This window comes from Delphinus delphis, chromosome 6 (assembly GCF_949987515.2).
Source record: "Delphinus delphis chromosome 6, mDelDel1.2, whole genome shotgun sequence".
In the NCBI taxonomy this organism is placed as follows: Eukaryota; Metazoa; Chordata; class Mammalia; order Artiodactyla; family Delphinidae; genus Delphinus; species Delphinus delphis.
The window spans coordinates 78,480,356-78,624,534 of NC_082688.1; positions in this window are offsets into that span (position 1 = coordinate 78,480,356).

The following is a 144,179-nucleotide window of genomic DNA, read 5'->3' on the forward strand; positions in this document are numbered from 1 at the left end:
ACACTTCTCTAAAGTAATCACATGCTCCCAGAAACTTTGCCTTGGCCACAGTTTTTTTCAAAATTAAATATTTGATGCCTGGTATGGTATAACTCACTCTTATGGTCTGGTCTTGTATATATTCTCTTTTCACTTCCGCAGTCTTACTCCATTTCCTGCCTTTTATATTACTTTTTATATAAACTAGAGGAATCAACTGTACCCAGACATAGAATAAATAATACAGTTTAAAGAGTTCTTAATATTTTGCCTTATATTAATTGAATTCCAAATTAATAAACTCACCCTTGAATGTAAATTTGAAATTGTTATGAAATTATTAAGGTCTAAAGAACTGTAACAAATTTATTATTGATCATAAAACATTGCTAATTTGCATGTTTGTCAAAGTTCTAATTATTCAATGCTATTAACAGAAAAAAAAATCAGAAGGGAGAAATATTGATTAGAAAACTTATACTGAACATGTGAAGACTGAAGAGAGATTGAGAAAAGCCTATTTCAAAATTATGATTTTCACATAGATGAAGCCAAATAAGCATGCCCTCCCTTTTGACATTGAGATAAAATGTTACTAGTATTATATATTAGGAGGTCACCTAAAATCCTGAATTATTTTTAAAGAAAAAAATAAATTTCTTTTGGTATAGTTAGAGTATGAAAATACATGTAATAAACTGATTAGACTCTCTCAAACCACCAATCATTTTCATGTTGACCAATTTAAGAAATAAAACTTTTTAAAATAACCCCTTAAAAAAGCTTAAACAAATAAGTCACTAGACTATAACCTTATTAATTGCATGCCTGTCTGTAATATAAAATCATACTCTCATTCTATCAGCATAGTCTTTTGATGTCTACGTTTTACAGTTTTATATTGCTTATTCTTTGAATTCTTTATATTTGAATCTCATTGTTTCTGTTCTTAATCATACTTATTACAATCACCTCTCCCTTCAACTTGTTTTCTAGTTCTTGCTATTTCAAATTTCTTCTTTGAATTTAAATATTTAATATTCAGATTCCTTCCTGGACACTTTAAACAAAAACCCTTTAGTTCTTCTGGGTTTCTCTCTTTCGAGCAGTTTTTAATTCAATGTCAAATCAGTGCTATACTAATCTTCTTTATTTTCCCTGTGGGAGATAAGGCACACTTCTATGTGAAGAACTGTTTTAAATATAAAGTTTGAAACAGATTTTTATCTTCCTGTCTTTGACTCTTTCTTCAGAAAGATGCTGTTTTGAAGAATTTTTTTTTTTTCTCACCATCAGATGATGCTCATCAGCAGTACTAAGTTTAATTTCTCTGTGTTCACAAAAACAGACAAATCATTTGATGTGGGCTTGCCTTTTTAAGGTAAATAATTCAGGAGTTAGATTATCGGGTAAATTCAAGGTATACAGAAAAGTAGCTGAGAGTTTCTGCCGTAGTTACTCTTTATCAGGTTATATAAGATTGATACAATGAAATGCTACAGAGAAGAATTCTACATACTGAAGTCCCATGGTTGTAAAAGTAACATTATTTCTGCCAAGAAAAAAAAAAGTGAAGGGCTAAGATATTTGGAAGAAAAAATATAGCACTAATGAAAAAAATACTTTTATTTTTCTATCAGCTGAGACTTCATGTGTCCAGTAGATGTCAGAGCAATTGAGGAAAGGGAATGATGGGGAAAAAATTCCCAAAGACTGTAATATCTTTAGGTCCCACAAACACTGGAAATGTAATAGAAGCAATGGTGTTAGTAAGATATAGATACAACATTCAAATGCCATATTTAACCATCATATACAACCTGTTTGCCTATTTTAATGAACATATGGTTCATGAATCAGCTTACTGAGATAAATGATAATGACTTTTTCTTCTGGATGAAGGAAGTGTTATGCATCCTTAAAGATAATTTAAGTATTTGATAGATGATTTTGTTATTAAGATGAGGAAACAAGATCCTCCATCTTGCCCTGGAAAGGAATGTGGTCACAGCTCTCTGCCCTTTCTTCTCTCTCCACTTGCCAATTTGATGTAGGAACTCCTCGAACTTCCGGATAACTTGGAACTTCTTGATCATGCTGGGCACTTATTCAAGACACACCAAAACTCAGCCTGCTTTACCACACCAACCCGTTAATGATTGGAATTGAATATGTTTCCTTAACCTGTGTGTGTGTGGTGGAGGGTTGGTGGTCACTGGGTGGGGAACAGGAATATAGTAATGCAGAAAGGTAATTCCTAGCTCAAAGCCTCCAGTATCTGTGGCAAGAGATTACTAGTAGACCATCATGGTTTTGCAAAGTCTTATCTCCCAGCTGGTTTGCCAGGGTCAAGGAAACTCGGTATCTTTTAAAGCAAGAACAAGAGATATTATAATATGTTTTATATTACTATGAATAGAATTCTCAATTATCATATGTAATTTTATTGCTTTATTTTCAAATATGCTTTTAATAACCCATTGCGGATGAGAACATGGCTCCACCACAACCACCAACTCTGTAGTCATTATGAGCCTAGAATTGGAAGGTAACTTCCTCTCTAACTCCTAATAAGAGGATCATTTTAAACACTGAATTGGATTTTATGAGGAAAGGGAATTTTCAGCTTAAAGTCTTTTATATGAAATCTTCTATTAAACTTCTTAATGTAATTCTCTGCTCAAGAGTGATGGCTAGACAAGGTATTCATGAAAAACAATCTAGACCTTTGAGTAAAGTAGTATACTGAGCTAAAAAATAGAGTTTTCACAACTATTACAAGATCTAAAAAGACATATTGTAAGATGTACACATTTTATTTTAGATATATTTGTATATAGTCCACATACATGTATATTTACATATATTCTATATATGTATATACACACGTATACATATATATAATCCAAATTGTTCTCAGTATGTGTAATCATTTATTTTTCACTATTATTTGATTAAAAAATTGAAAGGATCAATTATCAGCTATTCCTAAGGGTTGTTTGCAAATTTATATTACTTTATATTTTAAAGGTTAAACATGAATCCTTTCACAAAAATCCACTGAATCCTTTAAATCCCTGGGATATTTTCAGTGACCTTTGAAGAGTTATTTAAGATACCTCCACAAGAATTAAACATGATAAATTACAAGCAACAGAACCATCAGGTCAGAACTAAATAAGACACCTTAATTACTGCTGGATGTTTTCAATTCCCAAGCCAAAAAATCATTCTAAATTTCCATGTTTTAGATGCGTCTACAGTTTTTAAATGTCAGTGGACTTATTTGAGATTCTGTTTAAAATGAAAGTACTGGCTACCAGCTACAGAGAAACAGTAAATGCTACTAAAAGCAGAAGGAATGTACATATTACTGAATACTATACTTCAATAGATAAGAAAAATGAAAGTCAGCCTCACCTTGAAGGCCAAATCTTCAACAGCATTTACTTCCCAAGCTCACATTGACTTGTCACGTTTACTTAGAGGTGAATAAATATAGCAACACATAGTCAATAAATATTGTTACTAAATGACTATTTGTATTTTATTGAAATGGAAAAATAGAATCATGATCAATAATGTTAACAGCTATCTTTTTACTGGGAAGACAAGGTAGCCAAATACAAATTTCATACTTTATGTAAACATACAGTTTATTGAGTAAAAGGGGAAAAAATTACAGAGTAGAAAAATTATAAAATGTATTTGCAGAAGGTAGGTTTTTAGAAAGGACATTAGGTTATTCAGGTGATATCCCTAAAACTTTGTACTCATTATAATGGGAGGGAATTTTCAATCTCTTCCACAGGAAATCCTTTCATATCATGGTCAGGATATATAAACCTGTACTGGATGATTTTATAAATTATTGCTATTGGCTACTATATCAGGAATGCCTTGTTATCTAGAAAATTCCAAAAGCCAAAATATCTAAAATTGTTTTAACTTTGTTTAGTATAATGGGGACTTGGTTCCTTTGGATATAAACATAAGGAATCATATTATGAGTTCTGTTCAAGTTAATATAGTAAAATACAATGATAAACAATGTCCATAAGATGAAAAGTTTATGAAAAATTACCATATCAAAAATTTCACTCCAGGAATACACACACATACACACACACAAACTCAGACACAACTACCTTGCATGACTAGGTGTTCATAGTTTCCATAATCCATGAGCGAGGTAACCGTGGTTTAAGTGAAGCAAAAGGAAGATTAAGAAGGAATCCCATCATTTCCAGTGATCTTTTGGACAAATTCAAAGCAACTGACTGAACTTTTGTCATTTTTTCAGCCTGTGCTCTGTAGGGTCAGGACTTATATATCTTGAGACAAATATTTCTTTTTCATCCTGTCATCTTGGTCAGCTTGGTTTTGCAGAGGTGAGACAAAGATGTCTTTTATCATGAAGGTCTGTTTGATCTGAGAGGAGTGCACTTATCAGGTTATTAACTCCTCAGAGAGGACTTCTTTCCAGTCAAGCAAGGAAAGTGTAAGCTTCAGAAATCTTCTGTAAACCTTTCATTCTACCTTTTGCTTTGTTCCCTGATAAGGAAAACCATAAATTCAATTACCTAATCATTCCTCATCATCTCTTATTTGTTATAGTGTTTTATATAATGAGTTTGATGAGCCTTACTATTCTAGGGTATAAAATATGTAATATATTTATTTTCTCCCATCATTATATTCAGCTATGTTCTGTCAGATCTCCTTTCCTATCTCTTTTTTTTACAATTTATTTATTTAATTTATTTATTTTTGGCTGCGTTGGGTCTTCATTGCTGCACGTGGGCTTTCTCTAGTTGCAGTGAGCAGGGGGTACTCTTCGTTGTGGTGCGTGGGCTTCCCATTGCGGTGGCTTCCCTTGCTGCGGAGCACGGGCTCTAGGCACATGGACTTCAGCAGTTGTGGCACGCAGGCTCAGTAGTTGTGGCGCACAGGCTTAGTTGCTCCACGGCATGTGGGATCTCCCCGGAGCAGGGCTTGAACCCGTGTCCCCTGCATTGGCAGGCGGATTCTTAACCACTGTGCCACCAGGGAAGCCCCTCCTTTCCTATCTCTTAACAACAGCTTGAGTAGGTCTCATAATTTGTTGGTCAGTTCTAACTATTAAAACTTCGCAAGTGTTTGGCCATCGATCTCAAGACAAATTCAAAGTTTTCTTCTCCCTAAGGGCAGGTTTAACATGTGGGTTGTGGGTTTGGGAGTAGGTGCTAGGGCATGTCCTTCTCTTTATGTACATTATCTCACCTACATCCATCATCTAGGCTCTAGAGAGACTCCACTATTGAGTGGAGAGGAGAAGGAGAAAAGGGCAAATGTCTCTTAACAAACTGGGTGAACAAGGAGTAAGTTTGTCTTCGGTTTGTCTTGTGTTTTGGTTTATACTTCTCTAACACACTGTTCCTGGCCATGGAAGCCATAGTCAGGGAAGATATATTGCAGGTGTTCAAGTACTGTCTTTTGTGTATGTATGTGTGTGTGTGTGTGTGTGTGTGTGTGTGTGGTGTGTGTGTGTGTGTGTATGTGTGTATATATATATATATATATATATATATATATATATATATATATATATATATATATGGGTTCTTCAGAGTACCTTGAAAGACCTCCTCATTGCACAATTCTCTGCTATGACAAGTATGTCTTAAAAGCAATCTCTTAAACCTCACCTCAAAAATTATGATTGATAGTCCATTGTGCAACATTTACTGTTGAAATCCTCCACAAAATGACTACTAGTTACCTTTCATGGTGAACACTCAATTTACAAGAATTTCACAAATTCTTGACAAGGCAAATCATGAAACTTCAGGCTATTGCACTGCTGCTACTCCTTTTCTCCTTTCCTCACCTCTCTCCAATTCTCCTGTATTTGTTCAGGTTAACACACAAAAATTATGAGCACATATAATGCCTGGTTAGATGCTCAATCCAAGAAATGCCAACCCACTCCTCTTTCAGACTCTCCATTCAGTTTTTGTGAGTACTTCCTCTCACTTGGCTTTTGGGATGGGAAATCATTTGTCTCCCTGGAAAACCATTCACCACAAGAAGATCATTCAACCTTCTCTCAATCCATCCTTGTACTCAATGAATACAGAAAGGAGATTTGTATTAAGTTGCATTAAGTTGAAGCAGACACTTGTAAAATCCTGGAGGCTGATTGAGTGTTTTCTTTAAAATGTGAGGATATTTTCCTCTTCTAGGACTTAGTTAAAATTCCAGGACATTAGGAAAAATTTCACTCAACCTATTATTGCAATATTTTTTTTTTCAAATTTCCCATTCAGATAATCCTTTATTTTCATATGGATAGATATTCCTTGAGCATATTATTCTCCAAAACCAATGGTTCAAAACTTATTCCTACAATTGATATTAGAATTCCTATCTAGTAGATTTTCCAACAGTCCCAATTACTAGATTGCTTCTTGGCATATGGCTTTAAGTTGAATCATTGTCAGTGTAAGTGTCAATATTCAACCTAAAACAATGTTGCCCCCTCTCACAGAAAACAATTTTATATGATTCAAACTAATATTTAGGCGTAAAAAAAAGGGCCAAATAAGAACAAACAGAAAAATGATGTAGTGGGTAAACTATTTGTGCAAGTGAAATTATGTATGGCTACATACTGTGTCTTCTGCTGTTCATATGAAACTTTTGCTCTTTTCCTGATTTTAAGAAAAATGCTTTTTATTTCTATTATAAGCAACAACACAAACAAAGCCATACTTGACTACTGTGTCAATGCCCTTTGTAAATGAAGAAGAGAAAGTGAAGACATTAAGAAATATATCAGAGAGGCAGCAAATGAAGGTCTCAAGATGTATGAGGAAAAACAGCTCTGCCATTCTATTCTCCCTTTCTGAGTTTTCTGAGTCCTTTAAGTTCAATACCATGATCTGAACCTATGTATAACAAACCTGTCATGTGCTAGCTGGATATGAGTGGGCGATCATTAACTTTAGGACAGATAGCTTCTACTCCCTCCCTTAAAATAAGATATCCATATTCTCTTGGTCTCATATAGAATTTGAAATAATATAAAGAGGAAGAGAATTAGAGGCTGTTCATCTGATACCATCCACAAATGTCTACCACCAGAAATGTATAGCTAAATGTATAATACACTATTAATCTATAACTCATGTACAAATTGCTGGCCTGCAATCCAAGTGGAAAAAACACAATTCAACACAGACAATAATTAGGGATTAAAAGATAACTCTTTGTAGACTATTTAATTCTGTGCTGCTCCTAGGTAGGCCAACGCCAACAAGCCAAGGCTCAAACAGCTGTTAGGTACGAAGGGCCAAAAACACTATACCAGTTAAAAAAATAACCACGTGATGATGAAGAACAGCCACAGAGAAAGTGGCTTTACCTTGTCAAGTAAAGGCTTGAGCTAATGTTTCCTTCATTAATGACTCCACTTTGATCTATATACATAACTCTATTTACTCTGGTTACTAAATGTAAGTCCCACTCTATTTCTTACTGTTTTCCAGACAAAGTGTCATTTGTGGTGAATAATCAATCATACTCTTTCAACCACTGATATTGCTTATACTAATGGAGAAAATGCACACACACACACACACACACACACACACATACAGAATCATAAAAGATAAACAGATCAGTTTTAGTATTAATAAAATTGAATTGAAAAACATTAAATCTATGACCACAATTGGTTTTCTTAATATTGTCTCCATCGTTCGTGGAAGGTTGTTTCAATACATCACCTGAAGGAGATAACCATCTAGCCATCTGAAGTGATGAGAGCATCATCTAAAGTGCTTATGCGTTTGTTGGCAATCTGTATAAACACATAAGCACTTTAGATGATGCTCTCATCACTTCAGATGGCTAGATAATTATATCCTTCAGGTGATGTATTGAAACAACCTTCCACGAACGATGGAGACAATATTAAGAAAACCAATTGCGGTCATAGATTTAATTTTATTCAATTCAATTTTATTGCCAACAAACACATGAAAGAATGCTCAACATCATTAATCATTAGAGAAATGCAAATCAAAACTACAATGAGATATCATCTCACACCAGTCACAATGGCCATCATCAAAAAATCTAGAAACAATAAATGCTGGAGAGGGTGTGGAGAAAAGGGAACACTCTTGCACTGTTGGTAGGAATGTAAATTGATACAGCCACTGTGGAGAACAGTATGGAGGTTCCTTAAAGAACTAAAACTAGAACTACCATACGACCCAGCAATCCCACTACTGGGCATATACCCCGAGAAAACCATAATTCAAAAAGAGTCATGTACCAAAATGTCCATTGCAGCTCTACTTACAATAGCCAGGAGATGGAAGCAACCTAAGTGTCCGTCATCGGATGAATGGATAAAGAAGATGTGGCACATATGTACAATTGAATATTACTCGGCCATAAAAAGAAACGAAATTGAGCTATTTGTAATGAGGTGGATAGACCTAGAGTCTGTCATACAGAGTGAAGTAAGTCAGAAAGAGAAAGACAAATACTGTATGCTAACACATATATATGGAATTTAAGAAAAAAAAATGTCATGAAGAACCTAGGGGTAAGACAGGAATAAAGACACAGACCTTCAAAAACTGTCATGAAGAACCTAGGGGTAAGACAGGAATAAAGACACAGACCTAGAGAATGGACTTGAGGATATGGGGAGGGGGAAGGGTGAGCTGTGACAAAGCGAGAGAGGGGCATGGACATATATACACTACCAAACGTAAGGTAGATAGCTAGTGGGAAGCAGCCGCATAGCACAGGGAGATCAGCTCAGTGCTTTGTGACCGCCTGGAGGGGTGGGATAGGGAGGGTGGGAGGGAGGGAGATGCAAGAGGGAAGAGATATGGGGACATATGTATATGTATAACTGATTCACTTTGTTATAAAGCAGAAACTAACACACCATTGTAAAGCAATTATACCCCAATAAAGATGTTAAAAAAAAAAAGAAGACGTGGCACATATATACAATGGAATATTACTCAGCCATAAAAAGAAACAAAATTGAGATATTTGTAATGAGGTGATTGGACTTAGAGTCTGTCATACGGAGTGAAGTAAGTCACAAAGAGAAAAACAAATACTGTATGCTAACACATATATATGGAAACTAAGGAAAAAAATAAAAAGGTCATGAAGAACCTAGGGGTAAGACGGGAATAAAGATACAGACCTCCTCGAGAATGGACTTGAGGATATGGGGAGGGGGAAGGGTAAGCCATGATAAAGTGAGAGAGTGACATGGACATATATACACTACCAAACATAAAATAGATAGCTAGTGGGAAGCAGCCACATAGCACAGGGAGATCAGCTAGGTGGTTTGTGACCACCTAGAGGGGTGGGATAGGGAGGGTGGGAGGGAGGGAGACGCAAGAGGGAAGAGATATGGGAACATATGTATAACTGATTCACTTTGTTATAAAGCAGAAACTAACACACCATTGTAAAGCAATTATACTCCAATAAAGATATTAAAGAAAAAAAAGAAAAAAAAAGTAAAGTGCTTATGGGTTATGCCCACCAGGCTCCAGTCAGTAATCAGGAATACAAACAGACAGACTTCAATCCCAACTAGATGAGTTTACCACGTAGACTCAGGGAAGGGAGGGCAATTTCTTCCAACTTGTGTTCATCCTGGACTGATAGAAAAATGGAGCTTAGGGCAGGCAGACAGGAACTTGTATACCGTTGCCATAGATAACGCCTTTTTCATTGGAAAAAGAAAGAGGAATGGGTGAATGTACAGGTCAGAAGTATTCGTTCACAGACGACATGGGAATGGTTTGTGTGTTTGTGTACTTGCTTTCTTCTAAGACGACAGGAAAGACTGGCCTTAACTTCCTTTGCTATTTCATATACGCTGCTTAAAAGAAAACTCAGGAGAGTGACATAATCAAAAATGGTGGGGTAGGAAACTCTAGGGATTCTCTCTACAAAAGGAACTAATGAGCTGGTGAAAACAAAGAGAGTCAACTTTTACAGAATTCTGGAATCAGCCAAAAACTTAAGCAAACCAGCGAAAGACTAGGTGACAAAAGAATTCTGCTTTGTGATGCTGCCATCCCTCATCCTCATTTTGGCATGGAAGCCCATACTACCCCTGGTGCACACTGCTTGTACCGGAGCTCGCAACCCAGACTCTATTTGCAAGGAAACATGGTTGCTCATTTTGACCTGTCTAGTGGCCACCCAAGGGACAGATGCAAGAGCTGGCCTTTGTTTATCCCATCTCAGAGTGTTCTCAGAGCTGGTGTGGCTTTCTAGGTGTCATTTGCCAAAAACATTGAAGGTACAAGTACTGGCCACAGCAGATAAGTAACAACAGTCAAGATGAGCACTAGACAGGATGTAAAGAGAAATCTGAAGTAAGTTCAGAAAAGGGATATAATTAAGCAAAAAAAATGGCCTTATTGGACATATTTTGTGATCAGAATCTATAGATTAGTGTGTTCTACTTAGTTGTAATTTCAAATGGGATAGCCTCCCATTAAATTGTTGTTTGAATAATTGATGATTGGATCCATGCTAGGATGGCTGGGTAGATGGATGGAATAAATATGGTACTATGTTAACTATTTTTTTTTTTTTTTTTGCAGTACATGGGCCTCTCACTGTTTTGGCCTCTCCCATTGCAGAGCACAGGCTCCGGACGCACAGGCTCAGTGGCCATGGCTCACGGGCCCAGCCGCTCCGTGGCATGTGGGATCCTCCCAGACCGGGGCACGAACCCATGTCCCCTGCATCGGCAGGCGGACTCTCAACCACTGCGCCACCAGGGAAGCCCAACTATTTCTTATATATTATAACTTGATTTTTGTTTACCTTCTGTCCATATTTCTGTTTTTAATACATATTTCTATAATAGAACAATAAGACCCTCTTCTATTTCTTTTAGAATAGCCAAACAATCAATATGGTATTTACACACACACACACACACACACACACTATATATAAAATGTTTATATATAAATACATAAATTATTTAAGTTGTGATTTTATACTGCTGGTTTTCTAAGTAATAGTTTAAGTAATGAAAATGTGCAATTGAATACCTATCATTACCAAGATATGGGCTAGCAATTATAAATACGATTTTATTAAATCTTCATAATGATCTATGATGTATGTATTATCAGACATATGTGACAGATGAAAAGCTAAAGTTCAGAAAGTATAAGAAAAAAAACAAATGAACAAACAAAAAAAACCAAATAACCAAGATCACACACAAAGCTAGTAGCTCTACCCCAACTTAAAAGTAGCTTTATCAGAATTTAAAACTAGGTCTGTATTCCAGGATGTTTTTAATACACTATCTTCATGCAGAAAATAATAATTAAGAAACTTATGAACAAATATAGTATTGGCATTAATTGGCATTGCTTGAAGTTTAAATCTTCTTTATATCTTAAAATATCTTTAAAATATCTTAAATGAAGCTTTCTTATTATATTTTCATGCCAGTTTTACTCATGTGCAAGATTTACAGATTAAGTAAAATTAGAAAAACACTTGGAACAAAAATACTAATACATCTAGGAAGTTTAAATCTCTTGTGTAACAAAATAAACCACTTAAATGTGGAAAATAAAGACTAATTAAATAGCATTTATTTTGCAAATTCTATGTACTATGTTCTTTTTTTTCCACTTACTTGTTTCATTATTTTAGATTGAAACTCTATTGATATCCAAACCCATAAATGATAAAATCGAAAACCAGAGAATATAAACTGAGAGGCAAAGATGACTTTCAAACTCAGAACACTTTCAAGCCAGAGTTTATCATTTAATGATAGATCCTGAACCTACTCCAAGTGTTAAGTAACAGGATTTTTTATAATTTATTAAGGACAATTTAAAGTGAATTCAGTGTTGCTCCTAAATATAACAAAAAATTAACTGAAAAAGGAAAAGTGTCATAAGATGTCCGATAATTTTAAAATAGATTAAATCCTATTTTCAAATGGAAACCAGGACATTTCTTTTTACTTTGATGATATCATTATCTACTTGATATTGCAGATTTTGTTTTACAAGGATGCCAACATATATTACTTGTCATCATTTATTCGCAAATAGTTTGAGTATGCTTGCACCCAAAGTATGTGATAAAACCAAGGGGGAAAGGACAGGCTAATAACATACATTATGAATGAGTTAGGCTCTACACATGTTATCTGATTTTATCCTCAGTAGAACCCTATGAGGTATATATTTTAAATTATATTTAACTGAGAAAGATTTACAACTAAGAAATAGAGAAGTTATAAATCTATTTGTATATATTACATTTTATTAAGTGATCCATTACACACACACACGCAATATGTTGTAAAGCATCACAAGTTCTCTTTCTGTCCCCAGTCTCTGTCTAACACCCTAAAGGCCAGAAGGATTTGGGAACTGTGTAGCCTGATGGTGCTATAGACACTGCATGTCAACAGTTAGCAAGAGGAAGATAAGAACCTGAATTATACAAATCCCCATGCCCTGAAAAGAAACCTGATGTTTCCACTTATTTCTATGCCCATTTTCACAAGCAATCTTTGCAATAACAAAGCAACAAAAATCCTTTATGCCTATTTTAATAAGTAATATTTGTTAAAAAATAATCATTTCAAAATAATCTGTGAGGAAATACTGGAAATATATATTGTCAGGGGTTCATCTACAAAATTTTTGTGAATGATTTCTTCTCTAGGAAAGTTTGACGTGGTCCTTATCTCTGTTACTGGATGGCTTCATGAAGTTAATAAAATCTCTCAAGTCAATGCTACTTGTCTTCATTATGTACCCCAAGGCTCTACAGAGATTTGACCAGAAAAATGTATTGTATAGTAATATATTTTATCTTATGAATCTTATAAATTAGCATATTGAACTAAATCTACATGTTCGCATGTCTGACACTAACACTACCTTCTAGATTTTAAGTTCCTTAAAAGCAGGAGACATTTCTTATTTTATTTGTTCCATATCACTTAACCCAGTTCTTGTTACATAGAACTTGCTTAAGAGCTTATTGACCTAAACTACACTGAATTCTTTAGTGAGAAAATAACTTTGCCATAGAAATAATGAACCAATTTTCTTTTAATCTACTTTGGTGCTTTAATAATCCCTCAGGAGGATGATTTACAGATGAAGAATAATTTTGAATACATAGAGGACTGACATTGACACACACCCTGTAATGGAGGTCAGCCCTTTGACTTTCCCCAAATAGAATTCAATTTCTTTCTTGCCAATGGGAGCTATTCCACTTATCATTAGAACCATAGGAAACCCAGAAGGTGCTAATAATTTTACAAAGTATCAAGTTTAAATTTAAACATACATGGAAAGTAGCAGGGTCTTATTTGAGATGCTTACTTATAATCATTAACACAAATTTACTGGGATAGATACAGAGATATAAAGAAAGTCTATGGACAGAAGGCCTCTGTATATGCTTTCAGAGATTAGGAGTATTTTCTTCTAGCAAGGGAATTATCATATAGTTATGTTGCCTTGTTAGAAAGAATGTGTTAGTATTCTAAAATAAGTGACTCAAGATTGGGTAAGTAGTTAAGATTTAATAAGTTAATAAATTATCTATTAGATACAAGTATCCACAACCAGTCTAAATTCTAGATAAATATTAAAAATGGTGAATGATTTAAGTACTATCACATATTATAACTAGTAGTTTCCTATATACTATTATGCATGAATAGAATGTCCATTTTGATGGAGAAGGCAGGAATTCTGAGAAAGATCAATTCTATAATCAAATACTATTATCCTATCTTTGAACAAATAACTATTAGAGACTGATGTTTCTCAATAATGCTTCTTTGCCTTTGGTATCTTGATGTAGAATTTTTTTTTTAATGTATACCTGGTTTCTAGAAATATTTCATGAATGAAATAATTAATAAAATATGCTCTGCATCCAGAAACATACAAAACCAAGAAAAGTTAGGAGGGAGTTTTTACTTTGTATTTTCAAAGGCTTCATCCTAAACACTTATTCAATTCACCTTGGATCAGATAACTGGACAAATTTATGGTAAGGATTCATTTATTCACCAAATATTTATCAAGCACTTTCTATGTATGAAGCTCTGTCCTAGAATCTGGGAATACAGACATGAACGAAACGATGACCTACTATTATAGAATTTAAATGGCAGTGGTGGGGGGGAGATAATTTAGAAATCAGATCAATGAATCATTAGTGTAATTTCCACTGGTGATAAAGTCTATGAAAAAAAGAAGGCTAGTGAGACAGTGAAGAGTAACAAGCTTTACACAAGGTGATTAGGAAAGGCCTACCTAAGGAGGTAACATTTGAAGAGACCCGAAGCATATGAAACTCCTAGTGGCTAGAGACCTATGAGAACAATTATGGCAATAGAAACTACATAGCAAAGACTTAGAGACAAGAACTAGCTGGGAGGATTAAGAATAGCAAGAAGGCCAATGTTGCTAGAGCAGAGTGAGCACAATGGAGAGAGTTAGGACCTGAGATTGGCAAGAGAGTCAGGTTTTGGATCATGAAAATTCTCCCAGGTTATGGTAAAGGTCTTATAGTTCAAACAGGGAAATAAGGTGATCAGATTTCGTTTGACAATCTCACTCTAGGTGGAGTGTGGTAAAGGGCAGAATGGGTGTAGCACTGGAGGCTGGGAAACTAATCAGGAGAATCTTAGAGTGTTACGGGAAATTGATGATGATGATTTGAAGTAGGCTTAGAGCAGTTGTATTTGAGAAATATTTTTCAGGTAGAGAAAGCATGACTTACTGATGCATTGGATGTGAGTTGGAGAAGATCAAAAAGGGCAGAAGATGATTCTATGATACATCCAAGTACAGGTGTTTAAAAGGCAGCTAATGTGGATTTGGAACTCAGTTGAGAAGTAAAGACCCCCAAATCTAAAATTTGGTTGTCCATATGTGATTTTTTAAATCCCATGCCTTGATGAAATCATCTAGTAAATGATGTAGCTAGAGAGGAAGAGGGTAGAGGGATGTTTCTAAGAATATCTCAAATGTTGTGAACAAGAAGTTCCAAGAAAAGAGATAAGGAAGAGTAGCCATGAGGTAAGATGAAAATATGAAGAGTGTGGGAACCCAAAACTAAAAGAGTTAAGAGGCAGATGCTGCTAAAAGGACAATGTGACCCTCCCACAAAAAAAATGAGATTAACTTTTGTAGTTGTCAAGAGGGAGGCTTTTTATGACCTTGGTCAAAATAGTTTCAGTGGTCAAAATTATAGCCTGTTAGATTAAGTTAGAGACGAACTGTGAAAGGTGGGAAGTTGACATATTTAGTATACACGCTACTTTTGGGAAACTATCTTGTAAATTTTGGCAGAGAATTGAGCAGTAGCTAGAGGAGAACTTGATGGCAAGATAATTTTTAGCCTTATTGTGGGAGATGTAATGCATTTTTATCATAATGGTAATTAACTAAAAGAAAATATTTATAATACAGGCCAAAAAGAAGAGAACTGCAGAGGCAAAGTACGAATAGAAAGAAGAGAGAGGCTGGAATCTAGTGCACAGATGGGAGAGTCAGGCTGCAACAGGAAAAGGAATTGATATTTCACTGTAGAGAGATTTTCAACATCCAATTACAAAACACTGAAGGAGGAGATAATGATAAGGAAGTGAGATGTTTAAAAATCAAGGTTTCAGATGTGGTGGTATTATTTGTGAGAAGTAGGTTGAAGCTATAAAAGGAGGTAATTAAATGGGAGGGAGAGTTTTGGGGATGTGAAGTGGTCAAGGTCAATGGACGAGGGTATGGATAATCTTTGTTGTTATTAGAGTCACCACAGTGATATCAGGAAGAGGAAGATAGTATATAAAGGGTTAAAATGTTCAAAAAAGTAAGCATGTGAGGTCAGTAAATACTGCAACAAAGATGGGCATGAAAGCTGAGAGAACAAAAACTTACACACTTTGAGAAGACTACAAGGAAATAAATTCCCATAAGGAAAAAATACTTAAAACTCTCTTTTTGGAAAAAGAAAAAGCTAAATAAATTACAAATCAGAATTACTTCATCTTAAAGTCTTCTCTTCAGAAGTGGTAAAATGATATGCATGTAAAAATGTTTGTTAAATGAATGAGTCAATTTCCTGACCCTCATCCACGTGACAACTGCTGATCTGCTTTTTTTGAGCATCTTTGAAAGATGAATGGGTGACACCAATTCACAAGATGCTGTGAGCTTTATTTCTCAATTTCATAAGATTTCCTATTAGCTCCTAATCTGTGTTATGTGTGAGGATACCTGTCAGTTATGCTGTAAATATTATGTTAACTTGCAAGAATGCAAATGCATTCTAAATTTCTAAGCTGAGATGATGTTTAAGTACAATTAATGCGGAAATCAAGAAGATGAACTTGATCTGCCCTCTGAAAAGGCAAAAGCTGATCAGGAAAAGAAAATCCGTATAACTTAAATCAAAAAACAATCTCAACTCTGTGGGCCTTGAGACAACTATGCAGCCCCAAAAGGCCCTGATGTAACCATAAATGAAAAGCCAAATACAGAAAATAGTGAAATATTTATATATGTTTCTCTTTTAGTCTCCTTTTATAATTGTTTGAGTTTGGTCAAGCATCCTGATTGCCTTTCCTTAGCCTGGGAATAAGGTTTGATCTTTGAAAGTATTAGATGTGTAGCTCAAAAAAAAAATATGAGTTACACCCTGGGGCTCAAAAATAAGCCTATACAGCCAAGGAAGTTAAAAGAACTCAAAATTAGTTCTAATTAGGCCCCTGTAGGCTGTTGAATTCTGACTTCTGAACAACACCCCAAAAATGTTGAATATGTTCTAGCTCCTAGAATTAGGATAAAATAAAAAATGGCAATATGATACTTATTTTACTCAAAATTCTCTCTGCTGAGTAAGGAAGATAAATAGATAAATACAAATGGGCTTCAGGGAATAAATTTTGCTTGAATCACTATTTCATTTGCTATGTTCTGTACAAAGTATTGATAAAAAGAACTACTAAATGGTTTCATGATGCTTTTATTTTTCTTACATTAAAATTTGAAAATTAGATTGCAAATAAAGCAATGGGGAAAATAGTGATGATACAAGTCCAAGGTGTCAAACTGGTCCCTACTGAGTTAATTTCATTTGAGGATGTACATGATTTTGCAACTGGGTTTCTTATTAAATATTTGACTTTATTCAAAGTAATACACTGGAAGTAGGTTTGTGCAATGAATTTCAATGTACAACTAGAATCTATGGTGCTTTATAAACCTGCTTAATATAAAAAAAACTGATGTAATATGAACTGAAGTCAAAGAACATGTGATGAACCAAAATGTGAGAAGAATGTTACATTGGCCCACTCTTGGAGTTCAGATTTGGCAAGATTTGTTACAGAAAAGTTCAGTACTTTTTCAGCCTAAAATATGTCAAAAGAACCACTACAGTAAGCAATGCTTTCAACAACAAAGCAATTACCTTAAGCTCAATTACCATAATTTCTATACCTGATATTAGAAGAACTTACAAAACGCTTCTCTCTCCCAAACCTAAAATAATATTCTGCTTGGATAAATATTTAGAATTTTGCAGGTCTTAATTAATTTACATATTTATGCTTCCCATGGGAAGTTTTGTTTGCTTCAAAAGTCTAAGTTTCTAGCAGTTTCAAACGTTATAGACTGTTTATTTTTATTTACTTGGTTAACAAAAATTTAAAGAAAAAAAAACCAAACACAGGCCCAGGCGTAGAGTGAAATCATTCACTCTCACCTCTAGCCCCCATTTAACCTATTCTTATCCCCTGTCCATTGGTGACTATTTTATTAATTTTTGAATATTCCACAATTTATGTATGCAAACATGTATAAAAACAAACCTATTCTCCATGGTGTAAACACTTCCACCACAGCTCAGATCAAGCTACCAGCATGACACCATAAATGGAATTGAGAGGAAATAACCAGTTGTACACCATAAAATGGAATAGTTCCACTATACAGAAATAAGAGAATAAACATAAATAACTTTAAGAGCATAGATTACAGTAAAATGTAGAGGAATAATTAGGTAGTCATGAGTTTCGAGTGATTACTTTTGCTTAAAACATAATTTAATTCTAAGTTCATGTAATTTAATTTTTAAAAATGAATTGGTCGGGGAGGGGGAGGGGAAAATAAAATAAAAATGACTTGGTTTACAAACTGCCTCATAAAATTCCTAAAAATGTAAGACTGGCTTTGTGAGCTGGTCATAGCCTTACTCTTTAGGGTGAGGTAATGAGACTGTCATCAGAATATATGATCATTTCAGATTTTGATAGATATCGTGGACAAAGAACGTCACCTGCCATATAGGTAAACAAATGATGTTTCAGCCATCAAGCCATGGGCCACTGCAGCTGCCCCCACTGTGCACCCTGAGGGGATTCAGGATGGAGAAAAACGGGATACTGGCCCTAGATAGCTAAGGTGTATATCAAAGGAATGATTTCAATGAGGCCATACAAAGAAAAGTACTAAATTCATTACCTTGAGATGTCTTTTTTTTTCTTTAATTAACAGTAATCTTTTGATGTTCCCATGTTTTGTTTTGTTTTCTGGCAAAAACTCCTACATATCCTGGCTCCTCCCTTACCTCTTTGGGAACAGTCCCTCAGAGCTGTCTGAGAGGCTCATGTCTTGGGCTTAAGTTCTAAGAATGTCCACTGAATAAAACGTAATTCTCAACTTTTAAGTTGTGCATTTTTTTCAGTGGACACTATTGACAAATTGTCTTGAAAAGTTTATTCAGTTAAAGTTTCCATCAGTAGAATCTGTTTATCAGTGCCATCTATAAACTTAATAGTGGTAAAGTGTTTAAATTTTTTAGTCTTATAAATGATATTTCATTGTTATAGTTTTCTGTTACCTTACTAATTCATAAGATTTGTGAATGTTTATTAGTCATTTATGATTCTACTTCTCAAATATCAGATTATAGCCTTTTAAATTTTTTCATAGGAACTGCTTTATTTTATGTTCATAGGAACTACTTTAAGAGTATGTGATTGAGGGGCTTTTCACCAATAAAAATTGATAATATAATATGTATAACTGAATCACTTTGTTGTACACCTGAAACTAATACAACATTGTTAATCAACTGTACTCCAATATAAAAAAAAGACTTATTACAAAGTTACAAAAAATTGATAATATAAAACTCATTTTGCATTGAAGTATTTATTGTAGCAGTCATAATATTTATATTTTCTAATAAAATATCTTCTTGATGATAAGATTATTAAAAGCTCTCCAAGAGAACTGAGACATCCCTACTATGGATAGAGAGTTTGAGATGGCTGTACTCACATGCCTGGGTCTGGGTGATGGCTGTCGGCTAGTCTCTCTCTCCACGTAGTGTCTCCAACCAGTGGTTGGAGTCAAACCATGAGTTTCTAACATGGTTACAGGAATGTTTCAAATGGAAAACCCCCAATGCTCAGGAACTGATTAAACTTCTGCTTGTGTCATCTTCTCTGATGGCCCATTGGCCAAAGCCAAGATGCATAGCAAAGACCAGAGTCATGTAAAGGAAACCTCCATAAGAGCTTGGCTACTGGAAACTGTGATTCATTTGGGACCGTTAAAGTAACATTCTACTCTACTGTTCTTCACACTTCATGTCATGACAACAATGGATACAGAGGAATTGAAAACTATTTAGCTATTCTTCTGAGTGATTTTTTCCATATTTGAAACTAATACCATTACTAGTTATTAGTAAATGTTGATTCATTGTATAAATACTATCTTTCATGGAAGATACAGTTTAACTTTATCCTTTGCCTGATTTGAGGTAAATTCTGTTATCCATAACTGTAGCAAAGGCTGGAACTATGCTCAAATATTTTATGCCAAGTAAGTTTCCACAGTTATTCATTACATCAACCATTTGAAGATCTCAGTGGTCATTAAGATTCAAACCATTATAATAGTATATAGCAGGTCAAAATATCATTATCTATTAAAATCAATCAAGGTCTTTAGAGCTAAAAGTGAATAGCTAACAAATTTCAGAGATTTTGTGATTTTTAAAAAAATAACTCAAATACTTATATAGCATTTGCAGAGATATTGCTAGGAATAATTGATAAGGGCAAAAAGAACAAAAACAACCATGCAGTTTTTCATTTGTGCAACTGCATTTGGAATCATGAGAATGAACTTAGCCCCTACTGACTATGTGTGTTAAGACATCTGCTCTACTACTAAACAGAAGTTAATGATTTATGATGTATAATGGTCCACAAAGTGAGTCATAGGACTAAAATCAAAGTGTGGGCAGAACTGGTGCATTTTGGAGGCTCCAGAGGAAAAACTCTTTCTTTCTTCTGACAGATTCTAGCAGCTGCCAACTTTCTTTGGCTTGTATCCACATCACTGCAATCTCTGGTTCACATTGCCTTCTCTTCTACAGTCAAATCTTCCTATAACTCCCTCTTATAAAAACACTTCTGACTATGTTCAGTACCCACTCAGATTGCCAGCATAATCCCCCATCTCAAAAATCTTTGACTTAATTACATCTGAAAAGTCTCTTTTATCATATAAGTAACATACACAGGGTGTGGGCATTAGAACATGGATATATCTGGGAACCTTATTTAGACTACTCCACAATGATGTCAAAATACAAACACTCCCCAGATCACAAATATAACCAAACATCCCCCTACACTGGGTAATATGAATAACTGCTGCCTCTTACCAATTATAGTTTTAGCCTCACATTTATCTTCCTGCCTTCCAGGTAAGATTTATCGAGTTACCCAATCATAGAATTAACGGAACTTCCCGACAGAATCCAATCCAGAGCAACACTCACTTCCTTAAACTCTCTCCAAAATTACCTAACAAAAGCCCAAATCCTGTAATAAGACTTTTATATCACTCTCCTTCTGGCGTATCCATGGTTTCCATGCTGTGGATTCTCCTTCATAGTAGTAAGCAATGAATAGCAAACATATTTAACTACTGTTGTGTTCCTGGTAGTCTCTTGCTGGAGGGCTTTGACAAGTGAAAAGCCACAAAATATCAGAATATATTTGAAATCCATATAATTAAAAAATATTAGCATTAGAATACTGCATATTTTTTTTAAATGCTACAACACAATAAGAAAAGGGGAAACAACCTAATGTAAACACTGAGAAAGAATACACACTTGCCAAATGAAAAAAGACTGTAGTGGTAGAAATAATATGAAGAGAGACTGGACTTCATTAGTAACTAAGGAAATATAAATTAAGACAACCAAAACAAGTTATAAATTGCTTAGCACTTGACTCGCAGAACTGATGAAGTTTGACAGCATCAAATTTTGAAGTTTACATAAATTAAAAGAAACTCATATTGCTGGTGAGAATGTAAATTGGTCAATCACATCACATCGCAATGGAAACAGATTAAAATTATCTTGTAAAGATGAACAGCAATATTCCTAATAAAAATTTTAAAAAGAAAAATAAAACCTCAAATGTCCACTGGGGTAGAAACATTTTTTAAATTTCAGTCTTTCCATTCCACAGGATATTACTGTAGGAAAAACAATGATCAGGAAACTGGATATAGTATAATACCATTTTTATAAATCTCAAAACAGCAAAATTAACAATACAGTATCTTGAATGCCTTATATGCGTGGCAAATGTAAACAAAATTTCAGAAACCTACAGAGTGTATGACCACATTTTTATAAACTCCAAATAGCAAACCTAGCATGTGTTATTTTTAATTATTCTTATATGTGGTAAATGTATATATATAGAAAAGAAGGAAAGGAATCATAAAATTTACAATGAGAAGGAACACACTGATCTTTGTGATTCCCTTCATTATATTCTACTCTGTGGTGGGAGTGGGGTTTGCTTACCTAATTATGTTGTGTTGTATACACACGTATATGTATATATATATGTATATATGACACTCAATTTTATGGATTAATACTATACATTTAAAAAAATACTCTAATTTGGAGCCAGACTTCTCCTTGGCTAATATTCTAAGTAATGTCAGTGTTGAGAAGCCATTCTGTAACTCCAATTCTTTCCTCTTCAAATTTAAAACCACTGACATTAATTCAGTAATGCTTTTTCCTGATCCCGGTGTTTCTACTTGCAGAGGTCTCTCCGAATCTCCCCTGCAGGCTGATTCCCTTGCTAAAGTGCCACATCATTTGTCTAGCTGCTCTTATATTTGCTTTAGCCTTCCTCCTCTCCTTGACCTACTTGATTGAAGAATTGTGGCCTCAAACACAAGCAATGTGACTAAGATAATTTGCCAGATATTCTATCCCTCAAGCTTGTGAATTATTTTACTTTTATGGGAACTTGTATTTCCTGGTTCACAACATTTACCTCTAGATATTCTTTCTATTCTTTCTTTCCCACATTACCAAGGGTCCCTGTGTTTAAGAATGGGTATTTTGATCCTTATAAAATAAAGCCTCCTGATTTTAAAGCATGGTTTGTTATGCTCTCATTCTAGATTTTGTTCTGACTGGTATCTTCTACTTGGATATTACCTTTTTTTTTTTTTTTGCGGTACACGGGCCTCTCACTGTTGAGGCCTCTCCCGTTGCGGAGCACAGGCTCCGGACGCGCAGGCTCAGCGGCCACGGCATACGGGCCCAGCCGCTCCGCAGCACGTGGGATCTTTGCGGACCCGGGCACGAACCCGTGTCCCCCGCATCGGCAGGCGGACTCTCAACTACTGTGCCACCAGGGAAGCCCAGATATTACCTCTTTGATAACACTTGTCCCCTTATGATGTGGCCCTTAGGTTATTAATAAACAATTAACTTTGATGCATGTTATCAGCATGTAATGACAATATACTTAATTCAGGCAAAACCCATTTTAGTTTCCATATGAACATCTCCCTAAATTAAGAAAATTACTGACCTGATTTTAAAGTTACTAAGATTTAAATGAAGTTACTGTACAGGATCAGTATAACTCTGACCATGAACGAATATCTTAAATATCTTTGCAATATATTGAGAGCTTTCCACAGAAATTCCATGTTAAAATATGAAACGTACATTGTCCAAGGGTAAGAGTAAATTTTTAAAAAAATCAAAATAGTGGCCTTCATTTAAATTATCCTTCTGGCACATAACAGCTGACATGTATATTAGAATAATGATCTTCAAACTTTCATAATAAAAAGACGTCTTAACCTTATCATTATTTGTTTGACAATTGAATCATTTTAGTGAGAAGAAAATGAACGGACTTTATAAGCTTCATGGGATGCTGTATTAATCAGAAGTAATTATAACACCCAATTCAGAAGCTTCAATTTCAAAAGGTCTTTGGAGACATATAGAGAGAAAAACAAGCATAGAAAAATATAAGAGCAAAGAAACTGAAGAGGAAATGGCAAAAGAAAAAAAAATAGTAAAATGTTTGCAGTTTTACCTTCCCCCAAATTGTTTTAGAGATTGCCATATTTTGTTCTGAAAGAGTGCTATTTCAAAATGAAGTGATAAGCAGAAAAAGGAGATGAAATGGACCAAGTATTTGGAAAAATTTAAAACAGAGAAGTCTATGATTCTAAGAGTTTCGGGTAATCAACAGAAATCAAGACCCAAAATACAGGAATACAGTATGAAGGTAAACAGCCATATGCTACAGTGTTCCTCCACTGAAAGCCAAAACTACTCTCCACAACCAGCCTTATGGTGTGCTCCCTTCCAGACTACTTAAGCTGTTTCATGGTTCTATTTTGTATTTTTATTTATCAACTATCTATTCTTTCATAGAGAATTAAATGATATTTTTGAGAAATGGTATTCCCTTCTCTCCCATAATTGATTATTAATAAAACAGGTGACTAAAATAAAAACAAAACTTTAAATATCTCTGTAATTTAAAAGTAAATAACACCAAATGAAATTGTGCTAGGTTAGTATTTTTGGACACCCTTTTTTCCCTCTAAACATTCTCCCAGGGTAATTTTATTCATTTCATATGGGCAATTATATCTGCATATTGATGAATCTCAAATTTTTATCATACTTCTCTCCTATCAGACCTCTCAGACCCAGGCATCAGAGTCACTACTGGAAGTTTTCACTTGGACACCTAATATGCAACTTAATTTCAAATCTGTCCAAAATTAAGTTAGTCATTTTTCTCCACATACCTGATTATTCTTGATGACAAACTTAGCGTTTGGAAAGGCCAGTCGATATACTGCTGAATCCATTAACCAGGGTACAACTCTTAACACATTTCTATCCTCATTTTCCAACCTTTGCAGAGAGTCTTCTCTTCTGGGTTTCCAGGAGCACCAGCCAGATTACTCTTCAAGACTGAAAAGATCTAGCGTCTAAGAGAGCTGCCAGCTGACGGTCATCAGCTGCCAGTGCTGTTCAGCGATTGCTCCCAGCTGAAGAGATCTCCCAAGCTCCCCCTCTTCCTGGTGAGAGCCTGCGTCCAGTGACTACTCCACGTGGAGATATAAAGCTCAGACTCTTTCACTCCAGCCTAATACAACTCTGAATGCACAACTCAGTTACAGTTAAATCATTTCTTGTTGCTGCACTACAGCCTAACTTTGCCCTCTGCTCAATCTGACTTCTTTCTCTTACCCCACAGGTGTTTATCCTCAAGAGCACTCCCTAATCATGTTCCTGAATATTCCTTGCCATCTCAGCGTCAGCTTCCTGAGAAAGCCAATCTGAAATACCTTCCAATTAAATTTCCCAACTACATTTCAAGTGTATGCAATTAACTCCAATCCACTTTCATCACCCACATACATTTATCTCACCTGGATCTCTGCCTTGCCTTAACTTCCCACACCCCTCCAATAAGTGCTCCTTTCTTCAGACAAAAAGAACCTTAAAAAATGTTAATCTAATGACGTTAGCTCCATTAAATCTCATTTTTAGCTTTCCACTGCATTTAAGATAATATCCAATCTCTCTCACGTGGCTTTTCATGATCTAGTCCCTGATTACCTTTCAAGGCTATTCTGAGTCCTCTCCTTACCCCATAGACCCTCATCCCTTCCTTTCAATTCACTTACAGATATTATAAACATTTTTAGCTCTTTTATAAAGTGATACGATATAGAAACATAACATAATATAAGGTAACTTTAAGGACCTTGACTCATGAGGCTGTCAGATCTGGGATTCACACCTAACTGAACAACTTAATCCACGTTATTTATCTCCCTCTACCATGATATCTATATTTCTAAAATGACAATGGTAAAAATTACTTCAAAAAGTTGTTGATGACTAGGTCTAATTAGGAAGTACAAACATTAGATCCAATGCAAGTTAAGTGCTCGGCAAACTACCCAGCATAAATTCAATAATAGATGTGTGTTCACTTTATCATCATTTCCCAGCACTGAAGTTCCTAACTCAGAAAGCCTCACACCTTTTGATTGCTAGGTTCTCATCATCTGTTAAACCTCAGATTATATGCAATGCTTTGGGAACACTTTCTTGGCCCACTTAGAAAAGTTATAGGTAGTATGTGGTCACATTTTACATTATAGTTTCTCTATGTTAATATTTTAAATTTCTCATTAAATAATCTTAATTAAATCATAAACCACATTTTTTTCCCTTTGTATATAAGGACCTAGCATAGTACCTGCTGTGTAGTTGACATTGAATAAATATTTCTTTCAGTGACTCCCTGAGACAATGTATTATTCCATACACATTTTCTTTTCAAAGGCCTTTCTGAATTAGAATCCAATAACACCTTGAATGTTTTGAAATGAATATCATTTAATGATATAATTCCTTAGCAGGAAATAATACACAAGCAATAACATTCATAATATGTAACAAATGCTGTTAGTTATAAAATCAAAATGCTGGTTTCTCAATTGAAAATATAATGCAGATTGAAGAAGAATCACAGGTACAAAGAACACATATCAATGGAGTTAGATAAGCAGATAAGGGCTTTCTAATCCAGATCACCACTATGACAGTGGTTCTCAGCTAGGCATAGTGGAGTTTGCCCAGCCAGAAGACACTTTACAATGTCTAGAGATTTTTTTTTTTTTTTTTTTTTTTTTGCAGTACGCGGGCCTCTCACTGTTGTGGCCTCTCCTGTTGCGGAGCACAGGCTCCAGCCGCGCAGGCCCAGCGGCCATGGCTCACAGGCCCAGGCGCTCCGCGGCATGTGGGATCCTCCAGGACCGGACACGAACCCGCGTCCCCTGCATCGGCCGGCGGACTCCCAACCACTGTGCCACCAGGGAAGCCCTGGAGATATTTTTGATTGTCATAACTTTGCGGGGAAGCAGGTGCTACTGGTATCTAGAGGGCAGAGGCCAGGGATACCGCTTAACAGTCTGCAATGCACAGGGCAGCCGCTTAACTGGCCCAAAATACCAATAGTACTAAGGTTGAGTAACTGCACTAGAAGACAGCATTTTAAGAAAGACAGGATACAAATTCAAAATGTCCAGAATATGTTTTAAAGTGACAGACCTTTTAATGAGATATTTTTAAGAACAAGGTTGGTGACTCTCTTTCAGAGTGGTTGAAGTAAAGGACGTGTACCTTGATTAAGAACCTTGCTTATTGACCTTGGAAAAAGGCCTCCCGACATCTAATTTTAAAATTAAATTAAATGTGAAAGTTAATGTGTATGCATGTATTTCAAAGAGAAAAAAAAGGAAAGAAATTGAATTAAATTATTAAATTATAATAGCTGACAAGGCAAATGAGTAAATGTGGTCATATTACATATTACCATTCTCACAAGATGCACTCCTATGAACCGTGTCTATCCAGTATTATACTTGAAGATTAAATCAAACTGTTGCCACTACATCATTTCAGAAAAAGTCCTGCAAAGTAATACAATTGCAGGACAATTTTCTCAATAGAGTAATTATAAAATATATTTTAAAATGTAAAGAGGTCGGCTAGTTTTAGTTTTTAGAAAGCTCTTTAATAAAAATGGCTATAGCCAGATTGAACAAACACCTGTGTAGTTGGGCAGCTGACATGAAATCCTGTATTAGGTAGCAGAAGCACTGTTTCAGGAGTGGAATGCTTCCCCACTCATCCTAATGAATAATTCACATAAAGCTCTTTTCTAATCCTTGACAGCTAACATGGCTTAGCGAGGTCGAAATGAAATGGAGAGTTAATGAAAAGATAGAGCCGTGTACAAACTGAGCTAAGACAGATTTTCACTATCAAAGCTAAGCTGAAATTTGAGGCAATTATGAGAAATATATATATACACACGTATGTATATTCACATACACTATTTATTACCAAATTATCGTATATATTTTTCAGCATTCAAGTTACTTAATGTCTTTAAATATTTGTTTTCTCAAGTATGAAATATGGATATTAATAAATTTTCCAATCCTTGATATTTTTCTTCAAAAATGTATAAAACTTGAGGCTTCCTAATGATGTAGATGTCCAATAAAAGTTAAAACTTAGTTATAGCACCTAGTGGAATATTCTCACATGCTTAAAATGAAAGGCTGGCACTTAAGTTACCTCGTTTTATTTAACCATTATCTTTTTATGAATTATAAACAATGCCTCCTGGTCAATCAGGAGAAAAATCTAAGTACTCAGTTTTGAGAACAGGAAATGGATAATTTTTAGTGAGATACTTGGGGGGTTGTTGCCACATCCTTCAGCAGAACTATTCCATCCAGTTCACTTTTTTTTTTCTTTTACATTTCTGAAACACCTGAGGGCTCTTGTATGTTGTCTTAGTCCATTTGGGAATGCTATAACAAAATACCACAGGTAGTGTGGTTTATAAACAGCAGAAATTTATTTCTCACAGTTCTGGATTCTGGAAGTCCAAGATCAGGGCACCAGTGGATTCAGTATCTAATGAGGGTCCACTTTCTGGTTCATAGATGGTGCCTTCTTGCTGTGGCCTCATATAAAGGAAGGGGGCTAGAGATCTCTCAGAATTCTCTTCTTAAGGGCACTAATCCCATAATGAGGACTCCCAAAAGTTCCACCTACTAATGCCATCACCTTTAGGTGTTAGGATTTCAACACAGGATTTTGGGGGTGGGGAACACAAGCATCCATACCATAGCATATGTACATAACCTAAATAGAATCCTCCTTAATAAAAGAATAACAATAACAGGGTCATTGTCTCCATTTTACTTTAGAAGGATTCAACTGAGAAAGGGAATTGAGTTTGGGGCAGCAGTCAGAATCAATATATTGTGGAACATCTGCCCCAGGTACTTTTTCATAGTCTCATGACATCTAGTCAAGTATACCTTAGAATCTTTAGTGTTGCTGTTGTATGTTCTCCCCACCATAATTTTCTGCTTCAGTTGACCTCTGCTTTTCAGATTGTCACATATCACCACACTCCCTAGATACCACCACTACTGCTGCTGAAAACCTCTGTTACTTTCACTAAATCCTGCAGCTCTTGAAAGACACAAATACTTTTGCTAAGCACCATCACGGTTTCTCCTCAACTCAGCTCATTCACTTGTCTCCCTGTTTATTCTCGGTTATGTCCTTAACAGTCTCCCCAAGGTGCCTCTGCCAAGCACTTTTTCTGCTGCACTGCTGCTTGTCCTTAGCTTCTGTCAATGACTCCCTGCAAACTTTGCAGTCCTGTGGCTCAGCCGCATACTATGGCAAAGTGGCTGCAATAGCTCTGTCTCTCCCTACCACTGTTTTAATTTTGTTTTACTTCCCATTAGGGAGTAACATAACAGAACTTCCCTGTATCCAAAACTAGTGAAACTATATTTCCTCTATTTACAAATAATCCCTCCAATCCTAGCTGCTTCAACACATAGACGTGGGTTCACTGGACGTTAAACAAGAGGCAAATCAGTGTTAGATGTTAAAAGGTGACATAATTCACATAGTAACATGTAGCATGCATATAAAGGCAAAGCATGCCTCTGTTACCTGCTCATCAGGGACTATTTGCCAGGCAGGGCCTTTCTGCTGAATTGTTCTTTCCTATGTCTTCAGAAATGAATCACATGAGCCTTCTAATTTTAGGAAAATACCATACTTGCTTTTTTTAAAACACTGCAGAATCTGGTACAAAGAAAAACAACAGGGTGTTACCTTGACTCTGAAATTTTCAGTATTTAAATCCAAAAACTATGCTAAACTTACCTTCTGGGCTAGATCATTGTGACTAAGTCCTGTTTTTCTTCCAGCCCCAGGAAAGAAGCAGAACCAGAAAAAATCCTGCCTAGCTTTAGTTATTTTGATATTCATCATTCTGTCTCTCTACTAATACATATTGTCAGTGGGAGGAATAAAACAGACACCTGGGCTTTGGAGTTTTAACACATCAGCTTTTAAGGTTCCGAGGATATAGCCAGGGTCTCAATGGTAGGTGGCCTTCATATTTTCAATTGCCATAGTAAAAATTCTTATGTCTAATCTAGAAGCAGAGTTTGATTACTGGGTCAGGTTATTGCTTGCCTCTTCATTTTGGAAGCATTTTCTTCCCATTTTTTAAGGGTATTTTTATTTCCAGGTTCAATGTCAATCTCTGAGATCTATTGAAGCTGGAATCTTTTTTGACATTATTATGCTCATTAAACTAAAGATGACTATTTGGTCTAGTGCTGTTTATTCTTCCCTACTTATATAATAGAAAAGAAGAAAGAATGGAAGCCATGAGTAAAAATTCAAATTGACTAGAAGATGGAATTCTTCAGAGTGACTTCTTATCTCTTTAGCAAGGCAACTTAGAGAGATCATAGAAGACCTGATACGTCAATTCAATTAGGACATGTGACAGAGAACCATAATTGTGGTGAGATTAACTATATATTCAAATAGAAAAGCTAAGCTGCAGGATATCATATACTGTCCTTATTTAAAATTGATAGCAACCTAGAGAAACTTACGTGTTTTTAAAATGACCTTAATTGGCTCATTACACACCAGGAAGTCATGTTTGTTGAATTATTCAGAAAAGACATCATATCATGATACAGGTCAAATTCCTCTATTAGATGTCTTTACAATGAAAAGGCCACTGCAATGTGTATATTTCCAAGGTGCAAATTAATGAACTATAATCCTTTGCAATCTTAAAATAATAAAATCAAGAAAATGGTAATTAAGTATGACAAATAATTTTCTTTAACAGACTGCTAAAAATTCTCATCATATTTCATTTTCATTCTCTCCTTTATTAACCTTTGTTCAAATGTTAAAGTATGGTGTGGGAAACAGACCTTAAATGGAACATTCTAACCTTTCTGAAAAATTTCACCAATCATATTCTCTTATTGTTCAATTAAGTAAACCATCTTTTCTGATAGTAGTATAATGACAATATCACCTTCTTAATACCCCAGGAACAAAATCCACAGCTGGAACACTTCCTCCAAACCAAGGAACATCAGCATGAACCTCAATATATCAATTCTAGTACCTCTCTAATACTCTATAAATAAGTTTTCGAAAGATCAAATATGAATTTGAGCTATTAAGCATGTTAAAAGCTAAGTCACTTTAAAGCAAATTAAGAATTTTTACTTGATGTCCCTATGTAACTTTGAAATGGCCTATATTTCATGTGTATGTGTTCATTTGAAATTTTTGATGGAAAGAATTCTTAACTTTAATCAAATTATCAAAGCAGTCAAGTAACACAAAATGCTTAAGAATAATTTTCTCAGTCATTTCAGGATTGAGGCACTGCAGTCCTCACTTTGATCAAATATCATCTGGGGTACTGAAACATAATAAAACTCATGACATACAAAATTTCAAGAAGCATCAGGTTTACTCAACACAGCATTGATAATACCTGTGCAGAAATGATCTCATGACTCCTGGGGACAGTTTCTGGCATCCCAGCCCCTCTGCACTCAGGATGATGATGGTCATGGGAGATGAGACTGAGTGAGCATGGACCACTTCAGCTCAGAAGAGCCATTAGCTCAGGGGTTCCTCAGGAAGATACAACTAGCTCCCATTCTCTGCTGCAGCTGTATCACAACCATCCTGGTTACTCTACACTGATGCCTGGCTCAGTACATGGTCCTTAGCCAGATTCTCATTTATCTTGAAGGTCATGTACTCTCATAAACTGTGACATAAAATTGCAAGGAGAATTCACCAAGTTATTGGCCCACTGGCTAGGAGCAGAGATGGAAACAGATCTTGAAAGGTTCACATTGCCTTGTTTGCAGTAAACTGCAACATCATTTCAAGCTAGGGAGAGCACCAGTCTTACCAAGGAGGATGGGCCACTTTTGCATTCTTAGAGATATCAGAGGGTTCTGGAGATTGAATACTTTCAGGTGCATAAACCCAGATAACCTTAACTTCATGCATAGAGTCCCTTTCAGTTTCAAAAACTGATACATGGAGCACACTACTAGATTTGTTTCCTAGTACAATATTCATTTCACCATCAGTAAAAGATTGAGCTATCACATTGCTACCTTGGGATATTGTCTACTCATGTTCAAACCAACCTGCCACGAGTGATTGGATCCTCTTTGCCAGAAGCTGGTGACACAGTTATAAAATCCTCTCCCATCTTCCTTGTGGGATCATACCTGGCACTATTCACAAAAGTTGTTTCCCAGTATGCAGACTCTGAGATTTGGGTACAGTGAGCTTATTGGGGTGTACTTTTTTTTATATAAATGTATTTATTTTATTTTTGGCTGCGTTGGGTATTCGTTGCTGCGGGTGGGCTTTCTCCAGTTACGGTGAGCGGGGTCTACTCTTCGTTGAGGTGTGCGGCCTTCTCATTGCAGTTGCTTCTCTTGTTGCGGAGCATGGGCTGTAGGTGCGGGGGCTTCAGTAGCTGTGGCTTGCGGGCTCTAGAGCGTAGCCTCAGTAGTTGTGGCGCGTGGGCTTGGCTGCTCCGCGGCATGTGGGATCTTCCCAGACCAGAGCTTGAACCCATGTCCCCTGCATTGGCAGGAGGATTCTTAACCACTGCACCACCAGGGAAGCCCTGGGGTGTACTCTTGAGGGGAAATGGGAGGAAATAAGATTGGGCAGAGAGAGAAAATGGACTGCAATGACGTCATACAGGGCCTCTTCCATTCCCACAAGGAGCTATGATGCCAGAATGCCCTTTCAGAGCTGTCCCACCCTGGGCCATGGGGCCAGGTTTATATACTCTCACAATAACAAGTCATGGATTTCAGACTACCTCTGGGAAGGGGGTATGACCCCAGGAAAGGTGGCTCACTTACACTGAAAACAATTCCCAGAGAATTGGTAGATGAGGCTGCACTGTGGTCTGAATATCTGTGTCCACCAGTGGAATAATTCCTTCAGTTCTGAAGGATAAGATGAAGGTGCAACACAGCACACACTAAAATGGTGCAATTAAATTGAATGGTTAGGAAAGTTTTCAGTGACCACAGGTTCACTTGTTCAGTTATTTTATGCTTGACTAAATCAGATCTAAGGATCCTTTTATTTCTCCATGGTTGGAAGAAACAAACTGCTTAGTCAAGAAAATTAACAAGTTCCTTAAATCTGTACAGTGCTGTATGTCCATTATATTGCAATAAAACTGGAAGAAAAAACAAAAAAAAAAAAGAAAGAAAAGTAAGTTGTTCAGCTAGTAAGAAGGAGAACTAGCATATATGTGAAAAAGAAATGAAAACATATCAAAACAAAATGCTTATTAAGAGCCTGATTATAGAGTAGATATTCATGCATCTTGCAATATAAAATTCTTGGGCACAGTTAACTAACATTCAAATTATAGCACCTTTATATACATTCAAGTGGACTGTTTCCACTTTCTTGTCTCCTATACCTCCACCCCAGGGCAAGTGGGAGGGATGAGGGCAGTGAGTAGCTGAGGGCAGCTTTAGGGAGGGTCCAAGGAGGGAAAGCGAGGGAGCAGAAGGGGAGGAGCAATTTTGAATTTGAATTTTGGCAGGCAAAAGTGACACAGAATGCACTAAAAGCAGAATGGGAGGAGTTAGGGTTGGACACTCCCATGAAGCTCAGGGGGTTAGTATCGGCTCATCAATTTCATACCTGCAAGGCTAATATGATACGGATAAGAGAGAAACTGTGTAAGGAAGATAGAGAGAATTCAAACGGACATTTTTTTGAATTTTTTGCTATACTTTTTAAACAATTAACCTTCATTTTCTACAACAATTTTAGATTAATAGGAAGACTGTGAAAATAATGAAGGGAATTTCCATATACCCCTCATCCAGTTCCCTCTATTATCATCATCTTACATTACTAGGGTAGCTTCATTACAATTAATCAACCGATACTGATACATCATTATGACATATTATTTTTCAGATTGCCTTAGTTTTGCCTAATGTCCTCTTTCTCTTCCCAGATCCCAAGTAAAGTACCACACTCCATTTAGTTGCCATGTTTCTTTAGGCTCCTCTTGGCTATCTCAGTTTCTCATGATTTCCTTATTTTTGACAACCTTGACAGTCTTGAGGAGTACAGATATTTTGAAGATCTCTCTATTGAGATTTTTTGGTTGTTTTCCTCATTATTAGAATGGGGTTCTGGGATTTGGGGAGGAAGACCACAGAGGAAAAGTACCATTCTCATCACATCACATCAAGAATAAATAATAGTATGACTTATCACTGTTGATATTAACCTTGATCATCCAGCTGAGGTAGCATTTGTCAGATTTCTTTGCTATAAAGTAAATCTTCCCCCACCCCCTTTTCCATACTGTGTTCTTTGGAAGTCACTGTGCACAGCCCACACTTAAGGAATACTCTACCTTCTCATGGGTAGAGTATCTACATAAATTAGTTTGAATTATTCCATATACTCTTTACATTCATTCATTCATTCATTTACATTAGCAGGGACTCATAGATAAATATTTTATACTTTTGGTTACAATCTAGTACTACTTTATTCATTTTTCTTGCTCAAGTTATTACTGATTTGGCCATTGGGAGCACTTATAGCTGGTTTCTGTTCCACTGACATATCCCCCTCATTGTGTTTTTGTACTATTTTGTTTTGAGCACATCCTTACTTCCTGGACTACACAATTCTGTGGGTTCATCATGTATATTTCCTGCCCTAGTCCTACAATCAGCCATGTATCCAAGGAATTCCAATAAATTTGATGGGAAAATGGTATCAGAAACCAAGATCTGGGTGCTAGGTATGTTCATAGCTACTGGACTGTCATTTGTTAGGTCCTTTCAGCTGACAGAACAAAGGGATATATGTATTTGTACTAAATTGGGTACATATATAAATATAACCATCAGTATTATATCTTAATCTAAACTTGAGTTCTGTGAGAGCTCGGATTTTAATCCATTGCCACATGGATCTTTTTTTTTTTTTTTTTGCAGTACACGGGCCTCTCACTGCTGCGGTCCCTCCTGCTGCGGAGCACAGGCTCCGGACGCGCAGGACCAGCGGCCACGGCGCACGGGCTCAGCCGCTCCGCGGCACGTGGGATCTTCCCAGACCGGGGCACGAACCTGCGTCCCCTGCATCGGCAGGCAGACTCCCAACCACTGCACCACCAGGGAAGCCCTCATTTTTTTTTTTTTTTTTTACATCTTTATTGGCGTATAATTGCTTTAAAATGGTGTGTTGGTTTCTGCTTTATAACAAAGTGAATCAGTTATACATATACATATATCCCCATATCTCTTCCCTCTTGCATCACTCTCCCTCCCACCTTCCCTATCCCACACCTCTAGGTGGTCACAAAGCCCCGAGCTGATCTCCCTGTGCTATGCGGCTGCTTCCCACTAGCTATCTATTTTACATTTGGTAGTATATGTAAGTCCGCCATGCTTTCACTTCATCCCAGCTTACCCTTTCCTCTCCCTAGGTCCTCAAGTCCATTCTCTACATCTGCGTCTTTCTTCCTGCCCTGTCCCTAGGTTCTTCAGAACCTTTTTTTTTTTGATTCCATATATATGTGTTAACATACGGTATTTATGTTTCTCTTCCTGACTTCACTCTGTATGACAGTCTCTAGGTCCATGCACATCACTACAAATAACTCAATTTTGTTTCTTTATATGGCCGAGTAATATCCCATTGTAAATATGCGCCACATCTTCTTTATCCATTCATCTGTCGATGGACATTTAGGTTGCTCCCATGTCCTGGCTACTGTAAATAGAGCTGCAATGACCACTGTGGTACATTACGCTTTTTGAATTATGGTTTTCTCACAGTATATACCCAGTAGTGGGATTGCTGGGTCATATGTTAGTTCTATTTATAGTTTTTTGAGGAACCTCCATTATTTTTCCCCACAGTGGCTGTATCAATGTACATTCCCACCAACAGTGCAAGAAGGTTCCCTTTTCTCCACATGCTCTCCAGCATTTACTATTTGTAGATTTTTGGATGATGACCATTCTGACCAGTGTGAGGTGATACCACATTGTAGTTTTGATTTGCATTTCTCTAATGATTAGTGATGTTGAGCATCCTTTCATATGTTTCTTGGCAATCTGTATATCTTCTTTGGAGAAATGTCTATTTAGGACTTCTGCCAATTTTGGGATTGAGTTTTCGTTTTTTTGATATTGAGCTGAATGAGCTGCTTGTAAATTTTGGAGATTAATCTTTTGTCAGTTGCCTCATTTACAAATAGTTTCTCCCATTCTGATGGTTGTCTTTCATCTTGTTTATGGTTTCCTTTGCTGTGCTAAAGCTTTTGAATTTCATTAGGTCCCATTTGTTTTCTTTTTGTTTTTATTTCCATTTCTCTAGGAGGTAGGTCAAAAAGGATCTTGCTGTGATTTATGTCATAGAGGGTTCTGCCTATGTTTTCCTCTAAGAGTTTGATACTATCTGGCCTTACATTTAGGTCTTTAATCCATTTTGAGTTTATGTTTGTGTATGATGTTAGGGAGTGTTCTAATTTCATTCTTTTACATGTAGCTGTCCAGTTTTCCCAGCACCACTTATTGAAGAGGCTGTCTTCTCTCCATTGTATATTTTTGCCTCCTTTATCAAAAATAACGTGACCATATGTGCGTGGGTTTATCTCAGGGCTTTTTATCCGGTTCCATTGACCTATATTTCTGTTTTTGTGCCAGTACCATACTGTATTGATTACTGTAGCTTTGTAGTATAGTCTGAAGTCAGGGAGCCTTGACTCCTCCAGCTCTGTTTTCCTTTCTCAAGATTGCTTGGGCTATTTGGTGTCTTTTGGGTTTCCATACAAATTGTGAAATTTTTTGTTCTAGTTCTGCGAAGAATGCCATTGGTAGTTTGAAAGAGATTGCATTGAATCTGTTGATTGCTTTGGGTAGTATAGTCATTTTCACAACGTTGATTCTTCCAAACCAAGAACATGGTATATCTCTCCATGTGTTTGTATTATCTTTAATTTCTTTCATCAGTGTCTTAGAGTTTTCTGCATACAGGTCTTTGTCTCCTTAGGGAGGTTTATTCCTAGGTATTTTATTCTTTTTGTTGCAATGGTAAATGGGAGTGTTTTGTTAATTTTTCTTTCAGCTTTTTCATCATTAGTGTATAGGAATGCAAAAGATTTCTGTGCATAGTTCTGTATCCTGCTATGCTACCAAATTCATTGATTAGGTCTGGTAGTTTTCTGGTAGCATCTTTAGGATTCTGTATGTATAGTATCATGTCATCTGCAAACAGTGACAACTTTACTTCTTCTTTTCCAATTTGGATTCCTTTATTTCTTTTTCTTCTCTGATTGCTGTGGCTAAAACTTCCAGAACTATGTTGAATAATAGTGGTGAGAGTGGACAATCCTGTCTTGTTCCTGATCTTGGTGGAAATGGTTTAAGTTATTCACCATCGACAATGATGTTGGCTGTGGGTTTGTCATACATGGCCTTTATTATGCTGAGGTAAGTTCCCTCTATGGCTACTTTCTGGAGGGTTTTCATCATAAATATGTGTTGAATTTTGTGGAAAACTTTCTCTGCATCTATTGAAATAATCATATGTTTTTTTTCATTCAATTTGTTAATATGGTTTATCACATTGATTGATTTGTGTATATTGAAGAATCCTTGCATTCCTGGGATAAACGCCACTTGATCATGGTGTATGATCCTTTTAAAGTGCTGTTGGATTCTGTTTGCTAGTATTTTGTTGAGGTATTTTGCATCTATGTTCACCAGTGATATTGGCCTGTAGTGTTCTTGTTTTGTGATATCTTTGTCTGGTTGTGGTATCGGGGTGATGGTGGTCTCATAGAATGAGTTTGGAAGTGTTCCTCCCTCTGCTATATTTTGGAAGAGTTTGAAAAGGATAGGTGTTAGCTCTTCTGTAAATGTTTGATAGAATTCGCCCGTGAAGACATGTGACTTTTGTTGGAAGATTTTTAATCACAGTCTCAATTTCAGTGCTTGTGACTGATCTGTTTATATTTTCTATTTCTTACTGGTTCAGATTCAGAAGGTTGCTTTTCTAAGAATTTGCCCATTTCCTACAGGTTGTCCATTTTATTGGTATATAGTTGCTTGTAGTAATCGCTCATGATCCTTTTTATTTCTGCAGTGTCAGATTTTACTTCTCCTTTTTCATTTCTTATTCTATTGATTTAAGTCTTCTCACTTTTTTTCTTGATGAGTCTAATAGTTTATCAATTTTGTTTACCTTCTCAAAGAATCCACTTTATTTTTATTGATCTTTGCTACTGTTTCCTTCATTTCTTTTTCATTTATTTCTGATCTGATTTTTATGACTTCTTTCCTTCTGCTAACTTTGAGGTTTTTTGGTTCTTCTTACTCTAATTGATTTAGGTGTAAGCTTAGGTTGTTTATTTGAGTTGTTTCTTGAGGTAGGATTGTATTGGTATAAACTTCCTTCTTAGAACTGTTTTTGCTCCATACCATAGGTTTGGGGTCATTGTGTTTTCATTGTCATTTGTTTCTAGGTATTCTTTGATTTCCTCTTTGATTTCTTCAGTGATCTCTTGGTTATTAAGTAGTGCACTGTTTAGCCTCCATGTGTTTGTATTTTTTACAGATTTTTTCCCTGTAATTGATGTCTAGTCTCATAGCATTGTGGTTGGAAAACATACTTGATATGATTTCAATTTTCTTAACTTGACCAAGGCTTTATTTGTGACCCAAGATATGATCTATCCTGGAGAATGTTCCATGAGCACTTGAGAAGAAAGTGTATTCTGTTGTTTTTGGATGGAATGTCCCATAAATATCAATTAAGTCCATCTTGTTTAATGTGTCATTTAAAGCTTTTGTTTCCTTATTTTCATTTTGGATGATGTGTCCATTGGTGAAAGTGGGGTGTTAAAGTCCCATACTATTATTGTATTACTGTGTATTTCCCCTTTTATGGCTGTTAGAATTTGCCGTATGTATTGAGGTGCTCCTATGTTGGGTGCATAAATATTTACAATTGTTATATCTTCTTCTTGGATTGATCCCTTGATCATTATGTAGTGTCCTTCTTTGTCTCTTGTAAGAGTCTTTATTTTAAAATCTATTTTGTGTGATATAAGAATTGCTATTCCAGCTCTCTTTTGATTTCCATTTGTGTGGAATATCTTATTCCTTTCCCTTACTTTCAGTCTGTATGTGTCCCTAAGTTTGAAGTAGTCTCTTATAGACAGCATATATACGGGTCTTGTTTTTGTATCCATTCAGCCTATCTATATCTTTTGGTTGGAGCATTTAATCCATTTACATTTAAGGTAATTATCCATATGTATGTTCCCATTACCATTTTCTTAATTGTTTTGGGTTTGTTATTGTAGGTCTTTTCCTTCTTTTGTGTTTCCTGTGTAGAGAAGTTCCTTTAGCATTTGTTGTAAACCTGGTTTGTTGGTGCTGAATTCCCTAAGCATTTGTTTGTCTGTAAATGCTTTAATTTCTACATCGAATCTGAATGAGATCCTTGCTGGGTAATCTTGATTGTAGGTTTTTCCCTTCACTTTAAATATGTCCTGCCACTCCCTTCTGGCTTGCAGAGTTTCTGCTGAACGATCAGCTGTTAACCTTGTGGGGATTCCCTTCTATGTTATTTGCTGTCTTTTCCCTTGCTGCTTTTAATATTTTTTTCTTTGCATTTAATTTTTGATAGTTTGATGAATATGTGTTGGTGTGTTTCTCCTTGGATTTATCCTGTAGGGGACTCTCTGCACTTCCTGGACTTGACTATTTCCTTTCCCATATTAGGGAAGTTTTCATCTATAATCTCTTCAAATATTTTCTCAGTCCCTTTCTTTTTTCTCTTCTTTTTCTGGGACCCCTATAATTAGAATGTTGGTGCATTTAATGTTGTCCCAGAGGTCTCTAAGACTGTCCTCCACTCTTTTCATTCTTTTTTCTTTATTCTGCTCTGCAGTATTTATTTCCACTATTTTATCTTCCAGGTCACTTATCTGTTCTTCTGCCTCAGTTATTTTGCTATTGATTCCTTCCAGAGAATTTTAAATTTCTTTAATTGTGTTGTTCATCCTTGTTTGTTTGCTCTTTAGTTCTTCTAGGTCCTTGCTAAATGTTTCTTGTATTTTCTCCATTCTATTTTCATTTTTTGGGACCATCTTTACTATCATTACTCTGAATTCTTTGTCAGGTAGACTGCCTATTTCCTCTTCATTTGTTTAGTCTGGTGGGTTTTTACTTTGCTCCTTCATCTGCTGTGTGTTTCTCTGTCTTATGTTGTTTAACTTACTGTGTTTGGGGGTCTCCTTTTCACAGCCTGCAGATTCGTAGTTCCCATTGTTTTTGGTGTCTGCCTGCAGTGGCTAAGTTTGGTTCAGTGGGTTGTGTAGGCTTCCTTGTGGATGGAACTAGTGCCTGTGTTCTGGTGGACGAGGCTGGATCTTGTCTTTCTGGTGGATAGGACTGTGCCTGGTGGTGTCTTTTGACGTATCTGTGACCTTATTATGATTTTAGGCACCTCTCTGCTAATGGAGGTGCTGTGTTCCTGTCTTGCCTGTTGTTTAGCATAGGGTATCCTGCACTGTAGCTTGCTGGTCATTAAGTGGAGCTGGGTCTTAGCGTTGAGATGGAGATCTCTGGGAGAACTTTCACCATTTGATATTTCATGGAGCTGGGAGTTCTCTGGTGGACCAATGTCTCGAATTCAGCTCTCCCACCTCAGAGGTACAGGCCTGACACCTCACTGGAGCACCAAGACCCTATCAGCCACACAGCTCAGAAGAAAACGGAGAAAAAAGGAAAGAAAGAAATAAAATAAGAAGAAATACTGTCATTAAAATAATTATTAAAAATTTAAAAATTAGAAAGAAATAAAAACAAAAGAATGAACGAGAGAAGAGAGCCACCAAACCAAAGAACAAATCCACAAATGATAACAAGCACTAAAAAGTATACTGAAAAAGAAAAAAACAAAAACAATAACGGACAGACAGAACCCTAGGACAAATGGTAAAAGCAAAGCTATACAGACAAAATCACACAAAGAAGCTTACACATACACACTCATAAAAAGAGAAAAAGGAAAAATATATACATATATTTATATTAAAAAAAGGAAGAGAGCAACCAAATCAATAAACAAATCTACCAATGATAATAAACTCTAAATACTAAACTAGATAAACATAAAACCAGAAACCAATTAGATGCAGAAAGCAAATCCTAAGGCTACCGTTGCTCCCAAAGTCCACTGCCTCAATTTTGGGATGATTCGTTGTCTATTCAGCATTCCACAGATGCAGGGTACATCAAGTTGATTGTGGAGATTTAATCCGCTGCTCTTGAGGCTGCTGGGGGAAATGTCCCTTTCTCTTCTTTGTTCACACAGCTCCTGGGGTTCAGCTTTGGATTTGGCCCTGCCTCTGAGTGTAGGTCGCCTGAGGGTCTGTTCCCTGCTCAGATAGGACGGGGTTAAAGGAGCAGCTGATTAGGGGGCTTTGGCTCCTGCAGGCCTGTGCGAGGGAGGGGTACAGAATATGGGGCAAGCCTGTGGCGGCAGAGGCTGACATGGCATTGCAACAGCCTGATGTGTGATGTGTGTTCTCCCGGGAAAGTTGTCGCTGGATCATGGGACCCTGGCAGTGGCGGGCTGCACAGGCTCCCAGGAGGGGAGGTGTGGATAGTGACCTATGCTTGCACACAGGCTTCTTGGTGGCTGCAGCAGCAGTCTTAGCATTTCATGCCTCTCTCTGGGGTCCGTGCTGATAGCCGCGGCTCATGCTCATCTCTGGAGCTCGTTTAGGTGGTGTTCTGAATCCCCTCTCCTTGCACACCATGAAACAATGGTCTCTTGACTCTTAGGCAGGTCCAGACTTTTTCCTAGACTCCCTCCTAGCTAGCTGTGGTGGACTAGCTCCCTTCAGGCTGTGTTCACACCGCCAACCCCAGTCCTCTCCCTGGGATCCGACCTCCGAAGTCCGAGCCTCAGCTCCCAGCCCTGCCCGCCCCGGCCGGTGAGCAGACAAGCCTCTCGGGCTGGTGAGTGCTGGTCGGCACCGATCCTCCATGTGGGAATCTCTCCGCTTTGCCCTCTGCACCCATGTTGCTGCGCTCTCCTCCGTGGCTCCAAAGCTTCCCCCCTGCCACCGACCCCCGACTTCGTCTCTGCCAGTGGATGGGCTTCCTAGTGTGTGGAAACTTTTCCTCCTTCATAGCTCTCTCCCACTGGTGCAGGTCCCGTCCCTATTATTTTGTCTCTGTCTTTTTGTTTTCTTGCCCTACCCAGGTACATGGGGAGTTTCTTGCCTTTTGGGAGGTCTGAGGTCTTCTGCCAGTGTTCAGTAGGTGTTCTGTAGGAGTTATTCCATGTGTAGATGTATTTCTGATGTATCTGTGCGGAGGAAGGTGATCTCCGTGTCTTACTCCTCCGTCACCTTGAAGGTCTCTTGTCCATGGATCATTTTAGCTTGCATTGCTTGTTTATCTACAAACACTCACTTCAAAAGTTAGAAAACTGTCTGTTTATATACAATTATTTATGTAATAGTTTAATGCCAGTATGCATGTATAGCAGGGTCAAAGTTGCTATTTGTTACCTTCAAAAATTATTTCATTAATTAGAGCACAGTTTATGTTCACTTTCTTGTTCTTCAGACATGATTCATATCCAAAGTTTTAAGATCAATACCTTTATCCCAGGTTGTTTCTTTCTTTTCTTTTTTATTTTTTACAGCTGAATATTTTATTTTACTTTATCTTATTTTATTCTATGTTATTGGAATATAATTGCTTTACAATTTTCTGGTAGTTTCTGTTGTACAATGAAGTGAATCAGCTATATGTATAACTATATCCCCTCCCTCTTGGACCTCCGTCCCCCCTTCCCCCCCATCTAGGTCATTACAGAGCACTGAGCTGAGCTCCCTGTGCTGTACAGCAGGTTCTCACTAGCTATCTATTTTACACATGGTAGTGTATTTATGTCAAACCTAATCTCTCAATTCGTCCCACCCTCCCCTTCCCCGCTATGTCCACACATCCATTCTCTAAGTCTATGTCTCTATTCCTGCCCAACAAATAGGTTCATCTGTACCACTTTTCTAGATTCTACATACATGCATTAATATACAATATTTGTTTTTCTCTTCCTGGCTTATTGTTTTGTCATATACACTACATTCTGTGATTCCCATAAGCTTCTAAATTATTTTATAAACTTTTCATACAATAAGTTTTACTCTTTATGCTGCAAAGTTCAATAGGTTTTGACAAATGAATAGTGTGTTGTATCTAAAATTATAATATTGTACAGAAGAGTTTCATCACCCTAAAACTTCCCCCCAGCTTCACCTATTCAACATTTTACTTCCCCTCGTGAATCCCTGTCAACCCCTGATATTTTTAATGTCACTATAGTTTTATATTTCCTGAATGTTCTAGATTGGGATCATTCATTATCAAGCCTATTCAGACTGGCTTATTTCACTTAGCATTATGCATTTAAGATTCATTTATGTATTTTCATCATTCAGTAACTAATTTTTAAGTTTCTGACTAATATTTAATTTTATTGATTCACCACAACTTGTTTATTCATTCACCTATTGAAAGATTTTTTTTTTGCTTCTTGTTTTTGAGTGATTATGAATAAAGCTGTTATAAACATTCATGTGTATATTTTTGTGTGGACATACTTTTCAGATCAGTTGGGTATATACTTAGGAACACGACTGCTTATTGTATTGTAAGACTATGTTTAACTTTATAAGAAACTGCTATGCTGTCTTCCAAAGTAGCTGTACCATTTGGCATTCCCACCAGCATTGAATGAGCATTCCTGTCACTCCACATCTTCACTGAAAATTGACATTGTCATATATCTTTTTAAATTTTAGCCTATCTAACATGTAGTGGTATCTCATTTTAATTTTCTAATCACTAATGGCCAAAAATAATAACTATATTTTCATACACTTATTTGTTGTCTATATGCCTTCTTTGGTGAGATGCTTGTTCAGATTGTTGGCATTTTTTTTTTTATGAGTGGTTTGTGTTTTCTTAATGTTTAGTTTTTTAAGATTTCTTTGAATATTTTGGATTTTGCTACACCTTTGTACAATTTTAACTTTGAATTGTATGGAAAGCATTTTATTACAAATTTTAATTTCTGGGAAAACTACGTTACTGAGAATTTCATTAACCTTAAAGACTATATTTAGAGGTTTCTCTTACCAGAAAGATCACAAGAAAAATTAATAAACTCCTAAAAACAGAATTATTTTAACTTACAACCATGCTATCTGCACTACAGAAGTTGGTGGAACAAAGGAGCAGCTTAATTTAATGACCTAAATAGTTCCCACCAAATGTGTGGAAATGTAAATGACATAAATGGCATTAAATATTTCAGTTCACAGCATCACCTTTTCCTCCTTTTTCTCCATATATTTCCCCCAAAACCCCTTCTCTTTCCAAAGAATTAAGAAAATATTATATAATTGCAATTGCAATATTGTGAAAATTCTTCCTTATTTTCTCTGGGTTGTGTTTTATGCCTGACTTCCTACTCTCTGTTTCATTATTGTAGTATTTTTCCACATACATATCAGTAGGCATAACAGAGTCTAAAATTCTAAAGAACACTTCTGATTACCATAGATCCCCAGAAAATTCCTTGGTTTGATTTTATGATTAAGCATTCGAGTCAGAATTACCAATAAAGATCAACTGCTGCTTGGAATAGAGGTCAAGCAAGAAAGACACAGAAAACTTTGAAATATTTGTAATGGGGCTAAATATTATTTTAGGAGATGAGTAAAAGAAACTGCATTTCTCATATAATTGGATTTCAAGAGTAGTAGTTATTTCTACAAAGTATTTTGAAAGGTCAAAGACCTTGTGATGGACTTAAAAATGATTGAAAATGTATAATTGGAATTAAGCCAAAATTAAAATACAATTCACCTTTTATTATGCAAAGTTTTGCTTAGTAAGTTAAAGATTCTCATACAGAATCAATGATAGAGCATTAGCTTATCAGGGGGCAATGGATATAGTCCAGAAATGTGTCAATTTATTATTAAGTTAGAAATAAAGTAAGAATAACCATAATATTAAATAAGTAGATTTATAATGATACTGAAATAAATCATTATAATTTAATATTTTTGTTGAGTCTTATGTATAAATTAAATGATGACTGAAAATAAATTTCAAAAATTGCTATATGAAACACTGATGTAAGTCAGTATGTAGTTGCATATAGCTTATTATTCTTACAATGACAACTAAAAAATAAGTATACGTTTTATGAAATCATTGAATCAATGATCTACTTAACATTAAAAATTGCTAAGAGAATGAGTACTGACTTAACTATTTTAAAATATATTAATACATAAAGAACTATTTTTGAGGAACATAAAATTATTGAATATATTATGCTATATTAGATATTGAAAATCAGTTAAAAACACTTTTTTTTTTTGGCGGTACTGTTGTGGCCTCTCCCGTTGCGGACCACAGGCTCCAGACGCGCAGGCTCAGTGGCATGGCTCACGGGCCCAGCCGCTCCGCGGCATGTGGGATCTTCCCAAACCGGGGAACGAACCCGTGTCCCCTGCATCGTCAGGCGGACTCTCAACCACTGCTCCACCAGGGAAGCCTGGAAATAATTTTTTGTTTGTCTTATCAAGTCCATGGTCCTTGTCTATTCCCGGAGTTTGGAACTGGAGGCAACTCTACTTCAAACTCATGAATTAAAATTGAAGGATGAGTTGATAGCCACAAAAGAATTTGCATACTGTTTACCAGGGGAAGAGTGTTTGAGTGCTGAACAGCCAAGTTAATAGATGCCCATTATATCTGCACTGGCAAAAACTGGCATCCACAGTACTACTAGCCAACATCCATCCATGGAAGACATTTTTATTAATCTTGGACCCATTCCTATTGCACTCACAATCTGTCTCACAATTCCCTTCAACCTACTCTCCAGCAAATAGCTAGCAGTTCATCAGAACAAATTTATATTACACACTTTGTTATGCCTCACATGATAATATCCTTGATGACTGTGGATAAAGCCTTGAATATGTGTTGATAGCTCATTATTAATCTTTCCCTTTCAAATGTATCTCAGTCCTTCTTGAGTCTACTTATATTTTTGACTTTTCCACCTCTCAGGATAATTACCTTCAAACCTCTATTTCTAGAGGCATATCAAATAGCTTAGTCTATTGCCTATTACTCCTGCCTTTATATCTCCAATTTAAGATTGAATTTTAAGTTAAAAATTAGAAGCATTCAGATGTTAAAGAGCCGAATGTCAGAAAGATTCAGGCAAAAATTGGGAACTTCATTTTGATCTCCAGTGATATGTGACTAAACAAAAAAACCCCCACAAAGTTGATGTGTGTTTAACTGCACATATAAAGGAAGAAAACTTTACCTCATGTGATAGAAAAATGATTTATGGATAATATTTGAATTGTTGCACAACTCTTAAAAACTGCATAAAGACTCGTATTATCATGCACATCCATATAATTTAACTTCCTGATTTTAACATGTTAAAATGTCATCCACTGCTAGTGAATGACATTTTAACATGTTAAAATGTCATTCACTGCTAGTGAATATAACAAAAAAGAAGCAGACTCACAGATATAGAGAACAAACTAGTGGTTACCAGTCGGGAGGGGGGAAAGGCAATACAGGGATGAGGGAGTAGGAGGTACAAACTATTGGCTGTAAGATAGGCTCAAGGATGTATTGTACAACACGGGGAATAGAGGCAATATTTTGCAATAACTGTAAGTGGAAAGTAACCTTTAAAAATTGTATAAAAGAAAAACTTAAAATTACCTGAAATTTTAAAAAGTTCTCAAAAATAAATTTAAAAAAAGAAAAAAATTAGACTAAAAAATGTCATCCACTGATTTAGAAGAATGTATTTGAAAACTGAAATGTTTATACTTTATTCCAACCTTAACACCTGAAAAGATAACAAGTGAAGGAGGGATGATGTTATCTCTATTACCATTTAAACTATCATTACTTCATTAAACATCATATTTGCCCTAAATTTACAAAAACTGGTTTATTAGAATGCATTCCAAGTAAAATACAAATCAAATAAATTCTGATATGAATAATGGAAAACTTCATTAAATGACTCCCTTTACAAGCTTCAGACTTTTTTCAAATATAGAAGTATAGATAAAAGAGATCTAGCTTTAAGTTTCTGTCTTGGGTACTCTATGTATATATCTTTATATATATATATGTGTGTGTATATATATATATATATATATACTCTGTATGTATAAATATATATATATTTACATATATATATGCACTGTATATACACACACAGAGCATGCAAGAGAGAAACTTAAGAGCTAGATTTCTTATTTAAGTCTGTAAGTGACATATGAAGATGGTAATTGTGTTGTAAAGGGGACAAAAATTGTTTCTTGGTAATGTTTGGCATTATAGTGCTACTAGTAACAGCTATAAATATATTGTGAATCGCTAATAAAATGTTATGACTAGCCTTTGAAGGTTACAGATAGTTTCTTTTCCATATATCTTTAAATGGGGCTTGTTAATGTTATCTAATTAGTTGACTATGCTTAAGTACATATAGGATCATGTAGCTCTATAATACCACTTGTTTTTTAAAAGTACCTATCATTTCCAAGATCACAACCCACTGCTATGACAGGAAGAATAAACAGTTTGATATTTAGTGTTAGTAAATATAGAAAACAATATTCTATTTCCTTGATTATTCTTGGTGATTATTCTTTTTAATCATTTTGTCTGAAGTAAATATTCAAATGACAAATATATGAAAAATTTGAATTCCATGTGCAAATGCCTTCTTTTTTCTGATATCCTCAGACAGAATCAATAGCTCTAACATCTGCATTCATATAACAGTTTATATAGGAATCTCATACGACATTAACCAGGTCATGTGGCAAATACACACATTTTATGTGTGTATTCACCCAATATTGGGAGTATCTTATTATTCAGAGGTACCTTTCTCCTATTCTGTAGCCTCAGCACCATTCAGCACATAACAGGTGCTCAAATAACACTTTTTTTAAATTTAATATAAAACAAAACAGAAAGGTGGAGTTTTTTGCACACATCTGACAATAAATAGGGGATAAAAAACATTGCAAATCAAACTGACCATTTAAAGTCAGAGATTACCCTCAAAATTCTCAATTTTGGTACATTTTGCATCATGGTCTTAGTTCTACAGGCATAAAATCTTAGCATTAGCTTTCACTATGTCACCCTCTTTATCTATTTCCAATATGCCACTAAATTTCTTTGGACTTTCTTTTATGATATTTGTGAATGTTGGCCTTTCCAAGCTCCTGACCTGATTTTCGGGCTCCCTAATTCAATATCAATTCTATCACGTTACCCTGGCTTCACCTAAATGTCACATACAAACCTAGAAATCCAAACCACTATTGTTGAATATTTAATTGATCAACCATTTTCTATATGCATATTTATTTATAAAATAAAAACATGTACTAATTAAATAATATGTAACACATTCCCCAAAAAGGTACTTATTAACTGTATGAGAGTTAAAAAAAAATAAAGTTCTATCTGCATGCTAAAGAATTGAAATATGTACCTTCTGGGAATGCAACTTAGTTTAAAAGACAACTGATCTGGGACTTCTCTGGCAGTCCAGTGGTTAAGACTTTGCCTTCCAATGCAGGGGCTGAAGGTTCGATCCCTCACCAGGGAGCTAAGATCCCACATGCCTCAGGGCCGAAACACCAAACCATAAAGCAGAAGCAATATTGTAACAAATTCAATAAAGATTTAAATAATGGTCCACATCAAAAAAAAAAAATCTTAAAAAGACAACTGATCTAAATGATTGATTTCTTGTTTTTAATTTCTTCTGGACTCCTACATATCCAGCGATAAATATCTTCTCAACATACTACTTTCTGCATGCTATTGTCCTGAACAGAAATCTATCATGTTTAAGCTTGCATTCCTCAGCGTGGCCATTTACAGATTTCTATATCTAGGCCCATGTTTGCTAATCCAAGCTTCTTTTTTTTTTTTTTTTCTTTTTGCGGTACACGGGTCTCTCACTGTTGTGGCCTCTCCTGTTGCAGAGCACAGGCTCCGCAGCCATGGCTCACGGGCCCAGCTGCTCTGCGGCATGTAGGATCTTCCTGGACTGGGGCACAAACCCGTGTCCCCTGCATCAGCGGGCGGACTCTCAACCACTGCACCACCAGGGAAGCCCCCAAGCTTATTTCTTGCTCCATACTCCTCAGCAACACACAAATATGAATTCTTCTATGTTATTCAAATAACACTTCTTTTTATTATTATCTTTCTCATGGGGCGTGCTCATTTTCTCCACACTGCTTTTACCTATACCATTTCTCTTGCCTATATCACAATACTCACACCAGCCCTACCCCAACCTTGGACCATGTACCCTTCTGATCCAATTTTACCCATTCTCAAAGCCTAGTTTTAGAAGCAAACGCTCACTGAAGGTTTCCTCAAATATAACGACACAATTCAACCATGCTTTTAAAATAAGGTTACCTTAGGGATCTATCCCATCACAGATGATAAGTTCTTGATTTTTTTTCATGAATATATCCAACAGAGTCCAACACTTCCTTAGCCCTAAACACACACACAGACACACACACAGACACACACATACACACACACAATTTAACTTATAAGCATCACAGAGTGGTAGTGTCAGAGCAGGTGTATGTTTGTTATAATTAGATCTTTTATTAAACCAATAAAACTACACACTAAGCATTTATTCTCCATAAATGCTTTTATTTACTTTTGATAATTAATCTTCCTAGGATATATCCCTGTTCCCAACTTCATTACAACTCTAGTAGGGTCTTAAATAAGTACCCACAAACTAGTATAGGTGTTCTCAGTAATATTTTAGTGCCAGTGAATTTCCCATTGTAGAATAAACAAAAAAAATTGTTGCATATCTGACCATTTGTATGGAAACATTTCAACGCTTTAACTGGACTCTATCCCTTCTGAAATACTCCTAGACATATTCTGTTTTCTGAAGAAACCCCACTATTTGTTTTCGTGGTGTTTTGTGGACAAACAGAATTAATCAAAATCTTTTTCTGAATACCAATGATAATTAGCAAAGGCCAAATATTTATGGTATGAAAACACAATAATCCTCTCCTAGAGTTTAATGAATAATTTTATATCAACTTAGAACAGATGGGTAAAAACAGAGCAAACAGTTTCCTCTGACTAATAATTACACGTAAAAAGGTAAATTTTTCTTCATTTCTCTGAATTTTCTTTTTACTGAGACTATCATACCAGTTGACATTCCAGTTTTTATTTTTAAAGGAGTGGTGTTGTTGGCAAATGTAATTATTAGAAACACCTGCTTTCAAAAATATAAAAAGCAAATAACTCTTTAGAAATTTCTAAAGCATTTTGTTAAATAATTCCTTTTGCTATTCTCACAAATGTATCTATTTAAGTGCTAACACATAGGAGCTTTTCCCTCTGTTCTAGCACTTTTGGAAAATCTTCCAGGATCTTTGCCTCCTAGCAATGCTCTTATGCACACTTGCTCAAAATAGACGGCCTTCTGGGAGCTGCCCTGGTGTCCCTTGCCTTGATTCGCATCTTCATTTGGCCTCTTTGGCTGAAATTATCACTGGCTTCCAGTTGGAATCTCAGACTTGGCCTTGTCACTGGACAGTATTTTTTTGGTCTTCGAATGATCTATTTAATTAAAAAATTTTTAGCCAATGTCATAAAACTACCCTTTGTAAGATGATCCTTCTTGAATCTTTGCTCACAGACAGATCTTTAGGTCTCAAGAAAGGGGTTGGGACATTAATCCAGAGTTTTGCAATTAGTAAAATAAAACTAATAATGAACGTGTTTTGTTTTGTTTTTCTTTCTATTACTGTTTTCTTCATTTTAGTACTTCCTTTCCTTCATTATAAACAAAACATGTAGCATATTTCATGTCTATTAGTTTTCAAGTTCTATTTGATGATACTACAGTCCAGTGGTCCTCAAACCGTGGCTTGGATCCCTTTCAAGGTGTTAATGAAGTTAGATTTATTTTTCATAAGTGTACTAAGACAATATTCTCTAATTTTACTCTCATTCATTCCCAGCTGTTCAGACAAATTTTCCAAGACCAGATGATCTATCGTACCACAACAGACTGAATGCACAAGCAGAAATAATAAAGAAAATTGAAGAAATACCAAATGGTGCCAACCATTCTTTTTACTAATTTTCTTATTTTGAAAATATGTTATAAAAATGTTATTTATGATAATATATGTTTATAGTGCTATTTAAAATAAAGTATTACAAATATCTTTTTTTTTAGTTTTCCAGTTTTAATTTTGACTACGGTAAATAACAACAGACATAACACATATAAACAACAGCTCTTGGGGCTCTAGATAATTTTTCTTTTTTTTTTTAAAGAAGATGTTGGGGATAGGAGTTTTTATTAATTTATTTATTTATTTTTGCTGTATTGGGTCTTCGTTTCTGTGCGAGGACTTTCTCTAGTTGTGGCAAGCGGGAGCCACTCTTCATAGCAGTGCGCGGGCCTCTTACTATCGCGGCCTCTCTTGTTGCGGAGCATAGGCTCCAGACGCGCAGGCTCAGCAGTTGTGGCTCACGGGCCTAGTTGCTCCGCAGCATGTGGGATCTTCCCAGACCAGGGCTCGAACTCGTGTCCCCTGCATTGGCAGGCAGATTCTCAACCACTGTGCCACCAGGGAAGCCCTCTAGATAATTTTTTTAATTGTAAAAATATTCTGAGAACAAAATTTGATTCCTGTTATTCTTATTCATAAACAACCTAAATTGCATCCCAAATTGGTAAATACATCTGCTAAGTAATATTTCTTTCTTGCAACTGAAACAACAAAGACAGACTTTTTTTTTTTTTTTTTTTGTGGTACGCGGGCCTCTCACTGTTGTGGCCTCTCCCGTTGCGGAGCACAGGCTCCGGACGCACAGGCTCAGCAGCCATGGCTCACGGGCCCAGCCGCTCCGCGGCATGTGGGATCTTCCCGGATCGGGACACGAACCCGTGTCCCCTACATTGGCAGGCGGACTCTCAACCACTGCACCACCAGGGAAGCCCAAAGACAGAGTTTTTAAGTTCTCAAAACTGACTGGTATTCAGGTGACAGTAGAACCTAGGGATCTTAAATCTGAGCTCTTTGCCCCCACAAATTACAATGGATTAGTTACAGAGTATACATTATAGTTTAATAAAGAGTGACATGAGAAATTAGGCTAATTATATAATCATGGAAGATTCCATTGGCAAACAAGTGATAAAGAAGAGTTGGTGGTGGTGTGATGAACTGGGAGATTGGGATTGACATATATAAACATATATAAATATATAAAATGGATAACTAATAAGAACCTGCTTTTTAAAAAAATAAATAAAATAAAATTCAAAAATTCACACACAAAACAGAAGAGTTGGAATCAATAAATTCTCTTCAGTGTCATCTGTGTGAGGAAATAAAGTCGATCTACAGAAGTACACCCAGTTCTTTAAGAAATTAATAGCTCGAGATTTAAGATGTTAGGACTATATAGTTATCCATAAGTAAATCCTTTCTATTTTGCCCCAATACAGTACTTACTTTCTGAATATGCTCCTTTAGAAGGAGTCTGCTAATTCAAGTAACTCATGCTTGTTTGCAAGTTGGGTTTATTCAGAGCATAGCAAAACTACTATTTTAAACTCAATTAAGCAAATTTCATTTATTTTATTTCTATGTCAGCACCTGAACAATGCAGGCAATAAATCAACTTCTTCTGAACTTGTTAGTCTGAGATTTCCTGACAGTCTCATCCTGAAGCTCAGTTCCTGAAAGGGGAGAAACCTGGGCCAGTATAACCCTTATATATGTCATTATTATGCTAGAAAGAGCCCTTGCAAACCTAAAATAAAATTTCTGGATGTATTAATTTCTGGATTTTTTGTGTAAACCAAGCTATTTACAAAGAAAATGCATGAGTCCTGGGAAATGAAGGGGAGTATACTTATTTAAAATTACAGCAGTTGTGAAAAGAAATAAAGGAAATACTCTGTCTTTGTCTTTTCCACACACACACAAAAACAACCTGTAATTCTGTCTATGTTAATTCTTATGTGAATAATGCACTAGAGATTCTGTGAGAGTTTGCCTGGGTCATTTTTTTTTTTTTTTTTAGAAAATCTCAGTTACACAGCAAGTAAGAGTAGACAATTTTATCATAAAATTTTTTAAAAGTTAAGTGAAAATGCATACATACATATATGACATTGTTTGCATTAAATATGATTAGTGTGAAAGGGAAAATGAAAGCAGTCATGGGAGTTGTTTGGAAAAACCAAATAGATTCTGAAGCTTTGGTGAAAATTGAACTTGGAACTATTTTTAAAGAAATTCAGTTCTGGAAGAACTTCATCAAGCCTAGAGCTTGATGCTTTGGATTGAATATATATTTTGTAATTAGATTGTTTTAGGTGAAACTCATGCTTAAAGTTAGACAGCCAATCTCATATTATTTATTCTGGCTATTTCTCTTCCTTCGTTTCTTCGTTCCTTCCTCAACCCACCTCTCTTTCTTTTATTGGTACACTGGAATTGCTGAATGGAATTAATCATAGTCTCTTCTGCATCAAATACTTTCATTACTGGTTCATGCAAAGCTCCATTCTCTTTTTCTTCTTGCCTTCCTCCCTTCCTTCCTTCCCAACTTCCCCTATTTTTTTCCTCTCTCTAATTATGTAATGTTACACCATTTAAACCTTCTTACCCTCATCTTCTTGATTTGTTAAAATCAAAATACTAACCTCTATCTTACTGAAATGCTATGAATATTGCACTAAGTGAAGATTTGCTTCCTGCCTTGTAAATTGGCTGATGTGACTGGAACAAGTGTCAGAGCTGGCAGAATTGGGTGCTCTGAAAGAGATTACAGTCCCTTAAGACGCTTTGGCCATGGGTCACTGGGCACTCATTGAGCAAGCCCTAATAGCCTATTCAGTCCTGTTCAAGTCAATTGCAAAACACTTAGCTTTGAAAAAGAGGAGGCCAAAATAAAATCTGGACTGAGAATTTATATTTTTTGCCCAGCTAGACATCTGTTTCCCATTAGTCAATGACCTCCATGATACAAAGCAGTTGCTTGATATCATTCTCTAAATTATCATGAAATTCAACTTATCACGGCTTGTGTTATTTATTTTTATTTTTTTGCGGTACACGGGCCTCTCACTGTTGTGGCCCCTCCCGTTGCGGAGCACAGGTTCCGGACGCGCTGGCTCAGCGGCCATGGCTCGCGGGCCTAACCGCTCCGCGGGATGTGGGATCTTCCTGGACCGGGGCACGAACTCACGTCCTCAGCATCGGCAGGCAGACTCTCAACCACGGCGCTACCAGGGAAGCCCGGCTTGTGTTATTCTTATTACAACTACATACACTGTCATGTGTATAAAGGGGAAATCACCATAAAGACTCAAAGAATATTGTATACTTTGCAATGGGAATTAATCATAGACAAAGAAACATTTTGATCAGTTCTTTGTTCTTGAAAAATATCTAAATACAGTTTATCTTCATGTTATTTAATTTTCTGAGAAGACTAATACATTAACTTCAGAGTTTATGAATGTACACGTCACAATTGAATGTGACTAGCAATTTCCATTCTGTGTCCTGACTGTGGTTCTACATGCTGGTGTATGAGCATCATTACCAGACTCTCAAAATGCCAACAGTATGTCTCTTTCCTACTCTCTGTGCCAGCAGCAAGCTATGTAAACAGTGGTGCTGAGAAGAGCCACCCTCATCTTCAAGCCCCATGGAGATTTGAACAGGATGGGATACCTTTGCTAAGCACACATGCCCTCATCCCCCTTCCTATTTAATTGTTTATTTTTCACCTACTTGTATGTGATTAAGAATGAAATTTGAAATGTAAAAACACATGAAAAAGTTTAATTGAGTATATACTCATCTAGAAATTTTTTACCAACATCTATTAATTAGAGACCTCATTTAAAAGACTTGTTTAAATCCATTTGGATTAAAGTGACAAAATGATAATATCACTTATTACAATTTATATTTTTGGCCACCACCCTTTAAAGTATCCCTTGTGCTATATTAATTTGTTTCCAAAAAATGTGTTCTAAGTCCATCTGAACAATTTTTATCAGGAATTTACTCTAATAGTTACTCCTTTTCTAAGCATAAACCTTACTTTCCGTACTTAAAAAAAAATCCCAGACAATAAATATGATCAATTATATAAATGCCCTGTATTTCCTTATTGCTATTCATTTATATTTTGCATCCCCATTTCTGAAAACAGCATACGCTTTGGAGTGTCCATCTATTCCACATTGTACTGAAAGGTCTATCCAGTGAATAAATGAATAAATAATTAAGGAATTAAAGACACCACTTGAAAAGGAAGATAAAAATCTATCTTTAGGCACTTCAGACATGATCCTGTATTTAGAAAATCCTAACAAATTCACACACGTGCACATACTTGCACATGCACTCACACAACTACTAGAACAAATAAGTGAGGATCAAGGTTGCAAGAACAAATTAACATACAGAAAATAAACTGTCATCCTAAACACTAGGAGTGAACATTTGAAAATTCAAAATCACAAGAAATAATAAAATACTTAAGAATAAATTTAACCAAAGGAGTGCAAGACTTCTACATTGAAAATTACAAAATATTGTTGAGAGAAACTGAAGATGATTTAAATTAGTAGAGGAATTTATTTTTTTTCATGTTCTCAGAACTTTATTAGGTGGAGTTTGGGCAAAAGAGGAAACCTCTGAAACAGACACCCACTCGGTTCAGGACGACCAGAATAGAGGAGGCTTTGCTTGGAGATGTGCTCTCTCTGAGATGAAAGCATATCTTTGATTTTTCTTAAAAAGGGGAGCTGATGGGCTGAATATCTGTGAGCACAAATTCAGATTATTTTAAAAATGTTCAGCCAGAGGAAGGGGTGGAAGACTCGGTTTTATAATGTTAACAATTCTCCCCAAATGATCACTACATTCAACACAGTATTTCTCAAAACCACAGCAGGCTTTGCTGTTGTTGTTGTTGCTGTTACTGCTATTGACAAGCTGCATCAAAAAAATTTATATGGTTTAAAACATCAGTATGATACCACTACTCACCTATTAAAAATGGCCAATATCAAGAACATTGACAGTATCAAGTGCTGGTAAGGATGTGGAACAATAGAAACTCTCATTTATTGCTGGTGGAAATGCAAAATGATACAGCTACTTTAGTAGACAGTTTGGTGGTTTCTTGCAAAACTAAACATACCCTTAACATGCAATGTAGCGATTGTGCTTCTTGGTATTTACTCAGAGGAGTTGAAAATACATGTCCACACAAAACTCTGTACACAGATGTTTGTAGTAGCTTTTTTCATTATTGACAAAACTTGGAAGGGACCAAGATGTCCTTTAGTAGATGAATGGATAAACTGTGAATACAACCAGACAATGGATTATTATTCAGCACTAAAAAGAAATGAGCTACCAGGCCAAGAAAAGACATGGAGGAACCTTAAATGTGTATTACTAAGTGAAAGAAACCAGTCTGAAAAGACTACATGGTGTATGATTCCAAATCCATGGCATTCTGGAAAAGGTAAAACTGTAGAAACAACATAAGGATCAGGGGTTGCCAGGAGTTAGTGGGGAGAGAGAGATGAATAGGCAGAGCACAAAGGATTTTGAGGGCAGTGAGACTACTCTGTATGATACAATAATGGCAGATACATGTCATTATACATTTGTGTAAACCCACAGGATATACAACACCAAGAGTCAACCGCAGTATAGACTCTGGACTCCAGGAGATAATGATATGTTAATGTAGGTTCGTCAACTATAACAAAAGTTCCACTCTGGTGGGGGATGTTAACAATGGGGAGGGCGTAAATGTGTGGAGCAGGAGCTATATGGGAAACCCCTGTACCTTCTGCTCAGATTTACTTTAACCTACAACTGCTCTAAAAACAGAATCTAATAAAAAATTATACAGACAGGCAAAGGACTTGGAACAGCCAAAATAATTTGGAACAAACAAATACTACATGATTTCCAAACTTACTGTCATAAAAATAATTATATAAATCAATGGAACAAAACTGAGAGTTCAGAACTAAATCCACATATTTCAGGTCAGTTGATTTTTAAGAAAGGTGGCAATGAAAATCAATGGGAAAGGATGGTCTTTTCAATAAATGGAACAGAGATAATTAAATATCCATATGCAAAAAGATAAACTCAGAGCACACACAAAATATTAACTCAAAATGGACCATATGACCTAATCGTAAGAGCTAAAACTATGAAATTTTTAGAAGAAAACGTAGGAGAAAACCTTTTGACCTTGGATAAGGCAGAGTCTTATAAACAAACAAACAAAAAAATGCCCAATCCATAAAAAATTGGACTTCATTAAAAAAAATGATTTACATGCAGCTATCCAGTTTTCCCAGCACCACTTATTGAAGAGACTGTCTTTTCTCCATTATATATTCTTGCTGCTTTTATCATAGATTAGGTGACCATAGGTGCTTGGGTTTATCTCTGGATTTTCTATCCTGTTCCATTGATTTATATTTTTGTGTGAAATTAGAACACTCCCTAACACCACAGACAAAAATAAACTCAAAATGAATTAAAAACCTAAATGTAAGGTCAGATACTATAAAACTCCTAGAGGAAAACATAGGCAGAACACTCTGACATAAATCGCAGCAAGATCTTTTTTGATCCACCTCCTAGAGTAATGAAAATAAAAACAAAAATAAACAAATGGGACCTAATGAAACTTAAAAGCTTTTGTACAGCAAAGGAAACCACAAACAAAATGAAAAATCAACCCTTAGAATGGGAGTAAATATTTGCAAACGAAGCAACCAACAAGGGATTAATCTCCAAAACATATAAACAGCTCATGTGGCTCAATATCAAAACAACAAACAATCCAGTCAAAAAATGGGCAGAAGATCTAAATAAACATTTCTCCAAAGAAGACATACAGATGGCTAAAAAGCCCATGAAAAGATGCTCAACATCACTGATTATTAGAGAAATGCAAATCAAAACTACAATGAGGTATCACCTCACACTAGTCAGAATGGCCATGATCAAAAGAACTACAAACAGTAAATGCTGGAGAGGGTGTGGAGAAAAGGGAACCCTCCTACACTGTTGGTGGGAATATAAACTGGTACAGCCACTGTGGAGAACAGTATGGAGGGTCCTTAAAAAACTAAAAATAGAGGTACTATATGATCCAGCAATCCCACTCCTGGGCATATATCTGCAGAAAACCATAATTCAAAAATATACATGCACCCCTGCTAGGACAACATGAAGTTAGTCAGCTACATTTTTCAAATCCCCTTATGCATCAGACCTTATTCTAGATACCTAAGAGCAAAATAAGACATAAAGACCATTCTCTAAAATTTTTATATTCCTGTTTCATTTAATGTCAATGGAGACAATAAATAGATGAATAAAGAACATAATTTCAGGTATTAGCTAAGGCTGTGAAAGTAAAAGAGAATGATATAGAAAAACACTGGATGGGTTGCTTTTAATTAGTTGATCATGAAACACCTCAGTGGAAGGTAATATCAAAATTGAGGATAAATGGATAAAGAAGATGTAGTACATATATACAATGGAATATTACTCAGCCATAAAAAAGAATGAAATAATGCCATTTGCAGTGGCATGGATGGACTCAGAGATTGTCAAACTGAGTGAGGTATGTGAGACAGATAAAGACAAATATCATATGATATCACTTATATGTGGAATCTTAAAAAAGGGTATGAATGAACTTATTTACAAAACAGAAACAGAGTCACAGATGTAGAAAACAAACTTACGGTTACCAAAGGGGAAAGCGGGGGGCGGGTGGGATAAAATGGGAGATTGGGATTGACATATGCGCACAACTATGTATAAATAGATAACCAATAAGAACCTACTGTATAGCACAGGGAATTCTACTCAATACTCTTCAATGACCTATATGGGAAAAGAATCTAAAAAAGAGTGGATATATGTATATGTATAACTGATTCACTTTGCTGTACAACAGAAACTAACACAATGTTGTAAATCAACTATACTCCAACAAAAATTAATTTAAAAAAAAAGAATTGAGGGACTGCCTTAAAAGAGGGACAAGACTTCCAAACAGAAGAAAAGTGAATGCAAAGTTTCTTAGAAAGGACTAAATTTGGTGTGTCAAGTGTCTCTGAGGTTAGTGAATGAGGGGGAGAATGAAAGGGGATGTTTAGGGGCCAGCAAATGAAAAGCATCACATGCTTTACAGGTAATGAGATGGTGAAACAGGTTTTATTCTGTCTTCTCTTACGAAGTAGAAGAAAATTATCAAAACATTGAAGGGCCTTTTGACTCCACAATTCCTCCTTTCTTCCCTTCCTTATCGAATGAGATGTCATTATTTAAACTAACATCAGGGAAAAAGTTTTAAAATTCTGTATAGCTCCTAGTCATCAGTAGCATTGATTGGGAAAAATTTAGGCTTTTGGATGTTGGCTTTGTTATGCAAAATATATAAATAAAATATAAATATGCAAGATAGATATATATGTATATATAAGACATATATATTCACAATATATATATCTATGCCATATATATGCAAGATAGATATACATATACACAAGATATATATATCACACATACACAGAGGATAGTCCTTTTTAAAGAAAGAAATACAGATTCTGGATCAGGTCAAATAAGATTCTTGACAAACCAATCTCTATTTACTTTCTAGCTCACTGTTCTCCTATCTGTTCCTCGTACTTTATGCTAAACTAATAATAGATTTAAATTAATTTCTATTATGCACACACCATTCTATTATGGACCTATATGGGCCTTTATCTTCTTATCCTGAATGCTAAGCAGACTGGCCCTCCCACCTTCTGCTACTTCCAGCACACTTAGCCATTCTTTAGGATTCAACTCAGGTACTACCTCCTACTAGATGTTTTCCTTGATATCCTTGCCTAAGGCAAACACTTATTTCAGACCTTCTATGATGCCATGCTTAGTCCTCTACCGCTACATTTACCCCGTCAAAAGCTTCTGGTTATCACTGGTTATCATTCTATCTTAAAAAGAGCAACTTGCTTGCATTTCCAGTCCCAGCTGTGATTGCTGGCACATAGGAGCTCCCTCCCCAATGTTTGAAAGATGAACAAGTGAGTGAATGAGTGAGTAAATGATTCCAGAGCATGGTTAGACCAATAGGCAATGAGAAATCACATTTCTATAAGAGAGAAGGAAAATTATTTGCAGTCTCAAGTAGAAACCAGAATAATATATTCTTATTTGCATTAAATTCCCAGGAGAGTCATTTACATTCTATGCTATGGACATAAGAAACTTAGCAAGCTGACTCTGACAGAGAATTTTGTGCCATGGCAAATGCATCCTAACTCATTTGCAAACTGTTTTTTTTTTCTCTCATTCATATGCTAGATTTATTTCATACAACTATACCAATAATAAACACAAATATTTTTTGGGCCTCACGTATTTGCACTTTTTTTTCCCCTGTTAAGTCCAGCAAAACTGGATAATTCCTATACCTTTCAAGAGGAAAACAAAATATCTGATATTACCAACTATTTTAATTAATTGTCCTCTTATACCCAAAATTACTACCACTCAATAATTAAGAGAAAAAAGAAAATAAATAATAAAATGTAAAAACCCTGCTATAATATTTCCTAATTTGAATCTCTAGCTATTAAATTAGGTTTTTTGGGAATTCTTCAATAATAAAATGGCAAAATATCAGTAAAATTGTAAATAATAAAAAGAATAGAAATATTGTGATCTATTTACTTTATTGTACACCCATTACAATTTTTATCACAGTCATGAGGAAATCACTATTGTGTTTTCTGAGGTGTATAAAGGCATACCCCTTTTTATTTAATCAATAAACATTTCCATCATGTTTAATAGTTGAAGGAATTTATTCATAGACTATTAACCATGGAATGAAATCACTAAATGTGTTTCTAAGAACTTAACATTTTCATCTTTTAGGCTTAATGTTGCACTCTGCATTAAATGTGGAATATAAATTTACACATACATGTGGATACGTTATTTTTATATAATGTGTGGCTTTTCTGTTTATCTCACCAAGTCCTTTGATTTTTCCTACTCATGAATTGGTATGCCGAGTCAAATTCTTAATATGTTGAATGAGCACTACCTGAATTTAGAAAATCTATATTTCTCACACAAAGCATCTGTTTCAAAACTCTTTTCTGGTTACAGGCTGTAGTTATTTCCTAGCCCATAATGTCAGACAAAAATAGTCCTGAAATATGAGAGATCCAAAACAGACCAGAAACAAATTTGTTCTATTCAGAAACTACGTATATTTCCTATTTTAATAAGACTTCTGGCTTATTTTTGAATGTAAAAGGCTGAAAGAAACATGATTTAAGTGATAAATAGAAATACCTCTGTTATTCTAGAATAGATATCTGTCTATTCTAATACATGTCCCTAAAATCCTGGTTATTCTTAAATCTATGTCATTGAATAAATTAATCAGTATTGATAGTTTCAGAGTCATACATTGCATAAATCCAGAAAAATACAACTTCATAAAACAAAGCAGCGATTTGAATAGATATTTGGGAAGCAGGTTTGTCTAATTTATTATCCTCTTCCCCTCCACCTGCCGGAAGCACAAGGAGATTTTTCTCTTATATTCACTGTGAGAACCAGGTCTAGCTCTCGGAAGTAAAGCACACAAAGGTGTGGAAATCCCCCTATGACCGGGTTCCCTAGGGTTTTAAACTCACACAGATGTTCACAGTGAGACTCCAGCAATTTCTCAATTACAGTTCAGACTTCCCTAGGCAGTGGTTTCTGTGGAGGCTTCTGCTCATGGGTTATCACTCCTGAAAGTTGTGATTCTCAGTAGCCGCCTGTAGTTCTCTCCACGTTGGAGGCAGCCATTTGCTCCATGACCTCACTTCTCTTATGCACCTAATAAGCAGTTGATTTTTCAGTTTGTTCAGCTTCCTACTTCTTATTAGGACAGAGTGGAACTTCCAAGGTTCTTTCATGCCACACTGGAAACTGGAAGTCCCTTTGCCCGGCTTTGAGTTTAAACAAATTTACTAAAAATGTTTAAGATGGTGACCCATTTACCCACTGTCATCTATTTCCTAGAGTTTCTCCTGAGATGTTTTAATTCGGCTCTTTTGTGTATTTAACATTCGCCTCTTGCCCTGTTTTGTGTTGTACACACATTCTGTCTCTCTCTCTCTACACACACACACACACACACACACACACACACACACATTCTCTTTCTCTCTCTCACTCTAAATATTTGAGAAAAATATATATGTATTGCTTAACTTTCAGTCACATAGTAAAGTAGAATGAAGATACTTTCTACTACTTTTTCAAAGAATATAGTTAACCCATAACTTATTTGAGGTTGTTTTTGGAGAATATACTCCATCAAAATGATGAAGTAAATCAGGAAAGAAGAGAAAGTTTACAGAAACTATAAGGCAACAGGTAATACAGCCTGATTAAATATCCATATTGACAAATGTACAGCAACTATAGAGAGTCATCAATGCAAAGTGTAACAGAAGGAAGCAGGAAAACAAGGAATGAGTGGGTTATCTAACACATTTCTCCATGTGGAAAATTACATTGAGGAACATTTAATGAAGCTGTTAAACAAAGAGAGAAGAAAACTGTAGGGACGAAAAAAAGAAGAATATCAAGAAAAATGGGCAGTGAGAGGCCCGCATACCGCAAAAAAAAAAAAATATATATATATATATAATGTCTAAACGAGTAATAAAAATTTCAGTACATGCACATTAAAATATGGAGAAAACTATGAAAAACAATAGCTAATATTATGATAAGGGTTACCTCTGGGGAGCAGGGTGGAGGTGACTGTTAAAAGCTGGCTGAATTTAGTTTAGCCTCGTAGCAGTAGTAGCATATAATTTTTTAAGTATATATGTATACATTTATTAAAATAATCATTAAGAATACCTCTCAGACAACCAGGAGAGGAATCGCTCACTGTAGTGTAAATAAAATATTTGATTTCAGAATAGATATTGGCATACCTCTCTTGCTGAAACTTGATCCTCATAACCTCTCCATTCCAATCACCATTTTTACTTTTATCTAGATTTCTGAAACTAGATTAGCCTTAGGCTTTTACCTCTGCTTCCTTGATTCTGGACAGACCGTGTGTGTGTGTGTGTGTGTGTGTGTGTGTGTGTGTGTGTGTGTGTGTGTGTGTGTGTGTGTGTGTGTGTGTGTGTGTGTGTGTAAAAAGAAAATACAATACGTGGTTATACATTTTGCTAGGTGTTTCTGTTCACATAATTGAATAGTACATAGATCGCTACATATAAGCACAGAGTCAATCTTCTTTATCAAGAGTAACTAACATTTGATTGTGAATATATCTTAATTCACTGTATATTACTTCACATGAAGATGGCTTTTTTTCCTCATAATATCTTTTCAGAGTGCTGCAGTTAACAACTTTATTCATCTTTTTAGTATTTACACAAATATTTATATGTGTGTATAAATATACACAAGTATAAAAATATTTGTATTATACATAAATACATTTATATTTACACAAATATGTATAAATATTAAAATTGATAGAAGTGGAATTGTCAAAGGACATGAGAATTTTAAAATTAGATCATGTTTTCTAAATGCCTTTTACAAATAATTGTAACAATCCATTCCCAATCAACATAGGTAGATTAGACAGATTTCCTGCCTATTTCCTCATACCCTCACTGTTACTACAAAACATGTAAATATAAGCCCATCTGAAAGTTGAAAATAGCATCTAATTTATTTTGTGCTTACTTAATGATGAGTGAAGTTGAGATCCTTTTAATATGTTGATTAGCTATTTTTATTCCTATGAACAATTGATTCATATCATTTATTAGGTTGTATGAGTCCCATTAATTTTAATGCCAGCCTCATTAGATATCAAGGTAGCTTGTATAATGTGGTTTCTTTCTTGTAGTTCTATATTATTCTTTTCCATTCATATTGATCTCTGTGCTTATTTATGCTCCACTTCCACGCAGCTTTAATCTATGCTTTTTGTTATATCATAATGTCAAGTGGGGCAAATTTCCTTTCATTTTTCTTCTTTGCTGTCATTGTATGGAAGTCTTTCAGGAAAGACTTAATCATTAATATTGTGATTAAACTTATTGTTTAAACTCAAGTTACGTGGCATTTTTGTATAAGCAGTGATTTTCCTCTATACCTTTTTGAGTTATTGCGTTAGTCCATTATTACCTGCATGTCTCAAGAAGAGTAAAAAGAAGTTGGGGAAAATCTAACATTATTTTAATAACTGAACAAACATAAATACCTTGTATCAGCTAGCAAACTATCAGTTAGACAGTGCTCTGCTGTCCTGTTTACAGCAAACAAACCTGGGTTCAAATTCCAGTTGCACCATTTAATAACTTAGCAACAAAGGGGAAATGGTATCATTTCTTAGGATTCAAGTTTCCTTGCCTGTAAAAGGGAGATAAAATATTTTGCTTGAAAAGCAAGATGGGTATTTGAAGTCAGTGTCAAATACAGAGTTGGTATCTTGAAGATAGACATCCTTGGGTCAAATTCTGGTTCTAGCTCTCATTACTCTGAGCCTGTATAAGTCACTAGGTCAAAATCTTGTCTCTAATGACTTCTAACTCTGTGATCATGCTAATGGATGTGTTCTCTAGAACCTTAATGTCCTCATTTGTAAATGGGTGATAATAGTCATTAAATGAGTTAATAACTAAAAAGTACTTAGAGCAGGGCATAATGCTAAGTACTCAATAAATGTTAACTCTATTCTTACTTGGCATTTTTTTGACATTTATGTGTGTTTTTCTTAAACAAACATAAATCAACATGTTAACTTTCACCTTGGAAGGAAAGGCTTTGCCCTGTTGTGATATTTACTTGTTAGTCCACATGAAAACACTTCCTACTCCTAATACCTGGAAGAAAAGTGCATCTGTGATCCGCAGCCTGTTTGACCTTGAAGCCGAAGGAGATCCCACGTGAGAAAATTCAACAGCCTAGACTCCTCTTAGTTATACATCTCAGGACTTCAAGTGAAACCCACCTATTGCATTTTCTTTCCAATATAAAGGGATGAAGATGAGTGTGGCACATACAGTGCTTTCCTCTACCTCTTTCCAAAGTCATTATAAAAAAAAATTGTGTGTATATTTGTGTGTGTGTATATTTGTGTGTGTGTAACAGGAAAAAAAATGCATATTGACTGATCCCCTACATTTGGCCAGATCTACAGAACTGGTATGCAAAAAAGGATAGAAAACAATGACAATGTGGATTGGTTTCTAATTTGTTTTTATTCTGGCTTACTCTGAAAGCAGCTAATAAGAAGTGCAAAGTTCCAAACAGCATGTAGGTGGTTGGGCCTGGCTGCCATTTCCTCCCTCGTGTTTCATGAAGCCAAACATGGTGCTGCCCACAGCTCGGCTCCAGGGGATTCATACCAGCAACACACTAATCTATGGACTTACACCACCTCACAGAAATTACTTATACCACCTCACAGAAATTACTTACACCACCTCACAGAAATTACTTACACAATAACTGGAAATAAACGTTTTACCAGGCCATGTACACCAGACTTAATGTTCAGGTTCTAGGCCTTGAATTTCTTGCTTTACCTACACAGGATCCCTCTCTCCTTAACTGCATTCATGCCGCAGTGACTAGAAGTTTCTTCTTTATGTTCACCTATAGTTTTCTGTGGCCAGGCCTGACCACAGCTCACCACAACCTCAGGCTCAATTTTTCTACCCCAGTATACAGTCAATGTGTTGCTTCACAGCAAGAATCCAAATCAAATAAGGATGAACAAAGCCTGTTGAGTAGGTGACTCCTATACTTGCTTTTGAACATAAAAGAGGAAAGAATATAACATTGCTAAATGTGCCTCCTACAGTTTTTCGTAGTGCTGCCCTCCAAACCTGACCCATCAGAAACGAAACATCCATTACCTTTGGTCTAAATGTTTCCGAACCCTATGTGACAGAACTGGGAGCTTTGTGAGAATTGATTTTGCTGCAGTGCTGACTCCTGGGTACTGCCTGCTTGTTATTTTGAACTCACTGGGGGCTTGAATCAGTCAGTCAGGGTAACTGAATAGTTGAACAAGGAACATATATACATGGTTAAAGCAAAACTATTCCTTTTTTTACATTTGCTAATGACCTGTCAATAAAATTTCCACATTAAATCTGATATTCATTTTATTTGAGATTTCAGAAGTTTCATAGCTTTAAATATTTTACATCGAAATATTACTAATAGCATATTATCAAAGTCCAAAAGAGAAACTACTTTCAGATGGACCATAATACCCACCCTAAATTTAGAATAAATTATGGCCTACAAGTGCTATCACAGGACTACCTTCTGATCTGCTGAATATATATACAGGACAGATATTAAGGGCTGTAAAAAAATGATAACAACCTATTTTGAAAGAAGTCACTCTATAATGTGAATGTAAACTTTAAAATCTTAGGAAAGACACTCTTGAAGTGAATAAGAAAGATGAGAAATGTTTGTAAGGATATTAAAATGTCTTATGGAAATTAAGGGCAAGGATCGGAGAGTTGGGCATGAGAAATGACTCCAAATCTAATGAGAACTTGCTTTCTATCACCTGACTCCTTCCCTCAGTACATGTCTACTTCATTCTTCTCTCCTTCTTCACCTACTTTATTTTTCCAGACCACATGGCCAAAGAGATGATCACTGATGGCTTTAAATTATGCCGGTTACAAAAACAGAAACCAAGAGAAAAAATAATTGGTTAAATCTGAGACAGGAAAATGCCTCCCTCAAATCCTTCAACTATGTGAATGGATTAGAGAGTGTGGTATACTATTAAAAAGAAGAAAAAGGAAAAAAAGAAGAGAAGCCATAGCAGGTGATGATTCATGAAAGACCAAACAATAGATATATCCCATTTTATTACTACGAACCTCCTTTTAGTTGTGACCTTACTTGTCACCTCTACGGCTATCCTCCAGGCTACCTATGGCCCCCAACCCCAAACCTATCTCGTGTATTTTAAAAGAAAAAAATAATTAGGCCTGAATCTGTGCATCATGTTTGATCTTACTTTTAGAATACAGGTTTCTTCTTCAGAAGTCTCCCTTTATTCAGGCAGAGGGTCCTGGAAGATATTAAAAGCTCACCAGCATAGTTGCATGGTCTTAAATCAGTGACTTTTAGCACAAATGTCAGTGTTATCTTTTAAACAAAGCATGGCAGACACTTTCTAGATTTCATGGCTTGAGTTCCTACTTACTGAGATTATCATTCAAATATACTGGAAAAGGAACTGAAACAAAAATTTCACCCTATGCAAACCCTTGTGTACATTTCCAGTCCCTTCTAGTGGCTGTTACACTTCTCTGAATATCTTCTTCATTGAAGATCCAGAATTGTCCTTTCTTTTGCAAATCCCCTTCACGTATGTATGTATTTTTAAAATATGAAGGTAATTGCTTTTCAGGTTTGCAAACCTAAGTCATTCAGTATGACTGGATTATATGATCAACATTTAGGTGGAAGAACTAGAAAGGTGCCAGGAGAGTTGGAAATTTCGAAAGCACTGACCAATGAAGAATCAATCAGAAAGCAATCTAACTGGATATGTTGGTGTTTATCAAGACCAAATCTAATCATGTTTACACAAATAAAAATACTATTGGTTAAAGAAACCATTAAGAACCATGGTTAAAGAACCATTGGTTAAAGAAACCATTAAGAAACCATGAAGAATTAATAGAATGTCAAACCCCTAAAAATTTCAGGGCTATTAAATCAGATACACATGCCAAAAGTCTCTTTGAAGTGAGTGATGCTATCGATCTATGTAAATTCAGTAAGACTAGTTATCAGGTCTATTCTGGCTCATGACTACATCCCCAGTACTTAGCCTGTACTCTGGGAAACAGGAGATAGTTAATAAAATCTGTTGAATAAGTAAATAAGCAAATACAAGAAATAAGATAGACAGTGAAAATAAATGTAATGAGGGAGAACAGTGATTTTGAAGAATCCACTCATTATATCTGAAGCTTTCTTTATAATTATGGTTCCTAAACCAAGCCTGTTGAAGGGTTGTTTCCTGAGCTTGAAAACAGAAGCAAATATGACTTACTTGACAAAGTAAATGTATTTTTTCTGTGATTTTCTGAGGCACACAGTAGTGACACAGGGAACATTCTGGACTGGGATCTAGCAACTATCTTTTGGCTCCCCCTAGAGTATGAACTAGAAATGTAAAACCGAGTTTTACATTTGAGTTTTACATTTGAGGTTTTGAGTTCTGAGGTACAAAATAAAATGTATGATGTAATGTGATAGTTGAATCATAAATGAATTATTAATAAACCCAGGGCTGCTGTAATGAGCAAGGGTATTTAATGATATTATAAAAGCAATATCATGCATAATGGCCTGAAATCTGACTCAGCTGGGAATGTTACTTGCTCTTTCCCAACACCATAGTAGTACATGAGGGTACAGATTCAGAGACAATTAGAGGCAGCTTTATAAGAATCAAAAAAAAATGAAAGAAGCAGTAAGAAAGGCAGTGAATTAATTAAATGTCATTAGCCCTATTTATTTCAAATTCTAAGAAAACAATAGTATTTAACAAAAGTAAGTAACTGAATTATTCCAAGTTTTTGAGGACCTACCTATGTATTAGGTTGTTCGCTAACTTAATTCACTTATGTTTTATCAATTAATCTTCACAAGTCTGCTGATCAAGTTTTAACACCTACAGCAGCATAATGCAATGTTTTTCAACCCATATTTGTTTTTGTGATATAAAATAATGGTTGAGGGTTTTGAATGCAGATATCTTATTTCATAGCCAGCTCTTTCTTCCATATTTGTTGTTGGGATTTATAGTTGTAGCTTTGACAATTTAGAGACCTCTTTAAGGATAACCATCTTTTTACAAATAGCTCCCTAATGGGTCTTTAAACACCTTCTAAGCTCATTTAGTCAGAGATTTTGTATTTTGCCTTGATTATGTTACAAATATATATACAGTTCAAAGATCTTACACAAAAGAAGACAAAGAAAACAAATTGCCAATTTAATTTGCATGGGCTCTAGGTAATCTGTTTTTTTGTTTTAAATTTTGGTATGGCAGCTACATAATATTTACAAATTGTTCTTTCTAGGGTTAGTTATTGTTACTTTAGTTTCCATAGGGAGTTAATTCTTAATATAACTGGGATGAAATACCATCTGGACTCCTTCTAAGGAAGAGAGTTAAATACTATATAAAAACACCTATAAGATTAGAATGAGTTACAAAGATAATGTATATCTGTTGATTGAATTCGAAACTTCCAACTCCCCTTCCTTCTTCTCAAAGTGTCACTAATTGTCATTGGGACTCTATTTGAAAACTGACTATATTTCATCTCCAAATTCTAGCCCACGTGAATCTGATTAAGTTTGTTAGCAAATTCCTGGCCAGTGATTTATTTAGGCTGGAAATGTGACTTCCACAAATGCAGTAAGAGTGAACATCAGGGCTTTGTGTAGAAGTTATAAAATCTACCCAAGGCATTTCTATTCATGTGAGCTGTCCATTACTTGCAAGCAAAAGCATCTGAATTGATTTAGAACTTGGTACAAGGAAATAAGGATTGATAGTAACAAATGCTGAAATTTGAATTAACAGAACTAGGGAGATAGGGCAAAGGAATAGTAAGGACTCTTCCACCCTTTCCTCAACTATGGAAGCTGGGTGATATTTGTGTGTTAGTAAAGCAGCTGTGAATCTGTGATCATTGCAGATTGGAACTCAGGTGTTGTGTCTACTGACCCTGCAGAATTAGAGTTGAAGCAGGAAAATGCTGTAATGTCTGAGCTTTATGGCTAATTCTGCAGTTTTAACTAAGGTCTTGAAAGATACAAGCCTTTTCCGAAGTCAGCTGATCTGAAAGCAGGAAAAAAAAAAAAAAAAATGGAGCTTTGTTAAAAGTAGCTCCTTTGGCCTGGGGGCTGAAATAAAGAATGACCAAAATTCTGAACATCTGTAGTTTCAATGGGTCGAAAAAGGCAAATTCTACACATCAAACAAAAGTTAGGACAAAGTTGGGTTAGCTAGCTTTTGGTAGGTAGAAGATTTGGCAGATCATAAGATTAGAGCCTAAGGGAAGCCTGACACTACCTCCCACCTACAAACTCACAGCCTTATTTAGAAGCTTGGACCCGATTATAAACCATAAAAGAGAAAGAAAGGAAAAGGAAGCAAAGAAGGGTAGAAAAAAGGGAGGGAGGAATAAGAAAAGAAAGAAAATTATTTTAGGGATGCATACTACTGAAGGCAGGGACAATTTTAGCAGTGTCTCCCCACCCAGTGCATTGAATTAAGAGAGATTGTGAAAGTCGTGGCTACAGTGCAGGCAGGAGTGGAGCTTTGAGACTAAGGTTGCTTATTTGCTTACCAAAATTCACAGGCCTGAATCCAGGTTCAAGTGTTATAATTAAATGACCTCTTTCTAGCTTTGGTTTCTAGCACACATAATTGTCTTAAATCAAATAGATGTGAAGCTTGTTAAAGTTTTAAGGGTGTTATTTTGAAAAGGAGACTCCAATTCTGGTAAATAAATATGTGTGATTATTCACCTCTCCAAGGGATGCTCGCAAACTAGAATTTGTGCTATAAGGAAGAGAGCCGTTAGGGCGGGGTAGCTCCTGATAGACGTGGTCTCTATTCAATGCACCTCCCAGATACAATCATGCAAGATGATGTAGACAGAGAGTTTCCTAGAACAAACTAAATCTCTGCAGCCAGGGAACTCCCTCCACAGCAGGTAAGAAAGACTCTTATTCCGAACAAGACATTAGGAGGTCCACGGATGAGAAACGAACACTTTCCATTCTCCCATTTCAAACGGAAGTTTTCACTGCAGCTATCTTTTTGCCGTCATTGACTACCAAATGTGTCCTAACTGTTCCATAAACTTAACTAAATATAGAGTTCCAAAGACTGTAAAACATAAAATATTTTTCAGGTTCTTATATTGTGGTGGTTTTTCTTCTCTCTGTGTTAAAGCCATTATCAAAATAATATGCAAGATTTTCTTTGATTATCTGTGCTTTATAAAAATGTAAAAAGGAGAAAATCTATACTTCTTTGTCATATATTTTTCCAGGGAAGTATTACCCAATGTATATTCCGAGGCACACTAGATATATAATCCATCCTTAAAGATGGGAGTCCCCTCGTCAAAGAAATTTGAGTAACTTTGCATACACTTCATTTTTTTGTGACACATCACCATACTAAATAACCTATTAAACATTATGAGAAGTCTTAATTTTTAAAAACTGTCAAATTTCAATAAGCTATAAATGTTTTAAATTTTCATTACAGTTTCTTCTTTGATCCTTGCATTAGTTAGATATATATATATATATATATATATATATATATATATATATATTTAAAATTCCAGATTATATACTATAGATTCAGAGCTGTAAATGTAGAAATGAAATGAAAAAGGATATCATAATTCCATGTGTTCATAAGAGATTCCCATTCTTAAAAAATACAGGTATTATAAGAAGACAAATATAATGAACAGAGTCTAATTCAAAATATAAGATAATAAAATGTATTTCAAAAATTAAAATGTTTTACAATGCAGAATTATGACACTGCAAGTTAAAAATATGAATTAATGTCATTTAATAAAAATTCATCAATTATAACTAATTGCTAACATCAAGTAATGTGAACTTTATGTAGACTTCTGAAATATACTTATATAGAATACTTTCTTTAGAGTAAAAAGACAACTTTTATCTCCAAATGTAAATACTGAGACATTTCTTACTTTTTAATATTTTATAGTAACCCATGAAAGCTAATATATATAACAAGTAGGATTGTTGGGGGAGGCTCCTAGACAATGCTTGGCAATAAAATTATTCCTTTTCTATCTAAGCTACTGCAGCACAAAGAAAGACATTTTAAAATAAGAATTTTGCAAAAGATATTTACTTTGGTAAAGTCTTACCTTTTATAATCCCCAATTTCATGTATTTGGCATTAATAAGTAGCAATAGAAAGATCTTTAACCATAGAAACACTGATGGTTATCACTATAAAGTTTGAACTATAAAAATACTTGGCTTCAGGGCTTCCCTGGTGGCGCAGTGGTTGAGAGTCTGCCTGCTAATGCAGGGGACACGGGTCCGAGCCCTGGTCTGGGGGCATCCCACATGCCACGGAGCAACTAGGCCCGTGGGCCACAACTACTGAGCCTGCGTGTCTGGAGCCTGTGCTCCGCAACAAGAGAGGCCGCCATAGTGAGAGGCCCGCGCACCGCGATGAAGAGTGGCCCCCGCTTGCCGCAACCGGAGAAAGCCCTTGCACAGAAACGAGAACCCAACACAGCCAAAAATAAATAAATAAATAAATAAATAATAAAGATAAAGGAATTCCCTTAAAAAAAAAAAATACTTGGCTTCAATAGCTGAAAGTGACCTTTTTAAAAACTTGTGTATTGTTTGGCAAAGTGATAAATGACCAAGTTGATCACTGATTAATATAGAACCACAGTGGCCATGGTAGAAAATAATCCATATCATAAAACTAAATTAGCTTTCAATGTTAACCCAAGGCAAAGGGATTTTATGCCAGATTTTGCTAAGATCCTCATAGCAGTTACCATCTGAACACCTCTCATTGTTTTTCTAATACTTGTGTCTGAAATTAAATAGTATTAAGATAACTTAATTCTCCACACTTTATTGTAGAAATATACACGTTTATTATATGATCTCACTTGTGTATAAAAAAATGTACAGTTGTGTCCCCCAAAAGATGCATTCAAGTATTAACCCCCAGTAGTTGTGAATGTGACCTTAATGGGAAATATGGTCTTTGCAGATGTAATAAGTTAAGGATCTCAAGCAGAAATCATCATGGATTTAGGGTCAGCTCTAAATCCAATGCCTGTTGTCTTTCTAAGAGCAAAGAAAGGGGGTGGGGACACAGACACACGGAGAGACACAGGGAAGAAGGACATGTGAAGATGGAGGCAGAAATTGGAGTGACATGTCTATAAGCCAAGGAATGCTGGACCCACCAGAAGCTGGAAGAGGCAGGGAAGGATCCTCCCCTAGAACCTTCAGAGGGAGTGACAACCAGATTTTGGACTTCTGAACTCCAGAACTGAGAGAGAATAAAATTCTGTTGTTTTAAAACAAACAAACAAAAAAAGATAACTTAAAATGTCCATGCACTGGACAACACTCAATAAATTATGTAATTTAGATTTAGCGTTTCTAACACTAAATGAGTATACAGAAAGTGAGAAAATAACAATGAATGTTCTATACTGAAGATTTGGGGTACTATGTGAACTAAATGTCTATTATGGGGACAAAGATAAATGTAAAGAATAAGAAACTTGTTGGATAAACATGGAGAGAAACACAAAAATTCCAAGCTAGAAAATCTCAGGGTATATAATAGAATACTATTGACTAATTGACTAGTCTGAGAAGTAGCACCAACTTTGCACATGGCGAGGGGCTGATGAAATTCTGATTTCAAGAAATGAAGTACAGAAGGCATAACATTCTCACACAAAGCCAGCTTGTTGAGACCAATGTTGTTAAGCCTTGATTCCCTAATGAGTGTTCCAAATCAGATTCAGATCTTCCTCAATACTTCCATTCCTTCCCTATGTAAAACCATATTGTCTCAGAAGTAATTTTTAAAAGAAGCTAAGACTGACTCAAGAAATGCTCCTTTTATTTCATTGGCTGTTCCCTGGATCAAATGCACCTCAATCCTAATAGGCCCTGGCAATTAGAAGGGTCACGCCTCTCTCTGCAGAACTGAGGGGTATAGAAAGTTAATTGGAAGAGTCTTTCATGATATCTCTTCCGACTCCTTCATTCCAATTAATGCTCCTTTGCATTTGTCATCCAGAGTTGTACTCATATTAACCTTACTTGTGTTAAAATACCAAACATAACCGAACAAAACATTGGAGCAGGTGTTAAGATTTGCCACCCAGAATAAGTCCTGAGCCATCTATATAAATGCTTGTTATACTGTATAATATTTCTTATTATTGTAAATAAACAATGCACTTCAGATTGTGTATCAGTCATTCTCAATTAATCTTTATATAACCTTGGGTTAAAATACTTTCTAGTTTTACTGAAAAGAGGAATTTGACTTGAATTCATCTCACAGACAATTTTAGTTAATATACTGGACACCTCATTTCTTCTACCTCTCACTTCTCATAGCCCACTTTTTACTTTGGTCATTGCTGCAGCAACCAGCTTCACACAACTGGAAGAGGCCTACATCTATTTCAGCTGCTCCATGTAACTCTGGCTTTCTGCTTCTGTGCTTTTCTGATCCAGTAGAATAGAATGTCACTGGGAATGCACCCTAACCTCACATAGACACAAAGGACTGGTACAAAGGAGATGAGAGGGATCTTCCTTGCATTAATAATGGGAGATAGAAATTGTTGTTTAAATACTCCCCTTTCAGTTTCTCATACAGTTCATTTGAAGGATCTTTTCTATAGGTGCTTAGAAGATCCTGGCATGAACGAGCCCAGTTGCCCACAAAGGCAGCCTTTGAAAATGCTTCCTTATATTGGCTTTTCCTCTTTTCTTAATTATCCCCAGTCCTTCTCTTTTATTTGTTGAGATAACTTTCCAAAATAATTTTACTTGTCCCATATTCTGCTTTCTCAAGAGAAGCTAGGCTGAGACAGTTAATATCCTCAGAGACCGGGTGGGGCAAATAAGTGAGCAGCCACCACTTACAAAATGTTGGCTAGCCAGGCTTTCTTTTACTCTGAGCATCTACCTGTTTCATAAATATTGCAGGATGCTCTCACCAATATAAAACAAGTAAAAAGCACAGCGGTTGCTTCTGGCTTTTAGTAACCCCAAACTCATTGCTTAAAGGGAACACGTGATAAGGGATGGAGGCAGCTGCTCAGGAATGGTCATGGGAGGCAGTGCATTGAGTAAGTTACTGAGTCTTTGGGTTCCTCACAGTTTCGTTAATACATCCTTGATAATACTTCGTCTTGCTCTTTGCATAACATTTCACGGAAAGACAAAAATAAAACCAGTTATAAAGACATCTGTGGAGAGATGGTGCTCCGTCTGCTCTGAATGAAAAAAAAATCAAGCACACAGACGTGTGGCTTCATAAAGCAAGCATCTTTCTTAAAGAAAACCACGTTTGCCAGAAAACAAGCACTTTCGTGTTCTCATTGACTTAAAATTTCCTGTGAAATATATTTGCTAGACAGAAAATCTGACTACAAGATATGGCCATCAGCTTGCTCTCCAGCTTAAAGATCTGGATATACGAGCTGGCCAATTAACAGTTTGGAGTACTAACCTGGCGGTAACTCTACAATGTTCATTGGTGCAGCTAGACTTTTCTGCTGATCCCACTGGAGGGTAATGCCTGGTCTAGAAATAACTCACCTAGTCAAGAATGAGCAAACAAAAAATATGCATCAACAAAATAATATGAGACTTAGAGAAGTAGTCTATGATACGACAAGATTTATTGCCCTAACTATACTGTGACATCACTGGTCTCATCTGGGATAAGCATTCTTGGTCTTGGCCTCTGAGTGCTGCTGGGTCCTGCCATTCACTGTGTTGTAGTTCATCCTTCTGGCCTTTGGGCACGATACACTGATTCCCACTGTTCACTGTATCTGTGCTATGTGTTGCAAACACTCAACCCTACCACAGTCTTCATCCGGTTTGTTGGCGCTCTGAATTTCCACAACATTTTGAACACAACATTTTGAACACTTCAACTCTTGTCTATTTTCCCTATAGCATGTTGAGGGGCCATTATCCCATCCACATCAATACCATACTTTGCCATTAATAATCTACCTATTTGCTCTCTTTGTTGAGGGAGCACTTGCAAATTTCTAGGATTCTGACCTGGAAAATACATACAAGCATCCTTCATTTTCCATTCAAAGTATCCTTATTCTTATAAATAAAAAGTTTCTCGGCTTTCAGAGAACAGTTTCTGGAATGCACTAAAAGTCATAATTGAGTTTTCTTCTAAACCCAGACAAACTTTTCTGTGGGGTAATAACAGTCATGGCAAAGTTCTAATGTTGGATGTTTTGTAAGGCAAAACAATTATAACGTAAAAACAAACGTTCAGACTATACTGATACAAGTGCTAGGAAATTAATTCATAGTGGGAATACAGCAATCTACAATATGAGCAAGTTTTCTCATAGAGATTTATATTTATATCATGTGTTACTTCTTATTCTCAGAGGAAAGAAAGTCCCTTCCATTGTACATTGAAAATTAATGGAGAGTATCCATATTATATAACTGGTGAGACACTGAACATAAGACACATGATTAAGGGTTAATTTGTGTTTAACAGAAGAATAAAATTATCTTTTGTTTTCATAAGTATTTATACTTGACAGAAAAGCACTTGATTTAAAAATATATTCATGCATGCATTTATGTATATATATGTGTGTGTGTATTCCATAATTATATAGTAGTAGAATGAAAGAATCAGTGTATTTGCTTCTTGATCTTTATACCCACACCTCTGATATCTAGAGATCATTGATTTCAAGGACAATAGAATAATGAGTAATGCAAATAGTACTGACCTCAAATAGTTTTTTTCTAAAAACACCAACCTGTAGCAATGACCCTTGTTTGATGATGTGACCCCAGGAAAATATGTTAATATCCCTTTCTAATGTTAGTAAAAGCCTGGGCCACTTAAATATCGAGAGATTTTTGTACTCCACAAGTACACTGGTCCCCAATTTCTCAATAGAGTTACTATGTAATCATAGTAAATTGGACAGGTCATAAACTGGATACGTAAGTTATAGTACAGTATTCAATGTGATAGTATGCAGAGCTGTTGTAAGAATAAATCTGAGTTATACCTTTAAGTCATTCAGGGAAAGATATTCAACATCAAATAAAGACGGAATTAGTAAGGCGGCCGGTGATATATGACACAGTGTAAATTTGATACTCACATATCAGTACTAAAAGCTTCATAAATCTTTACCCTTTTTTGAAATGTAAAATATGCTAAAATTTCAATAGAATTCTAGAAGCTGGTATCTTTAAATTGTCCCCTTTTGTACTACAGTCTACTGCCTTAGATGCATACATTATTACAATAATTATTATTATTACTTTGAATTCTTCCCTTTACTACATTATTGAAAGAACATGGCATCATGTATACCACCATTCTGTTTCACTCATCAAATTTTTAAAATGAATTTGTGGCAAAAATAAAATCACTTACAGAAGCAGTTTTTTGGGAACACTCATCCTCATCAAGCCACAGTTCCAATATCTATGGCAATTTCCCATGTGACACCATGAGTGTTCTTGTCGAATAACAACTGTGGCCAACCCAGTCCAGTCCACTTGCTGTTTTATTGAAACTTATCCTGTGTGTTACAAAGCCACTGTTTTTCTGATAAACAGTGTCTACATAATTCCAGTCCTTTCTATTTAGACAACTTACAAACTGAGTACAAGGTGATTTAGAGAAAAATACTTCTCTAAGATGGAAGTTGAGGTCTATGATCAAAAACTATTAAATTAAAGTTCCCCACAGACTTATGGAGGATAAAAGCAATCTGGATAAGGCCCTTATACTGCTGCAGAGTAGCTTGCAGCAAAATGATTCTACTGTTGTCTCTCAAGGGAATGAGCAAGGGAGAATGACAAGGAAAACAAACATCTGGGTGCACACACATACAACTGGATATTTTTTCCTGGTAAACTGAGTTATACCCCTCTGGGAGCTTTTCTCAAAGGTATGACTCATAACTGTAAAGACAAAACTCTTCTCTGACAATAACTATTCAAGAAGTACATATATAAAGGAAATTATGGCAGTGGTGCATGATTTCATTACTATAAGAGGAGCTCCTTCCCCTTTTTTGGTATGGGGATCCATGAGGGGTCAAGTATGATATTTTAAAATTTTTTCTTTAACATTTATATCTGTCAAACTAGATTTTTAAAACATATTTTAACACTGACTTTCTTATAAAAAGAAAAAGAGAGACAAGGAAATATTGCTCAAAACAGGAGGTCTTGTTGTTTTAAAGGCTTGAGCTGGATTACATAACTTCAAGCTTTTTGAATTTCTTAGTTTGTTTTATCGAATGTCTAAATCAAAAGCATCAATCTCTTGGTGTGCCTATACCATATAATCAAATGTTAGCATTTTTACAAATGGAGTTAAACCAACTGTGATACTGCTTATCGCATGAGTTCTCTCTTATCCACACAGATCTTCAGCAAATCTCAGCAGTTCCCACTCCTTTCCAGCTTGGGCCAGATCCCCTACAGATTAATTGGTAAACTACAAGAAATCTATTTTGAATCCCCAGTAACACTGAGGGTGAATGAACTCTCTATACAAAAATAGCTCCCTGCCTTCTTTAGTGTCAGCAAGGAACATGCAGGGTATGGAGTGATAGTCAAGAGTAATTTCTTCAAATATATATACTTCAGTGGATGTTAGGACACATCCACCGAAATAAGTTCTGGTTTAACTGTAAGAAGTTCAGGAACTCAATGCAACAATAATCAAAACAATTACACTTAAAATAATGCTATGAATTAAAACATTACCATCAACATGATTTCCTAGATGTGTGTGTACCTGCAAGCTGGTGGTGTCTTTCCTTAGAAGATTTACACGCAGTCAAATGTCTCATTCTTCTGTTTTCTTCAACCTTCTGATGTTGAAATTACCTCTTTTTGAAATTGTGTTTGCAAATCACCTTTAGTTCCTGGAAATATAATAAAAATACATAGTAATTTTAGACTTAGGAGTAATAATAGGTATTTCAGATTAAAGAACTCATTATCAGAAATTGAAGTTTCTTATTTCTTTCTATTCAGCTTATTCAAATGATCCACAAAACTGATTCCACAATATCTTGATAAAATGTAATGGCTATTAATAGGTAATCTAAGTATTTGAAATTTTATTCATTTTCATTCCAGAGATTGATACAAGAGCATATTTTTGGCAAAATATATTAAAAAATGATCCCATATATAATTTATGTTATATTAATTATTGAATAATAGAATATAGCATTGTTTTAGGTTTTTATTATTCTGGATTTTCACAAAGTAAAAAGGTCACATTCTTGAAGAAAATAGAAAGTAGCAAGAGCTTTCTAAGCAGTGATTAGTGTCAAGTGGCCTATTTTAATAGGGAGAATGTTTAGAACATAGTATTATTTCCTAAAAGGGAAATAAAACCTGGTAAGAGTTCCTGATTAACAACATCAAAATTCAGTTATAATTACTTGAACGTTTTTTTCATTTGTTCTTTGTTGCTTGTTTTTTGCATTTTACCTCATGTTGAACATTATGATAGTTATCCTTATTTTATATATTATAATATGATAATGCTTAAAGGGTAAATTTGTAAGATCAATATCTTGATTAATCAATTAATTCTCCTAATTCACAAATCATGATCTTAAATCCATCATTTCACAGTTAAAGTCCATTATTATTTGGCTTTTGGTTTTTTGTCTTCACCATAACTAAACTCACTAAATTAAAGATGGATAAATGAATACACTTGTCTTTGATTAAAAAAATAAAGACTTTGAGAATAAGTAAAATCCATCACTACTAGTAAAAGAGTATGCTCAAGTATATCATTGTGGTTTGATGAAGGACAAGCAAATTTTAATTTTGTTTGTTGTTTTTATGTACACCATTTCAGGATTAAGTAATTTATTTTGACTTGGCTTTTAAAAATCAAAGTTAAAAAATAAAAATTGTTTTGATTGACGCATTTACAATTTTTAAAGTATTTAAGACTTGGCAATGATTTTATCATCAAAGAATATCATAGCCAAACACGGTCTACCCAATCTATATAAGAGTAATTTGTTGAAAATATAACTTGCAGTTATATTTTAAAATATCTTACTTGATCTCTCATGGATCCCCATATCAAAAAAGGGGAAGGGGCTTCTCTTTTAATAATGAAATCATGCACCACTGCCATAATTTCCTTTATATATGTACTTCTTGAATATAACTTGCTGAAAATATAACTTTGCTGAAAATATCTTCCCTTTATATTAATTATAAATAGTTCTTCCTTAACTGGGGTTATTATAAATTTGTCAAAGCATTAGATTGTAAATACTAATAATGCATGCTGGAATGAACTATGTATGATTTCTTGAAATTTCAATGAAGTTAAGGATATACATCCATCAGAAATAGATAATATACTATTTAGATAAAAGGCTGTTCTGGCATTAATCTTAAACCTGTCCTTACCAGAGAGGTTTCAAAATTACTGACCAGCAGAAAATTTTTCGTTCTGATGAAATTCTTTTTTTCACCTCGTTTACCATTACCCGCTGACACGATTCTGAGGCATTTGTTGGTATGTCCTGATACGATCACTTTACTGATGTACTGGTTGTAACTCAACTAAAATTTGTCAAAACCCAAATTTCATTTACTTTTTTTCTTTATCAAATCTACTTCTTGTCCTTGTTATTCTTCTTTTTGTTCCTATCAAAATCCATGGAAGTACTATGGCCTCAAACAGCAGAGTTTTCCACACACACTTAAGAAATGTATGCTCTTTTAAAGTGCTACAAAGTATGTTTATTTTAATACTTTTGTAAGGAGCTATCCTATAAAGTTCCTAGGTCTTATAGCATGAGCTTTAGGTGGTATGCTATAATTAGAAAAATTCTTGTCCAGCCTCCATTTGAATATAAACTGCATATAAGCAGCTATATTTGCTTGTTTTGTTTTTTGTTTCTGGGATATATGAGGACATCAAAGTGTGACTGGCATGTATGTAGTGGGCACAAAATAAGTATTTCTGAATGAATGAATTTAGAATTTATTCTGTTTGTAAACTGAGTTTAGCTGTAAATGTACTGTCTGCTCCATTGCCAAAGAATCTGCTCCACTGCCTAATAATAATAATAATAATAATAATAATAATAATAATAATGCTTCTGGCTTATTTACTCAATGATGTTTGGTTGTTAAAGTCTATTGTCTTCACAATGACTGGGTTTCTTACCCTATAATGTGGATGATCTCCTACTCAGTCCTTAATATTTACTGTATGTTCTCTAAATCATCAAAATTGTATTTAATTTTGTAAAGTATATATATATGTGTGTATATATATATAAATAGATAAAGCTATCACCTCTAAATTGACTTCTAACCTAATTGATTAAGTAAAACTTCAAATTAAATCATTAAAATCAGTGCTTTAGTAAATTAGATGCAGTAATATTTTAGTAAAGTAAGAGATTCGTGGGTTGATATGGATGTATCCATTTTCACAGAGCAGGCCATACTTGAGCCAAGCTTAAATTTGGAGAAGATGATGGGAAAGAGCAATTACTGGTGGGGTGGCTGTGAACAAGGTCCTGATAATGCCATCTTTGACTCGGTCTCTACACTTCTGGTCCCAAATATTGGCAAAGATTTTTAAACCTTTTTAAAGATTTTCTACTCAAATTATGAAATACCATTTAACTCCATTCTCTAAACCCATTCCTCAGTAATAAGACAAATGTGAAAGAACATTTTGGCATGGTTATTTTATTAACACATCCCTTTGAAAAGGGTAAGATGTATCCCCAGCTTAATCAGTCTGATTAATTAAATTTTCTTTAGTGAACATTGTCATTTTAAATGTAACATATTATTGGTCTACATTATGTACCATAGATGTGTTGAAAAATGAAAACTCTATAAAAACATGAGTATTTCTACAATTATTACTTAAATAATGTGCGTTTTGAAATTTAAAATAATGGCATATCTGATTTGGTCCTAAGGACTGATAGAGAAGTTTCATTTAAGCTATTTTGTTTGTGGGGCAACAAAGAAGAAATGAAATAGAATGACAACCTAGACAGAACTGACCAGATGCTAAAAGCAGATGGAAAACTTAAAGTGAAGTATTAAAAGAGGAGGTTTATAATGCTACAGCTGGTGATTAAAATATCTTGGTATCTAATCAGGCAACAACATCTGGCCCACTGTTATTCAGAGGTTTTCAAACAGTAAGAAGCACAATATAATTTAATAGTCAAAACTGAATTTGTTAGGGTAGCCAATGAGTAGAAATTCAGAAAACCTTACACAATATCTCAACTTTTCAAAACAAGACAAAGAAAATGCTAAAGCGTGCCTTTTGATAATTAAATACTATATATTGCAAAACTGAAGTTGGATTAAAGTTTAATCAAACTCAGTGGATGTCATTAAAAAGGAAATAAACAAATGATGGCATAAATAATAACAAACTTTTGAGTTCCCTTCTACCTCTCTAAGGACAAAATAAAGCAAAGACAAATAGCACTTGAGTAACTGACAACAATATGCAGTAGTAGAAAACACTCATATTTAATTGTAAAAAGTTATGATGGCCATAATTTCACCTAACTCCATTTTCATTTGTAATTTATTTTCTATCTGAATAAGAAATCTAAAGAAGTAGGGAGTTAATGACTTAGTAATGTTTAACATGAGGGAGTTCAACATTCAAAAATATTTTTATTCTGGAAAATCAGTTGTTTCATTAAATAACATTTTATCCTTAATTAAGAGAAAATAGTATCCTACAAATTATGGTACATCTCTCCATAAATCTTGCTGTTGTTCTCAGTGGATTCAAAGCTTCTATCTAAATAATTGAGTGTCATGTAAAAATGCTTTCTCTGTCTGGCCCTAGCCTAACTATCTAAACTCATCAACTAACAGGTTCTCCCGTGAATGGTAAATCTGGCATGCATTATTTATAATTGTACAAGAATAACATCATCTTCCACTTCTTCATACTATTATTCATAATGCCTAAACTTTGTTTTTTTATATTACTATATCTGAGATACCTATTATCTGATCACATAAAAAATTAACACCTAAGAAAATAATAGTAGCGAAAGTTCACAAGTGTCTTACTTTTCAAAATTTCTTTTTAAATGTAAAACTAAAACCTGATTTTTCCAGAGAGACGTTTTTAGCAGGGTATGGGGGCTGAATTCCTTTCATATGTTTGAATGAAATGCATCCAAGAATATAGTAAATCGCTCACTTTGAAAAAGTAATAATCATCACCTTTCCTCCATCAAAAAGTCTCCTCTCTGATTTAGTGATTGACACATTTGATAGCTCTATATCCCTATCAGATGAAGAAAAAGAAATGCATCACTGACTTCCAAACATGACACTGATAAAAATTATCTCAGTGTCTCTGACACTAACAGTGATTTTCAAGTTGATTTTTTAAACAAAACTTTAGTCCCTATATCTACATTAATCTAAATAATATTAGAGTATTTCCAGAGTACTGCTAGATAGTTGCCATTTTGTCATAATCCATATATGTATTATTTGCACTTCTGTGTCTCAGAAAATAACAAAAGAAAAATAAGGGTTACAGGTATGGATGATGGAAATTAAAAGTGACAAAGAAAAGACAAGTTGAAGAAGAAAACATCAGAAAGATTATAATAACAATGGTAAACTTCTCTGAGTGTTAAAATGCTCTGTGTCCAAGAAACTTAAAACTTGAGTCTCTAAGATTTTATTGTACTTCAAAGAGAAGATGTCTGCTCTATAAAAGCAATGTTTAATTTTGACCAACAGATACAAAACTTAAATACTCAACACAGACTCTATTGGGTATATTATTTTCCTGATAAAAATTAAAATTTCACCATAATATCAATTAGAGGAATATTGCTGTATTTTCATTATATGACTATTGGTGTGACATTATTAAGTTTTAAGGCACAGTTGTAGGATGGTCTGAACCACAATTTTTTTCCTGATGGCAGTCTCTACCCACCCACTCCCACCACCCCAGACACACATAGTGATGCTCAGTCTTCCTACTACAATTAAAGAAGCTAGTGGGGAAAAGTGAAACAAGTGCTGCCAATGTGTCTCTCCACAGAAAGCATCAAAACACTTCCCCTTTAATTTTAATATTCAATAGCTGTAGACATAAATCACATAAATCTTTGTGGCTAAATGGCCTACCGTGAGGAGACAACGTGGCCCACAGTGAAAGAGAATGAGAAGCAGAAATTGGAAATAGCAGACAGAAATTGTTCAAAGTTCAAGTGTTCTTGATATACAGGAGAACTTGTGTCCTTACCTGAAGCTGTGTTCAATGACTTTTTGGATTTCATGAATTAATTCATTATCCTCATAAGCTATTGTGGTTGAATGAAATTTCTGTCACTCACATTCAAGGTAATACTGATCCTGTTACTGATATCTGTTCTCTGCCAAGAAGGATAAATAGAAAACAGATTCACCTTATCTGGAATGGCCCAAAAAAAAAAAGATAAATTTATAAAACAAAGATGCTCAAGACAGTGGATATCAGGCTAATCCCTAAAATATGGGGAAAAAAGATGAGGTGATAACTCTGATTGCCTCCAGAAAACTGCCTAGAGAGAGTTTCCAGACCAAGGCACAAGGGAATGGAACCAAGGCAAAACCAGGCAGACAGATCAGAGGCTGAGAACCTCAGGCACTTAGAGTTTATAGGCACTCCAGAATACTGGAGGAAACTCTGGAAATATGTAGAAGTTTCTCCTGGTTTATTCAGCTGAGTACTGATCCATACATGAATAGTTCAAGGAAGCTATAAGAGGCCTGGGAAATAGCACCTAAAAGGGATTAGAAAGAAAAATCATCAGAACTCACACAGGAAAGGGATTAATGCCTAATCCCACAAACTAGGGAGGAAAACCTCACCTGGAAGAGTAGTCCATAGTGGGGGAAAATTAACATCCAGTCTAAACACCATGATAATCCCACTTAACACAGTTTAAAAATCAACATCCCAAAAGATCAAATTGTTTTCAAGTAACTTAACCTCATTAAGAATAAACATCAAGAATATTAATAGCAACTTGGAAATACCCAGCACTTAATAAGAGAAACTTCACAATGACTGGTATTTGAAACAAATAACATATGACATATGAAACAAATAAAATATGACATAAACAGTAATACAAAGAAGCATGAAAAGACAAATAAGAATAACGAGAAAATACAAATCAACTGAAACTGATACAAAAGAGAAAAAAGAGAGAAGGCACAAATTACTAGTACTGGAAATGAAAGAGGAGCTATTACTACTGATTCTGTTGACATTGAAAGGATAGTAAAGGAATATTATGAACAACTCTGTGTCCACAAATTTAACAACATAGACAACATGGACCAATTTCTTTAAAGACACAGCTACCAAAACCCACACAGGCAGAATAAACTACATAGGCCTACAATGATTAAATAAATTGAATCAATAATTAATAAACTTTTAAAACAGAAAGTATCAGTGCTCACTGGTGAATTCTAACAAATATTTAAGGAAGAAATTAATTTTATACAATCTCTTCCAGAAAATAGAGGCAGAGGGAATACTTCCTAACTCACTGTATGAGTAAGCATTACCTTAATACCAAACCCAGACAGTGACATCACAAGAGCAAAAAACTACAGACTAGTATCTCTCATGAACACTGATATACAAATCCTTAACACAATAATAGCAAATAAAATCGAACGATGTATAAAAAAATTATAAGCAACAGCCAAGTGGGATTTATTCCAGGTTTGCAAGATTGGTTCAACATTCAAAAATTAATTAATGTTATCCATCATCAACAGCCTAAAGAAGAAAAATTACATGATCATATCCATAAATGCAGAAAAAGCATTTGAGAAAGGCCAACACCTACCTGTAATAAAATCTCTCAGAAAACAGGGAATAGAGGAGAATTTTCTCAACTTGACAAAGGACATCTATAAAGCCCATAACAGCTCGCACCATATTTAACATGAGAAACTAGATGGTTTCCCAATATGATCAGGAAAAATGTAAGGATGTGTGCTTTCACACATAATGTCCAACATTGTACTAGAAGTCTTAGATAATGCGTAAGAGATATACAGATTGGGAAGGAAGAAATAAAATGGTCTTTGTTCTCAGATGACACTGCTGTATATGTAGAAAATTCTAAGGAATCAACACCAAAAAAAAAAATTTCTGAAAGTAATATGCAATTATAGCAAGGTTGCAGGATATGAGATTAATACAAAAAAGTCAATTGCTTTTATACAGCAGCAATGAAAGGTTATTTAAAATTTTAAAAATATATATCATTTACATTAGTACCAAATATGAAATACTTTGGTATATATCTAACAAAAAAATGTATAAGATCTATATGAAAAAAACCATAAAGATGTGATGTAAGAAATCAAGAAGGTCTAAATAAGTGGAGAGATAGTCTAAGTACATGCATAGAAAGACTCATTACTGTCAAGATTTCAGTTTTCCCCAACCTGATATATATACTTAACACAATTCCAAACAAAATCCCAGCAAGTTATTTTGTGGATATCAACAAAATGATTCTAAAGTTTATAAGGAGAGACAAAGGATCCAATGTAGACAACACAAGATTGAAGGGGGAAAACAAAGTCAGAGGACTGATTCTACCAGACTTCAAGACTTACGATAAAACTACAGTCATCAAGGCAGTGTGGTATAGGCAAGAAGACAGGCAATAGATCAATGGAACAGAACACAGAATACAGAAATAGACCCAGAGATGTATATTGTCTGTTGATTATCTACAAAGGTGCAAAGGCAACTCAGTGGAGAAAGCAAAAGAATGGCTTGTCAACAAGTAGTTCTGAAACAATTGGATATCCATATGACCTCATACCATATGGAAAAAAAAAAAGTGGATTATAAATTAAATGTAAACCTAAAACTATAAAACTTCTATGAGAAAACATAGAATGAAATGTTTATGTCTTGAGTAAGGCAAATATTTCTTAAATAAGGCACTGAAACAATGTATTAAAACAAAAAAATGGTATATTGGACTTCTCAGAATTTGGAATCTATGCTCATTGTAAAGACACTAGTAGGAGAACAAAAAGGACAAGCCCCCAAATGGGAGAATATTTGCAAATCACATATCTGATAACACACAGGTATCCAGAATAATAAGGAATTCTCAAAACAAAATTAAAAGAAAGCAAACAGCTCAAGAGAAATGGTCAAACTGTCTGAACAGACACTGCACCAAAGAAGATATGCAAATGGAAAATAAGCACTGAAAATTATGCTGAACACTGTTTGTCACAGAGAAATGCATTGATTTCATTTATGTAATGATGAAATAAATATCATGGCTCATCTATTATGTTCCAGGAATTATGTTACGTACAGAAGATCAGATGCAAGAGTAGTAAGATGATGCCCTCATGGCTACAGCCCAATGTGAGCACTGACAATAATTAGTGTTTTGAAAAGCAGTAGAAAATGGAGGGTGCAAAATGCACATAATGAAGCACACAGGCAAACAAATGAACAGACAACAAAAAATATTCACGGAGGTCCTAATTTAATCTTGGAGGAGGAGGAGGACATGCCAAGGAAGTATATTTATACTAAGAACTGAAAGGTAGTAAAGATGTAAGCAGGTAAGTTATGTGTGATTTGGGGTGGATGGGATGAGGGTCTAAAATTATGGCAATAACTTCTCAGAAGAAAATTCAAGATGTTCAAAGACCTTACATTATTTTCTTATGTTCTTTCACCTCTGTATACCTAAAAAGGCTGTCTTTATAAAAACCTTTTAATTGGGGGGAATGTAGCACTCAATACATTATTTTTAATGAGCTAAGCAGAAAAATCTTTGCTAGAATCTTATCTTAAAACTTTTATAATATTTACAGTAATTTCTACAAATGACAATGCACCCAGTTCACAGAGTACACAGGTAAATTCAGGCTAGTCTAAGAATTGCCCCAAAGATTATCCCTAGATCTTTTTCCCCACACTTCCATTTTCTTTTGTTTCTCATTCATTTGCTATCTTTTTCTGCAGATTACAGTGTGTTTAAATAAAATAAATACATTTCAGTTTTAATAGAGCCACATACTCATTAGAGGAAGTTTGAACTCTGTAGACAAGTTTACAGAAGAAATAATTACATTTATCTTTAGAGATTAACAAGATTGTATTTTCATGTTTTTCCATCCAGTTTTTTTTTTTTTTTAGGCAAGCTAAAAGCCCGCTCATTTTATTTTATTTTTTATTTTATAGTGGAGTATAGTTGATTTACAATGTTGTGTTAGTTTCAGGTGTACAGCAAAGTGATTCCAGTATACATATACATATAGGTATTTTCTTCCATCCAAATTTTTAAATGTAAGTTTTATTACTTTTGGAATTTACTCTGCACCATCTTAAACATTTTAAAATTTGTTTTGTCATTCATTTTTCAATTAAAAATAATACCTAAGAGAACTAATATTTTTGATCAATTATGATGATACTGATAAATGGCCAAATATATGTTTAATTTTTAAGTAACTCTATGAAATAGGTATTATTGGCTTCATTAAGATGAAGAAAAGACGAAACAGAACTTAGTATCTTTTCTTGCACACTTTGGAACCCATGATTATGATCCTAACAATTCTAAATTGCAATTCTACTTTCTAAATATTTTTATATTATTTCATAATTTTACTGTTATTTTAAAAATTTTAATGTGAATTTTTAAAACTATGAATATAAATATTAACCACTATAAATATGTTTAAGGATAAAACTAGTAGTTCTGAGTCATGCAACAAAATCTGAGACTGAAAACTATAAAGTAACTGGTAAAATCTCACACATTCTTACACATTTTTTCATATACAACAGATCATGCTTTATAGGTGCATATATATGTGTGTGTATATATTTTACTAGCAAAATGATACTGCATAGATAAAAATGTACTGAATACAGTAATTTAAACTTCAAATTTAAGACAAAATAGGCTCACATACAAAAGAAATATCTCTTCAAAACAGATATATCTAACATGGTCTTCGTCATGATCTCATAAGCAGAATCATAAATGAGTTTAAACAATTCTCATTGCATCTCCACATTGAATTGGCTGATTCTGCCCAGAATTGTTGCCATTTGTCATTCTTTAAATAGTTTTTCAGTTAGTTTAAATTTGGATAATCTTCTGCTACAAATACAATGATGGAGAGTACAAAAATAATTTAATAAAGAACACAACATGCACTCACATTTTAATGTTATATCTAATTCTGCTATGGCATATTTTATTTTATTTTAAATATTGTATTAATATTTTAATTTTATATCAATGATTTTTCATCTTATTTTAATACATGTTATAAAAGGAGTAATTGCAATTTTATATGTTAGAATAAAACACAATATTTATTCTATGAAGCATGTATTATATATTTTCATAAATTCTATTAATTAGGTTAGATTTACTAGTGCAAACAATGTCAACAAATATGGTTGGCCCTTTAAATCTTTTGTGTGTCCACATTAACATAGCTAGTAACTGATGGAAAAATAACAAATTATGATGTCATTGGTGAAAAACTACTAAAGTTTTGAGAATAATTGGCTCTTAGCCATAAATATGTCTAATTAGAATATATTCAATTGGACCTTGATAACATTTTAGACAAGGGTGATTTGTTTTGCATTGTTCTTGATGCTTGAACTATGATTTAAATCATTTTTAGCCTAGCATTTAAAATAATAGCATACAGTCTTTATACTATATGCTATAATAGTTTATTTATGGATATATATATTTACATATATATTAGAGTTTTATTATAGTTTAAAATTACATATATAATTCTGGCAATGTCAGCTCCATGATTTTGGCTAAAATCTGCTTCCTAATGTCACATAGTTGTTTTTTTTTTTTTTTTGCGGTACGCGGGCCTCTCACTGTTGTGGCCTCTCCCGTTGCGGTGCTCCGGACAGCAGGCTCAGCGGCCATGGCTCACGGGCCCAGCTGCTCCGCGGCATGCGGGGATCTTCCCAGACTGGGCACGAACCCGTGTCCCCTGCATCGGCAGATGGACTCTCAACCACTGCTCCACCAGGGAAGCCCTACTGAAGGACATGCTGATTTCTTTAAGGTTTAGCCATAGTGAGTAGCGTTGTTGTACGTAATTACATCCTAGTTTTAGTTTGATAATAAATATGCATACAAAAATATGCTCATCATTATACATAATTAGGGAATTACAAATTAAAACAACAATGAGATAGTACTGCACACCTATTAGAATAGCTAAACTCCAAAATATGACCACGCAGATAGCTGGAGGGCGAGTGACAACAGGAACTCTCCTTCCTTGCTGGTGGAATGCATGTACAGCCATTTTGGAAGACAGTTTGGCAGTTTTTTCTAAAACTAAACAAGTCTCACCTCAAGATCCAACAATTGCACCTCTAGTATTTATATAACTGCCTTGATACTGAAAATTTTATCCTGTGTCCCTGTGCTCTAACGTCCATGCTTTATACCACTAATCTCACTGTTCTTTGTTCCTTTTTTTTAATAAAAATATTTTTTTTCTATTTAGTATAAGTGAAATTATGATCCTTAGTAATAGATAATATATTGCTTTGCTTTCCTCCCCATTGATGATGTAAAAATTTTCTAATAATTATGTTTATTATTATTATTACAATCAATAGATTATGGAAAGCCTAATGAAGATTAATAAGTAGAACAAATTTGTTACTGATGTGCCAGTATCCCAACTGCTAACGCTGCAAATTTCACTTCTTTTGCAAAGGCAAATGCTTTTGGAATATGGAATGACAAGTAGAAAGAGATTTCTGTTGCATTCAAAGCTTAAACTGCAGCCCTTAAAATATTGTCTGGACTTTTATGCTTGCTCTTTTGTTATCCTTCCTGTCTTCTTCACAGCCTTTATTAGATCAGCACCAGAGGTGATCTCTACTGATTAAAAATTATGACACTTCATTTTCATAACAGAGACTCATTTCAATTCAAAACCAGAAGAGTTTGAATGAATAGAAAAATTCTTAGTAAAAACCATGTCTTCAAAGAAGAATGCTTTACAAATCTGAGCTGACAGTCAAACCACAAACAAATTTCTAAGAGGCTCATATTCTGTTCACAGAATTATATGCTTTGAAATTCAATTATCTATTATGTAGAAATACTGTTTTCAGATTTCTTCATGTCCTGAAGACCTTGGTTTATACACTCTTTCATTTACAAGTGAGACAAAATTGTCTCCCTTTGCCTCTTAAATGGTTGGGGCTGCTTCCTCAAATGTATGACAAATATGAGAATGATTGATAATCTGTGAAAATCTTAATTTTACTCAGCTGTACGTCTTAAAGTCTTGAAGCCAGAGTCAGATTCAGATCTGTCTCTTTGTTGACCAATGAAAACCAAGTTTGTATGAATATTAGAAAGGTCATCCTCCTTAATTAAATTATGGACAGTCTTGAACTTTCTATAATTTATAAACAGTGTATAGAGTAATGCTCTGTGACTGTATGCAAATGAACCTGTAGCCCTCCTTTCTCTGACACTGCATGTCCCACTGTGTGTAGATGATTCATGTACATAGACATTGTTAACAGTTTTCTTGCCTTAGAAGGCAAATTTGGTGATGTTACCTTTAAGAGGTTGAATAGTGAACACATAGGGTCAGGTGCCAGATTGCCTGGCACCTTTGATGTTACTGTGTGACTTTGAAAATTAATTATATTCTCGAAAGACTCCCCATATGAAAAATTAAACTAGTTTTAACATCTAAATACAGGAATTTTGTGAAGATTAAATAAGTTACTATAGGGTAAGATGCTCAAAAATGTCTGACTCATAACAGGTGCTTAATACAGGTGTAGCGGTTTAAAAAATATGTACTCAAATTATTTGATTATCCTTTGACACTTGGGTAGAACTTAATTCCCCAACCCTTGAGTAGAGCCAGAATCAGTGATTTGTTTCTAGTGAGCAGGTTTGTAGAAATGACAAATTCTGGTTTCTTAGGCTAGGTCGTGAGATATTGTAGCTTTCATCTCTGTCTTTTTTGGATCACTTGCTCTGGGGGAAGCCAGCTGCTGTGTTAAGAGGACAATCAGGCAACCCTACAGCAGGACCCAAATGGCCAGGATCTAAAGCCTCATGTCAGGACCCAATAAAGAACTGAGGCATTCTGTCAATATTCTGATTGGAGGAAGCCATGCATACACCCAGCCAAGCTGTTTTTAAATGACTGATTGATAGAAAATGTAAGACAATGAAAGTTTATTGTTTTAAGCAATCAAGTTTTCAGGTTAACTGGGTATGTAGCAATAGATAATTAATACAATGCTTTAGCTATTATTGGTATTATTTTCCTGCTAACATTTCTCAACCAGGCCCAGTGAACTATTTTTCAGCACTTGCTTCATGCTTATCTGCACAAAGAAAACCCAGATGGCTTAATTGGTGAGTTCTATTAAACTTTAAAAAAGAATTAACATCAATTCTTCACAAACTATTAAAAAAACTCTTTGTGTGCAGCCATTATTACTGTGATACCAAAACAAGATATCACAAGAGTAAAACAAAACAAAACAAAACTGCAGGCCAATATTCCTTACAAAAAGACTAGAAATCTAAAAAAAATCAAACCTAGAAAACCAAACCTAGCAAAATATAAAAAGGATTATAAAACCTTACCAAGTTAGGATTTTATGTCAGGAATAAAAGCTTGGGTTAACATTTCCAAATCATCAATGTAATATAACATATTATATTAGAAGTATAATAAAATATAAGAGAATAAAGCACATAAAAAAACACATGATCATCTCAAGAGATAAATGCACTAGAGAAATCTAACATCCATTAAGATAGACATGTAAAAAATTAGGAATGGAGGGCTTCCCTGGTGGCGCAGTGGTTGAGAGTCCGCCTGCCGCTGCAGGGGACACGGGTTCGTGCCCCGGTCCGGGAAGATCCCACATGCCGTGGAGCGGCTAGGCCCGTGAGCCATGGCCACTGAGCCTGCGTGTCTGGAGCCTATGCTCTGCAACCGGAGAGGCCACAACAGTGAGGCCCGCGTACCGCAAAAAAAAAAAAAAAAAAAATTAGGAATGGAAAAGAACTTCCTCAACTTGACAACAAGCATCTACAAAAACAAACAAAGAAGCCACAACTAATATGCTACTTAATGGTGAAATAAGATAAGGAGAAACATGAAGACCTTCTTGCCATTTCTATTCAACATTCTACTGGAGGTTGTAGGGAGGAATTAGGCAAAAATAAGAAATAAAAAGCATCAAGATAAAAGGAAAAATTTAAACTAGCACTTTCCATTGAGGATATCATCTTATATAGAGTAAATCCAAAGGAATACACACACACAAAAAAAAACCCCTACTAACGCTAATAAACAAGTTCTACAATGCTATAATATACAAGATCAATATGCAAAAATCAATGGTATTTATATACACTCACATATAATAATATGAAAATGAAGTAAAGCAATTCCATTTAAAATAGCACCTAAAGTAAATAAAACAATTATGAAATTTAACCAAAAAAGTGCAAGGTTTTCACTCTGCAAACCACAAGACACTGTAGCAAGATGTTAATGGAAATCTAAATAAATGACTAAACTTTCCATGTTTATGGATCAGAGGATTTCATATTAAGGTGACAACCCTCTCAAAATTGATCTGTAGAACTCATGTGATCCCTATCAAAATCCCAGTTTTTATTTTGTAGTAATTGACAAGCTGATCCTGAAATTCATCTAGAAATGTAGGTGAACCAGAGTAGCCAAAAAAGAACTTAAATAAGAATACATTTGGTTGACTCACACTTTACCATTTCAAAATTTACTTAGATGTAAAAGTTAGTTACAATTTACAGTAATCAAGACTGTGTGATCCTAGCATAGGGAAAGTCATGGAGAATTGAGAATCTTAGCTGAACCACTACATGTATTATCAACTGATATTCCATAAGGAGGGCAAGACGATACAATGATGGAAAGAATAGTCGTTTCAAAAATTGTGCTTGAGGGAATTGAATAAAAATGGTCAAAAGGTACAAACTTTCAGTTATATGATAAATAAGGACTAGGGATGTAATGTACAACATGATTTATATAATTAACATTGTTTATATTATATATGAAAACTGTTAAGAGAGTAAATCCTAAGAGTTCTCATCACAAGGAAATCTTTTTCTTTTTAAATTTTGTGCCTGTATGAGATGGTGAATATTCACTAAACTTACTGTGGTAATCATTGCATGATATATGTAAGTCAAATCATTGAGCTATATACTTTAAACATACAGTGCTGTATGTCAACTATATCTCAGTAAAACTGGGAGAAAAATGCTGTTTGATAACTGGATACCTACATGAAAAAGAATGAAATTGGACCCTGACCTCATACCATACACAAAAATTAACTCAAAATGGATCAAAAGCCTAAATGTAAGTGCTAAAACAATAAAACTGTTAGAAAAAAATGATATTTGTGATCTTTCATTAAGAAGTGACTTAGATATGACACCAAAAGCACAAATGATAAAAGAAATAGATAATAGTGTACTTCATCAAAATTAAAAATGTTTTCTCCTGGAAAGATATCATTAAGAAAGTGCAAAGTCAACACAGGAATAAGATAAAATATTTGCAAATATTATATCTAGGAAGAAACTTATATGTAGAATATTTAAAGAACTCTTAGAACTCAAAAGTACAAAGAATTTTTTAAATGTAAACACAGTACCTAATTTTTAAAGTGAGCAAAGGATATGAATATACATTTTTCCAAATAAACAATGCAAATAGGTACATTAACTCAACATCATAAGTCATTAGGGAAATGCAAATCAAAACCACAAGGGGACACCACTTGATACCCACTAAGATGGCTATTTTTTTAATACATAAAAAAAAATTTTTGGTGAGTATTGAGAGTAATTAAAATTCTCAGAAATAGCTGATGGGACTGTAAAATGGTTCAATCACTTCGGAAAATAGTTCGGCAGCTCCTCAAAATGTTAAATGTAGAATTTCCATGTGACTCGGCATAACACTCCTAGGTATAATAAATTCCCTACATATGAACCTTCAAGTTGCAAACTTTCAAAGATGTGAACGTGCATTCACATGTCCAATCACGTAAGTCAGTTCACGTGTCTGGCGTACATTGTCATGTGCGTGCATCCTCTCCAAGTGGTTGTGCTTTTGTGTACTTTACAGTGCAGTACCGTATAGAGTACAGTACATTTATTTCAAGCCCAGGATGTCCAGAAGCAAGCATAAAAGCAGCGGTGATGTAGCTGGTACTGCTACCAGCCAGCTGTTGTACTGTACTACTATACTTTTCAAGGTACTATACCATAAGATTAAAAATTTTTTCTTTATTTTTTGTGCTTGTTTGTTTTTATGTATTATTTGTGTGAAAAATATTATAAACCTATTACAGTTCAGTACTATATAGCCAATTGTATTAATTGGGTACCTAGACTAACTTTGTTGGACTTAACAAACAAATTGGATTTACAAACATGCTCTTGGAATGGAACTCGTTCGTATGTAGGGGACTTACTGTTATCTACCCAAGAGAAATGAAAGAAAAATATCTACACAAAAAGTTGCACACAAATGTCCATAGAATGACTATTCATAACAGACAAAGAATGGAAACAGCAGAAATGCCCATCAACTGATGAATGGGTAAACAAAATGCATATGTTCTCCTAAAGGAATATTATTTGGCAACAAAAAGGAATGACACACTGATACATGTTACAGCATGGCTGAACCTTGAAAACTTAATGCTAAGTGAAAGAAGCCAGTCACAAAAGGCTACATATTGTATGATTTGATTTACATTAAATATCCAGAATGGGCAAATACATAGAAACAGAAAGTATATTAGTCATTACCTGGGGCTGAAGGAAAGGAGAAATACAGGGTGAATGCACATAGGTATGGGGTTCTTCTTGGAGTGATGATGTTATTCTGTAATTAGATAACAGCGATGATTTTATAAATTTGTAAATAAATTAAAAACCACTGAGATTTACCTTTTAAATGTATGAATTTTATGGTATCTGAGTAACATCTTAATAGATTGTTATTTCAAGAAAAAAACTTAAGATAGCCAGGACACAGAAGCAACTGAAGTGTCCATCGATAGATGAATGGACAAAGAAGATGTGGCAGATATATACAATGGAATAATACTCAGCCATAAAAGGAAACAAAATTGAGTTATTTGTAGTGAGGTGGATGGACCTAGAGTCTGTCATACAGAGTGAAGTAAGTCAGAAGGAGAAAAACAAATACCGTATGCTAACACATATATATGGAATCTTAAAACAAACAAAAAAAAAGGTTCTGGTGAACCCAGGGGCAGGACAGGAATAAAGATGTAGACATAGAGAATGGACTTGAGGACATGGGGAGGGGGAAGTGTAAGCTAGGACAAAGTGAGAGAGTGGCATTGACTTTTATACACTACCAAATGTAAAACCGATAGCTAGTGGGAAGCAGCAGCATAGCATAGGGAGATCAACTCAGTGCTTTGTGACCACCTAGAGGGGTGGGATAGGGAGGGTGGGAGGGAGGGAGATGCAAGAAGGAGGAGATATGGGGATATATGTATACATAGAGCTGATTGACTTTGTTATACAGCAGAAACTAACACAACATTGTAAAGCAATTATACTCCAATAAAGATGTTAAAAAAAAAATTAAGGAACCCACTATGTAATGCCCTAAAAGCTAAGTACAGTTCTGTACTAAAATTCCTCACCTAATTGTCTAATTGAAAGACAAACCATTTTTATAACTATTTATACAGTCACATAGTGCTGTGATAGAGCTGTAAATAGGGTGCCTGTGGTGCAAAACATGACAGCCAGCAGGAGTGGCAGGGAGACTGAAGAGGTGATTTGTGGACTGGGTAATAAAGGATGAGTTGACACTAATTAAATGAAGAAAGGGAGTAGTGGTATCATAGCAGAATAGTATGGGGATGAGAAATGAATAATTTGGCAGAGAGGTAGAGAAAATTATAAAGAAGAATAAATTCCATCCTGAGAAATGAGAAAATTCAATGAAGAATTTAGATGAGGTGGGATAACCCAAACAGATGTTCATTTAAAAAAAAATCACTTGAAGTATGATAACTGGTAAAAACAAAAGCAATTAAGCAAACAACAAAACTATAAGAATTAATATTAGGGACAGAAGAGCTAGCACTGAGACCTACTGTTCTGAAATCCTGCCTTTACATTTATGTCTCTTCCAAAGACTTTTAGTTAGTGTTGACTTTTCTTGTTGCTGATTTGTTGATTCCTGTCCCACTTTGACAACTCCAGATAAAAATGCAGAACAAATAATTCAAATGAATAATTCAAAATACATTTAGCAAAACATGTTACTATCTAGAGTCTATTAAAAATATTTTCGAGGGCTCCTCTGGTGGCACAGTGGTTGAGAGTCCGCCTGCCAATGCAGGGGACACGGGCTCGTGCCCCGGTCTGGGAAGATCCCACCTGCTGCGGAGTGGCTGGGACCATGAGGCATGGCCACTGAGCCTGCATGTCCGGAGCCTGTGCTCTACAACGGGAGAGGCCACAACAGTGAGAGGCCTGCATACCACACACACACACAAAAAATATATATATATATATTTTTTTTTTTTTCCCCAAAATCCCTGGTTGTACACTTCACATTACTCCGCCCTTAAGCAAAAATATTTCTGTTTGAGTGAATATGATGGTTCAATTCCATTAAACAAAAATTGTTCCTTTAAGATGGCATTTCATTAAACCTTCCTTTCTTTACCATAAATTTATGTAGCAATATCTGACATCATTTCTACAGTTAAAAAGGAAAATTTAACCAGAGAATATAAATAGTAAAGATGAAAATAAATCATTACAACATCTGAATGTGTCTGAAAGGGATTTTATGTCTGCTCCTTGTTATCCTACTTTAAATTTTGTTCACTCATAATATTCAGATAATGTGCTTCAGTTATTTTTATAGTGACATGTTATAATTTACAAAATTATTAATTATATATTTAGAGAGGGAATGAGCAGGGTCTGGTTTAAGTGTCTTTAGGATAATTGTAAGAGTCTATTTACAAAATGATTTCAATTGCCTGCTTATTCTACAGCTTGCTTATGATATAATCCTAATTGCCCCAAAGAAAATTCTTTTCAACAAAGATTGCTAATAGATACTTTTATAAATTTATTTTAAGAAATGTTTCACACCTTTAATATATATTTTATATATCAAGCAAACCTTTCCTTTGGCCTTTCAGTTTTATCTTCCTTCAGATCACTGCCAATCCAATTTAATTGAATTTGGAAGGTAAACTACATATTTAAAAGCATATGTGTTTAAAAAATAAACAGGGATAAAACTTTCAAAAAACAAATAATTTCTTAAGTACTACATATATGCTGATATAACACATTTAAAATACTAAAATTCAGGGAAATAACCTGACATCCAGTGAAAATATTTCCTTCAAACATGAAGGTGAATGAACATATTGTCAAGAAAACAAAGTTGAGAAAAATTGATGCAAGCAAACTGAACTACAAGTAATATTGAAAGCAGTTCATTAGGTTGAGAAAAACTAATTCTGGATTGGAGTCCAGAGTGCAAGAAGAAAGGAACACGTCAAGACAGGGCAAATAAGTGAGTAAATATAAAAGACAATAGAATGCATTAAGCAATCATAATAACAATATCTGAGAGGTTTCTAACACATTCATGAGTAAAATATATAACAACAGTTAGGAGAAAAACACTAAAGAGGTAAATGAATTTAAATTCTTGCAAGTTTCTTGAATTATCTGTGATGAGATAAAAGTAGTAGTTTAAGATAAGTCAACAATAATTTAACAAATTTCAAAAAAGTAAGAAAATTATTGAAGAGTGGTAGAAAAACATGTTACCAAAATGCTAAGAGATAGACAAATAGAACACTAAAACAAGAACTTGATTAATACAAAAGAATACAGGAAAGAAGAAATCAGGGAATGAAGAACAGATGTGACAAACAGAAAACAAAGCAAGATGGTAGACTTAAACCCAACTATATCAATAATAACATTAAATATGAATGGACTAAATGTTCTAATTAAAAGACAAAGATAGGACAGAGAGAAAGGAAGACGGAAGGAAACATAACAATATGCTTTTTTTTTTATGAGAAACAACTTTAAAAAGCTTGCTTGAATGTAAAATAAGTGAAAAAAAATGCAAAAACTAACCCAAGGGAAGGTAGTGTGCCTATGTTAATATTGAATCAAGTAAATTTTAAAATATGGCCAAAATTTGAGTGGTCCTCCAAAACACATTTTAAATACAAATCCAAAAATGACAAAGGAAGTACAATGATGATAAAAAATATATATTAAAAAGAAACTGGAGTGTCTCTATTAATGTCAGGTAAGGGAGACTTTACAGCAAGCAGTGTTTGAATGAAAGGCAGAACATTTTACAATAATGAAATAGTCAACAGATTAATTTGACTCTCCTAAATTTGGAAGCACACAACATAGCTTTAAATTATGTAAAGTAAAATTAACAGAGAGAAAAACACAAAATAAAATTCATGACTAGAGATTTTTAACATGCCTCGGTTTGGGGAAAAAAGTAAGAAATTAGAAGATTTTAACAACATTGTTAAGCATATTGATTTACTTGATGTATATAGAATGCCACAAATGTAACTATAAAACACACATTCTTTTCATATAATTACAACATACTTAACAAAATAAAGTACTTCCTGGTTCATAAAGCAATATTAACTAAATTTCAGTTAGGAAATAATAGACTATATATTCTCTAACCATTATAGAAGTAAATTAACACTCAATTATAACTTATTAATAATAGTATTTGTTAATAAAATAACAAACTACTAAATAATTTATAGGACAAGGTAAAGTTACAATGAACCTTAGAAAATATGTTAAGATGAAAATAATGAAATTATGGTGTAAAAAAATTATGGGATAAAAATAAAAATATCATTTTGAGGGATAAATTTAATACTTTAAAATGAGCATATCAGACAAAAAGAAAGTTTAAATACCAATGACACAAGGCCCCAACACACACACACACACAAACTGTGTATATGACCTACAATGGCAAGGTAACTATAACACTACAGCAATAATACTATCCATCCATAGTATAGGGCAATGGAACATAATTTAGAGTCTAGAAGAGCCCCATGTGTTTAAAGACATTTGATTTATGAAAAAATTGCAACCAAAATTTATTATGAAAAGCTTTTGATTTTTTCCTATGAATCATGCTGGAGCAATTGGATATGCATATGGTAAAAAATAAATGAACCCTAATCCTACCTTATACCATATAGAGATATTAACTTGAGGTTGATTATAGATTTTATCAGGTTCACCAGATTAATATTAAAACAAAAATAATCAATATTCTAGGAAAAAATAAAAACATTGAGGGGAACATCTTCATGACCCTGGAGTAGGAAAATTTGTTTTTAATATTAATAAACATATGTTTATGTTTATGTTTATGTTTATTTAATATTAATAAACAAACACAAATAAAAATTTGTTTTTAATATTAATAAACATAAATACTAATCATAAAGGAAAATAATTCATTTAGTAACCTTAATGATATACAGAACTTCTGCTCATCAAAAGAAATCATACTTAAGTAGGTGATTCACAGAAAGGGAGAAGATACTCCGGGTACATACATCTGAAAATGATTTGTATACAGAATATATGAAGAATGCTAGAAATCAATAAAAAGGCCAAAGAACAAAATTTTAAAATGGGGTGAGGTTTTATAAAAGCACTTTACTAATGAGTGTATCTAAACAATCAATAAGCATATAAAAAGATATTCAACATCATTAATCATCAGGGAAGGGAAAATTAAATCTATAATGAGATTATAGAACACACCCATCAGAATGACTAAAATTAAGATAATATGATGTACTGACGAGAAAGTAGCGTGCCACTAGAAACTTCATACATTGTTTTTTTTTTTCTTTAATTTTATTGGAGTGTAGTTGATTCACAATGCTGTGTTAGTTTCAGGTACAGAGCAAAGTCGATTCAGTTATACATATACATATATTCACTCTTTTTCAGATTCTTTTCTCATATAGGTTATCACAGAATATTGAGTAGAGTTCCCTGTGCCCTTGTTGGTTATCTATCTTATGTATAGTAGTGTGTGTATGTTAATCCCAAACTTCTGATTTACCCCTCCCCACCCATGTTTCCCCTTTGGTAACCATAAGTTTGTTTTTGATATCTTTCGGTTTCTGTTTTGTAAATAAGTTCATTTGTATCATTTTTTAAAATTAGATTCCACACGTGAGTGATCACTCCTGGGCATATATCTGGAGAAAACCATAATTAGAAAAGTTACATGCACCCCAATGTTCATTGCAGCACTATTTACAATAGCCAAGACGTGGAAGCAACCTAAATGTCCATCGACAGATAAATGGATTATGAAGATGTTGTACAGATATGCAATGGAATATTACTCAGCCATGAAAAAGAACAAAATAATGCCATTTGCAGCAACATGGATGGACCAAGAGATTATCATACTAAGTGAAGTTAAGTCAGACAAAGAAGCTGCATACATTGTTGATGGGATTCTTAATTAGATCAATTTTGAAAAAAATATGATTAGCAGTACTTTCTAAAACTAACATATATATCCCCTAAACCCATACCACTCCCATGAAAAATTAGTGCAAAACTCCAGCAAAAGATATTTGCCAAACATTTATAGCAAGCTTATTCATACAGAAGAAATTGGAAGGAACCCAATAGGATCAAGTGATAGACAATTTATAATATATTTATAATGACATTCTCCTACACAGCAATAAATAAAAGATCAGTCTTTTTTTTTTTTTTTTTTTTTTTTGCTGTACGCGGGCCTCTCACTGTTGTGGCCTCTCCCGTTGTGGAGCACAGGCTCCGGACGCACAGGCTCATCGGCCATGGCTCACGGGCCCAGCCACTCCGCGGCATGTGGGATCTTCCCGGACCGGGGCACGAACCCGTGTCCCCTGCATCGGCAGGCGGACTCCCAACCACTGCGCCACCAGGGAAGCCCAAGATCAGTCTTTTAATATATGTTATAATATGGATGAATCCCAAAAGTATCATGTTGAACAAGAGGAAAACAGAAAAGAATACACAGAGTATTCATACTTTTATTTGAGTTTCAAACACAGCAAAACCAATATTTAATAATAAAAGTCAGAATGGTTATTATAGTAGTTACCTCTGCAGTTTACTGATAGTACAAAGGAATCTTCTGGGGTGGTGAAATTATCATGTCTTATTTTTCTCATCAAAAACAAACAATAATGCAAAACAAAATACATTAATTATGGATCAGTATTGAAAAGTCTATTAACATTAAAATATAAACGCAGATCAAATACATAATTTTATAATTTAGTGGAAACACTTTCTTATCCTAGAAAAAAATAAAGGGCCTTTTTCCAATAGCAACAATAACTCTAAGGTATTTAGAAATAATTTTTAAAAAATAATGCCTCTAGGCCTTCTGGAAAAAGTTACAAAGCATTATTAAAAAAACAAAAAATACACACCACTCTAAAGCAATTATAATCCAATAAGGATGTTAAAAAAAAATGGATTAAAGACCTAAATGTAAGGCCAGATAGGCAGGATGCTTGCTGACATAAATCGCAGCAATATTTTTTTTTGATCGACCTCCTAGAGTAATGAAAATAAAAACAAAAATAAACAAATGGAACCTAATTAAACTTAAAAGATTTTGCATAGCAAAGGAAACGATAAACAAAATGAAAAGACAACCCACAGAATGAGAGTAAATATTTGCAAACAAAGTAACCGACAAGGGATTAATCTCAAAAATATACAAACAGCTCATGAAGCTCAATATCAAAAAAACAAATAACCCAATCAAAATATGGGCAGAAGATCTAAATAAATTTTTCCAAAGAAGACATACAGCTGGCCACAAAGCACATGAAAATATGCTCAACATCACTAATTATTAGAGAAATGCAAATCAAAGCTACAATGGAGTATCACCTCACACCAATCAGGATGGCCATCATCGAAAAATCTACAAAGAATAAATGCTGGAGAGAGTGTGAAGCAAAGGGCACCCTCCTGCACTGTTGGTGGGAATGTAAATCGGTACAACCACTATGGAGAACAGTATGAAGGTTCCTTAAAAAACAAAATATAGAGCTACCATATGATCCAGCAATCCCACTCCTGGGCATATAACCAGAGAAAACCATAATTCGAAAAGATACATGCACCTCAATGTTCATTGCAGCACTATTTACAATAGCCAAGACATGGAAACAACCTAAATGTTCATTGACAGAGGAGTGGTTAAAGAAGATATGGTACATATATACAATGGAATATTACTCAGCCATAAAAAAGAATGAAATAATGCCATTTGCAACAAATGGATGGACCTATATGTTGTCATATTGACTGAAGTAAGTCAGACAGAGAAAGACAAATATATGATATAGTTTATATGTGAAATCTAGAAAAAATAGTACAAATGAACTTATTTACAGAACAGAAATACAGTCACAGATGTAGAAAACAAACTTATGGTTACCAGGGGGAAAAGGGGGGTGGCATAAACTGCAAGATTGGGATTGACATATACACACTACTACATATAAAATAGATAACTAGTAAGGACCGACTGTATGGCACAGAGGACTCTACTCAATACTCTGTAATGACCTATATGGGAAAAGACTCTTTTAAAAAAGAGTGAATATATGTATATGTATAACGGCATCACTTTACTGTACACCTGAAACTAACACAACATTGTAAATCAACTATACTCCAATAAAAATTAAAACAAAAGAAAACAAAAACAAAATAAAAGATTTGGAATTATCTGTTAAAAAAATAATTAAACAAAATAAAAACCAAACAAAGCAAACATATAAAGAAGGCTAATGAATAAGTAGACGTTACATGTTCATGGGTGGCAAAATACAGTATCTAGAAGATAATAATTGTTTCAAAAATTAATCTAGGTATTCAAAGCAATTTCAATTAAAATATAGTAAGGGTTTTTTATGAAACCCAAAAGGGATGGGGAGCATTCTTTATCAGATATCAAGATTTATAATAAAACTTTAGTAATAAACACAGTGCAATACTGCACTTAGATAAGCTAACAGACAGATGAATATAACAAAAACATATAAACATTATAATATATAATAATTTGATATATGATAAAATTTATAGTTAAAACAGATGGTAAATGATAGACTACTCAAAACCAAAATAAGAAAGGCAAACATAACATTTAGGAGACATTACAAGAAAATAATGATATTAAAATTGCTAACTTGCCTTCTTAAAAGAGAATATAGACACAATTATAAACAAAAAATAATGCCATAATGTAAATGAATAAGAAATACTGAGTCTCCAAAGTATATATTTAAAAGAGAATACCCTGATAAAGTATTGAGGAATCAACCCAACATGAATAGTACTTATAAAGAGAAAGTCTGTGTAGTCAATAAATATTTTTTTTCATTTTTTGTAGTCATATGTGAAAGGAAAAGTATAATGAAATAATATTCCACACATAAGATCAACTCATGATACTCTTAGAATAGATAATGTTGATAAAGATGTGAAAAATAAGAAATTTTCATTCACTTGGATAACAATGTTGTTAGTCAACAAAGTTGGAAATGATCTGTTTCAAGTAGAAGAAACCATGGGGACTTGATCTGTTTCAAGTAGAAGAAACCATGGGGACTTGTCCATAGGAAGTGCCATTTGTGTTGGGCCTGGATATCAATATTGCAGTCGGGGGAATGACAGGAAAAAGCTTCACAAAGAGATTTTTAGAAAAACCATCCAAACATCGTAGGAATGAATGCTCCCCCACCAGATATCCTGAGTGGTGAGTCCTTCCATATGTGGAGCCTCTCAAGTGGAGAAGGATACATATTAAAATTATTTTTATAACCTTGGTTATGTGAATTCCCCTTATTACAAACAGAGGTGAAACAATGGTATCTGAGGTCCTTTCTAGAGACAGCAGGGGATGACCAAAGCTCATCTCCCACAATGTTGCTTTGACCAGAGGTGTTTGGCTTTTATTATTCTACATATTAGATTCAGCGTGCTATTTTAATATAGCACTGTAATGCAAAGAAACGACTTTAATAACCACCTGTTCATATTTATAATGTCACAAGGAAGACTTTGGCTCAAGGTCTCCCAGGCAGGTGATTGAATGGCTGGAATTAGAGATATGATCTCCTGATATTCAGCCCAATGTTCATTACAGAAAAAATCTGCAGAAAAACCAGTGAGCACTATAGAGTGAAATGAGCCAATGCAACCTATTTTGGGCATCTCTGCCCTGTATGTATTTGATCATAAAAATGGAGGTATAGGTGGAAGGTGTTGTAGAGGAAACACTGTGGGCACACAGACCTGGTTAAGGCTTGCAGACTATCCTGTGTATTAGCTGGGACTAACAATTTCAGTTAAAATGGAAATTTTGAAAAACATTTGGCTGAAATGAAGCTAAACAAATGCTTTCTAGTATTTTTACTTCTAAGATTTCAACCTGCAACTTTCATAGTGTTACCAGGTTACAGCTATCTTTCTCTCCACATTCTCCACACCACACTCCAGAGTGCTGTAGTGCTGTAGCACTGTAGTTCTCAAGCATGTCATTCTGTTTGAGGTTTCCTTTCTTCCACAAGCTATATGTTGCCTGTGACTTTTTCACTAGTTTGACTTCCACATAAAGCTACTTCCCATATATTTTTTCTTTTTTTTTTTTTTTGGCGGTACGCGGGCCTCTCACTGTTGTGGCCTCTCCCGTTGCGGAGCACAGGCTCTGGAAGCACAGGCTCAGCGACCATGGCTCACGGGCCCAGCCGCTCTGCGGCATGTGGGATCTTCCCAGACCGGGGCACAAACCCGTGTCCCCTGCATCGGCAGGCGGACTCTCAAGCACTGCGCCAGCAGGGAAACCCCCCATATATTCTTCAAGGTACAACTCAAGCTATTTTTATTTTACAAAGTTTGGGAGTCTTAACCAGAGCAATTAGGCAGGAAAAAGCAATAAAAGGCATCCAAATTGGAAAGAAAAAAAATAAAACTGTCACTAGTTGTGGATGACATGATTTTATATAGGGAAAATTCTGAAGACTGCACCAAAACTGTAGTACTAATAAACAAATTCAATAAAGTTGCAGGGTACAAAATCAAACAAAATATATCATGTTTTTATACACTAACAGCAAACTATGAAAAAGACAAATTAAGAATAAATTCCATTTACTAGTACATCAAAAATAATACAATACCTAGGAATACATTTAACCAAGAAAGTGACAGATGAGGACACTGAAAAGTATAAGTGATGAAAGTAATTTAAGAAGACAAAAATACATATATTCTATACTCATGAACTGAAAGAATTTGTATTGTTAAAATATTTACCCAAAGCAATCTACAGATTTGATTCAATCCCTATCAAAATTCCAATGGCATTTTTCACAGAAATAGAACCAATAATCCTAAAATTTGTATGGAATCAAAAAAGACCCCGAATAGCTAAAGCAATATTGAGAAAGAAGAACAAAGATGGAGGCATCATGCTCCCTGATTTCAAACTGTATTACAAAGTGATAGTAATCAAAACAGTATGGTATTGGTATAAAAACAGATGCATAAAACAATGAAAAAAAATAGAGAGCCCCAAAATAAACCCACACATATATGGCCAATTGGTTTACAACAAAGGAGGCAAGAACATACAATGGAGAAAAGATAGTCTCTTCAATACATTGTGTTGGGAAAACTGGACAGCCACATGCAAAAGAATGAAATTAGACTACTACCTTACACCATGCACAAAAATTAACTCAAAATGGATTAAATGCTTGAATGTAAGACTTGAAACCACAAAACTCCAAGAAGAAAACATAGGAGTTAAATCCTTGATATCAGTCTTGGTGACTTTTTGGATATGACTCCAAAGGCAAGAGCAACAAAAGCAAAAAAAAAAAAAAAAAAAAAACAAGTAGGACTACATCAAACTAAAAATCTTCTTCCCTAGGAAGGAAACCATCAATAAAATGAAAGTCAACCTACTGAATGAGAGAAGATTTTGAAATCATATATCCATTAAGGGGTTAATATAAAAAATATGTAAATAACTCATATAACATAATAACAAAACTTTTTTTAGTTTAAAAATGGGCAGAGAATTGAATAGACATTTTTCCAAAGAAGACTTACAGATGTCCAACAAGCACATGAAAAGATGATCCACATCACCAATCATCAGGGAAATGCAAATCAAAGCCACATGAGATACCATCTCACATCTGTTAGAAAGGCTATTATCAAAAAGATGTGGAGAAAAGAACTCTTGTGCATTGTTGGTGGGAATGTGAATTGTTGCACACACTATGGAGAGCAGTATTGAGGTTCCTCAGAAAATTAAAAACTAGAATGACCACATGATCCAGCTATTCCACTTCTGGGTATTTATCCAAAAATATTAAAACTCTAATTCCAAAAGATATATGTACCCCTATATTCACTGCAGCATTATTTACAATAGCCAAGATATGAAAATGACCTAAATATCCATTGATTGATGAATGGATAAAGAAGATCTGATACACACACACACACACACACACACACACACACACACACACACAATGGAATATTACTCAGCTATACAAAAGAATTAAACCTTGCCATTGGCAATAATATGGATGGGCTCTGAGGGTATTTTATGCAAAGTGAGATAAGTTAGACAAAAACAAATACCATATGATATCATTTATACATGGAATCTTAAAAAAAATAAATGAACAAACAAAACAAAGAAAAATGATACAGAAACAGATTGGTGGTTGCTAGAGGGGAGTGGGTGAAATTGTGAAGGTGGTCAAGAGGTACAAATTTCCATTTATAAAATAAATATATCTTGGGTATGTAATATAAAAAAAGAAAAGAGAAAAAAATGATACAACTTAATGTTTTCTTTCTAGAAAAGTTTACCTAGCCTTATTTAGATATCCATCTATTTTGCTCCCATAGTGCTATGTGCATTACTTTTTCATGTCATTTATCTTACTATGAAGTAAATATTTATGAATATTTTCATGTCTCCTATTAGACTAAGAGTTTTATTAAGGTAAATGCCCAGCACCACATGGTATTTTGTGTGAATGTAGTAAAACAGTTTTTCTAAAATGAATATACCAAAAAAGAGGTAAAAATACTGTATGGATGATGGTATGGGTTATCAGTAAATAGAACGGCTATTTATGTAGTGACAAAATTAGACAGGTACTGACTTAAGTTTAAAAAATAATGTAAGATCAGTTTTAGTTTTGTTATAAAGAGTGATCAAACAATAGAGAGTTAAAAACATACATTTATATTAGACAAATTTTCTGTTATTTGAAGTGATCACCCAGTACGTACCACATCAGACTATCAATACCGTACAAGGAAATTATATACATATATGTATATATGCGAAATTCATATATTTAAGTTATCTATAAAAATTTATATGACTATATATTAATTATGAATATGTATTGAATCAAAATATGTGGAGATGGGCCCAGAAATTAGGCACCCCAGCTCAAATCAATCACTGACCACATTGTTCTTATCTATGGATGGTATACGATTAACAACAGAACATTCAGTACAAATTAAGAAAATACAGATTTTTTATTATAAAAAATGCTAAGAGGTGGCGTGGTACCTGAGACACTCTCTACTTTCCATGTTTCTCTAGTCCAGATCCTTGTTGACATTTCTACTAGGTTAAATACATTTGGCTGAGAGCAGTTATAGGACCACTCTAACCCAGCAAGGTAACTTCTTCCCTTAGAATCAGCATGTTTCTCTTGGACAATTAATTCAAAAAACGACTTAACCAACATAACTGTCTATAAGCACATCTTGTCTTGAACCATTCTGTAGACTGGGTAAATTTAATTCTCTTCTTAAATTCAATTATTTATATTTCTCTCCCAAACACTGTAAGAAAGACCTCCGGTGTTATTTTTATTCATATGTCTGTATAGTAAACTCCACAGTAGTTAAGGTTTGTTCTAAAACCATGTTTGATAGGACGATCAGGTCACCTCATACTCAGACATATATAATTATCTTTTATGGGTGACTGGTCACAAATTCAATAAAATTTACATGAATGCTTCACATAGCTCCCCATAGAGAATGATCATTACCTATCAATTGCCCAGAAACAGTACATCTAGTTGGTCATGCACTGCTGCACATATTCTTTTTTTCATGGAAATCAATATTTCTATGGGATCTTGGATTTGCGTTTGCATATATTTCGGCAATAATTGTTTGGGTAGTAGAATTATGCAAGGAGGTAAATAGTTTCCGACTCAATCAACACCTAGATTGCTAGTCTAGCTGTTCATTGATTTCTGAGTCATCTTTTTCCTACTGTCAAAAGAAAAGTATAGAAAGGTAATAATTATTCTGATAATGCTCCTAGGACAGATTTACTCTTGTGTCAATGATTAACAAAAATCAAATATGTTTGAGAGATGTAACTGTCTTTTCCTTCTTTTATAATTTTTCATATATATAGCAACCTAAGTGTATCATATATATTTCAAAATGATGCTCAATTTTATACACTTTTAGAAAACACATGTGATTAGGATATCTTATAAAAGGCTAAATAAATATCATTATGTCTTTCACTTTTTGGCACATAAGATAAATGAAATGTGACTTGGAGATCATATGTGACATCTAAAATTTTGGTATTGGGTGTATAGGATGTAAGTGCACAGAAATTTAAGGAATGTTAAATGTTTAATTTCCCAAGGTTACATAGGAACTTTATAAGTCAAAGCAATGTATGTAAAATAAGTATAATCATAGACATAAAAACAGACATATGTGTATATGATTTTTAATAACTATTTCTAAACTCCTCTAACCCATGTAGCAATTTAGCTTGGTAAATCCTGAGCGTTTTCATTCAAAGGATTGCCAGTAAGGAGAGAGAGAGAGAAGTCTAGGAAACAGTTTTTGTAGTTTTTTTTTTTTTTTTTTCAAAGTGGACAATGTTTTTCTATGGTCAAAGATTTCTTTTGAAATAAATATTGTTTTACTGTACAATGTCTATGACAATTTCATATGCTAATGTTTATTGGGAGTAATCTAGCATGAGGAAAGGCATAAAAGCAACAGAATTCTCTCAATTTACTTGATTTTGGCATTCCATTTTCAAGGAACACTTCATTCAACTAGTGTTCTATGAAACTCATTTTGGGATACATTTATTTAATGGCATACGTAGTTTTATGACCAAGTCTAGCTAGAGATGTGCAAGGAATTAAAGCTACAGTTTTGTAATTTACAATGAAAACCATGCCCAGTGCAGCTTTTGAGTGAAGAACTATTCATACCTATGATCAGAGACAAGGACAGAAATGGAGTCATTGATGAGACTGAATAGGGAGTGAGAAAAGGCAAGAGTTAAAGACATAAGCCTGATAGAAAATAAAGTGGAACAAAAGAATTATGAAATCCAAAATGTACATTAAATGTAGGATGAACAGCACAATGAAAGCAGACAAACCCAGATTAGAATCTAGACTTTGTAACTAGTTTACTTTGACAAGTAAAATAAGCTCTCTGACTTCTATTTCCTTGTGGATAAATGAGATTACTATGTCACAAAGATTAAAAAAAAAATCATATAAGCCACAGTTTGGCATATGTCAGTTGGCCAATAAACGGCTGTTAGTACAGATATTGTTTGATGTGCAATATTTAAAGGCAATGATTATTTTCTGACTTCTTAAGAACATATAGTCTTAAAACTGTAAACTACCTACTCAGTGCCATTTCATAATCTTGCAAGCATCTATTTGTAACTGTTACAGTACTGTTAGAAAAACTGTGGCTGGTCTATGGCCCCTATAACTGACAATGAACCTGGTAATAGAACAGAAAATTTGTGGGAAAAAGAAAACAAGAGCAATAGGTGGAAGATAAATGAGAACTTACCAAGTTCATTATAAACATGGCATTCATCTCTGGACATTCATATCATTATCTGTATAATAGAAGGGGAATATAGCGACAAAGCACAGAAACTTTATGTGATTGCAATATATGATATGGAAATTCCAAAGAAAGAATATACTACAAGTGACAATATCATATGAACACAAATTAGAACTCTCAAGAATGTCTGTTTTATCTGGATAATTAATATCTCAGGACTGTCACTCCTGCAGATCTCCTGCTATATTCTCCACTTGCCTTAACGTTTTCTCCTGGGATGATTTTCCACATTTAGTTCTACATTTTTGGACTATTCCTTATAGAGGTTTGAATCTAATAGGCAGAGTTGGCCATATTCAGATATCAAAACTTTTTTTTAATTAGAGGTAATTAACATGCATTTTGCTTCAAGCATCATTTTCCCTTATAAATTTCCTGAACTTTGAAGGAGACTGTTACCCTGTTGGTCTCCATTTTTTAAATGCATAAAGATGCTCTTAAAACATGGTCAAAAGTCAGTACACTGCTTGAAATCCTGCATGATTTCCTATCAAAAAAATATCCTTCACATGGCCTACAAATGTGTGCCAAGCCAGCCCCTAAAACATTTTCGTTTCCTCTTGCCCTCTTGCCTACACTGCCACTACATTGCCCTCTTTTGCTGAGGTCCATTTCCTTAAAAATAATTTCCCTAAAACCAATAACACGACTGTTCCCCCTCTGTTGTTCACAGTATCCTATATTAAGCTTTCATAATATGTATCACAGTGCATAATTGTTTTTGAGATTCCTTGAACGACTACTGCATTCTACTAAAACAAAACATCCATAATGGTAGACAGTGACACATAACAGTCAATTATATAGTTTAGGATGAAAAAACATGCTGTAATAATTTTATAATAACTGGCCAAATACCTTCAAAAACTATAGAAATCTTCTTATATTGAAAAGAGGTAATAAAAATAAAGACAAAGATATTTAACTTATTATTGGCCTAGAGCCTAACTATTCACAGTTTCATATTTCTTGGTCTTTTTGCATCATGAACTTGAGGTCCTGATTCCATTAAAACTGAGAAAATTCAAGACTTATCTAATTTCACTTTGACACCAAGAAATAAAAAGAGATCATCGAGGAGGGCTTCTTAAAAGTACTAAGGATCTGACCTTTGGTTATATAAAAAAGCATTTCACTTTCATCTCAAGGTCTCCAGAAATTTTCTCTACCTGTCACTTATCTCTCTCTCCTAAGTAAATTGCTCTTGCCATGACTGCTGAGGACTGCCATCTCTTCTTCTTTATAAGCATATATAAGATCAAGATTTTTTCAAACTGGTTTTGTTTGACCTTCCAGGCAGACAACATATTTGAAGAAGTCCTTGTGAAGAAGGGCACAGCGCAATCCTCACTAGTGGGTTCCCATAAAATTTTGATATTGGCTCTCTTGCTTTATGTAAAAATATATCTTACTAACCAATTTTTAGTTTTATGAAATATTTTAAAGAGTGTGAAGATAGGTAAACTGACATATTATCATGTCAAAATACTATTATCTTTTATTTGACCATTTATAATGAATTGTGAAGCTTTCATTCAACATTGAAAAAATATTTCTGAAAATACAACACTTAGGAAGGTGAAATCAAGTGAAATCTAATGAAAATCTTTTTTCATTTATGTCTTTCTTCAACCACATGCACACACACACAGCAAGTGAGTTGTATATATACATGTAATTTCATATACATTATTACAGTCATGTTTATATAATAAATAACAAAATATATGATGGATATATAACTATATACACTCCTCAGTAATCTAATACATATGTCTATATACACACATTTAATATATATCCATATATATATATATGCACATATATATGTACACACTATCAACTTTCTTTTCAAGGTATTTAGAAGTACACTAAAGAAAGATTAACATATCAATTGCTTGTCTGAGAGTGGGTTATGATGGAAAGGATAGAAAGGAAAAGGGGAGGGTAGGAGGCCAGCATACATCTGAGAAGGAAAGGAGCCACTAGTGAAAGAGGAGGTAATTCAAAATGTACCCTGGACACAAAAGATGTGTTTCATGCCTTCATAATTCTGCTTCAGGCTACATGATTATGCAGGCACCATGAGGATCTGGTAACTACATCAAAATGCACTCATTCATCTCCAAATTTGTGTCTAACATACTAGAAGCTCTAATGCATTATCAACTGGTGATTTTATATTCTAATTATCACTGACTCATCTTTTTTGTCCCTTTACTATTGCTAAACTACCTCAAAAAGCATAAAATGGCTCCCTCTTTGTGACTAATAAAAAAAAACAAATTCACAGAGAATCCAAGATTTGAAGGAGACAATGCCCTTTCAACATAACCACTCATCTGCAGTTTCTATTTCAATATTTTCTCTGGAGATTCAGACCTTCTTCTTTTCAGTTCAGGGATGAAACCCTCAAGGGGGAAACTATGTACAGGGCATCACAAAACTGTCTATATACTTCTGGTCACCAAAGAAATTCTCCAGTTACTAAGTCATCCTTGTCTCTGGAAGATTCAGTCAGTCACTCATTCAATGAACACCTACTTAACAGTGTGCAAAACATTATTGTCAATTGTCTTGGGAATAAAAAGATGAATGAGCTCTAGGTCCTTCCCTTACAGGTCAAAATAGAATTTTTGTTGGAAGGTGTGCTGATGTTCTTCCCAGTCTCCATATACTTAGCTATGTGATTGGGCATTTCCTGATGTATCAAATACCTTAAAATATGTATTTTTAATGAAATCTAATCTTACCTTTATGAAAGAATTAGGCATATATACATAGGTTTAACCACAAAAATACTCATTAAAGCATCATAAGTACTCCAACTGACCAGCAATATATAATTGGTTAATAATAGCTAACTTATTTTTTCATTTGCCAGAAAATGTACATTACTTTTGTCTATATAATAATGTGTATTATTGTCTCTTCAGAGGCAAATAACATGCTAGCTAGGTACCTTTCTCAGTATCACACAGCTGATAAGATACAAGGGTAGAATTGTGCTCCAGAACCTATGTGGTTAGCCAGTGGGCTGTTAGCCTAGTTCACACAAGGCTAAATCTTACCTTCTGAATTAGAGCTCAGCCTCAGCTTAAATGCCACCTCCTTAGCAAGGGAGCCTTTCCTGAGAGCTGTATCTAACTCTCCCCTTATCCTTGCCCTTGTTCTTTAACACAATAACCAATTTATTTCCTTCATTGCATTTACCTGAGTATTTTTCTTCCCTAAATCATTTTTAACAGCTTTATTGAGATGTACCAGAAAATTATCATATCGTAAGAGTACAATTCAATGTTTTTTACGTAAATTTGTAGAGTTGGACCACCATTGCCACAAACCAGTTTTAAAACATTATTAATCCCATAAAATTCCATTGAGCCCATTTGCAACCAATCCCAGTTTACACCCCCAGCCCCAGGAAACCAACTGTATAAAATTTGTTTTTTTTCTGTACAGTTCACGTAAACAGTCACACATGAGTTTGGTTTTTTGGTTTTGCACCTAGCTTCTAAACTTAAGTTGTAGCTTGTATCAGTGGTCTCTTTTATTTCTTTATCAGTGGTCTTTTTATTGCTGAATGGTATTTCAAAATATGTCTATACCACATTTCATCCATTATTTTGGGGCTGTAATGAATAATATTATAAACATTGGCATATAAATCTTTGTGTAGATATAATTTTTCTAGCAGCAGAATTGTTGGTTTGTACAGTAAGCTTGTGTTCAACTAAGAAAATGCCAAAATGTTTTCCAAAGTGGCTAGGCCATTTTACATACCCACCAGCATAAAGGTTTCAATTTCTCTATATTTTTGCCCACTCTTGGTATGCTCTTTGGATTATAGCCACTTGAGTGGATGTGCACCGGGATCTCATTTTGGTTTTAATTTTCATTACCTTAATAACAAAGAATATTTTTAACTTATCATATAGCCAGTCTTCCACAATAGAAGGTAAGCCTTTTAAGAACAAGGACTGTAATTGTGTTTTTCTAGGAGGGTGGTTGTACAGAGAAGGCATAAAATCATCATTCAGTGATTAAATGCATTCATATAATATGTAGGAATTAAAGTGACTCATATAATGTTAAATTCTCTTAATATTGTGTTATGTTCAGTGAATTAAAAATGGCTCAGAAAATATGTGCAGGCTGATTATATAATTTGCAAAATACATATCTAAATTAAAATGTTAATGATTATCCCTAGATTGTATACTTAGTTGTCAGTTTGTTCTGACATTATGTGTAATTTATAAATTAAAATGCTTAAAAATCAATTTCTAACATTTACTCAGTTTGGGAATATCCATGAGGCGATCCAGCCTGTATGTGAACATTTATTGACAGGGAGCTCATCTTCTACTTAGCCACATCACAAATTCTGTTGAATTTCTTTACAGGGTACTAAAGTTGAACTCCTTGTAGATTCCTCTGTCTCTACCTACCCTCTAATAATACAGGATTCTGCATTTATACAAACAGTCTTTCTGACTTTAGTTTCTATTTCTTCAAGTCCATCACTACCAGATTCTTCGGTTAGGGCTCAACTGACATGATTCCCTGATAGCTCACCATACACTTTTGCTAACTCAAAACTCATAAAAGAATTGTGACATACAATAACCATATCTGGAAGATGATATACAGCAAAGCATATTAGTACTAATAATAAAACCACCATTTTGGAAATGTACTATATGCAATACACAGCGTCAAGTGTTTTGGGTATGTATGTGATGCATTTTACAATTGCTTGTATCCAACATTACTTCCATTTTACAAAGGAAAACACTGAAGTCTGGTGAAGCAAGACAATCACACGATATCTAATAGTAAGTGAAAGAATTTGGATTTTTATTCAAGTGTGTCTGATTCCAAAGCTCTTGTTTTCCTCTTGACCTGAACACTGGCCTTGTGTTCTACTCTTCGGAAACCTTATGATTTCAAGATACAGACCTCAGTTGGGTTAAGGTAGAATGGCCTCTTTAAAGATCAGGATCTTTTGTTGGATGATCAGATTCCCATTCTTAGCCCTGTATCAAAAATTTGCAAAGATAAAATGTGTTACTAAGGAAATAGAGCAAGTGGGTTAGTGGCAGAACTCTAACGAATTTGATCCTTTCTCAATCTGGTCACTCTGGCATTTCTAACATTTACGAGAATTAGTTCCTGCAGAAGCCAATAACAGAATTTTTTTGTTAAGAGATTGCCCTTACTCGAAGTGCACATTTGCTTATCTCAAAGATGTCCTGTTCAGAAGCTCAAATTCTCAGGCCTGACAAGGTCCGGGATACCCTGTGACTTCTCACCCTGAGACAGCTTGGCTGCCTCCTTCCCATTTGGGGATATTATTGCTTCTTTGCCAAGGAAGACAGTGCGTCTTTCTTCCTGGCTGCAGGCAATGGTAGACACAACTTGGAAATACTAAATCTAAGCCCCTTCTGCTTCTTGTTATACCAAGGGCTCTCTCCTATCTGAGGGCTACTGCAGGGGGACACCACAAGTCAGGATCCTTCAAGCCTTTGCTAGCCTAAGGGCTCAGGGGTCTGTAACTCAAGGCTGCCTCTCCCACACTCTTGGGTTCCAGCTACATTCTGGTCTCTGGGCTTCCATTACTTTGAGGATATAAACGTGAACCTCCCAGTGACCAATCTCTAAGAAATCCTCAAAGACTCCCTGAAAGAGGCAAAATACAAGTGAGGGTTTTTCTGTTTTTCTTTCAAGGGGTGTTCAAGATTGCCTCAGATGAAAGTGCTCATGGAAAGAAAAGAGATTGTCCAGTTCTCTCTCGTTTGTTGTCAGTAACTGTTTCTTACAGCACTTGGACTGTGAGAGCTGGGAAAAGAGTGTATGTATTTTCATGTGGAACAAGAGTTTCCACATGGTAATCAGGTACTCAAAGAAGATAACTCTCTACTCAATGACCCAGCTGAAACTCCCAGGGAACCTGCCTTAATTTTGAGACCCTAAGAAATATTTAAACCAAATATTCTCAAAAATAATTGCCTTGAGCAGCTATAAATTTCTATAGGCTACGAATTTCATGTTTATCCTGCATATGGAAATCCACAAGGAAGCCAGTGCCTCTACTTTTCCAGGAAAAGCCTGATCTGGGACAGGCATTCACATCAGTGTCAGGAGCCATAATCTGGGCTGAAATCGGATTTCTAGATGGGCTTAGATTTACCACCTAGGAGGGACTTACAAATTGTCTAGCAAGGGTGGGCATCTCCTCTGCTATGGGCTTAGCTCTTGGGCTTCTCTTCACTTCTGTACAACTTTCTCTTCTAGGCTTTAGCATTATTCATTCACTACCATTTAATTTCCTATGCCTGTATCATCTAAGGAGAGAGAGAACATGTCTTTTATTTTCATTTTCTCTTCCCCAGAAATGCCATTGAACAGAAGTGCTCTTTCTTTCCTCCTACCAAGACATGATGAGAGGCCAGTCCTGGTCCCCTCTGCACACTAGACCCACAAGAGACCACAAGACTCACACTGTTTCAGTGTATGTGGCCATCGTCCTCTGTTTCAGTGTGTGTTACAGCTCAGCTCCACCCTGAGACAGAAGCCTACTTCTCCTCCAGAGGTGTCTGCTCCTTCTCTCTCCTAGAATGGCTGCTTCCTACCCTTTCCCTTCTCTCTGCTTTGTCCTCTCCACCCTCTTTCTCCTCTGATCGTTAGACATTGTAGTGGTTTCTACTGTCCCTCTTTTTTTTTTTAAAGACACTGATTCCTGGGCATCTATACATGAACATTACTATTTTAATTCCTCGTTAAACTGATACCTATTCCCTTATTATCTCTTTATGTGCCTGGTGTCCCTGGAATAATGACAGTAGAAATCACTATCTCAAACCAGAACCCAGAGGACAAATGAGAAGCCTCAGTTGATATACACCTAAATGAAATTCTTAGGTTAAATTTCAAGTAGGTAAACCTTAGCTTCTAGTACTATGACTGCAAAAGTGGGTGAGAGTATATTATACACTATTTATCACACAGCCTAAGTAGCAAGTTTTTCTGTTCCATTGCATCCTGTTAAGTTTGACCTTCTGCTACCTTCTCTTTTTTTTGGTAGAAAATTATTCAGTATTTAACCTAGCCAGCAACTACAGTGACTTGCCCCAAGCCCTATAGCCTATGGGTAAGCAATGGTCCTGCGGAAAGACTGTTGTGAGAGCAAAGGGGGCTCCACACTTAATTCCTGAGTGACATTTTTACTGTGTTTATTGCAGCATCTTTTATGACACCCAGATTGATGTGAATAATTTACCTATCCATAGTCCCATTTGTAAATCATAGCCATACTCCCTGGTTCCCATATAATCCATATGTCTCTTTATTTGCTTTGTCAAACATTCCAGCATCCTCCTTTCCATAGCTCATTTTTAACCAATCTTCTGCTTATTAGCACTTTTGCATTCATGGTACTAATGCAAAATAGGAAGTAATTAAGATTCACCTTCAAGATGACCTTGATAAATTTTTGAAATATTTCTTCCTTAGGTAAAACTATATTATCCTTAGTAATTCACATGAAAACTCCAATATCCCAGGAAACCAGAGAAACCCAAGCTGAGAGTTTACTTGGTCCCTCAAGACACAGTAGCATCGCTGTTGGAATGATCGAGTGTGCTGAGCCCAGTGCAAAATGAGCCTCTTTGTGCTTAAGCACTTACCTTGCTTCCCATGGAAAACCACCTGCTTTTCTCCTTCTTGTACACCTCTCTCTGAATCTGAGATGGGGATGGTGACAGTGGTGCCAGCCATCTGAAGCAAGTCTTCTTGCTCTCTTTAAACTTTGGAGCTCAAAATAGCTGAGGATGTGTTGTAGGGAGAGGAAGTTTCCATCTATGCCCTTTGCTCAATGTCGTCCTTTTCCACATAGGTCTCATTTTGGGGGTGGAAGATGTGCAGCACACATGAGTAGGCGAAGTGCCACTCGGAACACCAAGAACCACTCTTCTTGTGTATTCAATCCTGCCTCTAAGTTGTCTGTGTACTCTTTATCATTTGGACCTGCACATAGTACATTTGTAGGTAACTGCTCCCTTTAATGGTTGGACAGAGGAGAGGTACAGGTGTTACAGGAGATAAAAAGAAGAATCATCTCCACAATTACAATGTTTTTGATCAGGATACAGTATGGGCATCGTCTTGTAGTCAGGTTAGCTAAGAAGAAAAAAATGGGAAATGAGTGAATCTTTTTTTTTTTTTAACATCTTTATTGGGGTATAATTGCTTTACAATGGTGTGTTAGTTTCTGCTTTATAACAAAGTGAATCAGTCATACATAAACATATGTTCCCATATGTCTTCCCTCTTGCGTCTCCCTCCCTCCCACCCTCCCTATCCCACCCCTCCAGGCTGTCACAAAGCACCGAGCCAATATCCCTGTGCCATGCGGCTGCTTCCCACTAGCTAGCTACCTTAGAGTGAATCTTTATACACACACACACACAAACCACACAGATACTGAATATTTACAAACTATTAGGTACCATGCTAGAGACTTCTACATGTACACTTCAGCTTTGGTGAAAACCTGGTATTGGCGGGGAAGAGAAATGTTTCTTTCTTTTGTTCTTACCTTCTTTACTCCCAGACACCTCTGCTAGGAAACTCACCAGAGCATAGAGCCTTGTTGACCAGACACTGCGCTTCAGACTAGGTTGGAAATATGAGGGTTTCTCCATGAGAGCAGCCATCGCCTGTGGAACTCTTATGTGTGCTCCATTCTGTTCCCCTCCTAACACTTTCAACTCCCATCTGACAGTTATTTTTGCCTTCGACAGTTAACCTCTGTCTTTTCTGAATCCAGCAAACACCTCTGGCTCTCAGAGCTGCACAAGGTCCCCAGATAAGTGTGTCTTTTCCCATCCTTCTTATTCTACCACCCCCCACCCCCCAGTAGAGTGATTCCTCATTTAAGACTGTTCTGACCCTTTGAGAAAATAGCCTCAAGATCTTGATATGATCTAAAACCAGAATAAAATCTATCTATCTATCTTTGTATCTACCTACTTATCTATAATTTATTTCCCATGATGCATAATTTTGGGTTTCATCATAATGGCTCCCACTCAAGAGAATTTCTATAGATATCCATGTTTGCTTCAGTCCAGTCTTTTAGAAGTTGAAGTGAAATTCTAGCCTCGCTTCAGGCAATAGCTTTCTGGGCTGAATTTTCCCCTTCTTCAGGCTTAGATAATTTCTCATCATACCCCCCACTTTCCACATCGTCCCAGGTGAGAAAGAAAATAAACCAACATAAAAGGCAGTAGCCATCACTCAGGTAGACAGCAAATGCATGGCACAATTACCTCATGAAAATTCTGGTGGACTTGAAGCTCCTACAGAGAGTCATTATTTGTAGGTTCTGTTTCCTCAGGTATAGTTGATCTCCTCTGCAAGGAAAATGATAAACTCAGCCTTTCTCCACTAAATGAACTGAGTCTTCTATACTCCCTTCCTCCTCTTAGAAAGCTTATTTCAATCAGCCCAATCTCTGTCCAAGAGGGGATACCCCAAAACTCACCTCTCCATCAGTAGGCGGCTTCTCTGATATCCTCAATTTCCAGATGCTTCTTCATTCAAAAGTGTCTCACTGCAGCTGGCTTTTCAATGCAGGGCACACTGATCCTGTAGGTGGTCTGTTAATGATGCTCAGATATTCGGCTGAATACAGTCCTCTTGCAAACCTCTAAGACGTCATGGGTGTACAACTTCTAATATTCCTTTACTCCAGATGACTGCTGGGGTAGGAATATTGCCCAGGGTTCTGGAGCTTTCTTTATCTTGTCAGTTACTCCCCAGAATTTTGCAGTCCCAGATTAAGTTTACCAAACCAATGGCCTCTCAACAATAATTTATTTTTCTCAAAGGAAATGCTCTCACACTCCCACTTTATATCACACCCTTAACTACATCTGTATTTGGACATGCATGAATATTTGGCTTTGGGAAAAGTTATCCTCCTGGTGAGAAATACCCTAAACCACTGTGTTTCTCCTGCATGTCACTTCAGGAAACACCTGTTCAATCATTGAGATAGCTTCCTCAGTTACCAAACTGAGATGAGTGGCATAATTTTTTCACATAAAATTATAGTAATATAAGAACTTATTTTAAATTGTACAAATATTATATAGAAAAATTAAAAGACTGTATTATTCAAATACTATCAACTTCACAATTCTATTATATATTTTTTTCTTGTCCTCATCTTAAAAAGGGGGTGTTTATGTAGTTTTTAAGCAGCATGTGTGAAATGTTAGAGCCTTCATTTCTTCACTAAATCATGTTTTCGTATGTCATAATACATACGAAATTTGTATATGAATAATAATCTAAATTTCAATTTATTTGAATGAAAATATTTTTAATATGAAAAAGATTATAACATTTATGTTACATGTTATTTTCCCTCTCATTGTATCCTTTAGCTCAATTCTTACAAGTCAGAACATGCAATGAGAGTTTGAACATTTTAGTAATCCTTAAAATATCTTACCCACCACCCTTCCAAAGATGTACTAATTGTTTTTCCTACAATCAACAGAGTATAGGTATAACTACGCCCTTTGAGCAGTGGAGTGAGGAGAAAAGTTAATAAGGTTCCAAAGTAAGACTGATAAAAATTATTTTGCAACTTCACAGTCTAAGATTCAAAAATTCTCTAAGGTATGGCAGGTGCCTATTTATTCTTCCTTGAACTGTCTACATGCCAATTCCCCTTGTTCCTTTATTTTACAAAATCAACAATTCTCAGACTCATACCTAAATGACAGTTTGGAAATACAATTCTCTGTTTTCCTCATATCCTACCTTTGATCTAAAGAAGAAAGCAAAACTTGAAAAACAATTTTTTCAAAAATAAAAATTATCTTCTCTTATGGAAACCACTGGGCAACTTTACAACTTTATTTCAGAAAATATTTGAAAATAATCAAACACATTTCTAAAAGTAAATATGTAATATTTTCCAGTATATATGTGTGTGTGTGTGAGTGTGTGTGTATCCCATGTTTACAGTATGTAAAGATTCAAACATATGTAGACAATGTCTGACATAATGTTACAGAAAGCCAACCTTCTTGACGTCTTACAATGAGGCACTTTCTCCTGATATCTAGAGTAGAGGATATTGATCAGATTAAGCTTGGCTCAATAGCAAAGCCACCACATCACAAGACTAAATTAATTTTAATAACCCTCTCCTCAACTTCTCAGCCTTCTAAATCTATCAGACAATCATGTTTGCATTTTAGGAATTAGAGTCTTCAAGAAAACACTGAATGAAGTTTTCAACAGTGATGTTTCACTTAAACTTTATGAGTCACATATGCATAGGCAACACTGCTTTTGTTCCTTAAAAATTAACAGACATAGAAGATTTAGGAGAAATAGGAAGAAAAACAGAGAAGGAGAAAATAGACTTTCTCATTTCCCAATTAAAAACAGACTGATGTGAAGCAGTGGAACCAGGGAAAAGAATGAACTAAGTTATGGTATCTTTCACTTACATAATTACTGTTAATGTATTTATATAGTTATATCTAAAATTCCTCCAAGTGACACCATTTGTTCAGATAAAGCAGTATGAAGTGCTAGGGATAGACAGCTAGACAGACACATCAGGGTTGATGCTGAATGGAAGATGATGACTAGAAATATGGATAAGAACCCTTGAACTAATATTTGAAAACTGAATTTCAAAGAGGAGAGATGAGTTGAAATCTGACTGATTATATTCAAATCTCTGCTTCTGAATATTGGTCTTGTGATTTGTACTTGGCTCACTCCTGTCTATTTATGGGAGATACAGTAAATAAGAATAAAGTACTCTTTTAAAGTTTATTTCTAAATTTTGAAATTCCTTATAATTTAGCACAGACATTGTTTTGAGGGAAACTTCAGCAAGTTAAAGACAGCAAATCTTATGATATTGCATTTTCTAGTAAGTGAACTCAAGTCACTTGTGGAACAAGGGCCATATATGTGAAAATAAAGAGAGAAGGGAAAAAATAAATGAAAGAAGGAAAGAAAAGGAGAAAAAAAGAAAATGAGGTTTCTTCTTTAGATTATTTTCATCAAAGATTAAGGTAATGTGCCCAGGATTTTTAATTTCATAGAACTGTAAAAAAAAATTTTCTTCCCTCTTCTTATCACCCACTTCTTTGCATAAAGGCTTTATAAAAAACACATTACTGTCAGTATCTTCTTCCTTTTTTTCAAATCACCAATAATTCTTTGTAATTACCTATGTTCATCTTATGTATGATTTCTCTGGTTATCCACAAATGAGTTTACAGGCTGTATATAATTCATTGTTTCCTCACTTCATTCATATCAATTTTCTATTATTTTTGTTACTACCACTCTCTTCCTTGTACAAAATAAGAAATAACTATATGACTTTTAAGACATTTTTATCTTTCAAGAAAGAAGGACTTACCAATTTGCTCTTATTGGTAAATGTAATGATTATAATTCTTCTCTTCAGTTGAAACTTACTTTTTAAATTAAAAAGAAAAAAGTAACCCAACTGCTTGGAAAAATGGTAATTTAGACTTACTAATCAGCAATAACAATTGACTGGTCAGAAATGTACCTGTGTCATTACTAGAGAAATCAAACTGTGTGTGTTGTAGTCACCCCACAGGAGTACGACAGATTCCCAAATTGGTTTAGATACTGATATTGATGATGTCAGACACACACCAAGAAGACAAGAAAATATTTTCTCCCAGGTATTTCCAAATATGGTTTGAGAGAGAAGGAGGGGTGACTGGTTTAGTGTGTTATGGTGATTGGGGGTACAGGGAGGTAAAGCTTCTAGGATGAGTTTGGGAGTTCTTAACTTCTCATTGGTGTCATGGGAGGGAACATTCAGTCTTTCTTATCAGATTGTCCAAATAGAAGAGGAAAGGGGAGTGGTGGAGCTTGAAAGCTGCCAGCAGTCAAAAGTCAAAAATAGAATCAGAAATTTTATTACAAGTGATAAAAAAAACATACGGGGGTTTCCCTGGTGGCACAGTGGTTAAGAATCCACCTGCCAATGCAGGGGACACAGGTTCGAACCCTGGTCTGGGAAGATCCCACATGCTGCAGAGCCACTAAGCCCATGTGCCTGCCACAACTACTGAGCCTGTGTTCTAAAGCCCACAAGCCACAACTACTGAAGCCCACATGCCTAGAGCTGGTGCTCTGCAACAAGAGAAGCCACTGTGATGAGAAGCCTGTACACCACAACGAAGAGTAGCCCCCGCTCACTGCAACTAGAGGAAGCCCGCGTGCAGCAAAGAAGACCCAACGCAGCCAAAAATAAATAAATAAATTAATTTTTTAAAAAAAGAGTCCACATGCCGCAACTAAGAAGTCCACGTGCCCCAACTACAATCCCGCATGCCATAATTAAGACCTGGTGCAGCCAAAAAAAAAAAAAAAAAAAAAAAAAAAAAACTAAGGAGACTTCTGGAATGCAACAAACTATAGAAACTTATGAATACATAAAGTAAATTAGCTTTGGGTTCATCAGTTGCATGTGATTGATTACATCTTGCCTCTTAAATGTTTCATAATTTTCTTTTTTTTGTATATTTAAGATATGGATTAAACTGCTCTGGAATCTCTACTCCATTAACTTTCAGGGCTCATTAACTCATCTGGCTGGTTGGAGAGTTATCTTTTTACTCACGTATCACCCTATGATCAATGAGAATAAAATATGCAGAGGGAAAAATTTAGCTGAAATATAAGCAATACTAAAATATAAATTATGTCTGCTTAAAAAGGGCTCCCCTTATTCTAGATAATAATTTTGTAAAGGTTAGAGGTCACATTAATCAATGGGTTAACAAATATTCGTAAATTAAAAGTTCTGGGAGAATCGGTTACAATTTGAAAGGGGAAAAAACTTAGATTCTTAACTCATAGGAACACTGACAGAGATTTCAGATTTATCATGAATATAATACATTTTTAATGCTCTAAAGCTGAGGATATTCAGCAAACATCTACAGAAAATATGACTCTCCAGGTTAGAAATCAGCATAATGGAAGATGGACAGACTTGACAACATAAAAACATTTTTTACTCTACTAGCAGCACTGGTAATAACAATGATAAGAGTAATAACTCCTCTGAGGCAATCATAATGAAAAGAAAATAGCAAATTGGAAAAATGTGTAAAATTAACATCTTATCTATAGAGCTTAAATGTTATAATAAGAAGACTTCAGTAGCTAATTAGACAAAGAAAAATTATAAACAGACAATTTTAAATGAAGAAAACAAAAACAGAAGATGATCTTAACACAGAAAATAGACATAAAAAGAGGAGGGGGGGAGAAAACACTGGGATAGCAGTTTTTAACTACAGTAATTAGAGCATAATTATATAATACTCTATCCAGACCAGTGTAAAGCAAGATAGACACTCCCGTGTGTTGCTATTAGAAGCATGTGGGTTCCAATCAAGATGACAGAATAGAAAAATGTGGAGCTTACCTCGTCCCACAAATATATCAAAAATACACCACATGTGGAAAAAACTCTCACAAAATGCCTACTGAACGCTGGCAGAAGACCTCAGACACCCAAAATTGCAGGAGAGATTTCCATGTAACCAGGTAGGATGAAAGAAATAAAAGTGGGGGAATCAGGACAGGACCAGTGCCCCTGGGAGAGAGCTGTGTAAGAGGAAAGGTTCCCACACCCTATGAAGCCCCTTCACCTGTAGGGAGATCAGTTGGGGCAGAAAGGAAGCTTCAGAGCCTCAGAGGAGAGCACATAGCCAGTTTATGGCAGGCAGAATAGAGAGAGACCTGCATAGATGGTCTGTGCCGTAGCCCTGCTTTCCCCAGCCTGAGACGTGTGTCCACTGGTGCACACAGGAGCTGAGTGCTGAAACTTGGGCTTCAGAGGACAGATCCAGGGAGAGGACTGGGGTTGGCTGCATGAAGACAGCCTGAAGGGACTGGAGTGTGGTATGGCTGCAACCAGGGGGGCACACAGAAGCTCAGGTCCACCATGGAACTGAAGTGCCATTGTTAAAAGAGTTTGGGAAGGGAGGGGCAGGGCCCACCAAGCAGCCTCTCTCTCTAAGCACTCTCAGCCAGCGCAGCACCACCTCTATGAGCTCTGGGAGTGTGCAAGTGCCAGGGGGTTGCCCACACATGGAGGTGGGGATGAAAACTGAGCCCTTTCCCCATGGCTATGTGATCCGTGGGTTTATACCACCACTGCCAGTTTTGTAAACGCAGTGCCTGCAAGACATCTGAGTGGACTATGGGTACTCCTGTGGCTGGGACAGGTCTGGCCTTAGCAGCTGTGGATTTTATGGGTGTGTGCACTTGGAGGCTGGGCCAGGGCCTGGGATGATTCCATAGTAATGAAAACACAACCATACAAAAATCTATGGGATGCAGCAAAAGCAATTCTTAGAGGGAAGTTCATAGTGATACAGGCATTCCTTAAAAAACATGAAAAATCTCAAATAAACAACCTAACCTACCACCTAAAAGAATTAGAAAAAGAAGAACAAACAAAACCCAAAGTCAGCAGAAGGAAGGAAATAATAAAGATCAGAGGAAATAAATAAAATAGAGATTAAAAAACAATAGAAAAAAATCAATGAAACCAATATCTTGTTCTTTGAAAGGGTAACCATATTGACAAGCCTCTGGCCAGGCCCACCAAGAAGAGAGAGGATCCAAGTAAACAAAATTAGAAATGAATAAGAAGAAATAACAAATGATACTGCAGAAATGCAAAGAAAAAAAAAAAAAACCCAGGAGAATTCTATGAACAATTAGATGCCAACAAATTCGACAACCTAGAAGAAATGGACAAGTTTCTATAAACATACAGCTCACCAAAATTGAATCAGGAAGAAATAGGTAATTTGAACAGACCAATCACTAGAAGTGAAATAGAATCTGTAATAAAGAAACTCCCTACAAACAAAAGTCCAGCACCAGATGGCTACACAGGTGAATTCTACTGAACACACAAAGGACATAAACGAATCCTTCTCAAACACTTCAAAAACCTGAAGAGGAGGGAACACTCCCAAAGACATTCTATGAAGCCAATTCTATGTACAGACCAATATCTTTGATGGATATAGATGCAAAAATTCTCAACAAAATATTAGCAAACTGAATCCAAAAACACATAAAAAAAGATCATACACCATGACCAAGTTGGATTCATCCCAGGGGAACAAGGAGAGTCAACATACACAACATACACAAATCAACTAATATGATACACCACATCAACAAAAGACAAAAAAACACATATTATCTTAACAAATACAGAAAAAGCATTTGATAAAATTCAACATCCATTCATGATAAAAACTCTTAGCAAAGTGGGTATAGAGGGAACATATCTCAACATAATAAAAGCCATTTATGACAAACCCACAGCCAATATAACACTCAATGGTGAAAAGCTGAAAGCCTTCCTGCTAAAATCTGGAAAAAGACAAAGATGCCCACTCTCACCACTTTATTGGAACTCTTAGCCACAGCAATCAGACAAGAAAAAGAAATAAAAGGTATCCAAACTGAAGGGGTAGAGGTAAAGTTGTCATTATATGCGGATGACATGATACTATATATAGAAAACCCTAAAGACACCACACAAAAGGTACTAAAACTGATGAACAAATTCAGCAAGGTAGCAGGATGCAAGATTAAAATACAGAAATCAGTTGCATTTTTTTACACTGACAATGAAATATCAGAAAGTGAATGTAAAAAAAATCCCTTTTAAAATTGCAGCCAAAATAAATAAAAGAAAATACTTAGGAATAAACCTGACCAAGGAGGTAAAAGATTTATATGCTGAGAACTATAAAACATTAACAAAGGAAACTGAAGATGATTCAAAGAAATGGAAAGATACCCCATGCTCTTGGATTGGAAGAATTAATATTGTTAAAATGGCCATACTACCCAAAGCAATCTACAGATTTAATGTGATCCCTATCAAATTACCCAGGATGTTTTCACAGAACTAGAACAAATAATCCTAAAATTTATATGGAATCATAAAAGACACAGCATTGCCAAAGCAATCCTGAGGAAAAAGTTGGACAATCACATGTAAATTACTGAAGTTAAAACACACCCTCCCTCATGCCATACACAGAAATAAACTCAAAATGGCTTAAAGACTTAAATATAAGACATGATACCATAAAACTCCTTGAAGAGTATATAGGCAAAACATTCTCTGACATAAATCGTGCCAATGTTTTCTTAGGTCAGGCTCCCAAGGCAATAGTATAAAAACAAAAATAAACAAATGGGACCTAATCAAACTTACAAGATTTTGTACAGCAAAGGAAACTATAAACAATACAAAATGACAACCTATGGACTGGGAGAAAATATTTGCAAATAATGCAAATGACCAGGGCTTAATTTCCAAAATATATAAAGAGCTCATACAACTCAATAAAAAAAAAAGGGCAGAAAACTTAAATAGCCATTTCTCCAAAGAAGACATACAAATGGCCAATAGGCACATGAAAAGATGCTCATCATCACTAATTATTAGAAAAATGCAAATCAAAACTATAATGAGGTACCACCTCACACTGATCAGAATGGCCATGATTAAAAAATCTACAAATAATATATGCTGGAGAGGGTGTGGAGAAAAGGGAACTCTCCTATACTGTTGGTGGGAATATAAATTGCTACAGCCACTATGGAAAACAGTATGGAGGTTCCTCAAAAAACTAAAAATAGAGTTACCATACGATCCAGCAATCCCACTCCTGGGCATATATCTGGAAAAAACTATAATTTGAAAAGATACATGCACCCCTATGTTCACAGCAGCACTGTTTACAATAGTCAAGACATGGAAGCAATGTAAATGTCCATCAACAAATAAATGGATACAGAAGATGTGCCATATATATATAGTGAAATATTACTCAGCAATAAAAAAGAATGAAATAATGCCATTTGTAGCAACATGGATGGACCTAGAGATTATCATACTAAGTGAAGTAAGTCAGAAAGAGAAAGACAAATACCATATGATATACATATATGTGGAATCTAAAATATGACACAAATGAACTTATTCATCAAACAGAAACAGACTCAAAAACACAGATAACAGACTTGTGGTTGCCAAAGGGGAGGTGGGGTGGGGAAGGGATGGATTGGGAGTTTGGGATTAGTAGATGCAAACTATTATGTATAGGATGGATAAACAGCAACATATAGCACAGCGAACTATATTCAGTATCCTGTGATAAACAATAAGGGAAAAGAATATGAAAAAGAATGATTATGCATAACTGAATCACTTTGCTCTACAGCAGAAACTAACACAACACATAAATCAACTATACTTCAATAAAAATAAATTTTTAAAAAAGAAAAAAAGATACATGAACCTCAATGTTAATAGCAGCATTGTTTACAGTTGCCAAGATATGGAAGCAACCTAAGAGTCCATCAACAGATGAATGAATAAAGAAGACATGGTGTGTGTGTGTGTGTGTGTGTGTGTGTGTGTGTGTGTGTATATATATATATATATATATATATATATATATATATATATATATATATGTATATACACAACGGAATACTACTTAGCCATAAAAAAGAATGAAATTTTACCATTTGCAACAACATGGATGGACTTGGAGGGCATTATTCTAAGTGAAATAAGTCAGAGAAATACTTATATGTGGAATCTAAAAAATACAACAAACTAGTGAATATAACAAAAAAGAAGCTGACTCACAGATATAGAGAACAAACTAGTGACTACCAGTGGAGAGAGGGAAAGGGGAGGGGCAATATAGGGGTAGGCAATTAAGAGGTACAAACTATTATATATAAAATGGCTAAGCTACAAGGATACAATGTACAAAAGAGGGAATATGGCCAATATTTTCTAATGACTACAAATGGAATATAAAACCTTTCAAAATTGTGAACTACTACAGTGTACACCTGTAAAATACAATACTGTACATCAATTATATTTCAATTTTAAAAAGTCCCTGACTTCATGGAAAACAAACAAAAAGAAGCATGAACAGGGATACTCGGATAAGCAATTTATCAAACTATATCAGAGCCTCAAAATATACATTCATTAAGTCTCAGTAACTCAATTTTTGGTACTTTCTTAGGGTTAAATAAAACATAAATCTAGAATAAAATAACTTTATGGACAAATATTCAAGTTATTTATAATAATATTTTATTATTGAAGAATTGCATAACATCCAGTATTGGATAATAAATACTCAAAGTTTTTTAAAAACTCAAAGTTTTTTAATACCTATCATGTATCCATTGTATGTACTGTAATACATGTATTAAAATACTCCTTTTAAATCAGGTAATAACCTGAAAATTCTTATGGTACGTTTTTTAAATGAGGCAAAGTAAACATTTGAACATTAAAGATAACCATTAGAATGCGAGCTCCACAAAGGAGGGAGGATTTTGTTTTTGCTGCTGTCATTGTAGATTACTGCTATATCCCTACCACATAAAACACAGCCTTGTGACAAAGCTGGTATTCAACAAATATTTATTTAATTAATTACAAAGATGTTTTGTATTGCTTTGGCATATATAAATAGACCAAAATATTAACTATAATTATGAATATGTGATGAGATTATGGACATTTTTTTCTCCATAATTGCATTTCAAGAATTTTTAAAACTGACGTGCAAATATAAAATCACTTTCGAAAATACTGATGTTTTATTATAATATCAATATATATCTTGTTATAAAAAATACAATAAAATTCCTACCACATAATTTCAATTATTGTTATTACGATAAGGCATTGTTTTTAAATCTCATTCATGGGCATACATAATCAAGTATTAAACATAGATCATGCCATTTTTACCTTCTAGAATAGTTATTACTCTTTAGATAGCACCTGTCCTAGTGTCTGCATTGTATTCATAACCATCATGTTAATGGATGTTGAATAGTTCTTTGAATGAATTGTTATTGCTTAACTCATCTTCACTGTTGAGTGTGATGGTTAAGTTTATGTGTCAGTTTGATTGAACCATGCAGTGCCCGGATACTTGGTCAAATATTATTCTGGGTATTTCTGTGAGTGTGTTTTTGGATGAAACTAACATTTAAATTGGTAGACTGGGTAAAGCAGATCACCTCTCCAATGTAGGTAGGCCTCATCCAATCAGCTGAAAACCTGAATAGAACAAAAAGGCTGACCTTCCCTAGAATAAGCAAATTTCCAGCCTGACTGCCTTTAAACTGGGACATTGGCTCCTCCTGGGTCTCACACCTGCTGGCCTCTGGACCAGAACTACACCATCAGCTCTCCAAGTTCTCAGGCTTGAATCCCCAACACACGCACACACACACACACAGACACACACACACACAGACACACACACACACACACACTCTCTCTCTCTCTCTCTCTCTCTCTCTCTCTCTCTTCGAAGATTTATTTATACCCAGCAAAAACATCATTCATGGTGATGGAGAACTAAAGATATTCTCAGACTAAGGTAATAAAATGGAGATGCTATCACCATCACGCCTACCTAAAAGAAAGGCTAAAAGTTCTTTAAACAGAGAGGAAACAATAAAAGAAATAAACTTGGGACATTAGGAAAAAAAATTGGGCTAAAAGTTCTTTAAACAGAGAGGAAACAATAAAAGAAATAAACTTGGGACATTAGGAAAAACGTAACTTGGTAAACATAATACGAATAAATAGAAGAGGCATGCGTCTGCCTCTTGAGTTTTTAAAATTGGTTTGCTGGTTGAAATTAAAAGTATAATGCCATCTGATGTGATTTTAAATGTATGTAGAGAGAAAATTTAAGACAATTATATTGTAAATGGGGAACATAAAGAGAAGTAAGATTTCTACTCTTCACTTAAACTGGTTAAGTGACAACCCTAGTAGACTGTGATAAGCTATGTATATGTATAATATAATACCTAAAGAAATCAATAAAAATGCTATACATAGTGATATGCTCAAAAACACTATAGAGGGCTTCCCTGGTGGCGCAGTCATTGAGAGTCTGCCTGCTGATGCAGGGTACATGGATTCGTGCCCCGGTCTGGGAAGATCCCACATGCCGCGGAGCGGCTGGGCCCATGAGCCATGGCCGCTGGGCCTGCGCGTCCGGAGCCTGTGCTCCACAATGGGAGAGGCCACAACAGTGAGAGACCCGTGTACCGCAAAAAAAAAAAGAACCCAAAAAACAAAAACACTATAGATAAATCAAATAGAGTTCTAAATTTGTTCCAGAAACCTACAGGAAAGCAGAAGGAAGAAAAACTGGGAAGTGAAAAACAGAAAACAAAACAAAAAGTAAAATGGCATGCTTAAGCCATAAAGTATCAATAATTATATCAAATATAAATTTTCTAGATACAGAAAAAAAAAAGAGATTAGCAGAGTGGATTACAACACATGACCCAATTATATGCTGTCTATCATAAACTCACTTCAAATATAACAATATAAGCAGGCTGAAAATAAAAAATAGAAAAAACATACCATGCAAATATTAATCAAAAAAGCCAAAGGCGTGTCTATAGACAAATATGATTTAAAAGCAAAGAATATTACCAGAGACACAGTGGGACATCATATAATGACTGAAAAGGGACAATCCACCAATAAGACATAGACTCCTAAGCATGCATATATCAAATAATACTATGTCAAACTCTATGAAACAGAACTAAAAGAACGAAAAAGAAGTATAGATAAATTCCCAAATCTAGCTGGAGAATTCAACACACTTCTCTTAACAACTGATGTAACAACTAGAGAGTAAATCTGCAAGGATATATCAATATTACAGAAGAAAAACACCACCATCAAGCAACAGATCAACTGACATTTAAGGAACACTTCACACAACAGAACACATGCATTCTTTCAAGTGTCCATGGTATATATATAAAGATATACCATATGATGGGACATAAAACATACCTCAGCAAGTTTAAAATAATTGAAGGTATATAGAGTATGTTATTTTACCACAACAGAATCAAACTAGAAATCATTGAAAGACAACAACGTAATCTCCAAACACTTAGAAACTAAAAAACACACTTCTAAATAATCCAGGTGTCAAAGAGGAAGTCTCAGGAAAATAAAAATTCTACTGAACTGAATGAAAATGAATATAAAACATATCAAAATTTGTGAGACATAACTGTAGTAGTACCGAGAGTAACATTTTTATGTAATTACAGACATGTTACCAAAGAGCGAACAACTTATATTAAATCTTAGCTCCCACATCAATAACGAAGAGTAAAATAAAACCAAAGCAAAAAGAAAATAAGTATTAAACATAAGGATGGAAAGCAATAAAATTGAAAATAACAGCAATAAATAAAAATCAATAAAACAAAGACCTGGTACTTTGAAGAGATCAGTAAAATCAATAAACCTCTAGCAAGAATGACAAATAGAAAAGATAGAAAATTCAAATTACTAATATCAGAAATTAAGTAGAGGATATCACTACAGACCCTGAAGATACCAAAAGGATGATCAGGAAATGCTACAAACCACCTCTATACACATACATATTACAACCTAGATGAAATGAGCCACTTCCTCAAAAACACAGGCTATCACAACTCACCTGATATAAAACAGATAATTTGAACAGCTCTATAACTATCAAAGACATTTAATTTACAATCATCCAAAGAAATCTCACCCCAAATAAATCTCCAATTCCAAAGTTCTCACTGGAGAATTCTACCAAACACTTAAGAAATAATGAACAGTAATACACTATAAGATCCTTTGACAGAGACTTCAATTATTCTTTTTTACTCCACAATACTTAGCACAGTGTCTGGTATGATATATACAATATTTATAAATAAACTAATAAATGAAACACAATACTATACATATTGAAATTTTTTGTCTACTTAATTTCTATGTTAATTTGTGTTTAGTTATGCATAATTTCTTACTGTTGAAAAATATTTCAAAAACTTTTCCCTGCTTTTTGATAGCTCCATTGTCTTTGTTTTCTTTCAAAAAAAGTAAAAGAAAGAAAGAATGAATCAACTGTACCAATACTTATTAAATAGCCATACTTTGTCCTTGATTTAGAATATTCTTTTGCCTCAATTAATATTTTTCAATACTATTTGATTTAACATGCTTTAACATGAGGCACAGGAAATGCAAGATTATTAAGACAGGGTCCTCCTTTCCCTTTTTCAGAGTCTTAAAATGTAATATAAGAAAGAACTGAATATAACATTAGGTTTCAGAGACAGAAATTTCACTTTCAGACAGATTAATTTTCATCCATATGGAAATTCTCTTCAGAATTAGGAACTATATCAGTTATCTATTGCTGCTATAACAAATTACCACAAACTTATTGTCTTAAAACCCTGTATTTCTTATCTTATAGTTTTGGACATCAAAATCCAAAATTAGCCTTACTGAGCTAAAGTCAAGGTCTTGGCAAGGATTGGCTCCTTCTGGAGAGTGAGAAGAGAATCTGTTTCTGTAACTTTTTCAGCTTCTAGAAGTCATCTGGAGCATTCCTTGGCTCATGGTCCCTGCTTTTTGCTTCTGTTATCACATCTCCTACTATTACTCACCCTGATCCTTCTGCCTCCCTCTTATGAGAACGCTTTTGATTACAACGGGCCCACCTATATAATCCAGGATACTCTTCCCATCTCAAGATCCTTAACCTAATCACATCTGCAAAGTCCCTTTTGCCCTATCAAGTAACATATTCACAGATTCTGAGAATTAGGACATGGACATCTCTGGAGCCATTATTCAGCCTATTACAGCTATGGGATATTGTGTTTGGGGACAGGTAGGGTTTGAAATAAAGATTTGAGAGTTATTAACTTGGTCTGAGAGTTAATATTCTACATGCAAATAAAATCTTCAGAATAAAATACTAAAGAAAACAGAAGGAGGAAAGGGCATTGGAAAGACTACAGTTAGTGGAAAGAAGATGAGGAGCTGGCATTAAGGAAAGTGGAGCCTGAAGCCTGATGCTATTCAGTTGAGTTCTGTGAAATGATTTGATCAACTTTGCCAGGCAATGAGAGATTAAGAAGAGAGAGCTGATTAAATCTTACTGAATTTAGCCTAAGAAGCTCTGTTTCAAAGCATTGTTGCAGGGATGGGAATCAGACTGATGAACAAGTTATAAAGTGGAGAGTGTGAATTCTGACATGATCTTGAATTATAGTGAATGACAGCTCTTTTAGTTGTTAGTTGTGTAATTAACGATAACTGCTCTGAATCTCACATTTATCACATTTAAAATAGAAATAATGATACCATTCTTGCAGGATTGTTGTGGGAATTAAACGTGATAATAATTATGGAAGTGTTTAGTACATCGTCATCAAGTAGAGGCTTGCCACTAGAAAGATTGTCATTATAGATTTAAAACAAGAAAAGATTCAGTTTTATTCTCTGACATAGAAAAATTACAAATGGCAGGTTCAGAGACAGGAATGTTTTAGCAAACATGGAAACCATTAACAGAGGGAATGACACAGGAGAGTATATTATTAAAATAAATTCAGCAGAAAATCTGGTTTGGGCTTGTGGTAGATATCATTGAAGCCATGCATTTTGTATAGAGAGGTCAAGACCTTGAGTATGGCTAAGATTACTACTGGGAGAACTTATCAGAAGTCCTAGTAAAACATTCTCCCGCTTCTAGAGGAACTGAACGATGGACTGTTGACTTATGTGATTTTTAATTGAAGAAAATATCTTAGGATAGAATTGTTTAACTTCCTGGCACTGACTATGAATATTAAGATTTATGAAAATAAGAATTAAAGGAACATTAAGTTTGAGGGTCCATGTGGATCATCAGTAGAGATGACAATGTGTACTGGATGTAAAAGGAAAGAAGGAAGCATGTAAATCATAGAAGGGTCATACTTATTAAAGATCTATTCTGTACTAAGCACTCTGCTAGTTTTAGGAATATACCATTTAATCCTCAAAACAAATCTTTGAATTAGACATTATTACTCCCATTTATTGCGCACACAGTTAAGAGGCTAAAACATATATCCAAAGCCACAAGGCTAAATGACAGAACCAAAATTTATATGGTTTGCACAAATTCCACGTTTCCACTCACATCCTCAATCAAGTGATAAAACCATGTAGAAAATTGGAACTGTAAACAAAGGAGAATTTTCTTTGATCTAGGACCTGGGGATTTCATAAACAATTGTAGATAGACTAGAAGTGAAAATGTGGGTTTTCATTACTTAAAATCAGAAGGTATCTCAGTTATCCAAAAGATACTTGGCCTTTGTAATGATGATTATTTTTATTGCTTGAATTATAGTTATTTAACTATTGTTTTCTAATACTCAAGAACATTTCCTTGTTGGGAGACAAAGATCCCTCACAGCCTGTGCTGGGTTTGTCGGCTCGTGAGGGAATATCTTTCCCTGTTCCAGACTTGGTTTATACTACTTTGTTCTGCGTAAGCATGTGCATCTATGACCCTCAGGCATGACCCCGCCTTTCTGTATTTCAGATCTTATGGGGGAGGAGTATCCTTCTACGGCAGCTCCAGGGGAGGTGTGTGCAACTCCAAGACCCCAGTTGGCTGCAGAGCAGAAATCTGGCCATGGATGGGGGGCCAAGGGATGCAAATGGCTGAATCCTGTGCACTCTTTCTCTCCTCTTGCTGTAAATAAATGCTGTACCACTTGCGCCCAGTATGCATGTTTTCTATTCTCAGCAACCTCTGATCACCTTCCTTGGGTTGCATTCATCTACGTTTTAACCATGGCCACACAGTCTGGCCACTCAGTGAACTGGAAAACAGCATCTAAAAGCTTGGAACCACGTTGAAGATTATCTTAAATAGAGAGCAGTACAGTAAGTATTGAGCTAAGAGGGCATGTCTCTCAGAGTTTCTGTGAGTCATCAGAAATGCTGTTGAGTTAGTAGTCAAGGAATACTGTCACCCTTAGTCTTTGCATATTCTTTCAACAAAACACCAACCATGATTTTACATCAAACCCAATTTTAAAGGGTTATTTTATATTTATTTCTTTACTCATCAACATGGCAATATTAGCAAATATGTAAAGCTACTCCCCTGGAGGAATGAGCTATGTATGAGGGTGAGCTTGGGAAGATAAGATATAGGAAAGCATTTCTCTCACAGAGCTGTAGGGAACGCTGAAATCAAAGTAACCAGGTAGACAAGAGCAAAAGGAAACTAGGTCCACGACAGAGGAGATCTAAAAAGGCCATCAATACCAAAGACCCCCAGAGAGAGAGAGAAAGAACTGGATTTGGAAAAAGAAATCAGAGCGCACAGGAAATAAGTAGGGAGCGGAAAGTCTAGAGCAATGGCTCTCAAATCTGGTCTCACATTACAATAACCTGGAATGCTTTCAAAAGCAGCCAATGCTTAGGTCCCACCCTGAAATAATTAAATCTGAATATCTGCAGGTGAGGCTTAGAGGGCAAGTTTTAAAAATCTCCCCAGGTGATTCTAATGTGCAGCTAGGGTGGCGAATCACTGAGCTAGAGCAAGTACAGAATGTTTATGGGCAGCTATCTGGAAAAGAGGGTACTATAATACGGCTGATACTTCTTGCTTGATGTACAAGCAGTAGAAATCTGAGACCATTAGCCACCTTTCAAAGTATTCGGCAAGGTGCTGTCTTCAACTTTAATACTCATGTTGATGAAGCTACAGATTTGTTGCTCTCAAAGTTAATTGACCTCTATTACTTATGTGTAGAAAATTGTTCTACTTAATGAATCGAAAAGAACATAATTTTAACATATAACCCTGAATTTAATTGACTTTAACCATTAAGTCTCCTGTCCTCTAATAGCATTATTCTTTTTCAATTATAAAATACTGAAGTATAAGAGCCATAAAAGAAATACAATGAAATCCTCTATAGCCACAATAATTTTAAGAATTAAAAACCTTACGAACACAGGTGAAGATTCCTATGTACCATGTCTCAATCTCGCTCTTTCACTAAATACTAAAATTAAAATCACTAGTATGTATCATTCCCCTGTCTTAAATTTTCCTTATCCACTCAACATTGTTTTTAAATCCAATGCTGTTTGTATATATAACTCCAGCATATTCATTGTCTAAACATTCCATTGTGTAGTTATGTCATGATCATTATTCATTCTCCCACTGATGCTATTTAGGTTGTTTCCAGTTGTACTTTTTTAAACAGAAATGAAATACAATACACATATCATAACATCTACCTTTTAAAAGTATAAAACTTAGTGTTTTTTAGTTTATTCATAGAGTTATAAAACCATCACCACTATATAATTTTAGAGCATTCATCACCCAAACCATATTCACTAGAAGTCACTTTGATTGCTTTCATTCCTAAGTGCCTGGCAACCACTAATCTAGATTGTGTTTCTGTGAACTCGCCTATTCTGGACGTTTCATATAAATGAAATCATACAAATGTGGTCTTTAGTGACCGGCTTCTTTCAATTAGCATAATGTTTTCAAGGTTCGTCCATGTTTCAGCATTACCAGTACTTTATTTTATTCTTTTCTATTGTCAAATAATATTCCACTGTGCAGCTATGCCACATTTAGTTTATGGACATTTGGCTTTTTTCCACCTTTTGATTATTTTAAATAATGCTGCTATAAACATTCAAAGACAATTTTTTTTTGTGGGACATGTGCTCTCATTTCCCTTGGGTTTACACCTAGGAGTGCAAATTCTGGGTCATTTGGTAACTCTATGCTTAATATTGCGAGGAATAGCAAAATCATTTTCCAAAGTATTTCATTTATCAACATCACCAGCAATATACATATGGCTATTCTGTTTTCTCAGCATTGTCAATAACATTTGTTATTATCTCTCTCTCTTTTTTAGCCTTCCAAGAGGGTATAAGTGGTATCTCTTTTTGTTTTGATTTTCATTTCCCTAATGATTACTGACATTGAGTAATCTTTCATGTGTCTATTGGCATTTCTGTGCCTTCTTTACAGAAATATCTATTCAAATATCTTGCTTACTTTATAATGGCTTCTTTGTCATTTTAGATAAGAGAAGCCACACAGTGGAGATAACAATATACAGTTGATCCTTTAACAACATGGGTTTGAACTGCATGGGTCCACTTACACACGGAACTTTTTCGACCATACTACATGATCTGCTTTTAGTTGAATCTACAGATGCAGAAACGCAGATTCAGAGAGCTGAATATGAAGTTATATGCACATTTCAATGTTCAAGGGTCAACAGTACATCCCGCAAAGGGCTCATATTCATACTGTGTAAAAAATTCTTACCAACAAAAGCAAATGCTTCAATAAAGAACTGTAACTAACTAGAGCTATTTAGCTGATAGCTACATAGAGAAAAATACTAACTACTACAACAGATAGTTCATAAATGTGAAAATCCGAATGGTTAATAAACAAGAAAAAATAATCAAATACATTAATCAAAGGGAAATAAAAATTAAAGTCACAATGAGATACCAATACACATCCACAAGAATGGCTAAAAGGTAGAAAATATCTAATTTTCAAAAATTGTTAATTGAAATATAGTTGATTTATAATGTTTCATGTGTGCAGCAAAGTGCTTCAGTTATATATATGTATATATGTATTATTTTTCAGATTCTTTTCCATTATAGGTTACTACTAGATATTGAATATAACTTCCTGTGCTATACCTAATGTTTCTGATGATGAAAGTTGAACTTTCATATGCTGCTAGTACAACCACTTTGGAAAATTGTTTGGCATATTTTCAAAACTGAATATGCCTCATGATATAAGCATTCCACTCTGAGTAAATATAATGCCCAACAGAAATGGGTGTATATGTTTTCTCCTTAGAAAATATAAGTATTCATAGTAGGACTATTAGTAATATCTAAAAACTGTAAACAATCCAAAAGTGTCCACTGACAGTAAAATAGATAAAAAAATGTGGTATATTTGTCCAGTGAAATACTATTCAGAAATTAAAATAAATGAATCACTTCACATAGTATTATTGAAAAATCTCACAAAGGTTGAGCAGAAAAAGCCAGACACAAAACAATCATTCTTCATAAAAATATAGTTTGACATAGTTTCAGAAGTCATACTAGTAATTATCTCATGATCCAGGTGTTGGCTGTGTTTACTCTGCAAAGATCCATTGAGCTGGACTCCTATGATTTGTGTACTTTATGTATTATATATGCATATGTGCATGTATATATACATATATTTTCCTTTGCAGAAAATTTGCCTCTCTCTCGCTTTTTTAATCCTTCCCCTGCAAATGCCTTTTTCTATTCTATTTTAAAATATAAATGTTCTGAAGACATGATCCTTCCCCTTTGGCTCTTCAGTATTGAAACTGGAGCCATGAATGCCTATTAGGAAATTAATTTGGTAGGAAAGGAATGACCGGATATGGTCCTAGAACAAGGATGGTAGCAGGGATTTTTTAAAAGAAAACAGTCATGAGAGAGGAGAAAAACTGCACTAAAATATGATGGAATCAGTAAGGGAGAAAGGAGAAAAGTGAGTCAAAACAAAGTGTCCTTACTCCAAGATCCCTAATGGACTCACACAAATTGCATTGAACATGCAATAAATCCACGCATGGGTAAAGGCGTATAAATTCTCACATTATTCAGGAGCTCTGTGTAAACATGGAAGAAATTCTCATCAGGAGTTCACTCAAGATTCCTGTGCATGTCTCATAAAACGCACTTGCTGTTAAATGTTTACTAACTGAAAAGAATCCTAATGGAATCAAGAACAAACACATCAGGGCTCCATCAAAAAGTTTCCTTGAGAATATATGTGACTCCAAGCACCAAAACAGTATCTGTGTTATAGAGTATGTTATACTAGTATGTTATATGTGAAGTTCTTCCTAAGCATATGTGGTTAGAGAGATTATATATTTAGAGACTGGCTATCATAAAGCAAGGAGAATGTACCGCTCAAGTGGCTCTCTCAACAATGGTCTACATTTTATCATGCACTTATATATCCTTTCTAAAAGACAGGATAATAGAATTAAGGCTAACAGATAGAGGAAGAATGCATTGGAGACACATCCCAATCATCTTGTATTGCTAAACTCTGCTCTGCCTCTGTTTTGATTTTTAGCAAAGTATGCTTTGTAGTCTCAGCACTTACATGTTTGAAGCAGATGACATTATTTACACTGCTTAAAACGGCAATGGAACCACAAAACAGTATCATTTCAAGAGACATTTTTCTTTATATACAAATGCATATAGGTTCATTACATGACTTCACCTATCTCTTCATTTCGCTTTTTGTTTTGTTAAAGAAGCCATGTGTCAAAATCACCAGAATGGCCATGGAGGTATCACATATTGCAGATAATGAAGCAATTATGAAATTCATTTAGGGCTTCCAAAAAGGGTAAACAACAATATATTTACCCTGGTGCACGAGGAGAAGGGATTAAGAGCGCTGCTTAAAGGAGCTCCAGAGATGAGCGCGAGCCGTGGCTAAGAGCGCGGACCCCAGAGACAGGCGTGAGACGCTAAGGCTGCTGCTGCTGGCACCAAAAAGCCTGTATGCGAGCACAGGTCACTATCCACATCTCCCTTCTGGGGAGCCTGTGCAGCCCGCCACTGCCAGGGTCCTGGGATCCACGGACAACTCCCCCGGGAGAACGCATGGCACGCCTCAGGCTGGTGCAACATCACGCTGGCCTTTGCCGCCGAAGGCTCGCCACGCATCGTACCCCTCCCTCCCCCCAGCCTGAGTGAGCCAGAGGCCCCGAAGCAGCTGCTCCTTTAACCCCGTCCTGTCTGAGCGAAGAACACACGCCCTCCGGGAACCTACACGCAGAGGCGGGGCCAAATCCAAAGCAGAGCCCAGGGAGCTGTGCGAACAAAGAAGAGAAATGGAAATCTCTCCCAGAAGCCTCAGGAGCAGGGAATTAAATCTCTACAATCAACTTGATGTACCCTGCATCTGTGGAATACCTGAATAGACAACGAATCATCCCAAATTGAGGAGGTGAACTTTGAGAGCAAGATTTATTATTTTTTCCCCTTTTCGTCTTCTGGTGAGTATATGGGTATGTGTCTGTGTGAGATTTTGTCTGTATAGCTTTGCTTTCACCATTTGTCCTAGGGCTCTATCCATCCGTTTTTTACTTTAAAAAATTTTTTTTTTACTTACAAATTATTTTTTATTTTAAAAACTTTATCTTATTTTATCTTACTTTATTTTCTTTTATCTTCTTTCCTTCCTTCCTCCCTCCCTCCCTTCCTTTCTTTCTTTCTTTCTTTCTCTCTACTTTTTCTCCCTTTTATTCTGAGTGGTGTGGATGAAAGGCTCTTGGTGCTCCAGCCAGGAGTCAGTGCTGTGCCTCTGAGGTGGGAGAGCCAACTTCAGGACACTGGTCCACAAGAGACCTCCCAGCTCCACGCAACATCAAACGGCGAAAATCTCCCAGAGATATCCATCTCAACACCAACACCCAGCTTCACTCAACGACCAGCAAGCTACAGTGCTGGACACCCTATGCCAAACAACTAGGAACACAGGAACACAACCCCACCCATTAGCAGAGAGGCTGCCTAAAATCATAAGTCCACAGACACCCCAAAACACATCACAAAACGTGGACCTGCCCACTAGAAAGACAAGATCCAGCCTCATCCACCAGAACACAGGCACTAGTCCCCTCCACCACGAAGCCTACACAACCCACTGAACCAACCTTATCCACTGGGGACAGACACCAGAAACAACGAGAACTACGAACCTGCAGCCTGCAAAAAGGAGACCTCAAACACAGTAAGATAAGCAAAATGAGAAGACAGAAAAACACACAGCAGATGAAGGAGCAAGATAAAAACCCACCAGACCTAACAAATGAAGAGGAAATAGGCAGTCTACCCGAAAAAGAATTCAGAATAATGATAGTAAAGATGATCCAAAATCTTGGAAATAGAATAGACAAAATGCAAGAAACATTTAAAAAGGACCTAGAAGAACTAAAGATGAAACAAGCAACGATGAACAACACAATAAATGAAATTAAAAATACTCTAGAAGGGGGCTTCCCTGGTGGCGCAGTGGTTGGGAGTCCGCCTGCCGATGCAGGGGACATGGGTTCGTGCCCCGGTCCAGGAAGATCCCACATGCTGCGGAGCGGCTGGGCCCGAGAGCCATGGCTGCTGAGCCTGCGTGTCTGGAGCCTGTGCTCCACAACGGGAGAGGCCACAGCAGTGAGAGGCCCACATACAGCAAAAAAAAAAAAAAAAAAACATACTCTAGAAGGGATCAATAGCAGAATAACTGAGGCAGAAGAACGGATAAGTGACCTGGAAGATAAAATAGTGGAAATAACTGCTGCAGAGCAGAATAAAGACAAAAGAATGAAAAGAACTGAGGACTGTCTCAGAGACCTCTGGGACGACATTAAACACACCAACATTCAAATTATAGGGGTTCCAGAAGAAGAAGAGAAAAAGAAAGGGACTGAGAAAATATTTGAAGAGATTATAGTTGAAAACTTCCCTAATATGGGAAAGGAAATAGTTAATCAAGTCCAGGAAGCACAGAGAGTCCCATACAGGATAAATCCAAGGAGAAACACGCCAAGAGACATATTAATCAAACTGTCAAAAATTAAATACAAAGAAAGCATATTAAAAGCAGCAAGGGAAAAACAACAAATAACACACAAGCGAATCCCCATAAGGTTAACAGCTGATCTTTCAGAAGAAACTCTGCAAGCCAGAAGGGACTGGCAGGACATATTTAAAGTGATGAAAGAGAAAAACCTGCAACCAAGATTGTTCTACCCAGCAAGGATCTCATTCAGATTTGATGGAGAAATTAAAAACTTTACAGACAAGCAAAAGCTGAGAGAGTTCAGCACCACCAAACCAGCTTTACAACAAATGCTAAAGGATCTTTTCTAGGCAAGAAACACAAGAGAAGGAAAAGACCTACAATAACAAACCCAAAACAATTAAGAAAATGGGAATAGGAACATACATATCGATAATTACCTTAAATGTAAATGGATTAAATGCTCCCACCAAAAGACACAGACTGGCTGAATGGATACAAAAACAAGACCCATATATATGATGTCTACAAGAGACCCACTTCAGACCTAGAGCCACATACAGA